The 144,179-nt window shown below is 39.4% G+C and overlaps 1 protein-coding gene across 8 annotated transcripts; it reads left to right on the forward strand.

The window, feature by feature from the left end:
• The first annotated feature begins 2,526 nt into the window (after positions 1 to 2,526).
• zfyve27 (zinc finger FYVE domain containing 27) lies at positions 2,527 to 76,166 on the forward strand. 8 transcript variants are annotated; one of them, XM_012966030.3, is made up of 15 exons: positions 2,527 to 2,632; positions 10,139 to 10,351; positions 13,076 to 13,146; positions 16,402 to 16,588; positions 18,036 to 18,131; positions 19,896 to 20,008; positions 40,550 to 40,689; positions 43,906 to 43,950; positions 46,658 to 46,699; positions 50,386 to 50,457; positions 51,227 to 51,247; positions 51,759 to 51,900; positions 67,687 to 67,736; positions 69,220 to 69,301; positions 73,924 to 76,166. In XM_012966030.3, exons 2-15 carry the CDS (start codon positions 10,140 to 10,142, stop codon positions 73,986 to 73,988), a joined length of 1,338 nt encoding a protein of 445 aa, XP_012821484.1. In that variant the 5' UTR covers positions 2,527 to 2,632; position 10,139; the 3' UTR covers positions 73,989 to 76,166.
• Positions 76,167 to 144,179: the final 68,013 nt, after the last annotated feature.

A 144,179-nucleotide genomic window follows, 5' to 3' on the forward strand; every position in this document is an offset into this window, starting at 1 on the left:
ATGCCGCACCCATAAACCAATAGGAGCTGCCGGAAGAACAGATTTTTGAACAGGGAGACTGATCCGACGGATTACTGCTTCCCAATGCAAGCGCCATTAGTGTTCATGTTTGTAAACTACATGCCATTGGTGTTCAAATTTTGCGGCTTCTCTGGGGTTGTGAATAATTTCATTTCTGGCCCAGGGATGCCCATGGCTCTGGGAATGGTGCCGGGTGGGATTCATTAGGTGCAAGTGTAAGTGTAACCCACAAATGGAGCCCTAAATGCAACAGCTCCTCAGGGCAGGCATTCAGCCCCCAGCCCCCTCACATTGTTACACCGGGTACTTTACTCCTTATTCATCAAAGTGAAAATGTCCATTATTTGCTGTAATGTGCACATATAAATGAGAATGTACAGGCACAAGTACCTTTGTGAATAGCGCTCAAACGCAACTTTGCATTTGTGTTAGAAAATAAGCCCTGTTGCCTGGGCGAATCAATCAATTGGCATAAACTCATCAGTTTATGTATTGGAGTGAGATCCTTTCTGTGTAGGCCATAGGCCAGGTGGGGTCGGCCTGACTGATTGGCCCCTAAGCCCACACACCACTACCTATAAATGCAACACACTGCAGAGCCGGCCAGGAGTGCCCGTGTGGGCTGCCAGTATCAGCTTGTGTATGGGCTTGTGTATGGGCTGCCAGTATGGGCTTGTGTATGGGCTGCCAGTATGGGCTTTTGTATGGGCTGCCAGTATGGGCTTGTGTATGGGCTTGTGTATGGGCTGCCAGTATGGGCTTGTATATGGGCTGCCAGTATGGGCTTTTGTATGGGCTGCCAGTATGGGCTTGTGTATGGGCTTTTGTATGGGCTTGTGTATGGGCTTTTGTATGGGCTTGTGTATGGGCTTTTGTATGGGCTTGTGTATGGGCTTTTGTATGGGTTTGTGTATGGGCTGCCAGTATGGGCTTGTGTATGGGCTGCCAGTATGGGCTTGTGTATGGGCTGCCAGTATGGGCTTTTGTATGGGCTGCCAGTATGGGCTTGTGTATGGGCTGCCAGTATGGGCTGCCAGTATGGGCTTGTGTATGGGCTGCCAGTATGGGCTGCCAGTATAGGCTTGTGTATGGGCTGCCAGTATGGGCTTGTGTATGGGCTGCCAGTATGGGCTTGTGTATGGGCTGCCAGTTTGGGCTTGTGTATGGGCTGCCAGTATGGGCTTGTGTATGGGCTGCCAGTATGGGCTTGTGTATGGGCTGCCAGTATGGGCTTGTGTATGGGCTGCCAGTATGGGCTTGTGTATGGGCTGCCAGTATGGCTTGTGTATGGGCTGCCAGTATGGGCTTGTGTATGGGCTGCCAGTATGGGCTTGTGTATGGGCTGCCAGTATGGGCTTGTGTATGGGCTGCCAGTATGGGCTTGTGTATGGGCTGCCAGTATGGGCTTGTGTATGGGCTGCCAGTATGGCTTGTGTATGGGCTGCCAGTATGGGCTTGTGTATGGGCTGCCAGTATGGGCTTGTGTATGGGCTGCCAGTATGGGCTTGTGTATGGGCTGCCAGTATGGGCTTGTGTATGGGCTGCCAGTATGGGCTTGTGTATGGGCTGCCAGTATGGGCTTGTGTATGGGCTGCCAGTATGGGCTTGTGTATGGGCTGCCAGTATGGGCTTGTGTATGGGCTGCCAGTATGGGCTTGTGTATGGGCTTGTGTATGGGCTTGTGTATGGGCTGCCAGTATGGGCTTGTGTATGGGCTGCCAGTATGGGCTTGTGTATGGGCTGCCAGTATGGGCTTGTGTATGGGCTGCCAGTATGGGCTTGTGTATGGGCTGCCAGTATGGGCTTGTGTATGGGCTGCCAGTATGGGCTTGTGTATGGGCTGCCAGTATGGGCTTGTGTATGGGCTGCCAGTATGGGCTTGTGTATGGGCTGCCAGTATGGGCTTGTGTATGGGCTGCCAGTATGGGCTTGTGTATGGGCTGCCAGTATGGGCTTGTGTATGGGCTTGTGTATGGGCTTGTGTATGGGCTTGTGTATGGGCTGCCAGTATGGGCTTGTGTATGGGCTTGTGTATGGGCTGCCAGTGTGGGCTTGTGTATGGGCTGCCAGTATGGGCTTGTGTATGGCGGGTTTCCTATGGAACAGCAGCCTGAGCTTCTGCTACTGAACTGAACGTCTAGCGACCGAGCTCCTGCTAGCAGCGATAGGCCAGAGAGTGCTACACGTCATCCCTAAGACTTCAGGGATAGGCTGTCTCTCCTCATAGCCGCCTGCTGCTGCAGAACTACAACTACCATCATTCCCTGCCATGTCTCTCCCATAGGCTCTTTACATTATCTTGCAACAAAATTCAGGCATTTCAAGCAATGGTCACAGTAGCCTTTTATTCTGCTTGGCGCTCTCAGCTTCTCCTCACTGGATTACGCTTCCCTGCCCGGCACTGTGACATACAGCCGCTCAGTATGCCTGTATCCTCCGGCAGCAGCAGAGTTAACATCACAGGCGCCACAAGCCACGCCCCCTGGCTGGCCTTGGCACGGCCCACTTACTGTACCTCTGATGTCACTTGCTGACAAGCGACTCCAAACAGGAAATGGTGAGGGAACCGGAGACTGGGAACTGGCAGGGAATGTGAGTGTGAGAGCGGCAGGTGAGTGCGGTGTGTGGGCAGATTCTGGGGTTCAGCTCCCTGCTAGTACAGTGACTCAGTGGGACATTCGTGTGGGTTTATTAGAGGGGGGAGAGCTGGTCTGATTGGGAAATACACAGGGGGGGCAAGGGAAGCCTCTGTATTGCTTCATACAGTCTTGTTCTCTCATATCCGGACTGTTCTGCTTCTCTTACAGTATGTGTCTGTCCCAGGCTGAAAGGGCTCAGTAGGCTGACATGTTATATTGCTGCTAAGGAGGGAATAGTTATATGTTATTGTATATTGCTGCTAAGGAGGGAACAGTTATATGTTATTGTATATTGCTGCTAAAGAAGGCAATAGTTATATGTTATTGTATATTGCTGCTAAAGAAGGCAATAGTTATATGTTATTGTGTATTGCTGCTAAAGAAGGCAATAGTTATATGTTATTGTATATTGCTGCTAAGATAGGGAATAGTAATATGTTATTGTATATTGCTGCTAAGGAAGTCAATAGTTATATGTTATTGTATATTGCTGCTATTTGTATAGAGCTGTATGAAGAAGGCTCATTCCTATATTTGTCCCCACCTGCACCCCATTGTGGCTTTACTGCTCCTGGAAGGAATTGGCACAGGGGCTCCATCTGCAAGATTACAGTCTGAGCCTCCTCCAGATTAGTAAATGCCATGAACATCTGACATGGAACAGAATTAGCATTGAAACTTTAAGGCAGGTTACAGGAGCCTAAAATGGACTTTGACAGTCTCACAGGGAATCATGGGATTTGTGGTACTAGGACAGCTGGAGGGACTCATGTGCTATTAAGGATGTGCCTTTTAAGGTTGTGCTGGTAGCTTAAACCATTTCTGTCTTTAATGAATGAGCAATATTTTTAATATTTTTTAATATTTTTAACTTTCTAACATTGTAACACTGGCTCAATGGGATGCTCTTGTGTGTTTGGATGTTACAGGGGCCTCACTTTGTAAGCTCTGTTGGAGCAAATACTAATGTGAGTGATCGCTAATCTCTGTAAAACGCTGCATAAATAAGACTATATAACTAATATCATATTAAATGATATACTGTCAGGCTGTTTGATTACAGTTAAATCTGCCATTCCCTGTATGAAAGCTTGTAGAACAGTGCTGTCCAACTTCTGTTGTACCGAGGGCCAGAATTTTTCCGACCTACGTGGTGGAGGGCCGATAATGGAAGCCAGTTTTGACCACTCCCCTTTTTGAAACCGCACCCACTTGAAACCACACCCATGTTATCACATGACCATACCCATATTAATGGTTGTAGTACAGCAAAAACCTGCCATACTCTGCCTGCCCTACCCTGCCTGTGTGCCATACTCTTCCTACCCTACCCTGCCTTTGTGTGTGCCATACTCTGCCTTCCCTACCCTGCCTGTGTGTGCCATACTCTGCCTGCCCTACCCTGCCTGCGTGCCATACTTTCACTGTGTGTGCCATTCTTGGCTGGTTTGTGCCATACTTGGCTTGTGTGTGCCATACTCTGCCTGCCCTACCCTGCCTGTGTGTGCCATACTCTGCCTTCCCTACCCTGCCTGTGAGTGCCATACTCTGCCTTCCCTACCCTGCCTGCGTGTGCCATACTTTCACTGTGTGTGGCATTCTTGGCTGGTTTGTGCCAAACTTGGCCTGTGTGTGCCATACTCTGCCTGCCCTACTCTGTCTGTGTGTGCCATACTCAGCCTTCCCTACTCTGCCTGTGTGTGCCATACTGTATGGCACACACAGGCAGCCTACAGTGACACAATGCTGGCACTGCTCCTACAGTCTGCACAATAACTATATATTAAAAACCTTTTTAATTGCAGTACCACCTCAGTACATGTTCTTTTTGTAGTATGCAGGGATTATTTGTGGGTTTCTACTGCTCCTGAGGTGTGAACAGGGGAACAATGGGGGTGATTACAGCCTGAGCCTGAGGTGTGAACACTGCAGGGGGTGAACAATGCAGAGATTAAAAGGTGTGAACAACACAGGGGATTACATATTTAAACAATACAGCCTGATTACAGCCTGAATCTGAGGTGAGAACCATGCAGGGGGCCATTTAATCTCAGTACTGATACCATTTAAAGCTTACACAAGAGTAAGCCATCAAAGCAGCCAGACAGGTGGGGGGCCACACAGAGGGGGGTCGCGGGCCGCATGCGGCCCGCGGGCCGCCAATTGGACAGCACTGTTGTAGAACATGGCTTACTATTTACTATGCGCAGGGAACTACTTGTTGAATCAGAACTTTCTGTTACATTACAATGAAGGACACATGTGTATATATTTACCGGAACCTATATATCTGAATAACTGACGGTCTGAAAACCCTATGGTGGAGCAAAACAGGGTAAATTAGGGCATTTTGACTCTGAACTTTAAACCATCAGAAAAAGTGGTGGGCAAAAAAAGCACAACTTTGCCTGTGGTATAGGGTTAATTAATTGCTTAGGGGGCTCCTACAATTAAAAAGCCATAAAGAACTGTTGCTCCCAGGTATGGGGCTATGAAGAGCAGCACCTGTATATTCAGTTTCCCAAGGTTTGGAGACGATAATGACATTATTTGTATCTTTGATGTTTCACATTCTGCTCTAATGTAACAAAACCATAAATAGAGGCCCAGTAGCCTAATGTAAATATTTTTTTTTTTTTCGTTGAAGTTTGGTACAGAGAAGCCCAAGTTGAACTAACCCAGTGGTGCAATAGAAATTTAAACCACAGATACGCAGCAGCCTCCTCCTAATGTCTGTTTTTTTTTTTTTCTTTGTTCCCATTCTGAGCACTAGCACTGTTTGCAGAACGCAGCATAGTTTTTTGGCACTGTATAAACAAGCATTGTATATGTATATATTTCTGTTTTCAGTATATCTGCAAGCAGTGCAGAGGTGAGTCTGACTGTGCACCCTACTGGTAGGAAAGCTTCAGTGCAGAACATATAGTCTGTTTAAGGCAGATTATAGTCTCTGGTAGTAGTAAGTCTAAAGCTGGCCATACACGTGGCGATCTCACGATGTTTCGTACGACCGTCGGTCGCACGAAACATCGTCAGATCCGCCACACACCATTCAGGGCTGAATCGGCAGGTAAGGAGGTAGAAACAATAGGATTTCTACCTCCTTCTGCCGATTCAGCTCTGAAGGGAGAATTTTGGTCAGGCGCCTTCTATGGCGCCCGATCAAAATTTTCTAACTTGGCCGATCGGCGAGCCGACCGATTTCAGCAGCTTCCTGCGATATCGTTCGGCTCGCTGACATGCCATACACGCATGTCAGTGCGTGTATGGCCACCTTTAGGCAGCTTGGAGAGCTAACTGTAAAACACGCTCAGATGTTGTGTATTGTAAACTGGATGAATGGAACCCTGAGTAGAGCTAAGGCAGATCATAGAGCTTAACTTGCTACTGCAATGTGAGCGGAATACATGTGTGCTCTGTGCCTATAATTTCTCATTTGGGCACCTGAGACCAGGATTTTTTTTACAGGGATATACTAGCTGTTCTAGTTTTGCATTCTTTACTAGTTAGAGAATGTGAACACAATTCATTTTTAATTATTATATTTGCAACTAATTTTCCTGTATTTACGAACTGCTTACATCACTTCACCTGTCAAAATAAGGACAATATACTTCTCTTTATTTAACCTGTTAAGTAGGCACTTAGCCACGGGGTCATTTCATCAGATAATCCTGCCATCTTGGTATCTCAAGCATTATCTGTCCACAGCTTCCTGCCATTCTGATCTTTGCAGAGATCACCTAAAGCAGTGCTGTCCAACCCATTACATGTAATGTAATTCAAATTATGATGTCAAATCATGAGGTTTATGGACCCTCTGGACTGGGGGGCTATAAAAATTCTTTTGAGGGCCACATCTGGCATACGAGCATCTGTTTGGATAGCCCTGACCTAAAGCAAGGGAATAATGGATAAGTGGCCCCATACATGCGTTGTGGGGCTGATTGCTCTCAGTACTATGGGTTGGTATGTACTAAGAGTGTTATGCATTGACCTATACAGCACGATAACCAAAGCCAAGGATTTTCATAAGCAAATATGTTTGTTAATGTAAGGCACCGATCGCCAAACATAAGTGCTACCTACCCTGGAGCTGGTTTGGGGCCTTGGTTGAGATCTGGGAGTTCATTTCTTGTTTGCTAAGTTGGATATTCCTGCAATGTAATCAGGGTGACTTAAGAAGATGTTTCTAATATAGGGGAGAGGGGGATGATCCTGGGAGTTCTAGTTCTATCTGTGTAGGGAAAGAGAGTAAATACTACTGCCTTTCAGTGCTAATTCTGCATCTGATTACACAGCAGATGCCTTAGAGCTTTGTTGTGTGTCCGGTTGCTAAATAAACAGTGTACAGAGCAATGGCACGTGTCCTTATTTGAATAAATACCTCTACAAACACCGGCAGTCATCACTGATCACTTAACAGTACTTGCGTATAGCATATCTAAGCCAGCCATTTTAAATAACTCGCAGATGTTGATATTTATATAGTGAATAAGTGCCCTCTCACATAGGTCCATAGCTAAACTCCAACTATGGTCCAGCTATGGACCTATGCCAGTGTGGCAGCATTCCCTATATTTTTTCAGAATGGTTTTCCTGAAGAACAGTTACAGAGAATAATGTGCGTTTTATTAGCAATTAGTGCCGTAGGGGGGAGGATCTTTTAGATTATCAGGATTTCCGTGCCATTGTCCTGGGTTATCTATGTATACAAAGACTTGAAGCTTATGGCAGATGGGGAGGTTTGTCGTCTGTGGTTAAATTTGCACTGCCACAGGCAACAGATCACCCCAAAATTCTTTGCCAATGGCAATTTATTTTCTGAAGTTGCCCAAAGTTTCGTCACCCTTGTCGTCTGCAGTAGCGCAGATTTAACAACTGTCTGCAAATCTCCCCATCTGCCATAAATTTTAATTTATGTTTCTGTGAATCAATATAGCAGAGTTAATCTAATAAATAGATCTATCTTGACTGCAGGAGATCCTACATTTTTTCAAGTCATAACCCAGAGTGCAGAAAAAGACAGGCAGATACTGCTTTAAGTACTGCTTTACATTGCAGTTGCATTGACAGATAATTTTAAGACCGTTGAATATGTTTAATTAATGAATAATAGAATTGTACTTAGGATTATATTTTATTTTTGGGTTTACATCCCTTGTGTATCTGATAACATGGTATTGTAATGCTGGCCATGCAGTCAGACACCGGGAAATAAAGTGACTTGCCTAGTTCTACAGGGAAAGAACAGAGGTATTGTCTGCGCAAGGTTTCCCCGAGCCTGTCTGACTCAGAGACCCATACCTAAGACATAAAAAAAGCTCAATTTATTATTATTTATAATATTTTTTTTTATTAAATTACACATTTAACTAATCTAATACACAGTTTGATAATTTCCCTAGGAACCAACTGTAGATTATATCCTTATAAATGGTACTTAGTGATGTCATCAGTTCTATCAAAGCTTAGTGATGTAATTACTGTCACTAAAACTTGTATATTATAATAAAGTACTCCCTATTGTAAAATATAGGGATATCATTTCAGGTCATGGAACCCAGAGGTGACTTCTAATATCCTAATATTTTACAACAGGGGGTATTTTATTCACTATATATACATAACAATAAGGTTTTTGGTTTCTCCACTAGGTGGCACAGTTTTATGAAGGGTTTGTATCCCTTTAAGGTTTGTTGTCTAGCTTCTTAGCTTCCCTTTCAAGTGTACATTCAAAAATTGGTATCACTACCTATAGGGTAGAAACTTTAGTGATTGAAAAACTCTGCCCAACAATGCATCAAAAATATTTTTTAATTTGTATCCTGTCCTTCTGGGGAAGTTTTGCAGGTTTAGGTTCTTTGTACTCCTGTGTGATCTGCAATTTAAAATGAACATGTTTCAACTTTAAATACCTGGGTATCACAATCGCCACGAAAAGTGCCACCTATATAGATCTAAACCCCATCCCAATCACTGAAAATATGACAATCAAGCTTAAATCATGGGGGAACCTCCTCTTAAGAGTTTGGGGCAGTAGCGATTTGCTAAAGATGGTCTTTCTACCCAACTTTCTCTATGTTCTACATAAATCCCCATCTACATTCCTAAGTCTACTTTTACATATACTGAACATATCCAATCCCCGTTTGTCTGGGGAAAGAAATCTCAAAGTTTTACAAAGCCTAAACTAAAGGTCCCCATCACTGAAGGGGGACTGGGGTTCCTATACCTATACTACTACTTTTTGGCCTCCCAACTTTACTAAATAGGCTGGTGGTTTAACCCAGACCCCAGCAACCCCAAACTTCAATTACAAGCCACTCTAGACAGCTCGGTAGAAACTCTGAAATAGAACCATATAGAAGAATCTCAGATATACAGGATAGGCACCCTGTCCTTACTACACCATGTATGGGTTGGAATGTGGCATTACAAATCAGCCATCTTCAAACCCCTTTGCTTACAGCTGACCTCCCCTTGTGGGGCAATTCCCACATGCCCCACTTGCAGTGACTCCTCTCTTGTACATGAGATGGCCCAGGGCTGGGATTAAGACACTAGGGAATGCAACAGTGAATGGCCAGCTGCTCACTAGAGAACAAATGGCACAGGCAAATCCAGATGTGGTAAATCCTACACAAACTGTCAGGCAGACATCCCGACCCTATCCACCCAGGATTGGAACAAATGTACTTCAAGAGCCTATCAATTTCTTATTGCTTCTAGGGAAAGGCTCATTCAGTGTAAGACAGCCATCACCTCACACCAATAAGGCTTGGCAGAATTGGCGATCCCAACAAAGTAGATTGCCTCAAATGCGGCAGGCATGAGCCCAACAACCCTCACATGATGGGGGATTTCCCTGAGGTCCAAAGGTTCTGGTATAGAGTAATGATCCATGTGCAGGATGAAAATACCTTTCCCAAAATAATGTCACCCAATTTCTGCCTACTGGGTATTGTAGAGATTTGTGGTGATCCCTACAATTTTTACTAGGAAGGCTCTCCTCATGAAATGGCTAAATCCAAATCCAGCCTCCTTACAACTCTGCCTTGATTTAATCAGCAAAATTCTTCCCCTAATACAGCTGACATACCTGGCCAGAGGCTGTCCTGATAAATATGACAAAATCTGTGAGTAGTGAACAGAGGGCAACTCTTGACAGGCCGTAAAAGTGGCACTTGACTGTTATGGGTTCAAATGCACATATGTTCCTAACTTACTATGATGAATTGGTCTGTACTCACAACTGTTTCATAAATGCTGTAACAGTTATCTGTACGTACACTGTGTACCTGCTGCTCTCCTTTCCCTCACCCCTCTCTCTTTTGTCCCCCCTCCACCCTAAATTTTGAAATAAGCACTTAAAAATATGAACATGTTTGAAGCTACTAAATTTATTTCAAGCAATTTTAGCACCTGTTATTTATTGCTCATGCTACATAACACAATAACAGTTCAATGTTCCCCAGAATGCAGCCAGCGGAGAGAGATGCATCTTCTCTGGGAGGATCCAGCTGGTCTGAGGGTAGCCCAACTATGACAGAGTCGCACTCGGAGTCTCCGCAAAGCACCACCAAGGTGCAGGCATTTGACCTCTTCAACCTGGTAGTCTCGTATAAGAGAATAGAAATATATTTGGAGCCTATTAAAGATTCATGGGAAGGAATCAAATATCTGCTGAGGTAAGGCACTGTTACTGTCATTTTTATATGTACAAGACGATTATTTTATTCATATTGGCTCTATAGTAGACTTTGTAGACTTGCCCTTAGGCCAAAACAAGTATTTCTTAGTTTTAGTTAATTTTTAGTGGCATTGGTTTTAAGTATCATTTTTACTAGACTAGCTGCAGCTGAAGTCTGGTTTGTCATGGCTGAACCACAAAGAATGATCCGCTCATCTTGTGAGGTCCCCAAACAAGCAGACCTTTCCACAATATTCCCACCTTGAGGTGGGGGACATTGGACTGATTTGGGTAGTTTTCTACAGGGAGAGCTAATGCCATCTTTTCCCCAGGTATCCAGGTATTCCCTGAATGTAAATTGCCGGTGGAATGGTATACGCATCGCCTTCGAGCAAGGAAACTTCGGGCAACTTCAGAAAACCGAAGTGACGTGTATGCCATCCCACCGGCGATTTACTTTCTTGCCGGTGGGATGGCATTGCGGGGAGATTAGTCATCCGCAGCAACGAAGAGTTGTCACGGGATGACTAATTTCCTTGTTCTTATTTTCTTTTCCTAATTTCCTTGTCCTTTAGGCCACTGCCCTAAAGGACAAGGAAAGCCTCTGTCACAATTGGTAAGGTAACCTCCAATTGCTTATCTCTTATCTTATCTAATGGCATACAGCGAGATTAGTCGCCTGCAATAAATCTTCACTATTGTGGGGGGACTAATCTCCCCGACATGCCATGCCACTGGTGACTAATCTCCCCACAATGCCATCCCACCGACAAGAATGTAAATCGCCGGTGGAACGGCATACGCGTCGCTACAATTTGCCGAAGTCGCCCAAAGTTTCCAAACTTCGGGCGTCTTCGGCAAATCATAGCGATGCGAATGCCATCCCACCGGCGATTTACACTCTTGCCGATGGGATGGCATTGCGGGGAGATTAGTCACCAGGCGACTAATCCCCCCGTGTACCGCTGCCCTAAATCATACATGTGCCTCAAAGCTAAAAAAAATCTTAACAGCAGATTTTAAAAATAGAAAACACTGAATATAGGGCTCTCTCAAGCTATATATTTGCTTAAGACAAACAGCATATTTACAGACACTTAGTTGGAGAGCAGGATATATAAATGGGCCTGTGATTATTTCAGGGAATAGTTTAGTCCTAGTGTCACATGCTGCTGCCTATCATGCGGCCTGGAGCAGCCCCAAGAGAAACAAAGGTTTTTCCTGCTGCATATGCATAAGCCGGTTCATTTTGCTGTCAGGGAACATAGTGGTTTCAGTAAAGGCTGACGCATTCCAGTGCTGGCACTTTTCAGGCAATAAAATTCACCCTATGTATCATTGGTCAGAAACAGCTGAAAGATCACAGGATGGTCAGCATTACTTAATAGTAAACCCTGTCAGGTCTGGGGTTTACTATGTGCTTTTCCACATAGTATATATTAGCTGGACTGGAGGTAAGAAAGTTAAACAATAGGTACTGCTTTAAATTATGTCCTTCCATGGCTGGAATTAATAGTGGGTCCTTTTCTAATATATATATATCATAACACCGAGGCTTGAGAATAATTGGCCTTTGGTAGCTGTGTTTTGTATGTTGAAAACAGTAGGACTGCACAGAGTTTTAGTTAAAGCACACAGTCCTATTGGTGTGTATAAAAACCAATTATTTTAGCACAGGAGCGGTTTCAGAAGGATATATATTTTTTTTTTTCCTTACCCGAGACAATTTTTTCCCGCCCGACAATTTTTTTTTTCTGTGGCGAACACTGTTTACAAATAACTTTAAAACCATTTAACAATTGTAATGAATGCAGAGTTGCACATAATTACAATTAAATTAATTATTCAAAACAACAGCATTTAATTCGACACCCCCTTTAAGCTACGGGCATGTAAGGTAAGGGTGTTTAAATAGTTTTGAGGTGTATTTATTTAAGCTTAAATAGAGTGAGCCACATATATAAGAGAAGATGGCAGTTTAGTGAGTCCTGAGTGGGAACAAGGTGGTATTATGATCACTCAGTGGGCTTATATAAACCCATCCAACTTCAGTCCTCATCCCTTACCCACTGCCGTTCACAGCTGCTAAGATTCTCCAGTCTTAATATAAGCCTGATCATATATTAATCAGTACTGGCATCATTTGGGAAACCGTAAACAGGCTTCAAGTCAAGACTGGAGGTCTAGAGGTCTTCTGACTAATCTTTGAATGCAATGATCTGCAATGGTAGAAAAATTATCGGGACGATAATTCTGAGCCTACACTGGCCCGAAATTTGTACAAAACTAAGCTTTAGTCTAGGAAGGGCTATTTTCTTTCAGGCCTAACTCAGATTAAGGTGAAAACTGGGTACAAATGTTGGAATTCAAGAATGACTTATTGCAATTTAAATCTGCTTGTTTGGGTCAGTGATGTCAGCAACCAGAAAGCATTATAAGTGCCTCAACACAGGATGCTCAGCAAACGGTTAAATATTGTAAGCAATTACATCAGAATTTAAACATTTTAGCATTGGTTATCATTTACTATATACTTCTAAAGCTGAACATATACTAGTTTAATTGCATCACTAAATAGCTTGTTGGACCAGAAATCAATGCCATTTTAAACATAAGAACATGTTCCGACTCAGACTTTTGCAGTTCGCCATTGAACATGCTGAAATATCCCATGTATGAGCTATTTGTTTTAACCATTTTCAACATTCTTTTCTTTCCACAGGTGGCAGATGCCCCTTTGCTCATTTTTTACCTGTATTACACTAAATCTCTTGCTGCTAACCCTAAATGAAGGTAAACTGGATGCTCTGCTTTTTTTTCTTGTTCTGTGTCAGAATCCTGTTCAGCTGGTTTGTCCAACTGGTTGTAAAAAGGATTTTGTTTAAAAAATAAGCTATAAGAAATAACATGTTTATGTGTATACACTGTATTTATATTGCGCTATTTGTATATAAGGCATTGTATGCATATTGTGCTTGGAAATATACAGTTTTTGAATATTCAACACACAGTATGTTGATATAAGACAGCTGTTTGCTTTCTTACTTCCATTAATTGGCAAAATCATCATCCATGCGCAATGGAGTGTAGCAAAGTTAACAAACCTTTTCCCCATTGGACAGCATGCAGACAACTCCATTTACTACGACCAGCACTAAGAGGCAGCAGGATCCCAGGAAAGTAGTGTTGGCTTGAAACTTCTTTCCTCCAGTACAGCCATCCTAGCACAGTCCTACAGTTAAGCAGCTGTGACTTAAAAGTTTAAATTTATTCTGAATTCTGGTTCCCTGTCCTAATTTCCCCTGATAGCCCAGTAGGGATTATATTTGGGTTTATCACTTATTTGTTTTCCTTGATACCCTTGTTATGAATTTAAAGCAGCCTTGTCCAACTGTTAAGCAGATCTTTTACCCCAAATATCTGTTTAAGGGTAACTTTCCCACAAAGCAAGCGTACACATTGAATGACCAAGAGCAACAGAGTCTTCCCTGCAACAATTACAGGCTGTTGGGAATTTTCAGACACTGACAGGGGATCTACAGTATGCTTCTGCAGGCAGATATTCTTTTGAGTATTGACTTGTTAGATATTCTTTTCAAGGCACCGCTATTGCTGCTTGTAAGTTACTACTTGCTCTTCCCTCAGACAATAGTCAATTGCATGCACAAGGATGAAGGAGCATGGGGTGATTTTGAGTGTTTTCCAGCTCAGCAGCTGGGTGACAAAACACTTGGAATCACCCTGCATTTTTTTCCTATAAGAATCGACTTCACCTTTCCTGAATGGAAGGAGGGTCCAACCGGGTTAGCTGGAAAATGCTTGGAATCATCCCATATGTCTTTACCCTTAATGATGTTTATTTGAGTCTGCCCACACATTGTTTCCTCTACAGTTTTTCAGCAAACCAGTACTGTGCACTGTGATTGCAGGGGGTATCAAAATACATTGAGATCAGTGTTTTCAATACATGAGACATCAAACAATGGATATTTTCAATAAATACTGTTAAATGTGTAATGGAGTTCATGTACACTTAAAAAATGCAAAGCCCTGTGGGGATGATCCTAAGGATACATAACCCATGGGTGCTCCAAAGCAGAGCAGCATTTTGGAGCAATCAAGCACCAGTTGCAAGAAAATATAATCATTTTTTAACTTGTTTTTTCTCCTGCATACGATGGGTACACTGACATTGATATTATTGAGCCCTATTTTTCCCTATCCATGTGTACTCACAAATGCCTGTCCCTATGTAACTTCAGATATGTTTTTATAATAATGCTGCATTTGTTTTATTAGTTTTTTATACCTAATGTAACTGCTGTCAGCCTTTAAGCTACCGCTGTGCTGTGAGCAGAATGCTTGAAAGCAAAAATAGATGTAATGGAATATGTTGCTTCCTTTTTTAAAAAAAAAAAAAAAAAAAAAAAAAAATCATTTTCCTTTGTTTATTTCCCTTACTGGGTTGTGCAAAGGAAAAAGAGAGCACACACCTGCTGCTTTATTGGATTTTATTAGTGATAGCTTAGTTGTACAGTGCAACAGGCAAGGCTATATTCTTACCTTGTCATCTCACTAATAAACACGTACAATAGGCTTGTGCATCACTTGCCTTGCCAGCTGGGGGATAGCTAAACAAAGCAAGAGATGTCACAGCTGTCAGGTTAGTGCTAACATATGGCCAATATCTTTTTGTTCAGAGGAGACGTGCCGGTGCCAGCTGTATACAGGTAGATCCCTCTGACAATAAGTACACATGTGGATGAACAAAAGAAGTGTACAGCAGAAACACCTGCTTAATGAAAATGTGATGAATTGACAATGCAGAGAAGGAGTGGCCTAGTACCCATACTCCATTTATGAAAAAGGCCCCCGGCTGCAGAGGGCTGGTAGTACAGGTGGGGGATTTATTATCTTTATTGTAAGGACTTGGGTAAATCCCCTTATTTGGAAAACCCTAAGTTTAAAAAAAAAAAAAAAGCATTACAGGAAAACTAATCTCCCTAATGCATTTTAGCTCCCACTCATAAACCACACTAAAGGGGATCCCAAAAAATTGCCCTGTTCATCTGAATCGGATTTCAAAATGCAATACTGTACAGCAGGGTTGGTGGCCATCACGTTTGGCCGCATCCCTTCTGTTCTCTAATTCCCTGTGTCTGATGCTTCTGCCTGGCTTTCTGCATTAGGGTGCCAGAGACCAGACATTACTAGGCCAGACATGCTAGCTGCCACTTACGTAGTTAAGCTCTGCTTGTATCTGTTATGAGAAGAGTAGAGCTGCTTATAGGAGTTAGTTTGGTGCAGGTCAGAAGGAGGCTTGGGGGCTGTAGCTAAAAAAAGAGGGCAGGTTAGTCCTCCATCTAATTTTTTTTTTTTTTTTTTTATTAATAGTTTTCTTTAAAAACAAACAAAAAAAAAATCAGTGTCCTTCTTTAGCCATATCCTTTTTGTAAAGTCTATTTAAGAAGTTAAAGGAAAAGCACAGTCATGGTATATGGCCAGAAGTCCAGCAAAAAGGCAATGTGAATGCTGCAGAGAGAAAGGAACATATCTTGATAATTAACTGTAAATAGCAAAAATTTAATTGGTTAATAAACTACAACATAATGTTAGTTTTCACATTATGTATCCTTTAAAAGATGTTTTGAAACCAACTAAAAAAAATATAATTTGCACACACACGCACATATATACATACATATATAAAAACATATATAAAATAATAATAAATTAATGTTTTGGTCTTCACAGAGACCTTTCTCAATCATTTTGAAATTTTATATTTCTTGACTCTGGCACCCAGGCAATTAGCCCTGCAAATGCATGCATACTTTTTCTTGTGCTTAGAAATGATTACTTTGTATAAGAGACAGCTTTAGTAGCAATCTTTGCATTTGTATTTTAGATGTAGCCCTGTTAACTATAAAGATTCCAAACCATAAAGAGTATTTTGTGCTGCACCACTGTTATTAGGCAGTTTATAGTAGAGGTGTGTTTAGGTGTGTGGTTGCTGCTTTCTGCTTATCTATTTATTATCCCTTACAGTGGCTTGGTTCTCTGTGGGTGCCCTGTTCATCTCAATACCGGCTCTAATTGGATACCTCCAGGAAATGTCCAAAATCCACATCCCTGAGCCTGAACTCGCCCGAAGGAAATATTACAGCGTAAGGCGGGAAGAGCTACAGAAAGTTAAGCTTTCTCGCCAAGAAGCAGTGGCAGAGTTTAAAAGTTTGTAAGTAACTGTACTAAAAAAAATTACCATTATAACATAACGGTTGGATGGCGTCTTAGCAAGTGAGGGAATACAGGGTTATGGGAGATAGCTCTTAGTACTAGTTGATCTAGGGACTGGTCCGATTGCCATCTTGGAGTCAGGAAGCAATTTTTCCCCCTCTGCAGCAAATTAGAGAGGCTTCAGATGGGTTTTTTGCCTTCCTCTGGGTCATCTAGCAGTTAGGCAGGTTATGTATAGGCATTATGGTTGAACGTGATGGACTTTTTTCAACCTAACTTACTATGTTACTATGTAAGTGTTGTTAAAACAAGAATATGCATAAGCCAAATGTTGTGCTAAACCAATTATTTGGCATCAGAATAAAAAATAATAATTTCACCACAAGTATACTTGTTATTTTAACATAAAATAGTTACATAATTACTTTAACACAAAGGTAAATAACAGATATATAAAGGTCTGGTATAACAGGTACCAGGGGAATTGCTGATACTGAAATAGTGCCCACTTGTGGTCAAATTACGCCAGTGTGGGTACTTATAGTAACCAATTAGCAAATAGGTTTTAACACTCTAATAATTTTACTAATAGTTTGAAAAATAAAGCAAACATCTGGCTGGTTGTTATGGGAAACTGCACTGGTACTGTTTAACATCCATCTCAATAAATTAGCTACCTTCATAGTGGTTTGGTTTAACTTCAGCTGTTTTCAGCTGGTTAGTATAATGTCCCTTATTGTGTACGGGCAATGATTTTAAAGGAGAATTAAAGTCTCAATCGCTGGGGGGAGCCAAATGTTAGACACACCCCCTGTAATTATAATAGCTTACCTGATACCCCAGGCCAGTGCTCTTGCTTGCAGAAAACTACACCGGACCAGGGTATTCTGGTTCTTTGGCCTGATCTTTTTTCCTATTCTTACTTTTTTCCCCGGGCTTGAAAGAAATGGCTTCTCATTTCTAAGTTCGCTCTCTACTTCCGCAGAAATCTCCTGGGCCAGTGCAGGTGTTAGGGGACCAGAGCACTGGACCAGGTAAGTGATACATAATCAGGGGTGCTTAACATTTTGGCACCCCTAGTGATTTATATTTTAGTTCTCCTTTAAAAAGGGTAGTTCACGCTTAAATTAACATTAACATACCTGTACTAAAGTTTTAGTTAAAGGTGTAGTAACCCTTTAAAACAATATAGTCACAGAACTGCAACTTTTTTTGTGTTTTCCTTATTCAGTCTATAATGCCAGTTTCTATGTAGTGATAGCAGTTAGTGGCCCTACTATTGGTGGAGAAGCACCCTGCAGAGCCTTCTATGATTCATATGTATGAAAACAACCCAACAATACTCAAATATGGAGGCTGGGGGTATATGATGTTTCACTGTGTGCCATAGGTCTTATAAATTTCATACTAAGATTTTATATCTGCGGTTATTCTTTTTGTTACAGTTTAATCCACTTGGAGAGCATACTGAATTTGATATGTGGCAGCTGCGAGCGAGTCTATCAAGTCCTGTACTGGCAGAATCCTACCGCTTCATTTCAGTAAGTAGCAGCCACAAATCATACAAACCTGGGTAGTCATCTTGAGCACTACACTGTGTAATGCAAGCAGGATAGTATATAAGAAACTATCATAGGAACTAACTTTTTACAGTGTTGGGGATGATATTAAAATGAAAATGCGTTGAATTAGTGTTTCACTACTTTCATCAGTTCTTTGGTAGCAGTTTATGGTCTCTCTTCACCTTTTTTTTATTACACTTTAAATAGTGCGGCACACTTGGTTCTCTTGGTGGTAAATATATGTAGTAAATATATGTAGGTCAGTTAAGGCAAGTGACAAAAAGAAGCATGTTATAGTATGTATGTTATAGTATGGCCAATTCTTAGCAACTTTTCAATTGGTCTTCATTTTTTTTAATTTTGTTTTAGTTTTTTAATTATTCTTCTGATTTTTTCCAGCTTTCAACTAAGTGTCTCTGCCCCTGGCAGAAACAAAAAATATGTTACTCTTTAGTGGTTATCTTTCTATTCAGGCCCTCTCCTATTCATAATCCAGTCTCTCATTTAAATCACTGCCTGGTTGATGTGGTAAATTAAACCCTAGCAACCAGATAGGTGCTGAAATTCCAAACTGGAGAGCTGAGCAAGAAGCTAAATAATTAAAAACACACAAATAATGAAACATAAAGACCATTTGTAAATTATCTGAGAATATCACGCTCTATATAATGCTAAAGGTTAATGGGGTGACCATATAGACCCCAAGGCTGAACAACCATTACTGTCCTGCTTTACCTGTGCAGTGTATGTAAACGTTTCATGGTATATACACTTGTTTTGGTTGCTGAGATTTTGACATTATGTTAGTGAATTTAAGTTCATAAGCAATATGTAGACCTGGTCCATAAAAAAATAATCAGGGCAATAAACCTGGGCCTGGGCTACCCCAGACACTCCTCTACCCCCGCTGTTTAACCGGCAGAGCAAGTCTAAAAAATTCCTCTTAACCACCCCACTTGGTCATTGTCTGTAGTGAAGGCATCCTAAAATAAAAAAAAATTGGTACCTAGGTTACCTTGATGCATATTTTTGTTGGGGGTTCATCTGCACTTTCTAATTTCTGCAGATTATTCCACCATGTGCTCTTATCAGTAAGTCTTCAGCCATCACTATGAAACCCTGCAATATCTGGGCTATCCAAATGGTCAGTTGTTAGTCTCAGCAGAACCATGAAGGGCAGAATGCACCTGCTTTTAAAGCCCCCGGGATATGTGCTATAAACTGCTCCAATAGCTTTTATCTACTTAAATAAAATGCAAAACACACTGTAATGTGACTTGCATCTTACTAAAAACAGCCTGAAATTGAAAAAACTAACAGCCAGTAATAATAATATTTATATTAACTAGGCTCCTCACATCTTAACAACGTGGAAAATGCCTTTTTGGGTTGCAGGCTCTTTTTTATTTTAGCCTGAAATGCTTGGGTAGTAGTGACCAAAGACGTGCAGTAAAAAGAAATGGGATTTACTCTCCTTTTTTTAATGGTTTTTATTTTTTATTAGCTTGCTTATATTAAAATATTTCTTTCCTGCCAAAGAAAGAAAACCAAACAAGGCTACAGTGCGCTTCCTATCCCCTCATTATACATAAACGGGAAAATGTCTGCTTTTAATTCCTGCTTTGTTCATGTGTATGTGGTGATCGTAGCTATTTATTAAAGGGAACATAAGCATTCCATATAAGGTAATGTTAAATTATCTGAGTGCTCTTCTTTACTTTATCAGTATATTTTTGTTTTCAGGCTCTATGGACTGCTGCTGGGTGCAGTGTGCATTATTTATCTCCTGCCTTTGTACTGGGTTTTGGCCATTGTGAACAGCACTTTATTTTTAAAGAACTCTGACTTCTACAGAGGTAAGAAGAGCGGGGTTTTTATTTTACATTGACACCTTGGGATGACATTTTGTAATTTCAGCCGATAGGGTTTTTTAAAACCCCAGTCATGGCGATGGAAAACAGTCACGGTGACTAATCTACATGCACAAATATACAGGGGACTAGTCACCGCAACTGGATTATAAAAATCGTGGTGACTAATCGCCCCATCTGTCTTCGCTCTAAGTGTGACGGACTGCTGTAAATACATTTGCTATAGTAAAGAAGAAAACCTAGTTCATATAATGAGCTGACTGATGTTTGGTGTTTTTTTAATGTTATTATTGAAAAAAAATCTAAAGAGTTGTTGGGTTTTTATGTTTTACTAAATGATTTACTCTGCAGTGTAATACTTTTCCTCAACCTAAGCAAGCTTTATAGTTAGTGCTTTTCGTACCAGATTTTATCTTCTTAGAATTGTTTAAATAAATGAAGGGGTGTCCAAGTGGCTGCCTGGAGGAACCCTTCTTGTGGCCTACAGCTCTGTGTCATTTTGCGGCCAAAGTCTCCAGTTGAAGTCTAGTTCCTTAGAGACTACGAATGTAGTGCATTTTACAAAGTGCAATATTCTAATGCAAACCATAATATATATATTATGCTTGTTCAAGAAATCAACAAAGCCATTCTTAAAGACATAAAGACAGAACCTGCCGTTACAACATCACCCGGTAGGGCATTGTAAGCTCTTTTGGGCAGGGCCCTTTTCATTTCTTGTATTGGTTATTGGTTGCTTTATATGTTACTCTGTATGTCCAATGTATGAAACCTACTTATTGTACAGCGCTGTGGAATATGTTGGCACTTTATAAATACAGAGGAACATAAGTATTTGAACACCCTGCGATTTTGCAAGTTCTCACACTTGGAAATCATGGAGGGTCTGAAATTCACATTGTAGGTGCATTCCCACTGTGAGAGGCAGCATTTAAAAAAACAATTCAGGAAATCACATTGTATAGTTTTTTAAGAATGTATTTGTATTGTACTGCTGCACATAAGTATCTGAACACCTGAGAAAATCAGTGTAAATCAGTAATATTTGGTGCAGAAGCCTTTATTTGCAATTACAGAGGTCAAACGTTTCCTGTAGTTCTTGACCAGGTTTGCACACACTGCAACAAGGAAAAAGTTCCCCTGCTATCGGCCTATAATAACCTCTAATGTACCTGTACAGAGTAATCATGTCCCTTAGCAAGTGCCTTTTTTCCAGAGAAAACAACCCCAACCCTGACCGTCTAACCTCATAGCTTAAATCTTCCATCCCCTTTACCAGTTTAGTTGCAGTCTCTGCACTCTCTCCAGCTCATTAATATCCTTCTTAAGGACTGGAGCCCAAAACTGCACTGCATACTCAAGGTGAGGCCTTACCAGGGACCTATAAAGGGGCAACATTATGTTTTCATCCCTTGAGTCAATGCCCTTTTTTATGCAAGGCAGCACTTTATTTGCTTTAGGAGCCACAGAATGACACTGCAGCTTACTACCCACAAAATTCCCAGATCCTTCTCAATTGAGGATGTCCCCAAACACAATTCCATTTAGTTTATAACTCACATTTATGTTATTTCTACCATACTACATATATTCTACTACTATAACCTTGTACTTATCAACAAAGCAGTGTGTGGCATTTCCTCACGTTTGTGTTGGAATGGCATCTCTTCTACTATGCCGTGTATTTAACAGCATTTGCATCCAGTTTGTTCAATTTTTTATTAATGGAATTGCTGACAGGTCCAGGCTGGCGTAATTCCCTTATGTCCGTGCATTCACTTCATCAGAGCAGGTTAGATGTCCGCATGTTGGAGTAGCATTGGCTGCAAGTCCATACTGAATATGCTGTAAGTGAGAAAATTCTCTGTTCTGTTGCAACACACTGACCACAAGGAGGCAGTGGTTATTGCAGAATGTATTTATCTGCAGAATGTATTTATCTGGGTCCCCTACACAAATCTCTCTTAACCATAATAAGCTGTATTTTGATAGCAAAGAGTAAGATTAATGTTCTCTTCATTTGCTGCTGGATTTGCAATACCTCAATCAATAGTATATAATATATGTGGTAACAGCTCATTTAAATCCAACTGTACTCATTAGATGAATCTACTAATTTAATTAGTAAAACATGTTTAGGCTTTGATCATCTCCTACCCATCAGTTTATTTTAGTATGAATTACTCTGTCAGAAGCTATTAACACAGGCATCTAGATTGTTTTTATTAGCTGAAATATGATTTAAGCTGTTTGTTGCTGTGGGTATAGCCAGAGCTGAAAAATCATTGTTTATTACAGTGTGAAGAATTGGGTTTGCCACTGGCCACTGAAGATGGGAAAAAAAATGATGGCATGAACATGAGATGATTTCTTAGTTAGGGCAAGACCCTCTTATGTTATACTCTTAAAAAGTTTTGTAAAGGGACTACAGTGTATCGGCTTCTTTAATTAGTATTTTATCCTTACCTTCACACTTACCTGCCTGGTTTTTCATGCATAGCCCCACCTTTAGCATTAGCTATCCTGCCGGCAAAGCATAACTAAGGTTGATCTTGAAATGTTAGGTGCTTCCAGCGAGAGCAGTGAGAGCATCAGGTCCATGGCAGATTGCCTGCATTATATCTTTGGTGTGACAATACCTTGAGGTACTGTGCATTACATTTAGCATTTCAAAAAAACATTTCACCTCCTATGCTCCTACGGTCTTTATTTGTATATAATCTGTATTGTTTGGAGTGCATATAATAGGCATGAGTTTCAAAGCAACAGTGGTCATTTTTTTAATACTTACTAATACTGGTATGGGATCCCTTATCTGGAAACCCATTATCCAGAAAGCTCCAAATTATGGAAAGACTGTCTCCTATATACTCCATTTTAATCGAATAATTCAGATTTTTAAGACTGATTTCCTTTTTCTCTGTAATAATAAAACAGTACCTTGTACTTGATCTCAACTTAGATGTGATTAATCCTTATTGGGGGCAGAACAGTGCTGTTGGGTTTGATTAATGGTTTGTTGATTTTTCAGTAGACTTACGGTATAGAGATCCAAATTACGGAAAGACCCCTTATTCGGAATACCATTGGTCCCGAGCATTGTGGATAATGGGTCCCATACCTGTATGTACAAAAATGTGTATTTTATTTAGAAGCCACTAGGCTGCTTGTAAGGAAGGGAATGCAGCACTAGGTGGCAGAACTGTACCTCAGATTGACTATAATAAGCAGTTACATTTGAACAATGAATTTCTCAAACATGGCAATACCAGTGCTTTTCTTAGCAATAAGGAAATGTTTTAGGGCTTCCAGTTGGTTGGTGGACCCTTAATATCAGGTTCAATAGAGAGGGCCTTTGGGTTTCCAGTCCAACACTGTATGAATCTCTGTTAACACAACATTTGAGGGAAAGGAAAGGTAAAACGGGGGCAAAATGTTAGACGCCCCTAAGGAATTATAATCCCTTACCTGATTTTCTGGGCCCGGTGCTCCTGTTATGAGAAAACTACAACGGCCCAGGGTACTTAAGTAACACAGCCAGTGCCTTGATTCCTGGTGATTGTCTGTGGCTGAAAGTAGGTTTTTTCGTATTGCAGGCAATTGGTGAGGTTGATTTGACAACCTACTGACACTGTTTTTCATTTTGTCGACCCTGATGATAAGCTCATCTTAAATACTTGAGAGCTTGTGTCTGAGCTGTGTCAGTGGCACTTCTATAAATATGGGAGCACCCACAAGCATTAACCCATGTGTCAGGTTGTTATTTAATGAGCAATTGAAATGCTTCCCAAGGACATCTGAAGCTGTAGGCAAAAATGATTTCGAAGGACTCCGTATTTATATAAAACCATGTTAACCTGTTATACTAACAATACCCATCCTACTAAATTACAACTTCTCGGGGGTTTACCCCCAGGGTATTTACACTTGCACTCCCCCCAAAACTGTAGCGCAACCCACAATTGTATGATTCGTGACTAGGATGTAACTTTATCAGAGCAGTGCAAATTCCCTGTTATACACTGTATACCCTAACCTTTATGATAAATATAATATATATATATATATATATATATATAGTAGATAATGTAGCCCCTAATGTATTTTATATACTAAATGAAAGAAGGCACATGACAAGGCATTTAATACAGGTCATGTCATTTTGATAAAATAAAGTTTTAGGATGGGGTATATTATTCATTTTAATCTACAGCTTTCCTTATTTATATGTCTTTCTCCAAAAGTCCACCCTCTCATCTGTTCCACTCCCTCCCACCCATCTGTTCACATCAGTTCTACTGCCTCCCACCCTCTCTCTCTTCTCTGTTCCTTCCTGCCATCCACTTGTCTCTTCTTTCTCCCTGCTTTCCCCTTTATATGTTGTATAAACACTTCCGGTTCCTTACATCTTGCCCGCCCATAGTTGCAGATCAGACAACAGGCAAAGATAGAGAGCAGCAGTAGGTCGGGTGGTCAGTGGAGGCAAGAGGGGATGGAGACAGTGGGCAGACATGTGAGTGGTAACTCACATTAAGGGCCCCACTATCCCCACTCTCACAACAGTTGTGGTGTATACAGTGCTAAATGTAATAGGTGTTATGTGGAACTATAGTGAAAATATGGAAATATCAACAGGAATTATCCTTGTGGCTATGACCTATGGCCGATACTCTGCTACTCTGGCAGGCTGGTCCAGTCCTGCATCTATGGGACTAAATGGCAATACTGAGACAATATTATACCCGAGTTTGAAAATCGGCAAGGCCTCGGCAAAGAAACGGGTACCCTCTGGCAATCTTCAGCACTTGTGCCTTGATGTTAATGCAGATGTAGTCTGTCTCTTGTTTTTCTTATTGATTTTATAGCCACATATGGCTCTGTATCACTTAATTCGGCCAGCATTATCTGGAAAAGGAAAGAAAAGAGTCAATATATCATTATGAGTCAATATTAAGATGGAAACCTCATTGATATATAGTTGGAAATTCAAATTTGGATTTTTTTACTTTTACACATCTATAGAAACTCATTCCTTTTGCTTCCTTCCGCATTTAGGATTTACACCGTACAAAAAGAGCTGCACCTAATGGGAACCAATCACTTACTTTGCCAAATTCTCCTTTTCCCAGCACAGAAAAGGAGTAATTGGAGATGATGAATGGGTCCGGTCTAGAAGATTGAGCTGCTGGTCTCACGGGGTCAGCTTCTCATAGTGGGGAAAACAGATTTTATTTATGCAATAATATAGTACTACTAGAATTCCTTAGATGCAGTTGATTGCATTAATATTATATTTGCTCTACCATATATTACATTTGAAACACTCTAAGCACATCATTTTCCATAGTTATGCAAGAGAACCTTAGCATTATGGGAGGCATTTTTTATGGCAGTACAGAACTTTTTGTATAACTCCTTAACTTAATCCTTTAAGCACCTGCTAATTTGCAACAACCATGTACATTTTAATATTTTTAACAAATAAGCATGACACATGCTATTTTTCTATATGCATCATTGGTCTAGTCACCTATAGTAACCAATTAGAAAGAAGCAACTGTTGTTTTGAGTTACTGCACCTGAGCAACCTCAGTTGTGCTTATTATGTATGTAGGGATAAGCTGAAGTACACTGAGAGAGACCAATAAGATCTTTGCTTTCAAGTTGAAGTACACTGTTCCTAGTTGCTTGCTAGTTGGTTGCCGTTGACAAATGCTATTGTGTAACTTGTTGGCAACATTGTTGGTAACTGAGTTGGGAATTGTGTGGGCCGCTTATTTTTGCAAATTAGGGAAATATGTAGTCTATATGAAAAGTGCACAGGCAGAATCTCTAAATATAACAGGAAAGATGGAAAGCAGAGACCCCTTTTGGTTTGGGGAGTGATATATACAGTGGCTTGCAGTTATTTATTTGTAAAAAATGTTTGGAATCATGTATGATTTTCGTTCCACTTCTCACGTGTACACCACTTTGTATTGGTCTTTCACGTGGAAGTGCAATAAAATTGATTCATGTTTGTGGCTGTAATGTGACAAAATGTGGAAAAGTTCAAGGGGGCCGAATACTTTTGCAAGCCACTGTAAACATAAAGGTATTTATGAATGAGAATGTACAAAATTTAGTACAGGTCTATTCACCAATATTAACCTTGGTTGATACTGGTTAGTGTCCATGGGTAACTGCAGATGTGCAATTTAGCTCCTATTTTGGTGCACATGGTTGCACCCATGCTTATTTTACTATTATGTTGCCCCTTTTACAGTTGCCTTAGCCACATTAGTGCATGCTAGAATGCTATATTAATTCTGCAGAAAGCTTTACCATACCTGAGTAAACATCCCTATAAGCTACTTCCATTTTTAAGAAAGCAGCTGCCATTTTAGCTTGATCTCCATAGCTTCCTGCTGCAGCTCTAGCCGTTGGTAAGATATCCCACATTCTGATGGGAGGGGGAGTGAGTTCTTATGAATTATTATGGGAGGGGGGAGCAGGAGAGAGGAGAGAACTGTGTCGACTCTGGCCCCAGGAATGAAAGATTTTACTGAGAGAGGAAATCAGATACCCTAAGAATATGTTTACAAAAAAGGACACAGGAAATCCTGTGTTTCTTATGATAGAGGACCCAGTGCAGCTTTTCTGTGAGTGTTTCTGGCTGTATTTACATTTATTTACCTTTTTGTTAAAAGCTTACTTGGTTTTTACCTTTCCTTCTCCTTTAATGAAAAGCAGGGTGCCCATTCTGAAGGTACCAGGAGGTTTATCTGTGTGCATTGCTCATATTGCCAATTTGGTTTAAATTTCAGTCTCAGCCCTCAGCTAAGTCAAGTGTCAATTCTTGGATAGCACTGGAGTCTGGAGACAGGAATGGCATTCATGTGTATGTTAGTAATTACAGGCTTTGTGCTGGCTCCATCTGGGCAGTGGTTTAATGGTTGTTGGAACTTTGCAATTTATCCAAATGTCATTTTAATGTAGGCAAAAGCACTAAGGACATTAAGAACATTTTCTGATCTGATGAGACAGTTGTTTTGTTGCGGCTGCCTGCAGTGTAATCCAGAAGAATTCTCATTTTTGTATTTACAGAGAATACATTTAGTAATATGTAAGTTATTAAAAATGATAATATTAAACTAGAAAGGGAAGTTTGAGAACAAACTTCATGTTGGTTTGAAAAATGTGTCACTGAATGAAATCTGATCTGTTGTTGGCTCCACCTACTTTCTCTAACCTTGGACCATAGTTATATAGTAAAAACCACCGTGCAAAGTTTGGGGACCCTAGTTTTAATAGTGTCTGAATGGCAGCAACTTAAATTTCCCCACTGAAAGTCAACGAGTGACATCTGATTGGCGTTTTTTTCTAACCTGGAACTGCAGTTACTCAGTGACAAACTCTGCAAAGTTTAGGGACCCTAGTGACATAGTGAATAGTGAAAGAATGGCAGCAGTTTAAATTTAAATCAGTAAAAGTCAATAGGTAAATTGTGATAAGTGGTTAGTGGCTCCGCCCACTTTTTCTAACCTTGCGTCAAAGTCACCCTGTGACAAACAGTGGGCACCCTGGCATAAATAGTGTGAGAATGGCAGCATTTTAAATTTAAACCAATTTACTTCACCATTGAAAGCAAGTAGGTGAAATGTGATTGGCTTTTGGTGGCTCCACCCACTTTTTTAAACCTAAAAATGCAGTCCCCTAGTGACCCTGGTGTTAATACTGTGAGAACGGCAGCAGGTTGGATTTCCCTGAACTACTCTGAACCGCAGTTACCTGGTGACTAGCTCTGCAAAGTTTGGGGACCTTAGTATTAATATTTAAAGAATGGCAGCAGTTTAAATTTAAACGTATGAAGTTTATAGGTGAAATCTGATTGGCTGCCGTTGGCCCTTGCACTTTTCTAAACTTGGAATGTAGGCACCCAGTGACAAACTGTGCAAAGTTTGGGGACCCTGACTTTAAACATGTGAGAATGGCAGCAGTTAAAATTTCCCCACTGAAAACAATGAAAGAAATGTTATTTTCTTTGGCTTTTGGCAGCCCTGCCTGCTTTTTCTAACCTTGAGTACGAAGTCACCCAGTGACTGACTGTGCAAAGTTTGGGAACCCTGGCATCAAACCAATAAAATTTAATAGGTGAAATCTGGTGTTAATACTGTAGAATGGCAGCAGGTAGGTAAAATCTGATTTCTAACCTTGAACCGCAGTTACCTGGTGCCTAACTCTGCAAAGTTTGGAGACTCTGGTGTTACTACTGTGAGAATGGCAGCAGGTTGGATTTGCGCCAAGTCAATAGGTAAAATCTCATTGGTTGTTCACAGCTCCACCCACTTTTGGGCATCCAACAATCATATTTTCATTCAGGCTGACCCCATGACTGTATGATTCAAGTTTGGGGAGTGTAGCTTCAAAGCTGTAAGATTGGCAACGGTTTCAATTTCCCCATAAAAGTCAATGGGTGAAATTTGATTGGCTGTTGTTGGTCCTCCCACTTTGGGTCATCCAATAAATGTTGCTGTTTCATTCGGGGTGACCCCCTGATTATGTTATTCAAGTTTGGGGGGGTGTAGCTTCAAAGCTGTAAGAGTGGCAGTAGTTTGAAAATCTTCCCTGCCAAAGTCAATGGGAAAACTGGGGTGTTCCGAGCGGCGCCATAAAAAGATGGGGGGCGGGATCACTTAGAAAAGCACAAGCAACCTGCTCCCCTATAGGGCGAAGAGGTGTGGAGAGTTTGGGTGTTGTAGTTCTTTTATTTTTTATTATATTATTATTCCTTTTTCTATCTTTTTCTATTTGTACTAATTGGAAATATATTTGCAGTTTTATTCTGCTAAATGGGCCTCTCGGATCAGTAGCTATTTCCCTTATAAAGCTGCTGTGGTGGCACCAATAGAGAGACATTGCTCTGCACATTGCTCCTGCCCTCCCTGGAGATGGTACAGCTGTACTGACAGCTGGAGGGAAGGCATTCCCTGCATATCCAATAAACCTCTAGGCCATCGGCGTAGCAGCTGTCAGAAGGACCAGCTGAGTCAGAAGCCCTGTTTAGCAGCTTAAAACTGGAAAAATTAAGCAAATTGTAAAAGTGCTCAGAAGGAACTTACTGTGCAAATTGAATTTTTTTTATTATTATTTATATCCCCTTTAAGTATTGTTTTTAGCCCCATGCCAGTATAGAGTTCATGTTTGGACTTAGCTGATCATCAAAACCTTTACTGAAAAGTTACCTAATAACCTGTGGTGGTGTTATTATTATTAATAACGTCTATTTGTAAATTGCAAAATCAGAAGGGTGTCTAGGTCTAACATGATTGTTGCATATAAATACTGACAATCTTGTAGATAAAGAGCACCCTGCTCATTAGAGCTTACAGTCTAGGTACAGGACCTATTATCTAGAATGTGGACTTGGGCTTTTCCGGATATGGGGTCTTTCTGTAATTTGCATCTCCATATTTTGTCTACTAAAAAAATCATTCATAGAAGGCGCCTGATCAAAATCTGCTGTCAGGGTTGAATTGGCAGAAGGAGGTAGAAATCCTATTGTTTCTACCCCCTTATCTGCCATTTCAGCCCTGAACGTCAGTGGCAGATTTAATGATCTTTCGTGCAACCGATGATTGATCCCAATAGGATTGTTTTGCATCCTGTAAGGATTAATTATATTTTAGGATTAGGATTGATTTTAATCAAATCACTTGTGTAAATTAGGTTTAACCCTTTAAGTGCCAGCCGAATTCGTCATTTCGGTTCCCCCCAGTGCCAGACGTTTTTTAAGCATTTTGTACTCATTCACTTTAACAATGTTTTTTGGTAGGAAAACCTCCACGAAACTAGGGAAATTATATATCGTTTTTTTCGTCACTAATTGGGCTTCGACATACATACCAAATTTTATAACTTTTCTGGAGATATGATGTGTATTTTGGGTGAAATATGTAAAAAAAAAATAAAATTATGAAAAATTTCTGTATATTTTGAGGTTTTTTTCCATAGAAAAGTTAATTTTACTCACTTTTTTTTATTGTTTGTAAAAGCCCTGATACTCCCAATTCCAACGATACCAAATATGTGGTGGTACCCCACAGTTCCTGTCCAGAAGTAACCCCCAAACTAAGGCAATACTTAGTACAATATCACACCAGAACAAAGCAGAAAAGCGCTTGTAACAGTTAATGCAGCATAACTTATATGTAAATCTAAAATATCCCCTCATGTTTGGTATCTTTAGAAACTACAGACCTTCAGGTTTCTAGGTGCAATGTAGTTTTCACTCAAAAGCCAAATACCTTTTGTCAGTGCATTGTGAAATTTGGAACTTTTTATGACATTTTTTTTTTTTTTCTAAAACGTAAACTTGGACGCATGATCAAATGTGGATTTGACAAAAAAAAATCTCATAAAAATTTTCTAACAAAGGCATATTTGAAAGACAAACTTCTCCTGAATAAAATGATGCCCCATATGTATGGGTGCACATAAAGACATGGGCACCAAACACTCCAAAGCAGGGGCAATGCACAAGGGCAATTACAGCTAAAAATGTGGGGGCTGCGCTCTATGTGCACTTCCTGCAGTTTTTCAGTGTTAACCCCCCCTACCTGTGAAATAACCCCCACAAACTATATATTTCTGAAAAGTGCACACCTTCAGCTATTCAGAGACACCACTCTTCTCTTTCTACATGGAAAATTGTGGCCGCAGTCCCTTGCAGAAGTCAGCGCTTTGGTCAGAAATCAAGGAAAAACCAGATAAAAAACCTAGATTTCTCCCCAAAATCTCCATGGCAACTACCAAAAACTTACTAACCATCAATCTGCAAGTTCCCCTGAATAAAACGATACCCCATATGTATGGGTGCACATAAAGACGTGGCCACCAAATGCCCCAAAACAGGGGCAATGCATAAGGGCAATTTCAGTTGAAATTTTGGGGGCTGCGCTCTATGTGCACTACCTGCAGTTTTTCAGTGTTAAGCCCCCCTACCTGTGAGATAACCCCCACAATCTATATATTTACGAAAAGTGCACACCTTCAGCTATTCAGAGACACCACTCTTCTCTTTCTACATGGAAAATTGTGGCCGCAGTCCCTTGCAGAAGTTAGCGCTTTGGTCAGAAATCAAGGAAAAACTAGATACAAACCTAGATTTCTCCCCAAAATCTCCATGGCAACTACCAAAAACTTACTAACCATCAATCTGGAAGTTCCTCTGAATAAAACGATACCCCATATGTATGGGTGCACATAAAGACGTGGCCACCAAATGCCCCAAAACAGGGGCAATGCATAAGGGGAATTTCAGTTGAAATTTTGGGGGCTGCGCTCTATGTGCACTACCTGCAGTTTTTCAGTGATAACCCCCCCTACCTGTGAGATACCCCCACAATCTATATATTTACGAAAAGTGCAAACCTTCAGCTATTCAGAGACACCACTCTTCTCTTTCTACATGGAAAATTGTGGCCGCAGTCCCTTGCAGAAGTCAGCGCTTTGGTCAGAAATCAAGGAAAAACTAGATACAAACCTAGATTTCTCCCCAAAATCTCCATGGCAACTACCAAAAACTTACTAACCATCAATCTGCAAGTTCCCCTGAATAAAACGATACCCCATATGTATGGGTGCACATAAAGACGTGGCCACCAAATGCCCCAAAACAGGGGCAATGCATAAGGGCAATTTCAGTTGAAATTTTGGGGGATGCGCTCTATGTGCACTACCTGCAGTTTTTCAGTGTTAACCCCCCCTACCTGTGAGATAACCCCCACAATCTATATATTTACGAAAAGTGCACACCTTCAGCTATTCAGAGACACCACTCTTCTCTTTCTACATGGAAAATTGTGGCCGCAGTCCCTTGCAGAAGTTAGCGCTTTGGTCAGAAATCAAGGAAAAACTAGATACAAACCTAGATTTCTCCCCAAAATCTCCATGGCAACTACCAAAAACTTACTAACCATCAATCTGGAAGTTCCTCTGAATAAAACGATACCCCATATGTATGGGTGCACATAAAGACGTGGCCACCAAATGCCCCAAAACAGGGGCAATGCATAAGGGGAATTTCAGTTGAAATTTTGGGGGCTGCGCTCTATGTGCACTACCTGCAGTTTTTCAGTGATAACCCCCCCTACCTGTGAGATACCCCCACAATCTATATATTTACGAAAAGTGCACACCTTCAGCTATTCAGAGACACCACTCTTCTCTTTCTACATGGAAAATTGTGGCCGCAGTCCCTTGCAGAAGTCAGCGCTTTGGTCAGAAATCAAGGAAAAACCAGATACAACCCTAGATTTTGGTCAGAAATCAAGGAAAAACCAGATAAAAACCTAGATTTCTCCCCAAAATCTCCATGGCAACTACCAAAAACTTACTAAACCTCAATTTGCAAGTTCCCCTGAATAAAACGATACCCCATATGTATGGGTGCACATAAAGACGTGGCCACCAAATGCCCCCAAACAGGGGCAATGCATAAGGGGGGGCTGTGCTCTATCTGCAGTTATTTAGTCTAAACACCCCCATACCTGTGAAATAACCCCCGCAAACTATATATTTCTGAAAAGTGCACACCTTCAGCTATTCAGAGACGCCACTCTCCTCTTTCTACATGGAAAATTGTGGCCGCAGTCCCTTGCAGAAGTTAGCGCTTTGGTCAGAAATCAAGGAAAAACCAGATACAAACCTAGATTTCTCCCCAAAATCTCCATGGCAACTACCAAAAACTTACTAACCATCAATCTGCAAGTTCCCCTGAATAAAACGATACCCCATATGTATGGGTGCACATAAAGACGTGGCCACCAAATGCCCCCAAACAGGGGCAATGCATAAGGGCAATTTCAGTTGAAATTTTGGGGGCTGCGCTCTATGTGCACTACCTGCAGTTTTTCAGTGTTAACCCCCCCTACCTGTGAGATAACCCCCACAATCTATATATTTACGAAAAGTGCACACCTTCAGCTATTCAGAGACGCCACTCTTCTCTTTCTACATGGAAAATTGCGGCCGTAGTCCCTTGCAGAAGTCAGCGCTTTGGTCAGAAATCAAGGAAAAACCAGATACAAACCTAGATTTTGGTCAGAAATCAAGGAAAAACCAGATAAAAAACCTAGATTTCTCCCCAAAATCTCCATGGCAACTACCAAAAACTTACTAAACCTCAATTTGCAAGTTCCCCTGAATAAAACGATACCCCATATGTATGGGTGCACATAAAGACGTGGCCACCAAATGCCCCAAAACAGGGGCAATGCATAAGGGCAATTTCAGTTGAAATTTTGGGGGATGCGCTCTATGTGCACTACCTGCAGTTTTTCAGTGTTAACCCCCCCTACCTGTGAGATAACCCCCACAATCTATATATTTACGAAAAGTGCACACCTTCAGCTATTCAGAGACGCCACTCTTCTCTTTCTACATGGAAAATTGTGGCCGCAGTCCCTTGCAGAAGTCAGCGCTTTGGTCAGAAATCAAGGAAAAACCAGATACAAACCTAGATTTTGGTCAGAAATCAAGGAAAAACCAGATAAAAAACCTAGATTTCTCCCCAAAATCTCCATGGCAACTACCAAAAACTTACTAACCATCAATCTGCAAGTTCCCCTGAATAAAACGATACCTATGTCTGGTTGCACATAAGTACATGGCCGCCAAACCTGAAAATGCATAATATTGGGGCTGCACTCTATGCACCCCTTTTTTTTTGCCTGCACCCGAATGAATGGGATACGCTCGGGTGCAGGCACATGTAGCCGATATACGCATGAAAACGCGTGAGAATGCAAAGTCTCGCGTTTTCATGCGTATATCGGCTACACGTGCCTGCACCCGAGCGTATCCCATTCATTCGGGTGCAGGAACAAGTAGCAGGCGTAGGGCTGAATTTTCGGCAAGCGTTTTTCCACTTGCTGAAAAAATCAGCCCTACGCCTCGTGTGGCATCAGCCTAACCCTTGGCAATAGAAACTACCAGAACAATCTTAGCACCTCTGGACCTTTCTAGAACAACTGAAATCAAATGGAATAAAACCACTAAAAGCAATCAAAGAACAATAGTTGCAATGAAATCGGTAAGAGCCCTGGATCCACCAATGTCACTGCAAAAGCAACCTTTTTGGGGGCACTAAACACACAATAAAGAACAATGCAAAGATAAAACACCGTAAAATCCAATAAAACCACCTAAACCAACAGAAGAACAATAATTGCAATGAAATCGGTGGTCAGAGCCCTGGATCCACCAACGTCACTGCAAATTCAGCACCAAATAGCAATAAAAAAAGTTACAGTGCAATAGAATAATTCAAAAACAGAAATCAATTATGAAAATGCCAAAAAAACACTAAAATGCAACCAAATAAATCAGATAATTATAGAGCAAGATCAGAAATAAAGTTTTAGTAAAAAAAAAGACTGCCAAAGAAAGCAAAGACAGAAAGAAAAGAAAAGAAAAGAAAGAAAGAAAAAAAAAAAAAAAAAGTGTAAGTGTAAGTGTGTGTGTAAGTGTCTGTGTGTGCTTGGGAAAGTTGTAAATAAGTGTGTATGTGTACAAAAGTGTAATAATGACAAAGATAGAAGAAAAAATGCAAAAAAAAAAAAAAAAAATTTTTTAGACAGTTGAGATAGAAATAAGCAAAATAAACAGTGGTAGAGAGTTGTAGTTCAGCTTACCCAAGGCAGGCAGACGATCAGGGGCGATCAGGGGCGATCAATCCAGCAGGAAGGCAGCAGGGGAGCTCCATCTCGTCCGAAGTGCGCAGCAGGAGTGAGGGAGCCGACAGTAGGCGGCGCTATTTAAAGGGACAGCAGTGGACACGTCATCAACGCGTGTCCACTGCTGTCATTGGCTGGCGACGCGATCGGTGCGGCTGGGGGACCCGGATCGGTGAGTATGTTCTTCATTGCTCGTTGCCTAGGGGGATCTGAGGGGTTTACAAGCGCTGCGCTGCTTTAAAAGCGAGCGCAGCGCTTGTAAACCCGACAGTGCCATTGGACGTAGATTCTACGTCCCATGGCACTTTGGTCCCTTGGTACCTGGGACGTAGAATCTACGTCCCTTGGCACTTAAAGGGTTAACAAATTACACAGAAAAAAAACCATATTGTGTAAATTGGATTTAATTACACATTGTTTGAGGAGGCATTTACTAAACCACAACTTTTTCAGGTCTGGATTTTGATGGGACAAAACTGACAATTCTGAATCTAAAAATACGCCAGCTAGAACCTGTCAGAATCATGTAGCAGTCAACAAAAGATGCCCCTTCTACAATTTTACGATCTTACTTTGCTTTGTGGTTCTTCAAGGTTTTAGGGTGTTTTGACCCTGACTTTTGTGCCACAATACAAAAAAGTTGCCAGGTTAAAAAAAGTCACGGTTTTGCAACTTTTTCCCATTCGTGCTTTTTCAGTTCGGATCTATTGATAAATGACAGTGATTCATGAAAATAAGTTTATTCGTTGTTTCTTTAAAAAAAAAATCTGAAAAAAACGAGTTTTAATAAATCCCCCCCCTTGTTGTTAACAAGAGCTGCTATTTTTTAAAAAACAGTCTCTAGATATTAAACATTAACACAGTTTAATTAGACATTAAAACAGTTTGGGAAGTAGGAAGAATATTTAGTTTTCCCCACTCCTAATCAGGAGCAATACATAACACACAAATAAGACCATTTTTTGCCATTGTTATTGATTTCTGTACGTTCGTAAGTCTGAAATTCTATTACTGTTACCCCGTCTCTTCAGATGTGTTTTATAGGGAGGTCATATCAGTACTACAGGAGCTTACTTACTTACCCATTTATATGCTGGTACAGTTATGGGATCTGTTATCCATAAACACATTATCCAGAAAGTTCCAAATTACAAGAAGGCCATCTCCAATAGAGTATATTTGAATTCATTTGAATGAATTCAATTATAAAATTATTTGTACCTCTACTTGATCCCAACTAAGGTATCATTTATCCTTATTGGAGGCAGAACAATCCAATTGGGTTTTTTTTTTTTTTTTTACCATATTTAAGGTATGGAGATCCAAATTACAGAAATACCCCTTATCTGAAAAAAACAGGTACTGAATATTCTGGATAACAGGTCCAATACCTGTATCAATTTTGCACTGTTTAAATTTCCATTCTAGTCCCCAGTGTGTTTGTGTTTTTGATACTGGAAAATTTGCCTAGGCCTTTGTTACAGACCTTTCCACAGACCTGGGCCTGACTGTGCCACACTAGGCCAGGGTTATCACATTCAAGGCTTTTATCATGTTCTGTAAGAGTTTAACACCAAAAAAAGGATTCAGGGATATTGTATTCAATCTCAGGATTCCAGAAGTTTATGCAGTTTGCCAGATCTCCATTAGTTTTATTGTCTGGCAATGGCACCACGACTAATAAAAGAAGATGCAGCTGGACCATGGATAAGTGCAACGCTTCCTAGTCTTGAAAGTGGAAAGCTATCAGTATCGATCCTTGGGGTTCTATTCCCATCTACTTGTAGCAATGATCAAAATAACGCTATAGCCCTTACAAAAAGCTAGCAGGGAAATTGGCACACAGAGCATTTATCCTTAGGTAATCCTGAGTGTGAATGGCCAAATGGTGTTGATAATACAGTAGTAGACGTATAGCATTAGCAGGGACAACTAGTATTATTCTCTCTCTACATAACGATACCATGAAGCTGTGCCAGCATAGTTATTATCCTGTTGTATGCGCAGTGCAGCATGAAAATGTAAGGGTATATAGGCCCATTAAAAGCTACAATCTTGGTTTCTGACCTTTCAGTGAGTCACCTAATGCCAAGGTAGCGTTGTTCTTCAATTTGTAATGTAAGTACATTGTGCTTTAGCGACAGCTTTATATCAGCCTTTGCAAACATATCCAAAAATATTCCATTTGTTATACCTGAAAAATTACGTTGTCACTTCAATACGGATTTAAATGTGCAACCTCTGCAAGTAGCACTCTGGTTTATTGCAAGGGAGTGCCAAGACTAATGGGACTATTTATCATTTCTCTCTAACAGAGCACTGTACATAGCAGGGCTTCTTTGCTTGCTAATATATTTTAAATATCACTCACGCTCTTTCTATTTTCTGTATCATTGGCTTCAGAATCTTATCAATACTCTTTGCCACAGACAACTATTTGTCAGGGCCTTGTATCCATTGCCACCAATAATCCTATAGGATGTTAAACATTGAGATGGATTTAGCTGTCATCACTTGACATTTAGTTGCATAGCTAAAGGGAAATGACTGCTTCTGTTGCACAGAGGGTCCAGTACAAACTATGGGGCCCTTTACTTACATTCGTATTTTTTCTGTACTTTTTAGCTCTAAAAATTGCATATTTTACTAATTGGTGAATCTTATCGCTAATGGCTGGATTTATGACCAATATGAAATGACAAAATGATGTTCTAAAGTGGGTAGGCCTGATCCCTGAACAGTTACGTGAGACAAGCAGGTTACATGGGGCATTTTGCACCATTATTGCATACACAGGCATGTGATCTGATTGCTCTACTATACTTGCCCTATAGGGGCTGGTTATTTTGGCTTTGAGAACCTTCTGGTTTTTGGCAGGCAAAAAAAATTACTTTACTTGTATTAAATGGTTAGCCTATAGACAGCCAGTAGGCCCATTGTTTTTTGAACATTTTGATTTTAGGAGTTATGTTAAGAGAAAAATGTATTGTTCTTACTCTCAATCACCATAGAAAGAAATTAAACACAATCACTAAATCTTGGTACCTGGAAATGTTCTGATTCATTTACAGGTATGGAACCTGTTATCCAGAGTGCTCAGGACCTGGGCTCTTTTTGTAATTAGGATCTCCATACCTTAAGTCTACTAAAAAATAATTAATTGAACCCAGAAAGAACCCAGAAAGAAATTGCCTTCCTGCAATTTGAAGCTTTGTGGATAAGGGATCCCATACCTTTATAAGATTGTCAGGAAGTAAGGCAGAACAGTCACAGAAATAAAGGCAACACGTTTCACACAATCAGAAACCATGACAGTTCCTTTGTTAAAACTGAAGTCAGTTACAGCCTTTCCAGCACAAGTCTGACAGTATAGTAAATGCTGTCCCCTCACTTGTGTGAAAAGCTCCAGGTCTGTTTTTTAATGGCTGCACATGTAATAATTTCCCCTTAAATAGCTAAAAACAGCAGCCCTTTTCATATATCTAATCTCCTTCCTCATATAAAACTTTTAACATATGGATGCGTGAATGTTAAAAACATACCCGGATATTCATGCTGTTCTTGTGTATTACTGTTCCTATCAAATGACTGCCTGCAAACTGAAACTGACAGTTAACAAAGCTCAGCCAAAACTATTGTTCCTTTTTATTCCTTATCTTTCTATTCAGCCCCTCTACTATTCATATTCCAGTCTCTCATTTAAGCCACTGCTTAGTTGCTAAGGTAAACAAGACCCTAGCAACCAGAGTGCTGCTGAAATTCCAAACTGAAGCTGATGAACAAAAAGTTAAATAGCTGAAAAACCACAAAACAAATTGTCTCAGAATATCAGTGTCTACATCATACTAAAAGTTTATTTTAAGGTGAACAACCCCTTTAAGACAGATGATTGGGATTTTAAGTGCCTATACTTACACAGTGATACTCCTAATTACTAAGCTGCCAACCATCATCTCACAAGAAATGGGGCAAACTCAATCAGACCTTTAACCAGATTTCTAATTTTACTGTATAACCTGGGCTGGAACAAGAGTTAAGATGGCCATACACGGGCCGATTGTAGCTGCCGATATCGGTCCCCAGGGCCAAACGATCGAATTACCACACAGGCAGCCAGATTACAATAACATGTCAAATGCTTTTCACATTAGTGGTATTTTACATGCGTGCCCTGCTTTATTTTTTAGACAATTCAAATTCAGGACAGGTATGAAACAAAGGAAGCAGGAATGTTTGTTTTTTTTTCCTTTTTTATTTGTAATCCTACTGTAAAAGCTTCTCAGTATTAAACTAATCTTGTTGTCATGCTAAAAACATTTTTCACTGCAGTTTCCTTTGAGCAGTTCAAAAACAAAAAAGAAAAAAAAACTTTAAAGAATGCGGGCCTTCTTTATGGCTGCCTTAAGCATGTAATTACTAGTGCACCTATGTAACTGGACTCTTAACACTGCTATTAACGTTGATAAGTAAATCCTGGGAGGAAAGGTATCCCTGAAGATAGGCTGACAGGGAGGCTATGAGGGTTGCCATATCTTATTCTGACTTGATAAGGACAAATGAGAGTATATTTAAGGGCTGACTCATGTTTATCTTTCTGCGTATTTAAAAGCAAGATAAGAATTGTGTAGTATTTTTTGTTGCCAATTGCTCAATTACTCTAATGTCTGCTGGCAAGCGCTGGGATCTGGACAGAGACCAACTGTAGCCATAAAGTACAGGGGCGGGGGTGTACTTTAAATCAGCATTTTGGAAAGTGAATGTTGAGAGTTATATCATAGGATGGCACTTCTTGTCATGGTGAAACATACTAGTGCACTGTGAGCCAGCTGGAATGGGAAGCTCGCTAGAGATGCTCATTATAACACATTCTCCTAACCTCAAGTTAGGTCATGGTATACGTTGTGTTGTCATTACTAGAGCCATTCTGTAACAAAGAAACACAACACCACTGGGCCTTTTTATGCTTTGTTCCATGCAGTGAAACTAATCCTGTCACACTGAGCAACAGAACTAAGCAGAGGAGCATCAGGAGATGCCTTCTGCATCAGTAACTAAAGCATTCAATGCTTTGTCCAGCTGCAATTATAGCTTTTAAATAAGAGCTATAGGGGACACGCTTTGTTACACATTTATAGTATAAGCAGTGTACTACTACTAAAATCATGAAAAGAAAATTATGTAAATAATTTAAATTGCAGAAGTGCACAGTAGAGCTCTATGAGCAACTTACATGTTCGCCAGTGGGATGGCAGGGGAAGGCAACTCGGGGAGATTAGTCGCCCGCGAACAGGGAGTTTTGCCGCGGGCGACTAATCTCCCCGTGTGCCAGAGCTCTTAATACCTGGAGGAGTTTTTATGCACATCTCTCACTGAAAGCTTTAGGAACATTAGCTATGATCTCATTGTGCCCTAACAGAGCATTGGGATTTTATGGCTCAACAACAGCTACATATAAGTTCCCAGAGACTGTGCAAGATGGCAGCTTACTAGATCTGCAAAAAAAGCCCATTATTATTATTATCATCACTTATTTATAAAGCACCAACATATTTCCACAAAACTATAAAATAAATGGGTGTATACACTGACTGTATATATATACATACACAACAATTAGTAACTGATACAAGAGGTAAAGCAGACATGGCCCAAAAGACCATTGTTTGGAGTGATATCCAGTTTTGGCTTTAAACCTCCACTGGCACATACTTGTCTCTAAATGTCTCTATTTTCAAAATCTTGTACAAACATTAGTGTTTTTTTCTTATTACCTTATGTCTTTCAACTGATTATGCCTTTCCATTGTTAGTTGTTGCTGAGTGCAAAGCATCCTTGCAGCAGAAAGGCAGCGCTGAGAGTGTATCTATACGACCAGCCCAAGTTTCTCAAGAGGTAGAAAATGGCTCCATTTTGGATCGTACACCTACTCCAGTACCAACCAGTTCTGAGGTGAGTGGACTCAAAACATTTATATGTAGAAAGACTGGGCAGTGTGTCATGGTGATTTCAAAATCCAGAGTGAATCCACCACACAGCTAAGAACATCTACAGAGCAGATGGTTTGCTGTTTTTAAAAGATTCAGGAAATGCTGAATAATGTGCTGTCTGTTCCCTCTCCCAGTCTTTTAAAAAGTGATTATAGTTAGTGATCAAAACAGCTCTCTGTTATGCTCTACCTGTAGTAAATAACATTTTGTTTTGGTTCTCTTAGGGCTCTGGCACACGGGGAGATTAGTCGGCCGAGACAAAAAACTCCCTGTTCGCGGGCGACTAATCTCCCCGAGTTGCCATATCCCGCCGGCGAACATGTAAGTCGCCGGCGGGATGGCACACACGGCAGCGAGATTTCCCGAAATCGCGCCGCCGCGTGTGCCATCCCGCCGGCGACTTACATGTTCGCCGGCGGGATGGCGGGTCATGGCAACTCGGGGAGATTAGTCGCCCGCGAACAGGGAGTTTTGTCGCGGGCGACTAATCTCCCCCGTGTGCCAGAACCCTTAGGGTGAAGACACACAGAGCTACTAATATCAGCTACTTTTTCACAGCTACTACGTGTCAGAAAATACCCTGCCATAGACAATACTGAGAATTGCCTCTGCTAAAACACACGAAGAAACAATTATCAGTAAATGATCAGCATTCTCTTTTTTAGTAGCCGTGACAAGTAGTTGCTACTAGTAGCTCCATGTGTCTTCACCATTATAAGTCAGAAGTTATTGATTACTCTAGTTACTGCAGCTTAATGGCTTCTCTGCCCCTTCTGGGGACTTAGGTTGATTCTTTAAGCTTCCCTTGCCCTGCTCATTCTGTAAAGCATTTTCTCCAGCCTCATGCCTTCCTACTCAGACGGGAAAGCTGTGCAAGTTGGGAGCTTGAAGAAGCCAGCTAAGTAAAGGGGAAGAATTATTATAGCTGACAAATTGCAGCTCATTCTTTTTGTGCATTACAAAAACACTCATTTGTTGCTTATGAGCACATCAGCACTCAAGGCATAACAAGGAAACTGAAGATGGCTGATGATTCAGGAAGAGCTAGCAATGCACCAAAATCATAACTAGGCTAGCCTTTAGTGCTTAGAGTGTTATAGTCACTGTTTGAGAAATGAGCACACTTATCTTTGTTCCCCCCTGGGCAAGATGCTACATCTTCCAACTAAACATAAACACATTCTCGTGTTCTTCCCTGCCTCTTCCCTGGTTATTTCTCTTCAGTTAAATACTCACCAGCTACATCTCTTTGAGTTGAAGAGCTAGATATTTGGCTATGCATTTTCACATAACACATAACTCGCTATTAGGTTATCAGTTCTTTAACTGAAAGGACATAAATCCTTTAAAACCTACATATCTTTTGTTGCAAAATATACATAAATAAGTGCAATGTTATAACAAATTCTTTGTACATTTGTAAGTGAAGCTGCAGGGAGCTGTAATATTCATTATTCACACTGTATATGTATAAATTTGCAAGTGCTCAATTTGCATCTCTTGGCAGAGATGTTGACTTCTGGTGGGCAGTGGAAACAGGTAGTGGCTTAACTGATTTCCGGCATGGTGGATATTGCTCACTTTTACATATATACACACATACTGTGCAAATAATAAATATTGCAGTTGAATACATGCCAGTATATCTGGCATAATGTCTCTGGGTGCTCTAGTGAGTTGTTTTCCCACTTAACTGAAAGTGAGGTGTAGGGATTGTATTATATTATGGTGCTATTAGTCTAGGAGTTGCAGAAGAGCATTATGAGGAGATTATGGATTCAAGTAAATAAGGTAATCTATTTTTAAGCATATAATATAACATTTTCAAAAACAATTTTCCTTTTCCTCTGAAATAATAGTCAAGTGCAAGCTACTGTTTTAAGATATAATGAATCCTTATTGGAGGCAAAAAATCCTACTGGGTTTATTTAATGCTTAAATCATTTTTAAGTAGACTTAAGAAAAGGAGATCTAAATTACAAAACAACCCCTTATCTGGAAAACCTATTTTCCCAAGCATTCTGGATAACAGTTCCCATGCCTGTATGTACTTTCATTATATATACTGTATATAGACAAGGGAAGAAGAGCAGGGGCAGCGTAATACAGGTATGGGATCCGTTATCTGGAAACCTTTTATCCAGAAAGTTATTAATTATGGAAAGGTAATTTGCTATTGACTCCATTTTAAATAATTAAAAATTTAAAAAATCGCCTTAACAATTACTTTGCATTTGATCCAACTAAGATATAATTGATCCTTACTGGAGGTAAAATAATCATGTTCCTGGAAAGAGCCCTTATCCAGAAAACTTCAGATCCAGAGAATTCTGGATAACAGATCCCATACCTGTATATGTAGTATGTATGCCAATGCAACACTGCAGTGTTACTATGTAAATTCATCTACCTTAACTCTTTCGCTGCTGGTCTGCACCCTTTAGATGAAACATTGGCCAGGGTGGAACACTGAGCCTTTCACATTGGGATGGACAATTATGTGACGGACATGAAAGGGTTTAAATAAACAAATTAAGGAATTATTTTATTCCTACAGCTTTCAGCTGGTTATGGGATTATCAGGCCCATTACTCTGTGTTCACGTTGGGTTCATTTTCAGTAAATCTTGCTTCCCAAGGTCACAAAGCATTTTATTTTAATTTTCCTGGCAGTCTTTTTTTTTTTTTTTCATTTTTATAAAGGTCTCATTACTGCGCACACATTACTCCACACATTCTTTCTGCGTTCCCTGAACAGGGAGTGAGTCCCTTTGCACTGCACAAGTACTAGTTTTACTTCCCATCTGGTAACTTGGATTGTGATCTCTGGATCCCACAGCGTTGTATTTCTGAATTGATGTTGGAAGGAATCTACTAAATCACTTGCAGCCTGGCAGGGCCTGTGTGCTTTGTCCACGTTTGGCGTCCAGCCCAGCTCTCCTTTGTGGCCCAAGACATTTCTTTGTTTATTTTCATAATGAATATGTTTTAGGAAAAGTATTCCCCTTTTGCATATCGTTAATTTCATTTCTCTCTTTCCTTACTTTGGTACATCCCTATTCTCCGATCCATTCCTCTTGCTACTTCACTCTCTCTGTTTCTCGTTCCAGCTGCATTCCTCCCATCTAATGTGTTACTCTTCTGTGCTTCCTTCCACATTTTTCTCTCTCTCTCCTCAGTTCTCCTCCTGCTTGGACAGCTCAGAGTTCACAAGCCATAAACTGGTAGGATTTCATTGAGTAACATCCTGCTTTCTGTTGGAAACATTATTACATTTGGGTCCAACAGTATTTGGAAAACATAGAGCACAGCCAGAGCCTTGATTTCAGGAATAGAGAGGGGAAGGAGGGAGTTGTGAGTAGCAAACAATTCTTCATTATCCTTGGTCTCTATAAGGCTGAAGACTCGACATGGTACATGGTGGCATTTTCATGGTACCTAAATTAAGGAAAATACTTTGTAATTCAGAAGGATGAAGGAAGGTTGAAAAAAAAATGTTATTAGTAAAAATGTCTATAATGTGTGAGAAGATGAGTTACTTTTTCAAACCTTTTTTTTTTTTTTGTGCCGTTTTCTTTCCTTTTGTAAAATCTAAGGTTAGCCTTGCCATTCCGCTGAGAGTTTCCTGCAGTCTATTATCAGCCCTAGTTTATACTGCATGGTTTATATTGACTGGCCAGGAATTTCATTTAACCACCACACTGTTTCATCTACCTGTGGCTTAACAGACCACTTTTAAGGCACAGTCAGATATTTAGAAGGAAATATTTATTCATGTATCTATATGCTTTTCCTAAAGGGATTGTTCACCTTTAAATTAACTTTTAGGGGCACATTCATGAAAACGCGAATTTGAATCCCAAATGAGATCAATTCGGATTGGATACGATAATTTCTGAAGATCGCAATTATCACGAATATGCTTATGAAAAAATCGTATTTGTCACGATAATATTGTATTGGTGATCCGAAAGTCACAAAATTTTCATATCCGAACAATTTTAAAATCCAGGAAAACCTTTCCGACTTTGATCCTTCTGTGCATGATTTTGGAAGCCTCCCATAGGAATTAATGGCACTGTGCAGCTCCAACCTGGCCCAAGGAAAGTCATGATACTGAAGTTTGAATGAATCCGAAACTTTCGTACTCTGCACAACAATACGATTTTGTCGCAAAGTACGAAAAATTCACCGAAAATACGCCGACCAAACGCTTGGAGCGTTCATGGATTAGTAACTGTGCCCCTAAGTGTGATGTATAGAGTGCTATTTTGAGACAATTTGCAGTTGGTCTTCATTATTTGCAGTATCTGAATTGTTTAGCTTTGTTTTTTTTTTTGTTTAGAAACTCTCCAGTTTTGAACTTCAGGAGCTATCTGGTTGATAGCATCCAGTTTAACCTAGCAACCAGGCAGTGGTTTGAAAGGGAGGCAGGAATATGAATAGAGGAGGGCCTAAAGAAAAAAATAAGTAATACAAAGCAACCATTTCAACCCTATGTAACAATCACATTAGAATTGTAGCACCACAGAACAATACTTTTTTTTTTTTACTGCTGGGGTCAGTCATCCCCATTTGAAAGCTGCAGAAGAGAAAGAAGAGAAAGGCTAATAATGAAAAAACTATAACAAATGAAAAAATGAAGAACCGCTGGAAAGTTGCCATTCTATAACACACTTAAAGTTAACTTGAAGGTGAACTACCCCTTTGAGGTTTTACCAGCTTAGTGTGCAATGCAAGGTTAGTGGTATATGAGTATTTTATATGGCGGCTTTTCCATTCAGTAAAAACAGCTCTCTTCAGGTAAAGGCATTTTAGCCATCACAGTACTGCTGTTATATTCCAGGCTAGTTGGCTACATCTTTATCACCTATCATTGTTATCCTATCATTCTCCTGTTCCATACAAGAAACCAAAAGGGGGCATGAGCATAGTCTGAGGTCTGTGCGGCATTACCAGCTGAACAGAGCAGTAAATGAAACTCTGTATAAAAGGGATTATTACCCATAACTCATAGCCTTTGTAGAGTGACACAATGAAATTATTCTGGCATTGCATTGCCGTAATATGTGGTTAGGGAGTTTCCATAACTTTTTTTTTCTGTCAGTTTGTCAATAGATTGTCTATACTTTTACTAAATATTGTCTAAGTAGGTGTAAATAAGCAGAAGATAATCCAAATATGTTTTTCCTTTAGGATATGTGGAAAGAACTGTTCTAGAAGGTCCCTAGTTACCATACAGAATGAAATCATGCTGTGAGGTGTATGTGGGTGGAAATCTATATCCACACTGGCTTTCACTTCAGCAGGGAAATGTCAGCAATTTAGGACATTCGGGAATTACAGAATTTACTGTTTGGCAAGGCATAGAGGACAGCATACTGCATGCCTATGAATGGGAAGAAGTTGAAATATAATAGTATTAGGGTGGAAAAAAAGCATTTAGGACTGTTGATGTAAAAAACTTAAAAGTTGTTTTTTACATTTGAAGTTTGTAACCATTGATCAAGCACTCCGTCAAGAACTTACGTGTTATCTATGTTGAAGTATGAGCCTTGTTGCTATATTCAGTTTGAATGGCTTCCCCCATTCCCCCATGGATACACAGCAGCTTATTTATACAAACTATATTTGAATTTTCCTGCAAAGTACTAGACAACAAGTCCCATGCCTGTACACTTTTATTTCTTAGTGAAGGTGGCCCTTAATGTGTGCCAGGCGGTACATTCCTGTAAACAGTATTGTTTGTTTTATTAGGCCGAGACATTTTATTTTTAAGATGATTTTTATTTTAGTTTTAGTTATTTTTTAAATAGACTTTTCTGTCAAACCTTTCCGCTGATATATTGCTCTATATACCTTACCCCACTTTTGGCACCACTCTTGCTGCAGCGTAACTAATGCCAGAACTGTTGTTTCTGCCATTTCTAGAGCTTCATTTGCACTGCATCCCATGATCCCAGCCTTGTCATGGTGAGTTTGCCTCTCTCAGCTCCCTTAATTTACCGGCACAATTATTTGTTTTCATTTGTGATCAGCTCTCAGTGTTAATGGACAAATGATGAAAAGGAATAGCAAAAGGATGACATAGATGACCATAGCTTTCAAAGCCTTTGTTTATTAAGACATATACATACAAAAACACTAAACTGTTTACAGTAATGTTAATAGTTTATACTTCTTTAAAAAAAAAAAAAAAAAAAAAATCCCTTTTGCAACTGGTATGAGGACACAGACCAATATGCATTACAAATTCAATGATGTATGTTCTCAAATCTACCAAGATATTCTATATTCAGCACAACAGCTCCCTCTGTCTTTGGTTGGTGGTAATATTTTTACGAAACCTAGAGAGAATGGTTGGTCACCTCCTGCTCCTCATCATCATTTTGCCATTAAACAGGCTAACAGTGGAATTCAAATGGTGGCTTTCTAACCTTAACCTCCTGTTGTACTCCTCTTTTCTGGACTTTTAGTAGTTCTCTTTGCTTCTGTGCCAAACAAAATCCAATCCATTGCCTACAACTGCCTTTCAGACTCTCTGAGCCATAATCTCTTCATTTTGCATGTGTGCTTCTTGTTCCAGTGTTGCAAACCCCCCTATGTCCCAATACTGTCTGCTTCACACCCAACCAGATCCCTTTTACCTTCAACATGTTGTGGAAAACCTGTTTGGTTCCAGTGCCCATTGGCTTCTTACAGTGCGTCTGTGCATATATACTAGTGTGTGTCATTCTGTTCTGCAGCTTTGTGTCTGTCAGCATTGTAGTGTTTGTTAGTTGTGCTTTGCTTTCTTGAGAACCACGGTGAGATGACAGGGCCAACTGGTCTTGCTGACTGTATGTGTCTCAGTAGTCGCTCAGCCTCTTCCATAAAAGACTTTTGGAGACATCAGCAGTCCAGCATGGGCAATCAGCGTTACCAACTATTTTTAATAATGGTACCAAAACCTTATTTTCTCATTTAGTACATATAGTTGGGGCAAAAACTTGGGGCAAATTGCAAACAAACTCCCACTGCATATGATACACTGAAACCTTACTGGATGTGCCTAAATACAGTGCTGTTTGAACATTACACTATTTAAAATCTGCCAAAGCATTGAGGTACTTGGAGTTATACGCCATGTTATGTTTAAATGGAAAACACACGAGTGCAGAGGGACTATTAAATATCATTGCAAGTATTCAAAGCATGCCTTAATATAATACACCAAAATGAAGATGTTAAACACACACATTATCTTCTCTGATACTGACATAGTTGGACTAGCCACTATGGTACACAGTCTGTTAGTCTTTTGAATGACCTTAACTCTGTCTTTTTAGTCACTTGAGCAATTTTAATATGCTATCTAATTTCAGGTGGATAGAAGTGTGAATTTAAAAAGAAGGGGTTTACAGACCTCTTAAACATATTTCAATTCCCAGAGCCCACGAGGAGTTTTTATCTGCCCCTTTTTGTAACAATAGGAAAACAGAACCCTGTAATTTAATTTATGGCAGGCTCCCAAATACAGGTGTGAGATCTGTTATAAAGGAACCCATTATCCACAAAGCTTTGAACGGGAAGATCATGTCCCATATATAATATTTCAAATGTTTAAAAATTATTACTTTTTTTGCTGTAATAATAAAACCATAGGTTGTACTTAATCCCGACTAAAATATAATAAATCCTTATTGGCAGCAAAACAATCGGGTTTATTTAATGTTTAAATATTTTTAGTAGACTTAAAGTATGGTAATCCAAATTATTAAAAAATACCTTATCTGGAAAACCCCAGGTCCTGAGCATTCTGCATAATAGGTCCAATACCTGTACATCATTGGAAGAGAGCAGAATCCCAATCACTATCCCTCTGAACTAAGTTCAACAGTCACCATGCCTCTGATTAGAAATCAGCAGGTTCCTCCTTAGGTCATCCTATTACTGTAGGAATCTCCTCTGTAGTAACCTGAGACTATTTGCCCTGTTCACCTTTTATTAATATTCTCTCACATAATGGAGAGGGCAAACTAACAAAAGCGTCAGATGTGAGTTTGTCATTTACACATGTGTGTGTGAGTGTGTATATTTATCACTTTGTTTCTCGATATTGTGAACAAGTACGTCCATAGTGTATCCATTTCCACCTCTGTACACTTTATGTTATTCTTATCTGGCCTTTACCTCCAGCCCAATTTAAATGAACCTACTGTTTAACTGCTCAGCTGGTATGGCATCTGTTATTCAGAAACAATTTCACTAACAAATATAAATGACAGCTGGGTATTGTTTATATCAGTTATTTGTATTGCTTTTTCCTCTGTAACATGGCAATGTCTTGTAAATAATCTGTTGATTTCAAAACATATATGTACAGGTATAGGATCTATAATCCGGAAAGCTCTAAATTACAATCTCTCATGGATTCCATTTTTATAAAAATCATTTTAATAAAAAAAAGTTTTCCTTTTATTCTGTAATAATAAACAGTACATGTATGGGACCTGTTATCCAGAATGCTTGGGACCTGGGGTTTTCCGGTTAAGGGTTCTTTACTTAATTTGGATCTCCATACCTTGAATCTACTAAAAAAAATAATTTAAACATTAAATAAACCATATAGAATTGCTTTGCTCTAATAAGGATTAATTATATATTAGTTGGGATCAAGTACAAGGTACTGTTTTATTTTTACTGAGAAAAAGGAAATGCGTTTTAAAATTCTGAATTATTTGATTAAAATGGAGTCTATGGGAGATAGCCTTCCCATAATTCTAAGCTTTCTGGATAATGGGTTTCCGATAATAAATCCAATACCTGTACCATGTACTTGATCCCAACTAAGGTATAATTAATTCTTCATTGGAGGCAAAATAATCCTGTTTATTTAATGTTTAACTGTTTATTTAATCCTAAAAATAATACTAAGTTGCTCAGTTATGCGGTAACAGGAGGGGGAATGAATATGAGCACCGGTGTATATAATCCATGGGCTCTCTTTCAAAACTAAATATAAATAAAGTGATAATGAGCTCACCCCGTAAATTATGTGGTCCTGGCAATGTTATTGGAAATACACTCACCAAAGACAAGTGGTGGTCCAGGTGCAGCACCCTGAACCCGTAGCCTGAGGTATTAAACGCGTTTCTTATACAAAAGTTACGTAGTCATAGTGCCTATGACTACGTATCTCTTGTAAATGAAACGCGTCAGGACTTTCTTTGTTTTAAGATCTCTAAAATAAAGACAAGTTTTAGTGGACCAAGGAGTGCGTGCCATCTCTCTTCAAATTGATAACTGTTTATTTAGCAGACTTAAGAGACAAATTTGGTGATCCAAATTACAGAAAGACCCTTACTCAGAAAACCCCAGGTCCCCAGCATTAGTTTATATTATATATTGTAAGACAGCTTAGAGAACGATCTCTAATGCAGAAAATGCAGTCCCAAGCATTCTAGATACTATAACCCATATCCGTACTCAAACATTGTTACTTTAAATGCAAGTTAACTCTCTAGATAAAGACAAGTTGCACCAGAAACAACACTGCCAAGGTATAAAGAAAACCCTTGTAAAAGCCATTAGCTACCTGAATTTTTTTTGCTAAACTATATTATGCTGTTGCTTGACTGAATCTTTATATGTGGCCATGTGTGTTATGTATGTAACAGGATCTTTCTCCGGGAAGCGTGGAAGAGGCAGAGGAGGCTGAACCAGATGAAGAATTTAAAGATGCAATTGAGGTGGGTCAGGAGTGACATGCCTGTCTGATGGGATGCTGAGCTGCTATTCAGTGACCTTACCTAATAACATCTCAGCTTTATTAAATTACATACATTCTGATATTCAGTTCTGTTTGCTCTTTCTCAGTGGGATTTTTAAATCAAATTTCTTTGCAGTTTAAGGGGGGAAATACCTTTTATACCCTTCTTGTAAAGTTGTCTGTGTATTTGCTGGGGTACAGTGCATTTATTTTTCTCTTGGGACAAAAAAAATGAAAACATCAATCTAAAAATGTAAACTACATTGCAATATGTTAGTTATAATTGTACTGTACCCTTTTTGATGGTTTTTGCCATCAAAAACAAGCAAGATACATTTTTATGCTTCTACAGAAGTTGAGAACATTTTTTGTTTAAACGTCGGTAATTAATTTGTAAAATGGGTTATAATTATAAAAAAACATCAAAATAGAATACTTTTAAAATTATTTTTTTACACACTGTAGTGACTTCTGTCATCACTGCGATAGGGCAGCTATATCTCCAAGGCTAAAGCCTTTTTAGGGACCCTGGTAGTTACTTTTTAAACACTACACCTCCCAAATTAGGATCTTATTATGGTATATTTTTAGGATATATCTTATGGTGGGCAAATAATATTTTTCCCCTTTGTGCCACACTCTGTTGCAGATTAAGATATGTTCTTGTGGCTCTGCATGTTGGAGCAGGGCGTCTTTATGGCTTTTTATTTGTTAATTCTGCTTTCTTTTTCCCATGCTGCTTGAGAAAGGAACAACAGCTAATGACAATGGTGAGTGCAGGTTCAAAGGAACAAAGGAATTTGGGCTGGCAGGAACTGCATCCCAGCACAAACAGATATGTAATATAAAGTTGTGTTTTCACATTTCCTGCCTGTTGGTCCTTACTTATAGCCACTAACTATTCACAAATCTATTGGTGTTGGGGCCCAGTTTTACTCAGTTGAAATTTAATTTCAACTAATGCCACATGAACCCAAAGCTGTGTAGACTTTTGCCATTACAGCCCATTTTTTGTCCAGCCACTGCCCCATGTTGTAGAACTGACTTTATATGTCTTAATATGAAAAGCCAGACAGAACATTTATTTAGTTATTTATTTAGTTAAGTCCAAATTTGACTAGTACTTCTAGCAAAGGTCTTGTACCTGGAAACATTCTGCAAAGTCTAACCCATAAGCTGACTTCTGAACTACAACCCTAGTTAGTTTCCCACTGCCGGGCTGATCTCTTGGATTTAAGGCTTGGTGCTCTTTATCTTACAGCTACAATTACTATTTTACAGGATGAGGATGATGTGTCCCAATGCACTGCTGAATATGATAACCTCCAAGACAATGGTTTTCTCAGCAAGAACGAGGTCATCAAAAGCAAAGTGTCCAAACTGACCGAAAAGCTGCGTAAACGATACCCCACCAATAACTTGGGTATGTGCCCTTCATGTTTCCATTTCATTGCTCCTACCAAGGTAAAAATTATATATGGAAAGGTCTGCTTTAAAGTATCTGTTGCTATAAAATATGCGTGAAATTTAAAAATGTCTGTATTTTCTGCCTGAAACACAGTGCTACTCAACCTGCAAGAAAATATTTGTATTGTGTTAAGCAAACCTAGCACTCAATGGTTTTGGTCTCTTGAGCCATAGCGAACAGTTACACCTTTGTTAAATTGAGAGGTTTGTTCTGCTCACCATAGTACAAAAACATGTCTTGCTAGAATGTCAGTATATGGGCCAAACATATTTACTATCTCCTGAGATATGAAATGGTATGCTGCTGGGCCTTGCACATAAACTCATGCCTTTGCAGACAAGCATTCTTTTCATTCTGTTTCGCTATGGATTAGGAGTTAAGTTTGGGCTTAGGCTGCTAACTGGAAACATGAGCTGGCCACCACACACTTCCACATTGGTCCAGGAAAGAATGTTAAATAAATATAGAGTAAGCTACCTTATTGGCGTTAATTTTAATTGGGAGCAGCGCATGGCGAGATTTACTTCTTTATAGAAATCAGGCATAAAGAACCATTGACTATTTACTGTATTTATACTACACTGTAAATGATAGCCTATGCAAAGTATCACACTGGGAACATTATATAACGGATACAACTCCGCTACTAATGATTTTCTGAGATGGGTATGATGCATATCCTAAAATAAAAATTTTATACAGGTATGGGATCTAATATCTGGTAACCCGTTATGCAGAAAGCATGGTGGCAGACACCATTTTAATAAAATAATGCACATTTTTTAAAATGATTTCCTTTTTTTCTGTAGTACTAAAACACTATATTGAACTTGATCCCCAACTAAGATATAATTAATCCTTATTGGAGACAAAACAATTTTATTGGGTTTATTTAATGTTTAAATTATTTATTTATCAAGAAACCCTAGGTCCCAAGCATTCTGCATAATAAATCCCATACCTTTACTATAAATGGTACTTAATGAAGTCATACGGTAAAAATTATTCTTGCTGATGTCACACATGTCATATTGCTCATCTCAGGTGGCTTCTAATAGCCTTATATTTTACAGGGGTTTAATTATCTCCCATAAGGGACTACTTTTGTTATCCAACCACTGTGCATTGGTGTAAAGTGATTGGACCAGGCCCCTGCCAGAAGAATGTACTGCCTTGCCTCTCCCATGCTTTGTGTTAAAGGGATACTGTCTTGATTTTATGTTTTTATTTCAAAATTACACTGATTACATAGCAAATAATTCACTTTAGGCGTGATCTCAGTCTACATCTCTGGACACCTTAAATCACACCATTTTGCTCAAAGATATATGCAGTTAACATGTATTTCATTGTGAACAGCTTACATATCCACAGTCATAATAATGGTTAAGGGTTGATCAAGTGTTTGCACTTTTGTGTACTTCTTTTATTCTGTGCAATCTATGGGGGAGATCTCTATGACCAACACTCATTTTAAATGCATTAGACCAAATTTAAAGGGATGGTATGGGGTTGCTACAAGCACAGGAAGCTTGACCTATTCCTTTGTATAAACGAAGGCGTGTTCTTACTTTGGCCTTGCTTATAGATATTCTGTAGGGGGCTCTTAGCCTTGGAGTTAAGCTGGAGTTAGAGACCAGTATGGGTAACTAATTTAAGCCCTCACCAAATCATTTTGAGCATGCAACATGCCACTTGATCAAAACTGGATGCAACATGATTCAGTTGGATCAGATGGCCACTCTGAATTAAATTAAAGGGGTTGTTCATCTTTAAATTAACTTTTAGTATAACATAGAGAGTACTATTCTAAAACAATTTGCAATTGATCTTCTTTGTTGTTTTTGAGTTTTTAGCTTTTTGGTCAGTAGCTCTTCAGTCTAGCAGCCTTAGCAACCATGCAATGGTTTGAATGAGAGGCTGGAATATGAATAGGAGAGGGACTGAATATAAAGATATTGACCCCCATTTGCAAGTTTAAAAGATTCTGAAGAAGAAGGCAAATAATTTAAAAACAACAAAATAAAAAATGAAGACCAATTGAAGAGTTGCTAGGAATTGGTTATTCATTAACATACTATAAATTAACATAAAGGTAAACCACCCCTTCATAGTGATTTAGTTCTATGTGTCATATAATTCCACTGCAGAATATAAATGTAAAAGGTGTATAGAAGCCTGCAATTAGCTGTACTGCTAAATCTGTAGCATAGTGATGAAAGAATAATAAAATCGATCACCAACCACACTCTGCCTTTCCCATTTACAATGAGCAGTAGAACTGACCAGGAGTGACCCAACATCACAGACAGAATGGAAAATGCATAAACGTTAATAGCTAAGGGGGAAGTGCCCAAGTGAGGTCCGTATGATGGAATAGATCAGTCCGGACCTGACCAAGTTGAAGTACTAGGTTTGCGGTTAACTTGCTTTTTGCTACTATAGTAGAGCTGTCATCCTAAACCATCTAGGAAGTGGTCTGTGCCCTCAGGATTAGTGGGACTAACTCCATTTTTCTGTTTCTCTACAAGCCAAATCCTCCTCATTTCAGAGGCACATCAGAGGGGAGACGCTTGCTTGAAACAGTCAGATTCCGCACATTTTATCTCACAGGGTGGTGATTTCTTATTTATTTCATTAAGTTCAACAGTCATTGCAACAACAGCAGTTTTTTCCACCATGGGATCTTAAATGTTTTTAAAATGAAAGCTTTTCCCAAGAAACTCTGTTTTCTTTTCATTTTCCTTGTACAACAGGAGTGAAATGTATCCTTTTCCTCCCTCGATGTTATACAAATTGGCTGTGAGATTTTTTTTTTTTTTTTAAAACATCTTTTCAGATTATTTTCTGTTCTGTGCAAGACCTACCACAGAGCTGAAATAAAACATGGTTACATTACGCAGTCATTCAGTTTGTCATATTTTGTGTGGTACTATTCAGTAAGTAAGAGTCACCACCTCTCAGTTCTGCACAATGACTTATACAGCTCTATCCCTGTATCTATGCGGCTCGTATAAACAGCCATTTGCATTCCTTCTGCCGCAGTTACTCACACTTTTCCGAGAGAATGGTAAAAGTATATTACATTTAAATAATAATGAGTTACATTTAACATTTTAATGTCATTGGCCCTTAAAGGGGTGGTTCACCTTTATATTAACTTAGTATGTCATAGATTTAGAATGTCCTATGCTTAGCAACATTGCATCTATTTTCATTATTTTTTTTGATAGTTTTCAAATTATTTGCCTTCTACTTCTACATCATTCCGTTTTGAATTGTTGGTCACTGACCCCCAACAGCCAAAAAATATTGTATACAGTTGTATTATTATTGTTACTTTTTATTATTATCTTTCTATTCAGCTCCCTTTCTTTTCATATTCCAGTCTCTCATTTAAACTGCTGCCTGGTTGCTAAGGTAAAGAAGACCCTAGCAATGATATAGCTGCTGAAATTCCAAACTGGATAGCTGAACAAAAACCTAAATAACTGAAAAACCATAAAAATGACAACAAAAATCTGCATTATACTAAAAGCTAATTTAAAGGGGACCAGCCCCTATAAGTTAGCTCTTTTCTTTATATTACTGAGGAGTGGTGTTTGGTTTACTTTAGCCCACGTCATCAGAAACTTACTGGTCACTTCGTGAAATCCATTGCACGTTATAGTTTATATTAGTATAATTTATAACCAGTGAAACAGTCTGCCTGTACATTTGCTTACATGACTTACATGAATATCATAGGTATAGGTAGCTTGACATATAGAAGGAGCTGTTAGTTGGGTTCTCAAATAAACTCTCTCATGTTATGGTTTGGTGAAGCAATACTATGGAATTGATTTATTATTTCTCGAACATCGAGTTGGTATTATAATTCCGTTTGTAAAAAGAGGGTTGTTATGATGTTTCTCTAGTTAGGGAAAAAATAAGAAACCTCAGATAACTTTTCTCACATATTTCCTAACCAGAGTAACATCAGACCAGCCCTTTTTCTTTGTTTTGGCAAGTTCCTCAACTGGATCATGGTTGGAAACTAACCAGCAGGTGGCACTATTGTAGCAAAATTCATTTATTTTAACAGTGCAGTATTTCCTTTAATATCTTGAAATCTTAAAAAAAAAATACATGGAAAGTGCAAAAGTGCTTAGAATAGCACCCTCATGAATTTCACATTTACATTCACTTATTTTAAAGGTTTACTTATCCTTTAATAACATGTTCTACAGTTGTTGGCTTTTGAATTCCTTTTGGTTCACCTCACCATAACATTACTGATTGCTATGATCAATTATGAGTCATAATTCATGGTCGATAATTGTGTGTTATAATAAATATGCCTTTTCTTACATCTTAATTGAAGTGAATAATGTTACAAATTCCTGCGGGGCTGAGAGATTTTGGAACAGAATGCTTCATTTTAGACTAATTGCACTTACACACATTAATGGGACTTTCTTGTCCTTAGCTGACACATTCTTTAATATACATGCAAAATAGCAAGGTTTTATTAGAATGAAAGATGCTGTTCCGACACAACAAACACCTTCCCTTGGGTAAGAAGTATGGTAACTACCAGTAAGATTGGTAAATGCAATAGCCAGAAAAGTGTGTGTGTGTATGTCTGCAGCTATATAATTTATCTGTGGAACATAATGAAACCTCCATATATACATAGTACAGTTTCCATTTAAAATACATTCATTTATTTGTTTTAGTTAGGATTTTTTGAGGCGCTGTTTCTTTTTTATCACAAAATGTTTTTGATCTTCAAAACAATAGGAATTTAGTTGCTGGTGGGACTTGATATGTCTTGGCATGATTTTTCCTGCACAAAAGAATGTGATTCTGGTAAGAGCTCAGCTATAAAAGAATATTAATTATTGCACTTACAGTTCTCCAGAACACGTAGTCCCTGATGCCCAAGAGGTACGTGAGTTCAGTACAAGTGCAGATGTAAAAAAAAAAAAAAAATCATATATATTTTTTTTTTAACTGTGTCCACATTTACAATTTTTGAAAAATTTTCTTGTCACATTTCATTATGTTTGAATGTCCAGAGGAAATCACAATTCATAAATTATGTTTATCCTGCGCCCTTCAGCTGCTGTAAGTTTAATGAGAGGTACAGCATCTAGAGGCCCTCCGAGTTTCTATGCAGCATGTGAATTCTTACTAAAACTGGCTTCCCTGCTTCCACACTTCTTTTCTTCTTTGTAATGAATGGTACGTTGAAATTATCAAAAGGTCGGCTCCATCTTGTACACTACAGCTTTTATAAAAAGTCACCTTTCAAAGAGTGATAGACTAAAATCACGCTTGCCATTTTAGGTTGCTTTTTTCCATTTCACATATGGTACACCCTTGATACAAACCATTACAAGTCATTGTCCACTTTATGGCAAAAGGGGGGAATGTAAGAAGGTATGTGGCAGGTATGTGGTTTTAATAAGTCTTCCTCTTTGCTGATCCCTTAGAAGTCCCTTAGCTGAAGACAGATTTATGGTGTATTCCTTATAGTGCCAAGAATATCTGGCAAAGTAAATCAGTGTTTACCCCAAATGTCACCCTAACTGACCTCAAAGTTAAGCTTCCAGGAGAGCAAATATACATACTGACCCTAAGGGCTCTGACACACGGGGAGACTCCCCGAAATGCCATCCCACCGGCAAGAATGTAAATCGCCGGTGGGATGGCATATGCGGCACCACGATTTTGGGGAAATCGCGGCACCACGTATGCCATCCCACCAGCGATTTACATTCTCGCCGGTGGGATTGCATTTCGGGGAGATTAGTCGCCAGCGACAAGGGAGATTTGTCGCGGGCAACTAGTCTCCCCGTGTGCCAGAGCCCTAACAGGCCTTCAGGCTAGATCTCCCAGCCCCTGGTGGGGGGAGGGGCAGCCCCACAGTTTGGGAATCGACAACTTGACTAAAGAGTTGAGGTGCATTAAAGGGAGTGCCTATATCTAAAAAAAGAATTTATAGTAGTTGTGGCTCAGCTAAAATATTGGTCCCTGTTTACAACAGAATGAACATCTTAGCCTTTCACTTGCACTTATTCAATTACAGTCTCTTCCTTATTTACCTGTAGGTGTTGTATTCCTTTGGGGATACTTTGGAAGGAGTCTAGACTTTAACAGTTGTGTACCCTAAAGCTGACCATACACTTTTAGATTGAAGTTGTCTTGTGATGTTCAGGTATTGATGTATGTTTTAAAGCAATAATCTAAAGCTAACATTCAGATTGAAATTGTAGGATTAAAAAATAACAAATTGTTCTGACCATTAATACTTGACGAAAAGCAACTGTACAAAAGTAATGTTCCAGAAATACATTGTAGGTCACCCAAGGATATCGTAATACATACACCGATATTATCACCAAAAATTTTCTAACCTGTCCAAGTGACTAAACAACCGATAACCATGGTACGAATATTGTCAGGGTAATAATTCGGAGCCAACATATGGTCTGAAACTTTGTTGCACACGATTATATTGGTGCATGTATGGCCAGCTTTAGCCTGGGCTATTAGAAAAATAGCCATGCAAGGAGCCCAGATTTTGACTTGGTTCTCTACTGAATTTTTTAGCAGGGTGGTAAAGTATTGAATAGTTTATATTGTATCAAGACTCCACTTGGCTTTTTAAATTGTAAAGAATTTTTGGCAAGGTGAATCCTGGATGCTTCCTTCATTTGTGCAAAGAGTTTGGGATTTTTTCAAGCCATTGGGGTTTGAAGAAAGCATAACTGTCAGCAGACCAAATCGGGGCTTCAGCCCAGCTGCCCAGGCATAACCCTTAAAGAGAGACTGACATGTTAGCAAAGATCTTGATCTCCCCAAAAAATCTAAATGCAAATGGTACAGCAGCTTGAGGATAAATGCTTGCTTCCTTCCTGAACTGTGTGCACAGCAGCCACATCTTCCACCTCTGCTAAAGGGTGCATTGTAACTTCCAGTGGCTGTGAGGGACAGCATCCATCTTTTCTTGTCTTGGCGTATCATCATACTTCATAGATTATGCAGGTGTTTACCTGCCACAAATATATTTATTGTTTCCTAGTCTGAACAAGCCAAAAAATGCGTTTACCGATCCTGTGCAAGGTAGGCACCATGCCAATCAAGTTCAAAAATAGTATCTGGAAAAAGTATCTGGATTATAAATGCATACAAACAGCCTTTTATAGTATCCTACTACTCCAACCACAGTCCTAGTCCCTGATCTGTGAATTCATTAAGCTTATGATGTTAATAGAAGTAAAAACATTTTGATAAACTTCCTTGTCAAAAATTCATACTCTGCTGCCAATTCGGTTACCAAGCGCATCAGTCTGTGTTAGCTCAGCTCCGAAGCAATCACAGTTTTATTGTGCGTGTGATATAACTCGTCCATCAATATGCATGCCATTCCTTTGCCATCAGTGTTGCTATCACATTAAGGGAAAGCAAAATCAATAGCGGCGTTGGAATTGGAAGTTCCAGGTTACTCATGAGAACTGGAATGAGATATTTATTGCTGCAATGCAAAGCAGCTTATCTATTGGAAGAGTGAATGGGAGAACAGATATAAATTCTCTGTTGACATGCCCTTTGCTTTTTCTCATTACCCTTTCGGAACTGAAATATTTTACTTTGTTGGTTAAGGCACAACAATTCCACTAGGACCTATTGCAAAGAAACATTTCTACTCTATCACAATTTAGAAATCCATGTGCTTTTTACATTAATCAAAACCAACAGCTTACTTATTATGCATTCACTTTTTGGAACATAAAATACTCAAAGTGAATGAACTGGCATGGAAATTCTTCAACCACCCTTTAGCTTGCAATTTGGTTGTATTTTAAGGAAACCTCTCTAGTTGATATCTCCTAAACACTGGAGCAGCTATAGGACATAAATATTCTCATTCTACATATCTTGGCAGCATGTTCTGAAAAACATATTGAACTTTAATAAATGGGTTAAAATGGGACCTGCCAGGACAGTTGGGGCTCTACATTTAGCCATTCCATTGAAATAAAGCACCTTAGAGAAGTGGCAGACCCCTCTTTTTTAGGAGCTGGAATTCTAATTCTTATTCTTCTTAATTTTTTTTACCCAATGATCTTCCAATTTGAGGTGTTTTATGAGTTTCTGCCCTGTGTAAATTATTTCTTGAGATACACTTCCTATGTAGGTATGTAAAACCTGTGTTTTAGTTGCTAGATACCTGTTTCAAATTCAGCAGAGGAAATGGGGTTTTGGTTTATACAGAGCCAGTTACCTCAGCTTATTACAGGGAGGTTAAAATTTCATGTGTAAAAACAGGCATTGATCTGTTAGTGCTGTATCATTAAAAAATAGAAAATATAGATTTTTTTATTATTACATAAATTATATTTTGTTACATATGTGCCGACATCCCTGCTCAAATGCATTCCACCTTGTGGATGTCTTTGTTGCGAGTGGGTGGAACACAAGGTGTAATGCATCTTAGTAGGGACACCAGGAACTCCATCTAAAGTGAAGAAATTTCCACTGCACCCTGGCATAAACAGCACTGCTAAGTGAAATTTGAATGCGCTCGAGACACTTTTATATGTAAGTGCAATACTTTGTTTTACTTTTTATGATAATAAAAGGAATAACATTATGGGCACTGCCCCTGATGTATAATTGCTTTTACAGAAGAGGAATTTTGGCACCTGCTGCTCGGGATTGACCTGATATGCTTCCTCTTTGCTAGGGGGCTATAAGTAGGTATCTCTGCTATATAAGCGAAAATTATGTGACTCCATCTAAATTCCCTTACGTGCAGTTTCCTTTGGAAGTATTATAGTGACTTCTCTGGTAGTTTGAAAGACATACTATATTTTAATCATTTGTGTGCTGGAACATTTAAGATCTATTTACTGTATATATGCAGTTTCACTGTCTTTGTGGTGGGACACCCAAAACCATCTATTTTTACATTCTTCATACAATAAGACGTATTGTGCCAGGTGTGGAATTTGTTTTCCCTCTCTGTAGCCTTTGCTGTTGAACATCACATAATTACATAGTTAAGGAATCCTCAACCTTTTTTTAGCTGCACTTAGATGTAACAGGTGTTGGTGAGCCACAAAAGCATGAAAATATTCTTCAGGGGATGCCAAATAAGGACAGTGATTGGCTATTTGTTAGCCCCATGTGGACTGCTAGCCTGCAGGAAGCTCTGATTGGAGTAAAATGGTGTCTCTATACTTCCAAAACTTGCCTCCAAGCCAGAAATGTAAAAATGGGCACCTACTCTGAGGCCACTGGGAGCAACATGAAAAGGGTGTGGTGAGCAACATGTTGCCCCAAAGCCACTGGTTTGGGTTCACTGAGTTAAGTTAATCAACATTGTTATCTGAAAGTATTTGTGACCCACCAGAGTAACTGTGGATAATATCAACAAGGCCGACTATAAGGAGAGACTTCATCCCTTTAAGACTGTTTTTGTTTCTTGGCAAAATGGTTAAGTCTTTGGCTTCACATTTCTTTTTATCTTATTGACCCCTTAGAATTTCTCAGTTTCTTCACATATTAGCACAAATATGCACACACGCATACTGTATACCTTTTGTTGATGTGCATTTGTTCCTAATTTACAAAATATAGATGGAATTTTAAAGGTGTTAAACACATTTTAATGGATATTGAGAATATATCTAAAACTTTGATATAGCCCCACCCCACACATTCCCCAGTGTCTACCTAATCTCTAAAATGTAGCATTGCAGTCAATCACTTGAGTAGTTGTTATCAGCAACTGCAATTTGTATTTATATAATGTATTTTAAATCAAGCAACACCCATAAATGCTTGAGCAAGAACGAATTGTAGTACTGTTCAAAAGGAAACTGAGATAAACATACCCATTGGCGAGGCTTGGTACGAAAAAAGAATACGATAATCAAAAGGAAAATATATAGAACTGGACAAACGCCTTCTGATTAACAGAAGATGGATTGTTCTTGTAGCCCTTGCCTGGGTCTTCCAAAGAAATCAGTATATGTGCAGAGTGAAGACATAACATAAATATTCTGCCCTCCAGCTTGTTCCCCTTGGGACTAACAGTGAGGAAACAGTTGGCATTTGTACATTGAAAATCAGGTCTCCTCATACAGCTCCCAGCAATAATGTGAAAATGTTCAGAACTGGGGCCAGTTTACTCTTTCTAAACAGACTGTGTCTGTTGGTATCATTTATACTATACGCATCAGTGATCTACTAGTTCTTTAATTAACCATTACTAAATTTGTTGTAAAAATGGGGTTTGAAGTCAAAAGAGCTACTTATATGGGGGTTGGGGGGGGCAATTTACAAAGTGCAAAAAGCAGGAGCAACACTTTAGGGCATATTAAAATGTGTATTATTGTAATTTTCATGTTTTTTCTTACCAAAACATCAAAAAAGCATAAATGTCTCCTTATTTATAAAACAATAAGATTATAAAAGCATGAATGAACAAATCATGGAATGAATACGAGTACCTTGACATTTACTCAGGATTTTTCATGTGATTACAACTGAAAAAATTCTAAAAGCTATAAAAACATCAAAGTAAATAGATATTTTCTAAGGACTGCTTCCATTGACTCCTATGTGAACTCACCAACTTTTAGATTGTGTAGTTTTATATTAGAGTTTTCTACACTTAATAAATGATGAAAATGTTGTGGTTTTAGCATTCTTTAAGTACATGGGTTTCTTTGAACTACAAAGTTCAATTCGCAGAAAAGAAAACAATACGTATGTTAGTAAATCTGCCCCCTTGAGATGTACCCATTTAAAGACAGCACAGCTTTCTGTTGCCAGTTACTGTATGTTTCTTTCATGAGGCAATCACAATTTGTACGGAAACAAGATTAACCAGTAGCAGACACAAACACCACTACTGGAACCTTTACTTTCTGCCCTTTTACGTGTACCGATGGCAAATAAACTCTAAGGCAGAGATCCCCAACCAGTGAATCACAAGCAACATGTTGCTTACTCCCAGTGGCCTCAAAGTAAGTGCCCATTTTAAAATGTTTGGCTTAAAAGCAAATATTGGAAAACACAGGTTTAAACCAACACAGCTCCAGCATGCTAGCAGTCCACATGGGCTACCAATTAGCCTATCACAGCCCTTATTTGGCATCCCCAAGGTATTTTCTCATACTTGTGTTGCTCCCCAGCAGATTTTACATTTGAGTGTGGCTCATCAGTAAAAAAGGTTGGGGGCCCCTCCCTTAAGGTATGCAGGATGTTATTGCATTCACAGATCTCTTATACCAAAGCACTTGGAAAGCATGGCCATTATTCAATGTCAGGCACATAACAAGGGGTAACTCTCTATTTGATTTTGTGTTCATCTGTCAGGATGAGACAACGTCTGATTTCCTGTGGTTATGTAAAATATATAAAAGTATATTACCTTTCCATTTACAATCTGTTGGTGGAATAAAAATTTTAACTTTTGTAAGACATTGTGCAACATGGTGTAAAGGAGGAATTTGTTTGGATTTGGTCTAATTTGAAAATGGGAAAATTAATATGGTTTGTTTGGAATCTATCAATAATAACTGATACATCTTCCATTAAGTTAATCATTTATGCAGATACATTTGGAGAATGATCATTTCTAGGTGTCAGTGTCCCTTTAGTAACGTTTTAGAGAACTGTAACAGTCACATAGAAGTCATTAAAAGTACACTCTACCACACTTTTACACCAGAAATTCTCCAGCTTTTTAATGTTGTCCTGCTTACTTTAATAGTTTGTCAGGTCTGGAGTGGTATAAAATATTGGCTTAGTTTTAAGTAAACTAAGCAAAGTCTGCCATAAAAGTAAATACACATATTCTTAAATAAACTGATTAGCTTTTTGCACTGGATAAGTTTCATGATTGCCAACTGCAGCATTAAATGTTTTACACATTTTAATAAACGGTTGCATTGCTCAGCCTGGAGGTAGGGAAGTGTTTTGGCAGGGGACAGCCATGCTTCCAAACCTGTACACTAAAGCTTTCATATATTTACTGCATGATTGTCTGGCACCTCATTTATGGTTTCCATGGTTGTGTACAGAAAGTGCTGATCATCATGGCCTGTAAGCTCCTAAAGCAACTTGTCCAGTGCCACAAACACCAGGCCGGAAAGCTGTAGACCTTGGGTGTTAATCTTTGCCATCCTAGATTTATTTTATTGGCCTTCTAATGCAACACACAACTCAATGGAGATCCTTCATGTGCCCCATGGATTTCCAGTCTTTAAAGGGGGCATTTACAAAAGCTTGATTTTTTTCAATTCAAGTTTTTAGACACCGATACCCAAATTTGTTGCTGGAAAAAACCCATGATTTTCATGATTTATCATGTGACAAAACCGTGACAATTCTGAATACAAAAATATGCTTTTGCCTGTCTTGATTTGTGATTGCAGTTGACAGAATACATTATAGCCCATCTGGGCTTAGATCATTTTTAACATTGTCATGTTTTAAAATCCATGCTATCCGTAATGCCCAGCTTCTGTTTTTTACTGTTTAAGCTACTTGATGCCCACTCTAATATTTATGAATTTCTAATGTTGGTTGCTTCACTTTTGATACATGGCAGCTCAAAGGAGACACAGGCTTACACTGCCCATGAGGCGGCATCAAATCATATCCAGCATGGGGCAAGAAAAATTTAATTTCTGTCTGGGGCAAACATATTGAACTGCGAAATGACAACCTGCCTCTAAAACATGCTTTATTGATGTTCTCCAGAGTTTATTCCATTCAGCAGTTTAAAATACAGTTTGACATTTCATCCTGCTATTCAGAATGTTCCCAAAATCCAAAATAAGAAATTAATGAAGTGATGTGATGAATGCTGGAGAGGGCTGTGAGATTTGTGAACTGGGGTGGGGGGAAGAGCATGATGTTATTGTGCAGGGGCTGACAGTTCTGCCACCTACTCATCCATTGTCCCCAGTGTTTCAGAGAACAGAACAAAAACACATTCAGCTTCTGCATTGATGGTCTAAAGTAAAAGTACATTTGAATCAAATCAGCAGATCCCCACAGATACTTCCAGATGAGGGTGTGGGCAGAAATTACACGCGATCTGTAAACCTGTCAGTTAAACTGCTTTAAAGCCTGCACGTAATTAAGTTATCTGACTTCAGGCATCTTTACTTCAAGCCGTGTAGCACAAATAGAGACACTTTGGAGAAAAAAGTAGCAACTGAGTTTTTATAGTGATCTCTTCATCAGCAGATTTTTAGACCAAAACTAATGAACTCTTAAACTGTTATTAAATGGGGATTAATCAAAAGTCTAGAAGCTTGACCATGTCAGGCTTTAGAAACTGGACTTTCCTACACAGGCCCCCATGTGATCTGATTCATTTGAGAGGCCAACTTGGGCAAAGATCCTGTCCCCAGACATGCAGATTTGCTTATGTGCAGAATGCCTAGCTTTATACTATGACTATGAAGATTTTCATTCATCAAGGCCATGATACTGGCCAAGTACAGTAGTGAAGTCATAGCTGGACTCTGTGATGATCAGCACTAGCAGTAGTCAACTATTTTATTATTGGACTATATTTGCCAATTATTACCCCTTTGTTGCTCTGTAACCGATGCCTACGGTGTTCTCTGGAGACTCTGGAGTCTTTACTTTCTGCTGCACAGTTTCACTCATTGTGGAACCCTGCAGAGCACTTCAGCCTTATCCCTTCAATTGCAATTGAAAATTCAGAGTCCTACCATAGGTTCCAGTATTCAAAGAAAGTACTCATCAACAGGTAACAGGCCCCGTGCTGGCTGTACAACTTTCAAATTCAATCCAATAACCTTATCCCTTCAATTGCTATAATTCTGCATCATCTGGAGAGCAACATTGTCATCATGTTTTTTTATTGTAGCTCATTAATTTATTCTTCTGCTATACAAACAAGTTGCTGTAACCATCATTATTATGGAAGGTAAAGTTGTCTGTATTCCCAGTTTATCTTAAATCTGCTTTGGAACTGAAACAATGATTAATATAAATGTTAACTGACAAGTAAGGGAATAATAAATAATTCCATTATGTGTTGCATTATACCTACTGATCTTCCTGTGAGGCCACAAGCTGAAGATCCCTGGATTAGAATGAGTAGCATATACATATAAGCCTATTTGCTGATTTTTCCCCTCAGGCCTGGTCCCAGCACGTAACATATTCATTGATTTATTGTTGCCCAAAGTAAGGCAGGCTCATAAAAAGTTCTATTATCAACTGTAGCCTGTGTAGTGTCTACTTTCTGTGTCATTTGCTTTGGGTCTTTGTCTGTTCCCCAGCGGACCAAATAATTGTCAGAAATCCACGAGCTGTGAAACAAACCAGTACAGGTGGCAAATGAAGAAATGACACATTCCTTAGGAACACTACATGCACTTAAGTACTGTCAAAAAGCAGAACTCTAATGAACTGCTAAAAAGCCCTTCAAAATCATGTTCATTTGCTCAGGAGCAATAACAATGTGGTCTCTAAAACCCCACCCTTTTTAAAAAGAAATCTCCTCCATTTAGATTCCCTGAAACAGGAAGCTTGAGGTTACTATTCTCATGGGGCAATGGAGAGCATGTTGTGTGCAAGGTTCTGTTTCCCTTTAAAGAAATATCAAAACTTAAACAGGCAACTATCATACACAACAATTGTGGTCTGCCAAAAAGATGCTCAAATATAGGTGCCTCCATATTTACATGATACATTATATGACTATTAACCACTGATGCATTTATCACAGTGTTTGCAACATTGCTAAGATTATCAAAATTGTAATGCCAGTGAATCCAACTAATCTAATGATATTGCCAAAATTTGATATTCTACACATATATATTGTTCTCCTATGATTTTTATTGGAAGATTTAAGTATTTTTGTATTTGAATGTCATTTAATTATTTTTCACTGAGGAGTAAGTTATTTTGTACTCTTTGAAAGACTGTTTAGATATTAGTATTATCATAATCATTGCTGCAGTTCTCTTAAATATAATGTTTGACATTTGCCCCTATGTGTGCCCTGCAACTTGCATAGATGACCAATTGTAGCATCATTAGACTGTTTTCTTAGGACAGGAAGGAAGTAGATGCAAGGCTCAAAAATCCTAGGAAATGACGGGCGCACCGCCAACAATTACACCTTTTATATGGAAAGAGCCACTGTGTTTACAGTTCTGCTATGGGGGTTAATGCTCTTTTATTGCATTGGTCTTCCTTGATTACTTTTGTTTATGGTTTCATATACAGGTATCGGACCCCTTATCCGGAAACCCGTTATCCAGAAAGCTCCGAATTACGGAAAGCCCGTCTCCCATAGACTCCATTATAAGCAAATAATTCAGAATTTTAAAACTGATTCCCTTTTTTTATGTTGAAATAAAACAGAACTTTGTAATTGATCCCAACTAAGATATAAATAATCCTTATTGGATGCAAAACAATCCTATTGGGTTTAATTAATGTTTTATTAATTTTTTAGTAGACTTAAGTTATGGAGATCCAAATTATGGAAAGACCCCTTATCCGGAATACCCTTGGTCCCGAGCATTCTGGATAATGGGTCCTATACCTGTATCTCCAACCCTAAGCAGTCCAAAGCAGCACAGCCATGCTGACTACTTTGCAAGAACATACTAATAAATCTATTTCTATTTGTAGTTTTATTTCTTCCTGCTTTAATTGAATGTAATTTTTCTTCTCCTGTAGGTACATGCACTGGCTGCAATGCAACATTTTCAGTACTAACACGAAAAAGGGTATGTTTATAAACTTATCTGTTCTTTGAATAGCTACTACCAGAGGGTAGGCCTCACTAGCCTTCTAACTCAAATGTAGCTCTCCGGATGACAGTATAAAGCTATCGATGGGTGGGAAAAAATCTAGAAATGCTATATTGGAGGTTGTACTGCAATTTAGTAATGTTGTTTAGTATATTCCAATATATTTTATGCTAATGATACAGTATATAAACCTTTTACAGTGCAGCGAGGGGAAACATCAAGTCAACTTAATATAAATTCAGTATAAATATTGAAATACTGTAGAACTCATGGAACATCATTTGGGATCACCATTGTCTTGTAATGAAGAAGTCAGAGCAGTAACCGCCAGGAAGCATAAATGCCTTCTGTAAAGAGCCTTTTTCCTATTCAAGTGAATGGAAAGTGCCTCTCAATCAAGCATTTTGATGGTTCTGAGGGCTGTGGTGGTTGCCATTCACTTTAAAGGACAAGTCAACACAGAATATAATTTTCTGCCTAATAAAGGAAAACAGTATTTTAAGCAACTTTGTAAATAAATGTTCACTACAAATGTGTAATGAGTTGTATAAATAACTGCTATTAAAAGCAGTGTTTGTCTATCCTTTCTTTTCTCTGCCCTGGTGGCTCTGGCATTTGAAACAAGGCAACAGATGACAGACCTGTCTTGCTGGAGGAGACTGACCGTTGCAACATTGTTTAAAGGCAAAAACATATTTTTTGGGTTGACATGTCCTTAAAATTGATTTTTTTTTCCCTTTTACTCTTGTTATAAAGTGGGGAAATGGGGAAAGTTATAGTTTGTGAGTGCTACAGGCAGAGAGGTCATCGCCAGCCTCTAGAGAGAGTAGAACAGCTGAGAAATGGTATTGCATGTGACAGTACAGTATCTTTCAACAAGAATTTACTTTTTTTTACATTCGTTTTGATGGAAGTATCTCCCACAAATGTAAGAGAACAGCCCTAGAAAGTTTTATTACAGCATACCAGACACAAAATGCATTTAAAATCTATAAACTTATAATGGGATTTTAAAGCCTATCATAAATAAGCAAGCTCACCAAATAGAAATCCAGGGGAGAGAAAGTTAAAGGTGGAAAAAATATACAAGAGCTAATTAAAAAACTATTTGGGATTCAGCCCACTGAAAACTCAAAATGCAAAGTATTTTACAATTTTACAAAATTACAAAAGTATAAAAACAAAACAAAAAGAAGGAGCATAGACCAACACTTGGTACTGGGGTCGGTACTAAGAAAGTATTGATTGGAGTTCCATTGGTCTGTGCTGCTTCTTTTTGTTTTTTTTTTCATTTTGTGGATTATTGCTTGTAGCCTACAGTGCACCATTGTAATTTACAATCAGTTGTTAATGGGGCAGTGGTCATTAGTGATTGGAGGTGCAGACCCTGTTTCTAAGTGTTTATTTTTAGTCTTAGCAAGCCCATATTTTTAGCTTATCCCACTTTTTTCTCTTACAGCGCAGTTGTACCAACTGTGGAAATATATTGTGTTCGAGATGCTGTTCGTACAAAGTTGCCAAATCAGTTATGGGGGCAACAGGTAGGTATCAGTCAACTGCTTATCTTTCATTTGGTATATATTCCCTTCTAAAGGAGACTTTGGGACAGTCCAACCGCTCATTTAGATATTTTATTTAGTTGTATTCAACTCACACATAGGAAGGAGGTCCCTGTCCTGTAGAGCTTACTTAGATTATAAACTCTACAGGGCAGGGACCTTCTTCCTACTGTGTCTCATACCACATGGCACTTATTCCCTGTGCATTTATATATATTTATTGTATTTATTTATTATAACACTTGTCCACTTGTCCTGTGTGTAATTTTGTATTTTGTAAGATTGTACAGCGCTGCGTACCCTTGTGGTGCTTTATAAATAAAATTATACATACATACAACTCACAGATGGCTCAATAGTACTATGCTCTCCAATCATTCTGCGGGCTGCTGTATCGGTCCCAGGCTAGTTGATCTCTTACATGCAGTGACTGGGCCGTTCTGACCAGACTGGTTTTCTGTTTTAGCTAATGTTACAACAGTGGGATCATTTTTGTTTGAGGCCACTCATTTCCCTCTCTAGCTTAGTATTCAAGGAAAGTTCTTTAGAACCCAAATTAGGTTATGTGGTAACATTAAAAAATATAAAGTACCAGTAAATGTATAAAAAGTGCAACTCATAGTGAAGGTCCCTACATGCCCCATAAGTTTTATCTTAAAGAAGCTGTAATACTACCAATTTGCAAACAGTAGACTTGTTCACTTAATATTTATTTCAAAGAAATAGCATCCCAACCTCTGATTAAGTGCCCTTTTAGGCATGAAATGCATAGGCCTCTCCTAGTGGGATGCTTATTTTGTTAAATAAATATTGATTCATCTGCATTAGCTTCTGAGTTGTAGAGTTTTAACTTGAAATTTCTACATATCAAGTGTTACAAAATACATTATATTATAATTTATAAGTTTAATGATTATGTCATGCCCTGGACCCATAGAAATAACACTAAAATTCCTCTGTAAAGTCAGTGTAAGTGCTTTAGATGCTGCAGCCAGTAGGTGTCCTCTGTATGTGGGGCATCAGTTCTTGCAGTCTACACCCCTGTACTTGCTTTTGTTGGGATTGCAGAGTGTGAAACATTGATTGGCTATACTGTCTGAGTCCCACAAGGAGTTATGGGTGAAGGGTATAAAGTAGACACAAGGGCCCGCTGAAAGTCCTTTTAAGTAACATTTTCTATTACACGGATTCCAGAAGCAGATGTTGCATTGGCTTATATGATTGGTTTCTGTAACTCCCCATCCATTTCCTCTGATGCTTGAGAGGATTTATACTGCCATGACACATTTCTAATTTGCTGTCGTACTTGGTGACCTCCAGTGGATTGATGGCAAAAAAGGCAATTGCTTTATCTGTTCGCTCTCTTGGGTAAAAAGTTATTTGCAAAAAAAAAATGAATATGGTTTGCTGCACAAATTTAACTCGTTAGAAGAAGATTTTTGCATGGCGTTGGGAGGATAATTAGCTTCCATGTTTCACAGAATCTCTTAACAGGGCAAAGTAATCCCTTTTTCTGTGAAAAGAACATGAAGCACAGATCACACCCACAGCTACATTTTCAGTTTAGTAACATACAGTAGGTATAAGATGGAAGCCTTTTGTGTGTGGGCTTAAACATGTAGTAGGTAGGTAGGTAGGTAGGGATGCACTAAATTGACCGTCTTTTACATTCAGCCACAAGATTCGCCGGGATTCCTGACCTAAAGGTTTCAGATTTGGTTTCACTGAATCTTGCACAAAGTCCTGGGATTTGTCCAGATACCATCCCTATTATTGGGCATAGCTTAGCATGTGCCCATAACATGTTCTCTTTGTATATTTATGCATAAAAATGGACACAGCCTTGTTGCTGAGTCATTCTCCATAAATAATAATAACACTGGGAAATGACTGCTTTTGCTGCAGTAAGCAAAGAAGAATGCCTGAACTTATACAAGTAGTATAGTAGCCCCAGTGGGGTACAGTGTCTGCAGATTTTTGAAGAAGGACATCTGTCAGCTGTCCTACATGGTGTAGAGTCCCAAATATCCTGATTTAAAAGGCTGGATGTTAATGGTAAATTGGGGTTGATCTTGGCAGGGTTATGGTACATTGGAGTATACTGGATACATCTGGGGTCCATGGACACAAATGTCTCTAGTTTAAACTAGGAATATTATTAAGTATAAATGTATGTTCTATCCCTTATAATGTATTGTCTATTTATTATAGAAGGAAAAAAAACTTATAAGCAGAATTAATTTCCTCTTTATTGATAGGGTTGAATATAATATCTAGGCAGACTGTGCTGAAAGGTGGCCCTGAGTACAGACAGTGCTTAAATAAAATTGACAGTGTAGTGTACAACAGATCTGTAGCCCTGTCAGTCATACTGCTGCACTTTTGATGTATGAAACTGACAAGTGATCATTTATCTAAAGAGATGAAATGTTCTTAATCTCACTATCTGCCCACTGTCTGCCCTGAGCCTGCTTTTCCACATTGTCTCCTGTCATTAGGCAGGTCGATGCTGGCTGCTGTATGGTTATTAATCTGACAGAAGAGCAGTACATATGAGAAGTTGTTGTAGTGCCTGAAGAGGATTTTATGCTCTATTTATTATTAGCTGTTGTGTAGTTTTGGGGCATGCCTAACTGTATGCACAAACATTTTTCCAATGCATGTTTTGTAGTGATATTCAGTATAAGAACGGGGACATTATTAGATCACTAGGCACATTCCATTGCAAAGTTTGTAAAGTATACCTATACGTATGTATCTACAGTATTATGGTTGGTCCCACTCATTGGTATGTCCCTGCAGAAATAAATGTCCTGTGCACACAATGGGCTCATATAGGACTCTAAGTGCAAGGATGCAGTTCACCATATTTTCATCCACAGTGCCAGCATCATTGCAGCTGAGCACAGCATTGCATTTGCCATTGTTGCATCTGTTGTGTCAAAATTAACAATTGTGGTTTCAAGTTTAGACAAAGTGGACAAAATGTACCCAGTGTTTTTCAGTGCGGGGATTGTGTCACCTCTGGCGCTTGGCATGAATATGACGCTTATGCGTTATTCACTGGACGAAAGTCTGCTGGACCTACTGATGCAGACAGGTCTGGACTGCAATACAGAATAGACCCTGGCATTTAAAGTACACAGCAGCCCAATAAATAGTGATTGTCTATGGCATCTTACAGCAGCCCCTCTGGTATTTGCCTGAAGCCATAGATTGCCAGTCTGGGCCTGGACACACCCTAGAGTTACTGTCAGTTGATGCACTTTCAAGCCATTTATTAGAGGAGGTTAGACAGATACACTGGTGCTAATCGCAGCTATAGGGAAGTGCAAGGAATGGCATCCGTTATCTAGAAAGCTCTGAATTTTGGAAAAGGCTATTTTCCATAGGCTCCGTTATAAGCAAATAGTTCTAATTTTTAAAAATGATTTCCTTTTTCTCTAATAAAACAGTACAGGTATGGGATCCCTTATCTGGAAACCCATTATCCAGAAAGTTCTGAATTATGGAAAGGCTATCTCCCATAGAGACTCCATTATAAGCAAATAATTCTAATTTAAAAAAAAAATAGATTTCCCTTTTCTCTGTAATAATAAAACAATACCTTGTACTTGATCCCAACTAAGATATAATTACCCCTTATTGGGGGCAAAACAATCCTATTGGGTTTATTTAATGTTTAAATTATTTTTTAGTAGACTTAAAGGAGAAGGAAAGGTTAAGTCACTTGGGGCACCCCCAAGTGACTTAAATCGCATACTTTTTACCCCGGGCTGGTGCCCCTGTTCAGAGAGAACAGCACCAGCCCGGGGTAGCTGCAGCGCTTCCTCTGCTCGCGCATGCGCAGAAGAGTGAAAAGCCGAACTTAAACATAGAAGTTGGCTTTTCACTCTACTGCGCATGTGCCGGCCCACGGATTTCGCAGGCATCGCGAAGACGGAAGGAGGAAGCGCTCGCTGCAGGTACCCCGGGCTGGTGCTGTTTTCTCCTAACAGGGGCACCAGCCCGGGGTACAAGGTAAGCGATCTAAGTCACTTGGGGGTGCCTAACATTTTGGCACCCCCAAGTGACTTAGCCTTTCCTTCTCCTTTAAGGTATGGAGATCTAAATTATGGAAAAACCCTTTTTCCAGAAAACCCCTAGGTCCTGAGAATTGTGGATACCAGGTCCCATACCTGTACCTTTAATCAATGGCATCAGTGCATGCAAAAACAGTCTGCATTTTTGTGTAACTGCAATTGTGGTTGCAGTCATAGATGAGCTCTAATATGTCAAAACCTTAATGAGAGAGGGATGATATGAGTAAAATGGAGTATTAGATATCCCAGGTTTGTGCCATATGCCTTTCAGATACAGTAGAACTGCTTGATGAAAACACTTATCTTCATTGGCAGCTACCTGTCATTGACATCAGTTGGGAAACTGGCAGTCAGCAGCAGATAATTCCACTGATAGTCTGGTATTTCTAGAGCCAATGCAGATCTGTGACAAACAAGTAATGTATAACATGTTTTATTGTTACATTATGGAGGCAGTGACAAGAATAATGGGCTCAATGTTTCAAGTAAAAACATCTGAAAAAATGTTTTGTTTCGTTCCAGCTCCAGATGCACAGAGAGAAACAGTATTTGTTTGTGGAATTTGCAACCAGGCATTAAGCAAATAGGAACTGAACCTATCCCTACGGACGCAGCTGAACTATCTTCTCAATCCTCAGTTATGTGTAGAACCATCTATAGAGTGTAACATCTCTGGTGTGAATGTGGTATTTACACAAACCTGTTCCTGTGTGCATATGCATCTATAGCATTCCTGTCTCAAGTGCACTCACCTAGATGCATAATGCTATTTGTGCGGTTATATTCCCAGGGGAAACTGGATCAGCAGCTTCGGCCCAATATCCCTCTGTTGTTTTCAGCTAAATCTAACTGTAGGCTTTGCAAGGTTCCACGAAAATGGCAAAAACTTTGCATCTTCCAATGCGCGAGGGCGAATGAATTTGGTTTTAATGAGGGCTCAGCTGTAGGAAGATTTTCATTTGTATAAATGTTGCGCCCAAGGAAAGTAGAAGGGGGAAGCATTACTCAGAGAGGCCTACATTTGTAGAACTGGGTAACACTAAACAAGATGACTACTGTGATACCATATCCGAAGTCAGTGCAATGTTGACTCCCACATTTTGGCTACTGAGGTGGGTCCTTTGCATAAGCAAAATGGGGGACATTAAGTTGCCAGTTATGCAGGAGGTTTGTCAGCACAAGCACTGAATTCTCTGCTATTGTTATTCTGAAATTGACTACTGTAAGTACATGATTGGGACCAGTAGAAATACCATAGAATTTAACTTGCACACAACCTGCACTTCTGTATACATTAATACATACTTTTTTTTTTTTAATGATAATTGAGCAAACACCATTGGTTAAAAAATTATGCTTTTTGTGCTCTTCCATTGTTGCTGCTGTTATGTCATCATGTTATATTTATATTTCATTTGCTTAAAGTCTGCCTAGCGTTTATGTTTTTATTTTAATTTAAATGTTCTTGCTTTTGAGTTTTTCTCCTGAGTGCTGGAGGCAAGCCACCTCTTTTGTCTAATAGGGAAATAATGGGCTGTGTGCAATGGTTGCTCATGAGTTGGGTAAAAATTCTCTACTTTTTTTTAAACTGCAAATTCAATTTTGCAGTTTGGTTCTTTCTAAAATGACTGTGGGGGTCATTTATAAACACTGGGCAAATTGGCACCTGGGCAGTAACCCATGGCAACCTGTCATACCTGCATCTGACTGGAAAACTGTAATCACTGATTGGTTGCTATGGGTTACTGCCAAAGTGCAAATTTGCCCAGTTTTTATAAATGAGTGCCTGTGTTTTGCTCAGCTCCCCACATTCCTCTGCATATTTTGGTCTGCAGGGAGGGAGGGAAGGGAGGGCTACAAGGGCAAAGTAAGGCATACTTGAGGTGGGCCCAATGTACTACAAGTAATAAGCAACACTGGAGTTTATGTTGTTTCTTGTTTTGTTTTGTGCATTTGCCTTAGTCTGTTTAATTTTTATAAGTGAATGTGCTTCCTTTTTACAAAATAGAGATAAATACAATATATTAATTATTGACCATATCTTTTTAGCTAGCTTTTAAAAAGTAGGATTGGGTCATGGATTTCTGCTTGGTGTGCAGCGAAGATTATACAAGTATGAGATCCATTATCCAGGCAGCTCAGAATTACAGGAAGGATCTCCCATAGACAAATAACTATTTGTATTGCCATATGTTTGAAACATTTTTCCTTTTTCTCTGTAATAATAAAACAGTACCTTGTACTTGATCCCAACTAAGATATAATTACCCCTTATTGGGGGCAAAACCAACAAATAAAATGTTAACTAAACCCAATTTTTTCATAGCCTTAAGGTATGAAGACCCAAATTGTGGAAGGATCCCTTATCTGGAAAGCTTTCTGGATAATAGATCCCATACTGATACTTAGACAAAAGGAAAACTTCAGGTTTTCTGGAAATAGAAAATGCAAATAAAGTTTCGTTTTTATTAGGCATTTGGTAACATTGATAAAAAAACACCTTTTTTTAATACAAGTAAAGTCAATTTGGGAGAAAAAATGTTTTGTTTCATGTTAACAACCTGTGGTGTTCTCTGCCATTGCTGCCTGGGAAGTACTGCAAGCTAAATCCATGTGTATAATGGATGCTGAGGTTTAATGAATAGATTTTTTTCCTTTTAAGTTTTGAATTAATTCCTCCTCTTTTAATACTCAGTCACGTACCAATACCGTTCAAAATACAGTTCTGAATAAAAATAAAATTCCTCATATAGGAATAAATGGAACTGAAATACATTCTTTTTCATTATTCTATTAATCCTTCATGATGGTTTTTAAAGTTCAGTGTATACATTTATATTATATTTATTTATTTAACCTATTATAAGACAGAGTCATTCAGTATTCAGGGAAGCCAAATATTTTATTCTAGTTTGTCTTATTTCTCTTTAAAATGGAGCATCCCATATGGCACAACCTTAGCATTTTTACTTTTGCAGTTTCTTTTACTGTGATACAATGAGTATCGTGGATCTTGTTTTAGAGACACCAAGGATTCCTGCTCTTACAAAAAGTGCAGCGGCAAATACATTTATAGCTCTGTGTTGGTACAAAGCCTTTGGCTCCCACGCCTAATTAATAATAATTAATTGATAATGATTTTGTATTGTGCAGAAATTACTTTAGATGGGGGGGGGGGGCATTTCCTTCATACATGCCCAAGCCTTGGACCTTCATGGTAGCACAGTGGCTGAGGAATAGCTTCACTTCAGTTTCTTTTTATTGTATAGTTTGAACGGTTGAAATTATATTGAAGTGTTGAGATTCCACTCCTGCAATGGGAGCTAGCAGGTCAAGGGCGGAAAATGTTCAGGTAATTTATCATGAACAGATTGCAAAGAATAAGATTGCCACATATTGGAGTTGCAATATAAAGCTGAATTATCTTGGTTGTTTTTTTTACTTTAACCCTGTGCTACTGTTTTAGAGTAGAGTACATAGGTATGGGATCCATTCTACAAAACGCTCCGCATTACAGGAAGGCCATTTTCATTCGATTTAAAACATTCAAATTTTAAAAAATGATGCCTTTTTCTTAGTTATAATATAACAGTACCTTGTACTTGATCCCAACTATTGGAGGCAAAACCTTATTGGAGGCAAATCAATCCTGTTGGGGTTATATTATGTTTAAATAATTTTTTTAGTACAAAGAACACTTTATGGAAAGACCTCTTATCCAGAAAACCCAGGTACTGTGCGTTCTGGATATACCTGTATATAGAAGACAAGTAAGATAGGAAACCCATACATAAATAGAAGTGCCTCATACACAATGGAATATTAAACTCATTAAACAAATTGTGATTTATTTTTTTTTAAGGAGACACTTTCAACATATTTTCCCTTAAAAATTATTTCCCTCACCAACCAGCAAAATGATTAAATGACTACAGCAGTCAAACATCTATGCACAGACAGATTAATAGATTTATTAAAGACCTTATGTAATTTATATGATCCTGCCACAGAGAAAATATATGTTTAAGTGAAGTGATGGAGACAATATGACTTAAAGACATTACTAGAGCCCAGGGTCCCTGCACAGGCCTCCCTCCCCAACTGCAGCAACCAGACTCTCCAACATGGCTTTACTTCTCTTTTAAGGGTAATGGTGTTTTTATCACTATACTTTGGAGAACTTCAAGTGAACGGTGACAATCAAATGCCCTCTCCTTCTGGCAGCTGCTTGCCATTCTGCTCAATAGGAAAGGGCTCCCTATGGAACACCACGTTGCTTTTCATGTTCCCAAGTCACATTCCCCTAATGGCACTTTGCTGTGTTATAGAGCATAGGGCACCATTTTAGAATAGAAGTGTTGGCTGCCTTGATCTCTGCAAGTTTCCATGATGGGATTGTAGAGACCAAAAACAACCTTGGCATAAAAGTAATGCAGGTATTTTATTTTTCTCACCATGTTGCCATTGTGAATATGTCGGTACAGTCATCTGACAAATCAACAAGTTTTCCATGTATGTTTTCTAAATAAAATTCATAAAGGGTGCCTAGAATTTAATTTCTGTCCAATCTAATGTCGTTTATTTTATTTCTATACCTGAATGCTTTCGTTGGTAAATAAAAACAAACGTAACCAATTATATTGGCATGGTTACTTGTCTTTATTTCATAGCTGTTGTTTTTTTACATCATTGTATTGCACCTATTTCTTTATTCACCAAACACTCCAGGTCTCATATACAAGTTGGTCAAGTTGTGACAGTTTGACAGTCCTAACAACTACAGTGTAATCAGATGGAAAAACCCAAGAGGTTGGAGATGGAGAAAAAAGAAGCCAGAAATCCTTCACTGTTAGTTAAATCATTAATAAATAAATAAAAAAAAAAAAGATATTCACACAACTCAGTCATCCTTCTCATCTAACATATTGAGCTTCCTGTGCAATTTGTGATGCCAATTTTACATTGTAATCAAAGTTTAGAAAAGCAGATACAATGATGGTTAATTCTTCCTCATAAAAAAACTTGCCATCTGTCACAATTAAATGAAACCAAGAGTCATTAGGTAGGATTCCAACTGGAGAATATTCTTTCATCAGCTGGGCCAATAGCATTGGAGGACTTAGGTACAAGTTATTTTATGCAGTGTTGCTTAAACAGTCATCTTTGGGTACTATGTTATATATACATGTATAGTATCCCTTATCCGGAAACCCGTTATCCAAAAAGTTCTGAATTACGTAAAGGCCATCTCCCATAGACTCAATTTTATACAAATAACTCTTAACTTTTTAAGAATGATTTGCTTTTTCTCTGTAATAATGAAACAGTACCTTGTATTTGATCCCAACTAAAGTATAATTACCCCTTATTGGGGGCAGAATAGTCCTATTGGGTTTATTTAATGTTTAAATTATTTTTAGTAGACTTAAGGTATGGACATCCAAATTACAGAAAGACCCCTTATCTGGAAAGCCCCAGGTCCCGAGCATTCTGGATAACGGGTCCCATACCTGTACTTATACATATATTTTGCAGAAAAGATGCATAAACAGTATCTAAACTGCCAAAAATAAATGTCTTACAAAGACATACCTGAGGTTATTGTTCTTTTTATAATGCTGCACTTTATAGGGTTTTTAAGAGAAATATGCAAGAGCTGTAGTATGTCCCAATTATATTAGTTGTTCTTTTACAAGAACAAGTAAATCAATTGTGAACTGCCTTTCAGGTTCTGCCTTTTCTAGCAGTTTCCAGCAAAAGTTAGGAAGGCTTTCTAGGTATGAGAGCCACCGGCTGAAACAGCATATGTATACAGTATTTCTTATATGTGTTAACAAACTTAAATCATTTAAACTTGGTTTAGGTTCCCTGTTAATTGTCTCCAATTTTTGTCATTGATGATGAAACTAGTCATACCTTCATCTTTTACCACCCACCAAGAAATCTCTTTAAAGCTGTTACTTTAGTTTTAGGCTAATGTCATATGGGTCGTGATTCCCTGCCTTCTGCTCCCTGAACATGTGTGTGTGCTGATAGGCACGGCATTAGCCTGTCAGCACACATGTTCCTACTGTTGAGGAAACTGAAGGCAGCAGAGAATATATCTGCACTCTTCCTATTAGCCTTGGCTAAGCAGCCATTGTCTCTGGGTGTCATGCCATAAGCCTCTTTATCAGCTTTTGAAGGCCATTTCTGTATTATAATGCCATTATAAGAAAGGGGGTATGGCTAAGAAGTCCATAGGTTTTTGCACTTAGAACAATTCTGCATTAAAAATATATATGGTAAAGTGGTCTGCCATGTCACCCATATAAAGGAATAGTTATGATGTATGTTCTCTAGCTTCCGTGTGACTAAACTTACAGCCAAGATCAGCACCTGGAACGTCTGGTAAATTGGTTTCTTCATAATATGGGAGTGAATGGTTCCTATTTTGTAATAGAATTTCTGAGGAAAGACATCAGTTTTCATCCATAAACAGACAGACAACATGCAAATGCCAAATAATATTGTTACAACATGGAATACCAAACATTTCTATTCCATCAAAGAAAATAGCTGGGGCTGAAGGATAAATATGACGTAATAAGCATTGATGAAACATGGCTCATTGATTCACACAACTGGGCTGTAATTATAGAGGGAAATACTTTGCTTTAGAAGGACAGGGGAAATAGAAAAGGAGGAGAAGTTGTTAAGCAGGATCTAAACACCAATATTAAAGAAGAAGAGATGGTGGAAAATGAGGCAGCTGAAGCCTTACGGGTGGAGTTTTTTTACATATTAAGTCCAGAAACTTAATTGTATGAGTATGCTATAGACCCCCACAATGCAAGTGAAGAGGAAGAGGCTCAGCTCTTGTTGTAAATAGAAAAGGCTGTTAGTTTTGGGCAAGTAATGATAATGGGGGATTTTAATTACTCAGATATTGACTTGAGCAGCAGGACAGTTAATGGGAACTAGTTTATACATTTTTTTGGATGACAATTTTATGGCACTGGTTGTTGAGAAGCCAAACCAAAATCATGCTGTACTAGATATAGGGAACAGATGTTGTGTTTAGTGAATATTAACACTATAACAAATGTAGGAAGACAGCATCAGGAAGGCAAAGATAGAAAAGGTGGAATAGGCTGCAGTAGAAGCTAAAACTGACCCCCACAGTAGATGTGATCTATTTGGATTTTGCCAAAGCGTTTGATATTTGAAAGCTGTGAAGTTGTGGAATTCCCTCCCTGAAACGGTCGTACTGGCTGATACATTAGCTTCAAGACGGGGTTGGATGGCTTTTTAGTGAGGAAATACAGGGCTATTGAAAATAGCTCTTAGTACAAGTTAATCAGGTACAGGTCCAATTGTCTTGGCTTCAGGAAGGAATTTTAGAGAGGCTTCAGAAGTGGTTTTTTGCCTTCCTCTGGGCCAACTAGCAGTTAGGCAGGTTTCATACAGCCATAAAAGGTTGAACTTGATGGACTTGTCTTTTTTCAACCTGTGTTACTATGTTTCAATGTATATCTATACAGTTACCCTTCCATTAACTCTCCCACTACCATGGTGCTACTAATGGTGTGATCTCAACCCATTGTAAAGAGCTCCGGGAGACCAGTGCGCTCTCCTACCTCTTGGCACGGTCTCCAGGTTCTTCTGCTTCATTGTGCGCCGTGACATCATCATGCGGGCAAATATCTGTGCGCACGTGCAAAATTTGAAACTAAAATCCTATTCTAAGCTTCCCCTACTTGCCCAAACTGGCTGTGGTTTTACAGCTCCTGCTAAAGTCCCTTCTCGCTATTTTTTGATCTCTGGTTACTGACCCACCAGCTGTACCTGATTCTAATTGTACTCAGCCAGCCCTGACTCCCTGCCTGTTTCTTGACTACACCTTTGGTTACCCTTGTCTGTACCACACAGACTCTTAGTCAGTTTGCAGCAGAAAGTTCCAGGGCCCCAAAAGGGCATCAGTGAAGATCAGTCCTGCCAGAGTTCCCCTGTTCACTAAAGAGTATGTTCACTCTAGCAGTCCTCAGGGCTCCTGTCTCACAGGCCGTGATACCCATGAACCAAATAAAATGAAGAAAGATGAGATACCATTAGGGTCAATAACATTACCCTTGCTCCCCTAACGTAAGCTGTGCATTGCTCTTCATGCCCTATTAAATGTCTGCGATGAGGAGTAGACCATAGTGTCAGGAGGCGCAGCAGAGCAGGGGGTAAGAACAGGGTTCCAAAATGGAGTACAGAGAAAAATAATAGCCAGTTATGCCCTTTCTTGCACTTTGCACACTGTGTCCATAAGTGATCCCTCATGTCTAAGAGCATTAAGGACAAATTAAAATATATTTGCAGAAGAAACAGTGGTGTAATGGAGCCTTATATTACATCTGTATGTGCATATGACCTTTTTCTATGTGCTCTTCATTCCTCCTCTCTTAATTGTTGAGTGTCTCCATCTTCTGTCTGTTTTCTATGTTACATTCATTGGTGGTACTTGAGCTTTGCTAGGTATACAATATGCCTTGGGTGCTGTGATGTCTTTGGAATGGATAGCAATTAAATACTATGAAATACACTTTCCATGTTCACTAGAAAATTTCACCAACCATAGCTCAAGAGGAATGTAATGTATATAGTTACCCCTCTGTAGTATATGTGTACTCTTACGGGCTTGTTAAACCCATCACTTGGATATCAAATATCTGAAGATAATTTTTTTGAAAATCTTTTGTTTCTTACAAAACACTCTCACATTGGAATTTGGCTTTAGATTTAAGCTTTTCCTTCTAGCAAAGATTATCAGTGCACTTTCCCTCAGAGACTAGCCCTTGGTTGAGGTCCAGGTAAAAGAGCAAATAGCAGTGATTAGCTGCAAAACACTGATACACTTTTGTCTTAGGAACATGTCAGGCTTTCACAAATAAAGAAATATTCCTTCATAAATATTAAATACCACAAGGGATTTGCTTAAGTAAAAATTACACAGCATTCTGAAGCTGAGAGCAAGCTCCTTGAAATAAATCATGCTGTAAATATTTAACTCTGGGCATAAATATATGTATTTGGAAAAAAAAATCCACTGAGTTTTGATTCATGGCTATTATTGCAAGCTAATCATATCATTTATCATGGAGGTTTTCTTCTATATTTGTGATATCTATACTGGCTGGCTGGCCAGCCGGCCACTGGGGTTTGGCCAAAGTCCTTATTTAGTATATTTTATGCCGAAATCTTTTCTGGTTGAAGAAGAGTTATTGCAAATATTTTGGTTTATTTATAAAGTGGCAACAAGTTCCATAGCTCTTTCCAAGGGAAAAGAAATCTTGAAGCTTTCAACTTTACAAAAAAAAGTAAAATCCTGTTTATAACAGCTTACGGGGATGGCCATTATGCCTTAATGTAAATCCAAGCACCCTTGGCACCAGCTGAACAGCCATAGGGTCATGTGACTTCTGATTTCTTTATTTGATTATTATTAATTGTAGTGTATCAACAAGTATAAGCACCTGCTTTTTGAGCTCACTTTTCCCTTTGTGGCGTCTACTATTCAGAATTAAAAGCCTGCATTATGCTAGGGTCCCAGCTTCATTGTATCAGTTTTTAATGCAGAAATGCATGCACTTTAGGAGAAAGTTGAATGTTGTTCGTTCTCTGTAGCAGCCACAGATTTTATTTTGAAAGTCTATTGTGATGACCAAAATGGGAACTGTTACAAAAATGAACATTTAATATAAACGTCATCTTACAGAAATAAGTAACTCTCTAAATATAACCAATTAAAAATCCTGTATTCCAGTTACTCTTCTCTCTTCCTCTCTCTGTCAGTCTCTCTCAATGCAGTTAAGTCTAATACAGCCTTTTGGGGGGTGCTCTTTTTGCGCAGATTGAGTACTATTTAAAAACCAGACAAATCTGTCAGTTTTAATTTGGTGTAAGAGTGTTGTTGTTTAATTGTGCTTGTTCTTAGTCAGATGCATATTGATGGAGTTACCATGGCAATTATTGTGTTACTTTGACTTTTTTAACCTAAAGAACAATTCAGGCTTAGTGAGAGCTGAGGAACAAAAAGTTAATTCTAAAGCCCTAAAGAAATGATGACCAACTGCAAATTATCTTGAAAAATTACTGTCTATAGCATACTAAAATGACATTTTAAGGTAAATGAATATTAAAACATTAATCCCTCATCTTAAAGTCTATTTTGTACTGCCCAATAAAGACAAAGAAATTGAGCCAATGAAACAACACTTCACTCACAGTCGCACCATTGGTTGAATTAGCACGTTTGTACATGTGAGCAGTAACGCCACGGCAAGGCTTCAACCCTGTTACCGGCATTCACACACCTTTCCCTCCGGGTGTAACGCCTCAGGGGAGAGCCAATGGGAATAATTTGCCATTGGCACCCCTCAGTGAGATGGAATTTCACTTGTAACACAAAACAAGACAAACGTGACACAAACAAAGACAACACAAGAGGCATCGACTGCACGTGTCTATGAGTCCCACCCTTTGCTCATTTAACTTTAACTAATTTAACTAAATTTGCAGGCGAACGTAAAAAAAACCCTGTCTGAAGCGGCTGGAAATTTGCCTCGGACAGGGGAAAAACACTTGGCCTTAAAAAAACTACAGAACTATAGAACTGTATACATAACTGTCAGGGTATGGGTTATATAGACATGAGGTGCAGGAAGGCAAAGCAGGCTGGGATCTTAGTATCTGCTCGCCTTCTTGTTACACCCTTAGCCTTTCGTATCTCACATTCTCTCACAGTCACGCACCATTCTCTCACATATATTATACCTACCTGTATACTTACCCCTCATGTGGCCAGATGAGTGACTGATGTTACCAAGGGAAGAAATGCAGGAGATGGTACGGCCTTTGTGCAGCAGGTGGAGCTGATGTTGAAGCCCACAGATATGCCCTGTCCTCTGATCTTATATACTATATACTACTATACTATGTATACTATATACTTATATGTATTACTGGCTGCATTAAATAGAATACACACCTACTGCAGCCAGGAGGGACACATAAACAAGAAACTGGAAACAATGTTTCAGTTTCCTGGTGACATTTTCTTCCTTCTTGGGCTCAACAAAGGACATTGGTGGCTCTCATACGGCCTGAATAGCTTGGCTGATGGCTGCGTGAAAGGAAAAAAACATTTTAGTCAAGATGATACAAAATATCTAATATAAGCAGGGGAATAGTTATTGTATTTGCCTTTGGAAGAGAAAGGATGGGGACACAGCCGAAATGTTAGATATTTGATATTAATAAAACCTTTTTGTTTGATCTAAGCCCTGTGAGTGCGGCACTTTCCTTTTGCACTTTTATGTTGCCTTTAGATGGCCATATGATGGTTTTAAATTCTGTAGCAGTTCGTGTTTCAGCTTTCCATGTATTTCTCATTCAATATTCATTATTCAATAAAGATTACAATGGAAATATGCAGCCTTTAGAAATGGAAGTGCCACATTGCTTTTGGAGAGGCATCTTCCTTATGTGTATAGGTTCCCCATGGGCTGTCATGTCTGTGTGAGAATGGAGACTTGTGTGTTTAATGCTTAAATACAAGTTCCACAAACTAAACCCACTACTTTCTGATCCCCCTATTTCACTAGTCAGCGTTATTCACCCAGGGCTGTAATCATTTCTAATTGGGATTCACAAATCTTGTACTTACTGCTTCCGGCTGGAATGGGGGTTGGGCTCCTTTCTCTTCCAGCGCCACCCAATCCATGGATTTAAAGAATTGGTGGTGCCTGATGTTCCCAAAATCTCTAATAAACAAATCAGATTAAGAGATTCCGTTGCAGCCAAGGCAGTGGAGCAGTAATGGGGCATAAACATATTTAGGTTACAATTCTGTACCTCTGTAACATATTTGCTACCCACCTTTTTCAGTAGATCTATTAGACCTTCATCCAACCCATCAGGAATTTCAGGCTCACATGTGATGATGGAATGCACTCCTCTCCTAGCACAAACACATAAAGCTAGCAGGACCACTCCCATGTATAGCATTTTGACCTAGCTACTGCTTTATCTAGTGTGTTCTTTCAATAACTGGAGTTGACATGAATATGTGTTAAGGAGTTGGATATGTCTGTTTCCATCATTTGTTCCCAAATCTGTAGAATGTTATAAAGGAACTCTCTGAGGGCACATCCAAGTAAGCCGGCCTTGCTTGCAGATACTGTACTGTTTCACAGTTCCCTGTTTTTGTTAATCTCTCTTATCAACATATTCAAGCTTCCTGCTTTTTGTTTTTGTATGTCCAAAGGCTTCGACCAGAGGCCAACAGACTCTCATTGTTTGCCTATTTTCTGAGTGCCTCTTGCCAAAATATAACAATGAGCTAATCTTCATATTGACTAGTTTCTATTGAAATTTCTGATCCAGCTTCACTTATTAGGTAAAGATGTAGACAGCCACTGAATTAGACTCCCCCCCTTGTAAGTGAGACTTGACAGACCCTGCCTTGACGTGTTGACAGTCAGGACAATGCCACCCCTTGTTTTCCTCCTCTCACTTTTCTGCATAGGGGCTTGGAGGACTAGAAACATCTGGCATTCTGGAGCTTTGACACGTGTTAGTGATTAGCACCCGGTAAAATGGAGGCGCATTCTTGTGGAAACACACTGGGCTTTCAAGTTTGGCTCAGGTGGGATTTTTGAAATGGCCAAAAATAACAGGAGCATTTTGAGCACACTACAGGGATCAAGGGCAAACCTGCAGCAATTACAAAGGACAATTAATAGGTGGAAAATATCATTGCAAAACATTGGCAGCAGCTGAGTCCATTAAGAGAAATATATCAGTTTTAGGCTACATTTGTATTCACAGGGATGTCCTAAGTGGCTAACCTAGACTGTCAAACCCAGCAAAACGTCCTAATATTTGGGGAAAGTATTATATGTTGGTTTCTTTAAACATTAATGACATCTCAGCTTTATAACCTGCAACCAAAATCTTTACCCATTACATTCTCTCCAAGAGCCATTATCAGTTTTAGTGATCAGCACCTTATGGACCATAAAATGCACCTAGTATTATATACATGTCAGATCCTCGGCACATAGCAACAGAGATTCGATGAAGTACACCTAGGGGCACATTTACTAATCCACAAATCCGAATGGAAAAAATTCGGATTGTTTTTTTCGTCGCCGTTACGACTTTTTCGTAAATTGTGGCGACTTTTTCGTAGCCATTACGACTTGCGCGAATTGTGGCGACTTTTTCGTAGCCGTTACGATTTGCTTGTATATTGTCGCAACGTTTTTGTATTGAGCGCTCGTAAACGGCGGGCAAACCTTTCAGACTTTGCATGACTTTGGAAGCCTCCCATAGGACTCAATGGCACTCTGCAGCTCCAACCTGGCCCAAGGAAAGTCTCCCATAGGGCTCAATGGCACTCTGCAGCTCCAACCTGGCCCAAGGAAAGTCTCCCATAGGGCTCAATGGCACTCTGCAGCTCCAACCCGGCCCAAGGAAAGTCTCCCATAGGGCTCAATGGCACTCTGCAGCTCCAACCCGGCCCAAGGAAAGTCTCCCATAGGGCTCAATGGCACTCTGCAGCTCCAACCTGGCCCAAGGAAACTCTCCCATAGGACTCAATGGCACTCTGCAGCTCCAACCTGGCCCAAGGAAAGTCTCCCATAGGGCTCAATGGCACTCTGCAGCTGCAACCTGGCCCAAGGAAAGTCTCCCATAGGGCTCAATGGCACTCTGCAGCTCCAACCCGGCCCAAGGAAAGTCTCCCATAGGGCTCAATGGCACTCTGCAGCTCCAACCCGGCCCAAGGAAAGTCTCCCATAGGGCTCAATGGCACTCTGCAGCTCCAACCCGGCCCAAGGAAAGTCTCCCATAGGGCTCAATGGCACTCTGCAGCTCCAACCTGGCCCAAGGAAAGTCTCCCATAGGGTCAATGGCACTCTGCAGCTCCAACCCGGCCCAAGGAAAGTCTCCCATAGGACTCAATGGCACTCTGCAGCTCCAAACTGGCCCAAGGAAAGTCTCCCATAGGGCTCAATGGCACTCTGCAGCTCCAAACTGGCCCAAGGAAAGTCTCCCATAGGGCTCAATGGCACTCTGCAGCTCCAACCTGGCCCAAGAAAACTCACGATACTGAAGCTTGAATGAATCCGGAACTTTTGGCGCGATGGCTACGAAAAAGTCGTGACAATTTACGAAAAATTCGTAACGGCTACGAAAAAGTCGCGACAATTTACGAAAAAAATCGCAAAATACCGATCATTACAAAAAAATGCATTCGGGCGCTTTTCGGACATTCGTGGATTAGTAAATGTGCCCCCAAGTGTTGGCAAATGTTCCAAATGTAGTTAAAATACAATTTCAGCATCCCAGATACAGTGCACGCAGCTGCGCAGCATGTGGCAATAAAAACCAAGAATTTTTTTCAAACATCATTTTCAACAACAACTTCACATCCCATCAGTGTTGGCTCTAATGCATTGTCTGGGCAAAGGGAGCAGCTCTCTACCAATAGTAAACATCAAGTTATTTAATGGATGGAAAAACATGTAATTGTATTAGGAACATGTGCAGACTGAATCCTGCTTGGGACTAAGGCGGGGGATACATTTATGGCAGACACCATGGTTTGGCAGGTGCAGTAGGAGGGCTTGCGTCAGGGCAGGAAGGGTCCATAATGGTGGTAGGGGGGCCCCTCGACTGGGGTGGTAGGGCCCTAAAACAGCAGCATCCAGTGGGCCCTCATACCCCAATGTGACTTTGTGAGTAAATCTTTTTATACTGTTTTAATCAATTTAGGAGACCCTGAGAAATGTAAGGCAGCAGGTATATATAGCACCAAACTGTTTATGCAGCACTTTATTGAGAGTGTTCATCAAGTTACTGCAGAGATAATTGTATTGTTGCCTGGATATTTAGACATACAGCCGATTTCATGTTCATTATTAGACTGCTGCAGTGGATATTGCCCAATAAAATAACTTGTGCATGGAGAACTGCCTCTGCATTCCTGCTGAATACATCCAATAGACTAGTATTCGTTTTAATAGGGATCCATCATCCCTACACTTGGCAAGGTTGGCTCCTACGGGAGCAGACCTCCTTATCCATCATAGAGGTTCTCAGTAGCGCTCAGAGTTTATTAGCGAACGTTACGTTGAAGTCTTTTGTTTGAATCACTCAGGTCTGTTGTTTCAATGTATCATGGCCTTCGACATGCAGACGACTAAAATAATGTAGCAAATAGGGTCTATGGGGGAAAAAAGACATTCATTTGATTACGGTTTAGTGCCTATTGTTCGAGAGAATCATGTTCCACACAGGGAAATGAATTGGCTTGTAAATCAATCTTCATACAGTAAAGGAAGCAGTCAAGCTGGCTATACATGGAAAGATCCACTTGCTTGGTGAGGCCCCCAATGATTCACAGGCAGGGCATTTAATAAATGGCCAGTTTGGTCAATGGGATTTTCAAACCTGGCTACGGGTGGGCAATATCAGGGAAAATGTAGGCTAATTCAATCGTTTGGCCCTGGGGCCAAAAGATCGAATTATAATGGCAGCAATGGGGCAGTCGGTTCTGGGGACCGCATCAACGAACCGATGCGGTCCCCGATCCGACTAAATCTTTTAACCTGCCCGATCGATATCTGGCCAGTTTTAGGCCAGATATCGGTCAGGCATGCCCCTCGTTCCTGCCCATACACGGGTCGAAAAGCTGCCGAATCGGTCCAAGGGATTGATATCAGCAGCTACCATTAGGCATAGAGGCGGAGCAGGCAATATATGATTGACAGCTGGGATTTTTTAAATGCCTTTATAATGGGTTATGGATGTGTTAATAAGAAACATAATTTGGATTTCATGTTTAATTTGGACAGCACATTTATTATACAGCTTTTTATGTCTAGGTGACAGGTCCACTTTAAACAGCAAATTCATTTAATGTAGCAGAGAATAGGCCACACCTCCTAAAAAGTTTTATTAAAACTCCATCTATTATTATTTTTTGTTAAAGGCCAGGTACAAATTGCCTGAAGTGTTTCAGATCACTCCAGTCCTTATTTGTATGCATAATACAACCCCCGCCCTCCGCAGCATAAATAAGTATAAAATACATAAACAAACACATCCCAATTTATTTTAAAAGGAAAACTCCCAGTGGGCCCTCCTGCTCACCCAGCCATTTTCCTTGTTTGCCTTTATCATGGTCATTCCTCATTTCTATATGAGAACAAAGAAAATAAATAGAAGGAAGAATAAATAATAATAATAATAATAATATGTATAGGGAAGTGATTAAGATTTAGAGAGAAGGAAAAAGTGTTTGGAGACTGGGCCCACAATCTAAGGTTTTCTGTTGGGCCCCTGGCACCCCAGGCCGACACTGCATATTGCCCATATTTCCCATGCTGCATTGTGCAAAGTGTCTACCAGTTGTCTGGCAATTTATTTTTGTATTATGCAATTTTTGGTATTTTGCTCAAATCTGAATTTGCAAATAAGAATTAGTCCGGTATTTTTCCAAGGATTCATGATTTGACCAAATCCAAAATGTATGAATTCCATGCTTGCCTAATGCATGTTGATCATGATGATTTATAATATATAATGATTAAATCCTCTATTTCTTTTGTGTCCTATTCCTCAGTGTGTTTCAAATAACATGACTAATCTGAGTATTCTTTCTATTTAATTGTGGCAGGTATGGGATCAATTATCCAGAATGCTTGGGACTTGAGTCTTTCTGTAATATGGATCTCCATAACTTAAGTCTGCTAAAAATCATTTTAACATTAAATAAACCCAATAGAATTATTTAGCCTCCAATAAGAATTAATTATATCTTAGCTGCCCACCAATATGGATTTGTGAAGCTTAGTTACTGTCAAGAACATGATTTCTTCTTTCTCTGCAGTAATAAAACTCTACCTTGTACTTGATCCCAGCTAAGATATAATTAAACCTTATTGAAGGCCAAACTATCCTATTGGGTGTATTTATTTTTTTATTATTATTTTTTAGTGGACAAAGTATTATGACCCAAATTACAGAAATCCGTTTTCTGAAAACCCCCAGGTCCCGAGCATTCTGGATAATAACAGGTCCCGAGCATTCTGGATAATAACAGGTCCCATACCGAACCGTTAGATGTGTATTGAATAAACACCTTTTGTTTCACCTAAGACCTGTGAGTGCGGGACATTTTCACTTCCTATCATATATATATATATACACAAAGGATGGCACACCGCTACATAACATGCCTCGGGTGCTCGGTAAAGGGTTCCAATAGTATAAAAAAGTCCAGCAACTCTGGGATTTCTTGCCCTGAGAAAGGTCCCGATGGGGACCGAAACGTTACGTCGGCTGTTTATGCTACTTTGAATATATGTTTTGATTTTTCACAAGAAATCCCGGAGTTGCAGTGTTAATTTCAGAGAGCTTGCACTCCCTTGTGCATTATTATTGTAAAGATCTTCACCCCGTGCAGCTGCTGTTGAACTGCCGCCAATACAGGTAAAGTAGTGAGCAACAGATGCGGAACTGCACATGGTGCCGGCAAAGCTCGTCAGTACCCAGTAAGTGAGCCACTAGGTGGCACTCAAAGCTCTAGCAGTTTTTTTGAAAAGATAACATCAGGGATCTGAATGCCTTAATTAAACAGTGGAATCTAGTTAATAATTCATTGTAAGGTAATAATATGTTTACTGATTTTGTTGTTGTGTAGATCAGCAGAAAATGGCAGTTTCGGTGTGAAAATATCACATTTTCTTATCCGAAAGAGCATATTGCAACATGAATAGGCATATGGAAAACAGGAATTAATATTCATTCAGTTATTTCTTTTTTTCATAGAGAGTAGAAACCGTTTTTAACTTGCATTCCTTACTTCCTACTGTGTTTTACGCAACATGAACTGCTGAGCAGGGAATATAGATGCACAGAGTCTGCAAAGCATGCTCAGAAACAGCATGCCGACCTCTGAGTATTCACACTTATTGCACTTCTGCATATATATACATGATAAAGCTTTGTTATTAAGAAAAAAATCAATGCCATGTTGTGTTTCCATGGCCATTTGGCACAGGGACAGCACTTAGTATGTGGCTTGCCTAAATGTATTTCTCTGAGCGGCTCAGATTCTCTAGTTATCGCATTGTGATTCACTGTAATTGTATGGGAAAAATTGTTCTGTCAGAGAATGGTGGGAGTTGTTGTCCTGCGATGGTTGTAGAACAGATCAAAAGTTAACCCCTTTTAATAAGACTTTCCTGGCAATCAGGAAATAGTGTTAATGGGCTTGAACATTTTGTCAAGTTGTCAGAACGTAAAGCACTAACATTCATTAAGGGTTGGACTGGCCAACCAGGCTACTGGCAAAAAACCCTGACCACCCACCCGCATCCCACTCCGCCCCCAGCAACTCCAAAGGAGACTGTATGTTCTCCCAAGACTAAGTGAATTTCCTCCGTGTAGCCTGGTTTCCTACAACATATCAAAAACATAGAACTGGTTCCTCATAAAATTTGCCCTAGTGTGTGAATATGATAGGGACCTTAAACTATACGCTAAGGGATTGGAACTTATAATGAATCTATAACAATCTCTGTCAAGCACTGTGCTATATGTGAGCACTATAATGGAAAAAACACTGGCGTTGTGGGGAGAAATGACAGAAAGAAAACAAAACAGTAATGCAGTCCCCATTAAATGAGTCTCTTGGTCTCAAAGTGAAAGGCCTCCCACACTGGGAGAATTTTATGGCAATAAAGTCCATACAAACTTCTACTTCTTGTGCATTTTTGGGTTGGGTATCTGATTTACTGACATTTGTGGTAGGGGCTCTCAATTAACCTTTCCTTTTGGCCTGTTGTTTCCTTGCTGAACATTCTCCAAGTTCATAGCCTTCCTCATTGGCTACCAGCATCTAAATCATTGCCAGTTTCTGGAATCAACTACATCAGGCAACATGGTTGACTCATTGAAACTGGGTCATTCACAGATTGTCCATGAGAGTGGTCATGACTATGACAATATCATGTGGCACAAGGATTTGCTCCATCGGTGTGGTGGCTGCCTCCCTGCCCTTCCAACTAACACTTACCAACCAAGAAGTGCATAAGAGTTGTGGGCCTCATATCCTCTTGTATCAAGCTGGTGTGGTTGAGATGGTATGTTAGTTTCTAGTCAAGCTTCATACTGTAGGGCACAGGGATGGTTTAGTGATGGAGTATTGAATGAGAGTTCCAGTATGGAGCAAAATTACATTTTTGTATCTTGTTGCCTATTTAACTAAAAAAGGCTTTCTCTGGAGATGAATGTCACAGGCAGGGGATAAAAAGCCAACCTCATTCATTTTAGAGGAAATAACTATGGATCTCCCATTCAGTATTGTTTTGATTTTTAAATATTATGTATTTCTATGTACATAAACTACATGGCCAAAAGTATGTACACTCCACTCTAGTTTGTAGTCAATCAACACTTCATTTCAAGCCCATAGACATTACAATGGAGTTGATCCACCCTTTGCTGCATCTTCTTTTTCTGGGAAACTTTGGAACCTGACTTTGAGGTTTTGCTCCTATTCAGGCACAACAGGGAGAATAACAGCCAGACCTCAACGCCCAATCAGTAGCATGTGTGTTGCGGTCTGGCTCACAGTGGGTGCTTTACTTTGTCTCAAAGGTGTTCCATGGGGTTCAGTTGAGGGCTTTGTGCAGACCAGCCAAGTTCTTCCACATCTCACTCAGTAAACCCTTTGTTTATAGACCTCACAACAGCATTATTATGCTGAAGCAGGAAAGGCCACAAAAACTGCCACAAAGTTAGAAGCATTTTCTATAATGTAATTGTATGATGTGTATGATTAAGGTTTCCCTTCACTGGAAGTAAGGGGCATAGGCCAAACCATGAAAGTCAGACTGAGACCATTATTTGAATGCCACTAAACTTTAATGTGAAGCAGCTCTTTGCATATAAGCAGGTTGCTTTCTTCTGACATCAGCCAAACACAAATCCATCCATTAGACTGGTGGCATGCTGGTGACATGTTGGTAACAACACTCCAGCCAGTGCTTGGCTTGCAAATGGAGATGCAGATGCCTGTGTGGTGCTGGTCAGCCACATGTTGCTTCTAGAAGCAGTTTCTAACTCAACCCCTTTAACAGAACTAACTGGAGAAGGTCTAGCAGTGCAGAAACCTGTTTTATTGCAAATGTTTGTCTAAAGAGATGGTAAAGCTTTATGTGGGATTTTATGAACCTATATGTAGTAGGTTAAATAGGCAAGTCCGTTAACTAGAAGGGGAGTCCAGATACTTTTAGCAATGTAGTGTTCATTTATACAATCACTAATAAATGTATTATCTAAACTCAGAATTAAATAGTACGATGTCCTGTTGAATATGGGACCTGTTATCCGGTTTTCCGGATAAGGGATCTCTCTGTAATTTGGATCACCATAACTGAATTGTACTAAAAATCATTCAAACTTTAAATAAACCCAATAAGTTTTGCTTCCAATAATGATTAATTATATCTTAATTGGGAGCAAGTACAAGGTACTGTTTTATTATTACAGAGAAAAGGGAAATAAGGTTTTTAAAATTACAATTTTTTTCTTATAATGGAGTCTATGGGAGATGGCCTTCCTGTAATTTGGAGATTTCTTTATAACAGGTTTCCAGATAATGGATTCCATACCTGCAAAAGGTTCTGTGATTACACCTCTACCTGTAAAAGGTGCTAATTCCCCCCTGCTCTCTGAGCTTGACACCATGTAGCACACTGGTAACCAGTGCAAAACTGGCCTATTCCATTCAAGCTTTTAGGAATAGCTCATGGATTTCAGATATCTTACGTTGCGCAAAGGCATTAAACGGTGACATAAATCATCCTGAATCCCACATACTTTTCACATGAGAGCATGATATATTCTAGCCAGAGTTCTCTTTTTTTGAACCTAATCACGGGTTTCTGGCAATACTTACCACTTTAACTCTACAAACTATTTTACAAGTGACTTGAATCAATCTTCTATTCCATACATGCCTGGGTTTTGTTTGTATTGTTATAAATCTTCTTTTGATTCTAGAACTCTCCAACCTTCCAATTATGTATAAAGAATATTTCTGTATCCGTGCTCGGAACAGGGCAGGCCTTTCTTTCATGGTCATTTACAGTGTGAACATAAATTATGGAGTCAAACTTTGGGAAGCCCGTATGTCCAGCCCCCCCCCCCCCCCCCCCCATTTTACTGCCATGTGCATGACAGCAGTGTTTTATGTTTTGATGAACTAACTGAAATGTGTGTGATACAATTACAAGTATCGTCTGTATCTAACAGATGGGCTTGGCTTGCACGGCCCAACAGGACACATTCCAATAGCTCTACAATTGGCAGTACTTGCTGGATTCTAATGCACTTAACTAGAGCTTGATATACCCAGAAGGTTAATATTTCAGCAGACAAATCCTGGACCGGCATCAAGAATCTCTCAGGCACTGGAAACAATTCATACAAGCCGGCTGAATGGTACCTAGATTCTAACAGTACCTAGGTAATAATGTTCCCCCGTTTCAGTCCCTGTCCTTTAGACTGAGGTAGTGAGCAAATGCTCCTCAGAAGGACGTATGCTGACACCCCTGGAATCCAATCTTGGCGGAGCTGTCCTGGAACTCAGATCTGCATAACGGCATGTAATTAGTATGTAATTATAGCTGTACATCACACTAGAAGAGAGTAAATCGATATGTAATTATACGTGCTGATCATGCCAGACATAAGGACAAGAATCTGAGAAAACCTTAGCTTGGGTCACAGTTGTTTATTTAAGCGGCTAGCCACCTAACTGTAGTTTATGATTCTAGCACGTATGTACTGGCCTGTAGATAAATTGCAACTAAAGCTTTCATGCAATTCTTTGCATTTCTGGTTTTGGACCATGTAACAAGGAGATACATTTCCACTGCTGCTGATACTTGGCACCATTGTTGTTATTGTGGCAGATTTTCACCGTGCCCATTTGGCTGAGTTATTAGTAGCTTTTGAAACCTTCACTGATGCCCCTGTGCCTTTACCAAGAGCCTAAGGCTAATGGCACATGGGGCTATCCCTGCCAACTGCCACTTCCCATTCACTGTATTGGGGACTATGCCCTCCTTCTATGGGATACATGCATATACATGCATATACGATTTCACTGAAATCGTGCCGCAGCGTATGCCATCCCACCGGCAATTTACATGTAAATCTCCAGTGGGATGGCAATCCGGGGAGATTAGTCGCCCGCGAACAGGGAGTTTTGTCACAGGCGACTAATCTCCCTGTGGCTAGAGCCCTTAGAAGCACCATAACATATAAATAGGCTGCTATATAGCCATGGGGGCTGCCATTCAAGTTCCAATAGGGCTGTCAAGCCCACATTTGCATAGCAAACAAGGATTAGATGTCATTCATCTTTTTACACTCCAACAGGATGAAAAATTATAATTGTTCCTGCCAACAATATTTTGTGGTGCAGGCTCTGGTAAAACCTCATTTAAGGTAGAACCTACATTAAATATGGGCCGTATTGTGTCACTGGCCCTTTAAATTAACAAAAAAGAGAAATAGCTGAGCCAACGACGGTACCCCCTAAGCACGATTGTACAGAATATGAGTGGGAAATATATTTGGAAAGGAAAAGTTAACACCTAATTATGATGCATGTTTCCGATTTTCAGTTTACGTTGTAATAAACAGATGCTGAATGAAATCTATGTGTAAAGGAAACATAGGAATTAAAGCCACACATGTATATTCTTACATTGTGTCCAGAATAGTGCATTTGTATATTCAATATTTTCCCCTGAGCCTCTCAGATACAGTGCTCGCATTGCAGAGAGCTTGTTTACTCTAGGAAATATAATGTGTCCTATACGTGCGAATACATGCGAATAGAGCGCTGTGGGGTTCTTCCCTGATAACTGCATTTAATAAATACACTGCTTTGTGTTTCATGCAGTCCTCACTGTAAGGTGCATGTACATACCAGGTGAAGTGTGCAAAGTGTAACTTTCACAGGCCATGTACTTCTTGCCAGAAATTTATTGTTTTTTTCTAGAAAGAGTCGTGTTTTTGTAAATGTGCACTGGAGTCTGATTCGCTGGGCCCTGTTGGTCTGTAGCTCCTGTTAATGCACCCTGATGTGAGAATCCTGAAATTATCATTAACTCTAGAGAAGAGCAGCCTGTGCCAGGCCAAGCGTGAGGTGTGCCAAAGGCACCCCTGCCTCCCCCCCACCCCACAGTCAGGTGAAGAGCGGGGTTGATGAGCAGGAGGGTGATGCAGGGAGATGCATGTGCCTTATCTACTTACCCCTAGTTCCGGATCTGGCAGCAGCTCCTGGGTTTCCCAGACCTAACAGGCACACTTGCATATTATGCACTGGAAAGGGCGGATGGATGCATTGGCTCTCTTTGCAACTATGTGGGGTTTGGCCGCCAGTACCTTTTGTGAATAGCACTCATGGTTGTGGTTGTAAGCAAGCTTTTGTGAGTTTACACAGCATAAGGCATCATTAATCAATGGCTTGGTGCCAGGGCAGGGGCACTTGGGGACAAATAATGTGGCCTTTAGTGTCTCTTCCACAAGGCCCTTACAGTGCAGCATTTGGTGCCTTATGCTGAAGGAAAACCTGGCACAATGCTCAGAGCATATCGATGACCCAGGCAAAAGGGCACTGTACTTGACTTCTACCTTTTCTGTGTAAGTTTCTCCAGCAACTGGTGTCCCATAGCTTGCACATTCTGTATGACATCACCCATTTACCACCCACCCAATCTGCTTCCTACATACAGTAATGCAAGGCACAGCACTTTGCTCTCTATTCTAGGAAGACTTGAGACTCTGGACAATAGGTGCAAACTCCACTGGGGAAATGCACAAAATGCAAAAGTCACTTACTGCCCTTTATTGTGCTTAGCACCTTGGGCATTTTATTTATTTATTTTTTTAAAGTCTATAATCTGAGATACACAAATGCCTGTCCCTAAGTGTTTAACACTAGTCTCTGTGAGGTGCCATGTCTATGTTTTAGTCCTGCCCATTGCTTTAGTCTATAATTTAATGCAATTGGCTCCTAAATAACACATCTGAGATTCAAGAGCCTTTCTGTTAAATTATACTGTTCACCATAAGCCCTTCCTGTTTGGTGATATACCTGGGCAGGCAACTGTATCCTAGTTTTTATTTAGGTTTTTTCAAACAACATTTAATAACAACAAGAAAAAGAAGAGAAAAGAAACAAATGTAAAGAGATAGGGAGAAAGAGGAGGCTGAGGGAGAAGTTCAATGTATGTCAGTATTTCATGCCAGAAGGTACGTATGACTGGACACTCATGAACACAGGGAAGAAGGATCATTGCAACATTTAGGACATTGATCAGAGGCCCCCTGATATTTTTGGACAGTTTCTGCAGAGTCAAGTAGACACTATGAATGAACTGAATTTGAATGTTCCAGTCCCCGGCTGACATAGTGAATGGTGCGCTAATTATGGCAGACCCCATGACAACAGTGACTAGACAGAAATCATATTATAGAGGCAAGAGAAAAAGGAAGGATTTAATTTATGTTTTGTTATTTGATTAATTATAAGGCCATAGATGTATATGTTCAGAGAAACAAAACTGGAGCCATCCCGTGCAAACATAAAGTCTCATTCACTAAGGTTCGAAAAAGTGCAGCATAACTGCTCCCACTAAAAATCAGCCCTTATAGTAATGAAACCCATATTCTCTATAGGCATCAATGAAAGAGTGACACAAGAAATTGCAGAATGCAGGGCTCCATGTTATTCTGTTCAAGTGTATATACATGTATTAAAAACATAGGTTTTTGTAACAGTTATAATCATAAAAATATGAAGCCACTGTTCCAGTCCTCTGATGACCTCCCACGCCTCAAGGCATGGCTTATAATATAAATGAATCTCAAAAGCAGCACATTTTATTAAAGCCATAAGAGAACCATTAAGTGTTATTTGGGAGTGCCACAGTCAAATGGATTTTTAACAAGCCTACAGACACAAATAGCCACAATTTATGGTGGTGGGGTATATTTATCTAAACCAAAGAAACATGGAAGCATAATTAGGTAAATATAAAAAAATATGGAAGCTCTTCTGGTCTGGCCAAAGATGGTAGATAAAGTGATCAATGCTTGTTCCAGCCTAAGCCGCTAACCCCTTTACTGCTTTGTTCCGCTGCCCCAAGGCAATGTCTAGAATGCAATATCAGTAATATCCATCAGCAAGTAGCCTTTACTGGTCTACTGGGCAAAAGCAAACATGATTGATTGTTGTGAGCTATTAAGCCTGAAGCCAGCTTTTGCCCCTTTTATTACCCCCAAAGAAGACTAACTATCTTACAGAACAATCATCTTCCAAACATTATTGCCACATTTGAATATTCTGACTTGCACTGCCTTCTTATTCCCAACTAATATTTCTCTGTTGCACCTGTCACCTTCCCGAATGATAGATGCTTTGCGCTTCTAGTGCTCCTCCGCACATATCTCATTACTAATGTTGTGTAACTGATGTCGTGGAGTCATATCCGAGTTGTATAATTTATTGCTGTGTGAACAGGTCAGTCTTGTTAAAGGGCAAGCTATAATTTTTGGAGACAAATCTGCAGTCTAATTCTGCCATGAGAACTTTCAGCTTCAGCGATGCCTATTTCTGCTAAACTTTGTTGGTGCATGTAAGAAACCTTTAGCTGTGTTTTGTTTCCTTTAGCTTTTGTTTCAAAGACAGTATGCAATATCCATAGAAAACTCCTGTATGAGGCTGTGGGCAAAGGGGAGAACTTGCTAGCTATTGGCTTTGACCTAACTTATAGGTAGGTGTGAGCCCCAGGCCTGCTATGTACCATGAATAGTTGTGTAAGTTGCTGCATTTGGTCGTGGCTTGTCTAAGCCAATAAGTACTGCATGCATACTAGGCAAGAAAAAACTTTGGGCAGTCAAGACCTTTTGACATTACTGCTGATTTGTACTGTACATTGTACTGCAATGTCCATAGTCCCGCATTCATCATCTGAACCTTAGTGTTACGTGGGAAAACTACTGGCAGCACTCACTATCTAGACATTTGCTCTTCTGGCTGGTTGGAGACATATGGCTTCATCCACCAGAAATTTGTCGGCACTTTCACATGGAGGGTTAACTGCCAGAATTCACGCATCTGGCCTCAGCCTAAACACCCTTTGTGTAGTAGGTACCATCTGTACCTGCACATCCTCTACTCTCTTCTCTGCCTATTCTGAAGGGACTGTGTTCACAAGAGAATGAGAAGATCCACTCCTAATTGTAATTAGATAGTAGTTACTAAAACCCCTAGCTACCCAAAAGGGGGATTTATAAAACTGATATCACTTTGCCCAGCGTTATCAATTAATTACATTTCTGCATATTGCCCATTTGGTAGTTCCCTACTGATTTGTTTCTGTTTCTTGGCTTTTGTGGCACACAAATATCCCTGCATGATGCTTTTCCATCAATCTGAGAGATCTGGAACACAAACTCTAGACTAAACATTGCAATAGCACATATGCCATCTGCGGCGCTTTCCAGCAGAACTCTGATACAAAACAGGAGGGGCCAAGCACAAAATAACAGGGCAGAATAACTGCGAGGCTGAATGGCACAACCGGAAATATGTGCACAAACTTAAATACGTGATGGACAAGGGAACAGTTTTGCTACAATATGTCAGAAACTGATTATGTGCTGATTAAACAGATAGGGGCTGGTAAAATACTATAGGCAATGTTACATTTTAAAAAGTATATTCAAGTAAATTGAGTCAATATCGATACTGATGGAATCCACTTTCGTGTAAGCGCAAACAATGCATAATGATAATTATGCCATATTATGGATTGATCATGGCTGTCATTAATTTTATCAGTAATGCCCAGTAATAGCAGTAAACCATAGGGAGTACTCGGTGTTCCTGCAATATAAGCATCACCCTCCAAAATACAAACTTCTTACCTATCTCACTTTATTGTAAGCTGTTGCCCCTCTCAAAATACTAGATTCATAAGGGGGGAGGCACGTAGACACCCTCCCCTCCCACCCCCTGCCCATCCTGTCATTCTGAGGCACAAGGTAGGAGCAGCAGGAGTTTCAGCCCATTGCTGAGCTCTATAAGGACAGGCTGAGCTGTGCTTCCTGGCATTAGTCTCTGCGCAGAGTGTCAGATTTTTGATCCGGTGTTCTGTGTAGAGAACCAAAACCCCCGGGGGCACAAACGCTAGTAAATGAGCACAAAAGCACCTTTAGCAGGAAAGATCTGTGACACTGAAGATGCTCCAGTAGCCCCCCCATCTTCTTTTCTGCTGATTCACTGCACATGCTCTGTGCCACTGTCACTTACCTGAGCTTAGGGAAAGACTCACAATATACTGTTTACACAGTATACATAGTAACATAGTAAGTCAGGTTGAAAAAAGACATATGTCCATCAAGTTCAACTTTATATGCCTATATTACCTGCCTAACTTCTAGTTGATCCAGAAGAAGGCAAAAAAACCACATCTGAAGCCTCTCAAATTTGCCCAGAGGGGGAAAAATTCCTTCCTGACTCCAAGATGGCAATCGGACCAGTCCCTGGATCAACTTGTCCCTGGATCAACTTGTACTAAGAGCTATTGCCCATAACCCTGTATTCCCTCACTTGCTTAAAAGCCATCCAGCCCCTTTTTGAAGCTATCTAATGTATCAGCCAGTTTGACCGCTTCACAGCTCTAATTGTAAAAAACCTTTTCCAAACCTTTTCTTCTTATTGGAATGGGTACCCTTGTGTCAGCTGTAAGGGCCTTCTTGTTGCATTCTTCACGTTCATTTTAAGTTACCTTTTATATATATATATATATATATATATATATACTTAACTGCTAATGAGCGCACTCCAGGGTCTTTAGCTTAAAAAATTCGATCTTTATTTCAAAGTTGCCATCATATCAACGTTTCGGCTCTGGCCTAGAGCCTTTCTCAAGATATATATATATATATATATATATGCAGGAGTTCAGTCCATTTGACTGGTACTCTATCCTTGGACCCTCAATGATGTTGCAAAGATATCACCAAACAATAAGGGTAAAACTGGTAGTGGGCTTTTCATTTTCTGAATGGGGTACCAAGGCTGAGGGATAATACTGTATGCTTGCTTCCAACTTTCTCTTTCTAAGAATTGCCCAAAGCCTTATTCATGCTGAGTGCCCCGTCTCTGCTGTCTGCTTCCTAATGAATCCAGCCGTCGTCATGAAAGATTTCTGCTTGCTAAAAAAAGAAATAGGTGCACGAGAGAGTGAAAGTGGTTTTGTGCCTTTGACTTTTGCAGCAGGAGCCTGTAATTATCAGTTATTATACCCTGCTAACAGTATAATTCTATAAACAGTAGCTTTTCTTCACATTTTCATTTAAACCCTTATCTTCATATAAATACACAGAGATTATTATTATAATAATAAGCATTTGTGTGTGTTTAAACAAAAATCGAATGTTGTCTAATACATGTATCTTTGGACCAAGAAAGCAAATTCAAGAATAAAAAAAAATTGTTCTTGTCCTTCATCATGTTTATTTTGCAAGCATATTTGATCAGAGTAACATTAATGGGAATGCTTATGTAGCAGTGCCCAAAATTACGAGAAGGCATTTCCCATAGGCTCCAAATCATATCAAATAATTCACTTTTTTTTTTTAAAATGATTTCCTCTGTAATAATAAAACAGTACAGGTATGGGATCCCTTATCCGGAAACCCGTTATCCAGAAAGCTCCGAATTACGGAATGCCCGTCTCCCATAGACTCCATTTTAATCAAATAATTCAGAATTTTAAAACTGATTTCCCTTTTCTCTGTAGTAATAAAACAGCACCTTGTAATTGATCCCAACTAAGATACAAATAATCCTTATTGGATGCAAAACAATCCTATTGGATTTAATTGCTGTTTTATTGATTCTTTAGTAGACTTAAGGTATGGAGATCCAAATTACGGAAAGACCCCTTATCCAGAATACCCTTGGTCCCGAGCATTCTGGATAACGGGTCCTATACCTGTACCATGTACTTGATCTCAACTAGATATAATGAATATAATCCTAAATGGAGGCAAAACAATCCTATTTGGCTTATTTAAAATGATTTTTTGCAGACCTAAGGTATTGTGATCAAAATTACAGTAAGATCCCTTATCTTGAAAACTCCAGGTGAGCATTCTGGATAACAGGTCCCATACCTGTACTGCTTTATTATTACAGGCCAATATTTCCTATCAGGCACATCCAACAACCACTAGGTCACGATTTTTCAATACCACAGAAGCCTCTATCTGTCTACACTGTCTGACACTGGAATGTAAATAAACATTATACCACTGCCAATTTCCTACACAAATAATAAAACCTTCCTCTGTAAAGCAGATGATAATGAATTGATAGGTTAATATTCCAAATGCTGTGCTGCACCTGTTGCACTCAATGGAAAGGCCTAGCCAAACCCCACATATGAATTATGTATAAATTAATATTTTTTTTCTCAAATTTTTTACATTTGAATCGTATGCAAGGTGTCTATTTTAGAGCAAAACTTTAACCAAGATCCTCCCCCATGTGTTGTCAAAGCATTGAATGTCTTGCATTTAACAAGAGAGTTTTATACCTAACTAGTACCATACACCAGTCATGTAGTTTGGATTTAAGGTCTCTTTAATTTATTATTACAGAGCAAAACATTTAGCAAAGAGCTGAAGCAAGCTATACATGAGAACAATTTGCAGCCTAAGCCTTAATTATTGTATTCTTCCCAAGGTTACACTAAATACCTTATCATCTGAAGAGCCTTTAATATCCCAGCTAGTGAATCACACTGGGGCCTATTCCTTATAACTACGTCTCCAGTTAACTGAATGTAAGAGGCACAATCATCTCGTTTCCAAACTCTTACATTCAGAGCAGTCTGTTTTTCCATATTCGTCCTGGGCCCAAATCATATTGTAAGTGGTGTTCTGATATTTCTTATAACACTGACTTTCAAGAGCAGCTGTCTGCTTTTGGCTTAAAGTGTCTGAATTCAGTGGTTTGTGTTAGTATACAATGGCAAGTTAAATCATATTACAATATATGTTCTCATTGTAAAAAATGTTTTATATGAACCTGTGTAATGGAAATATTAACATCCAAAAATAATTTTTTAATTTGTTTTATTTTCCTGGGCTTCTATGCAGATATTACTTGCTGATCGTGCAGTTTTAACAATGTGGCCTTTGTCCCTCTGGCAAGCTGGCCAGTAGCTTCTTTACATTCGCTATTACATACATATAGTCTCCAAGGTATGTATCCTATTAAATGCCCATGCAAATTTTTTAATAACATTTTTTTTTTGTAAATTGCTCAGAATACAATGATTTTTTAGGGATGGTTTACCTTCAGGTTAACTATTAGTATATTGTAGAATGGACTATTCTTAGCAGCTTTTCAAATGTTCTTCATTTTTTTTTAATTTTTGAATTACTTACCTCTTCTAACACTTTTCAGCTTTTTTATTGTTACTTTGTATTACTTATCTTTCTGTTAAGGCCCTCCTCTATTCATATTCCTGTCTCTCTTTCAAGCCTTTGCCTGGTTGCTAGGGTAACCTCAGGGCTACTCTGTGATTGGAATCACCCCAAATGCCCACCAGAAAACCCAACACCCTAGTCCCATTCTTGCAGCAATTAGATAAAGAAAGTGCCACATGGTATAGGTTATATATAGGCCCAATGTGGTAATAAGGATGGGCAGATAGAAATTCTCTTAGGCTGAAATATTAGTTCCTAATAACACCTTGTATTGTATAACTTGAATTAGCTTTAAAATCAGATCATGTTAATAAAACAAATATCAAGTTCATTTTTAATGCTAAATTTAGCTTGACTTGATGATTTCCCTATAAACTGTCAGCCTCTCTTGTCCACGCAAACTGCATTCTATAATTGTTTCCACGGTACCGCAAATTGGTAATGTTTTATAGTTTGCTTTCCTTGGCATGAAAATATCATCTGTATGGAAACGGCAAAATGATTGTTTACAACAGCTGTACAAAATGGATTCTCCGAATCTGTCCTCAGGCCACCTCTTAACTCCGTTTGTATGGGGTGTAGAACTACGAGGGGATCATGTGGCGGCAAATCTGGTTCTGCCAGAGTCACTCATGCTAACAGCACTGATAAACCAGGTATCCGGAATCTACATAAACACCTTTGAGAAATCTGCTGTCAAAGTTCTCTACAGTCAGTGTCACGGTTAAACAAGAGCTCTGGTAGGCTCCTAGCTCCCAATACAAGGATTGAGAACAAAAAATGTCTTTTCTGTTTTCACCAAAACACTTTTGATTCATATTGTTTTGGTTACACATATTCTGCAGAGGCTGCGTATAAGTCATGCTCGCTGACAGCTGTAAGGCTAATTGGGATTTGTTTAGTGATACTTCATATGGGCAAGGCTCTTGTGCAGACTATAGGTAAATAAGGCCTCCGTCAAAGGTCTCTTTTGTCCACCATAAGCCTCTGAGGCACTTATTAATGTGCCTATGATTGTAGGAATATTACTGAACAAGCGCCCCCACCACTGGGGGGTTCCTCACAGGCAAAAATATACCACTGAACATTACAGGTCTCTATAAAACAAATCGCATAAACAGTGTTTCATATAAGTAAAGCCTTTTCATGAAGATGGTATTCTAATAGTATGTGCCATTGGATAGTCCTATATTGATACACTGTCACTGAGGTACTGCACTCACATACATACCAGGTTACATCAGCCAATAAAGGGACAGAGTTCTGTCTGTAACTCACACACTTCTTCCTGTTACAATTAGAGCTAAGTTATTTCCTGTCAGGTGATCCCTAAGGGAACTAATAGGCCATCACAAAATGGTGACTCAAAGGAAAAGATGTAAAAGGAAGGTTCTTGAATGACAACATTTATTTTCATTCACTTTTCTTCTTTAACAATTAAATGGTTATCTGCATTCAGATTAAAATGGGGGCAAATCATTCAATCAGTCCCCTGGCCTTCAGGTATCACAGCTAAGTAGCCTTAATTTAATTTGCTTACTGAACTCCTAGGCCCATATGCAAACATTTCTTAGCAGGCCTCTTATTATATAGGTTGTTGGTCCATTCATGTATTTATTTCACTGCTGACTGCTCATCTGTCCTTGTATGGGACTAACATGCAGTTGTATGGTATGGAAGGTGACCCACATAATTATATTGGTGCAACATGGCATACAGGCTTCTAAACACAATCCGGTTATTTAGGGTTGGTTCAATTGTGCCTATTCTTATAATCTGGCGATCTGTTGATTCTAGCAAATGCCAGAGGGGCTGCTATAAGATGCCACAGACAGTCACTATTTATTTGGCTTGCGGGGGGCTATACGGGCCTTTGTGTACGTGAAAATGCCAGGGCCAATTTTGAATCCAAGCACAGGCCCTACAAGAGGCCTGCTACTTGCATCAAATTGAACATGGTCTATCAGCCCTAATGATAATTGCTTATAGGCTTTAAGTGAATTGATCAATTCTGATTCTCCCTTTTCCCCCTGTCTGTTTTTTTCTGTGAGAGAAAATCATCCCCTCTCTTTTCACAGTGGCTGTATAGATTACAACAAGTAAAAAAAGACCCTGCCCTTGCCCCAAACATTGTAGGAATATAGCTAAATCAAATTGTGTACATGTGTTTAGTTTCTGTGTAAAATAACACTAGAAATAAAGTCCATAAAGCCTGACAATGTCAGAGAGAGCTTGTGTGTTGCACTATGATTTCTCCGTGGAACTAGGGAGAATTCTTGGAGGTGTTTGGCACAAATAAGAGCTGCCAGCAGGATTCCAGGCTTCTTGATTGCTATCTGATAAAGCTCTTATTAAAACCATGTGTTGCGCAGTTACTCAGTGTATCAACAAGGGGAATGGATGTGTTGATTGGGAGTAACTCCTGGCATGATAGAAATGTAAAATGGAGGTCGGCAGTGGCATTTTTCTCACCTCTTGTGGCTTCTAAAAAGACAAAACAAAACACAAATGTAGGGGCGGGAGATGAATGTGATACTAAGACTGCAGCACAGTTACTGATTTGTTCTGTGAATTTGCTTAACCCCTTTCATGCTACCAATGTGATATTTCTGAAGAATCAGTTCAGAATAATTTATCTTGTTTTTGGCCTGTTCATTTTGATGCTGTTGGAACCCTGGATCTACCACCACCTCCAGGGTTTCCCTAATTGCACCCAGGGGTGGATTTACCATAAAGGCACTAGAGGCCCCATGACCTAGAGTGTTAGATGTAGGGTGGGGCACCCCTCAGATGCCTATTGGGACAATAAAACATTTTCTAAATAAAAAAGAAAAATCTCTGCTGCTGCAGCTGATTCTTTCCTACAAAATCCAGGGGCAGGGGGTAGGGGTAGGAGTGCCACTTGCAATGCACGCATCGTGTCATGTCATCACTTCCATTAATGCTATTGTACTGCACCAAAATACAGCCCTGGTTGCAACACGTTTAGAGGTCCGTAGTGGTGCTTGCCATCAAAACACACAAGTGCATTCAGACACAAGTACAGTAACTTTAATGAACATCAATTTCATGAACATCACATCAATTTGTGCAACAACTACATCAATTTTAGTGTGACCACAGCTGCAGTGGTAGTTACAACTGGCCCCTATTTTGTGCACACTTACATTATGCATGGAATATGGCCTTTATCTTCGCACTTTCATCCAGCATGGTGGTGTAGTATTTGCATTGCAGTGCTGTGACCCTAGGTTCCATTCCACCAAGGGGAATATCGGATTGGAATTTATATGTTCTTTCCATATTTGTATCAGTTTTCTACTGGTGTGAATTTCCTCCTATATTTAAAAAACATGCAGGTAATATTAACTGGTTGTTAATAAATTCGACCATAAGGTGAGTATATATATGATAGGGACCTTAGACTGTAAGCTCCACTGGGGCAGCAACAGATGTATAATTTCCATAAAGCACTTTGCAATATGTGTTATATAGATAAAGGTTAATAATAAATGATATTTCTTTATACTGGTATGGGAAAGTTCTAAATTACGGATGACCATCACCCATGACTTCATTTTAATCAACAAATTTACATTTTACAAAATGATTTGCTTTTTCTGTAATAATAAAGTTCCTTGTACTTTAACCCAAATATGATCTAACTGATCCTTATTTGATGCAGAACAATCCTAATGGGTTTGATCAGTGTATAAATGTTTTTTTTAGTAGTTGTAAGGTGCAAATTACAGAATAAACCCTTATCTGAGCCTTCTGGGTAACAGATTCTGTACATATATACATACTGTATCATTGGACTCTGCCTATAACTTGGTTGAGGCACTCGATATAGACAGCACCAGAACAGCACCGTTTAGGTAGTAATCATTTACTAACACAAACACAAGTGCAAAGCTTATACCAGTATGAATTTGGATAAACCTTAGTATATGACATGCAAGTTGTGGGCATGCTGCTTGGTAGCTGCATACAATTACACTGGAATTCCAGAAAAACACTGCATTTTGGATAAAAAAGACAGTGATTTGCCCATTGCACTTGCATTAGTAAATGAGCCTTTATAAATAATAGCAAAGTTACATTAATGAACCGCTCTGAGTCGCTCAGAACCTGAGAAGAGAGGTGTTAATATACACGCGGCACATAATGCCAGTGGTTATTGAATGAGCCATGTAGGGGACTGATTGATAAGAGAGGCATGTGCTTGCTTTCCTGGCAATCCACATCGGCTGCTTTCTGCCGAGCTGTAAAAATGCTTTGATCTGCTGACACAGCTGTAATTGGCTGTCAGGTCTCCGCCGCCGCATGTACCTAACATAGCATGTGCCTAACATAGCATGCACTCACACATTTCTACATAACTCACAGCATAGCCCAAAGCACTTGCACTACTGTACTTCTCCTTATAGCACTACTTGGAAAAAATCACCCGTGTTTGACATTAATATGTCAGGTAGTGTCTGCCCGAAACAGAGAGCATGATTAACATGGTGCATGTAAAGGAAAGAGGCATCAATCCTATACAGCATGGGGGCAACAACCCAGTCCAGATGTATCTCTGTATTTCTGGGCAAATTCAAATAATTCTGTAAGTTTCTCTAAAGAACAACAGTACCTGCCAATGGTTATGTAATAAGGAAATCATAAGAATTTGCATGTGTTTCTTTAGGCTGGCCATTACTTTCCCTTGTATCTGCCAAAAGCAGACAGAAAAGAAAGGTACCAGTTGTTTCCTTACTGGTATTTACAGTAGAGCGCACTGTTCTGGACTGGTGAGCAGCAATGATAATAGGTAGGTGGACAGACACAGGAAACCATGATTGATAATTTGACCCCCCCCCATATGCCCATAGCTTGCTTACTTTCTGCCTGCAATGTTTCTCTCTTTTTGTGGTTTTTTTTGTGGATTAAAATCTAGACATACCAGACTGAACCAGACAGCACCATCTAGAACTGGGCAGTCTGATTCAAACCAGACAGATGGCAAACCTACTAACCATGTTTGTCTCTCATATAACTGTGTTTAATTCAGAACTCTATGATGGCGGCTGTATCAAATGACTAGGGTTTCCAAATGTCTGGTTCAAAACTACCTGTCTGGATTTCAGAAGTGTGAAACCCAGACTAACCTCAGCCATGATCAATGTGCATATTGGCCAATCACTGGCCGCCACACTAAAACTACCCTCGATGTCACTAGTGAGACCAGATGACACCTGCTCTGCCCCCCTGTCCAAAGCATAAAGGAGTAAAAGGCTGCAACCCTACAGTTGTCCATTTGTAAATTAGGCCATGCAAAGATGGAACATTTGTATTGATTTGACTTAATAAACTACAGGCTGCCCATTTCCAGCTGATCAGTCAATCTAATTTTCCATTATGGCTGGTCCAGTGTGGTTACCCTCACTCTGCGTACATCCCACATATTCTACATACAGGTCTGTATTCTGAGTAAGTCACAAATCTCTGCCCTACATTCTTGTCATGCAAAGATCTGTGCCTAAAGGCACAACCTGTGGGGAATGGTGAGGCCCAGATTGGGATTAAAATAGGCCCTGGCATTGAATCCACATCCTGCATGGCTAAGTAGCAATTAATCTAGATGCATGTTGCATGGCTACACACAAATCATTTTAGTCTGCAGTATGTATCTTATAAAAGGGGTGTAGTGGCTGTGTCATCTCAAGTACACAGAGGCCCAAGCTGCCCCCCACCAGCCCAATAGTGACTGTCTATGGCCGGGGTGGCCAGACTTTTTTCCTTCCCGATTGACTGATGACCGGGGAATGCGTACGTACGCATTCACGCAGCACTTCCGCATCCCCGGCTTCATCGCGGTCCACCAGAAATCCAAGGGGGATCGACTGGTGGACCGTGATCAATGTATTGGCCACCCCTGGTCTATGGCATCTTACAGCAGCCCCTCTGGCATTTGCTAGAATCCACAGATTGCCAGTCTGGGCCTGGGCATGGTGCAAAGTGAAATAAAAAGCTTTGTATTTATTTTTTGCACTTTTCAGTTTGCCAGAAGCTTCATAAATGAGTCTAATAGCTTTTATAGAAACACTAAGGGATAGCAAACTCTGATTCATAATCTGGGAATATTTTCTCTTTACTGCTTTGTAAATGAGTTCTCATTGTAGTACTCAGTATAGTCTATGAATGCCAGTTTATATGTGTATTTAAATGAACAATTGGTATCATTAGTTTGTTTATAGATTTGAAATGTTAGCTAGGAAACGTGGAGTTTTAAAGGAACTCAGGGCCAAATAGAATTAAAAAAAAGGTTAATTGGGTCATAAGATCCTCTAATAAGCACAGCTTCACGTAATTGCCCTCTTCTGTTCCCATCTGACCTAAATTTCAATAGTGTGCAGCAATGAGTTAATTTCCACTTGGAGTGAATAGAGCAGAGCAATAGAGCCTGGCCGAGTGTATGCGCTTCCATTCTAAACAGTCAGTCCCCTTTCACATGGGAATGGAACAAATTAGCAAAACATGGGCCCCCGGACTATGAGGCCGTCATACATCCAAAGAGGCAGAATGAGGCGGGCTAGCCCTGGATAAGAATAGATCCACAAAGTCCCTTTTTGAAAGAGTTTTTGGAAACGGTGAAGGTATAAGATCTGGATTGGTGCCAGTCTCGCTGAATAGGCAGATTAGCAGAGTGAATGGTAAGGACAAATTGGTATTTAAAGACTACGTCCCTTAACGGTCTTTCCTTTCCCCAGAAATTCTGCTATTTAACCCATTAGTACCTTCAGCTATCCCTTGTACCTGATACACTCCTATCCTATCCATTGGGTTATTTTCATTTCTTCTCCTGACCTTCCAAAATAAGGTTTATTGTAAAAGCCTCTTCATGAATCCTAGCATGTCTGCTACAGTAATTAGCATCTGGCTACTGGCGCCATTAGCTGAATATTTCCAGTAAATGCTTTGCGCAGAAAAACCTAATAAAAATCATGAATCAATACAAAAAAAAAATCCTTCTAAATAGTTGCAACATTTTTACATTCCTAAAAATAAAAATCATAAATCAATCAAAATATCCTAAATAGTTACAACATTTCTTAAAAAAATAAGGAATATCAGTTTATAAAAAAAACAAAACACAATGTTGTATGTGGTCAGAGCATATTTTTTCCCTTTAATAAAATTCCATAATTGAGTTAATGGTCGTTTATTTTCGTTAGAAATTAAAGCGGCTTTCGTGTAAACAGCGCAGAGAACAAAGCAGGAGGAATATGAGAGAAACAAAACATGAAATAATTCAGGAAATGAAATATAGGTGTTACAAGGAAACTGTCACTAGTAATATATGGAAAATACATTTTGGTTTTTATTAATACAAACTTCTAGCATGTCTCATTTCATTGCAATCCGCCTTTGTCTCCAGCACATTTATTGCCATATTCTCTGTGGATTGGGGGGGAATGTGAAGAAATGATGTATAAAAAGGAGGAGAACAAACACTATGGGGACATGTCGCCTATTAAATGTGTTTCAGCAGGGTATTAAATGTTTGGTTTTTTACTTTGTTCGTTAATGTGTAAGGCACTTTAATGTAACTTGTAATGGCTGTATAACCTCTATTTCAGCTCTATAGCTGCCTTCCCGGACTAGTACCAGTAGAACATGGGTTACACTGTACTCTCTCAACCAGAATGGGCCTTCGCTAAGTGGAAGAGGAAGGTGAGGGTGTTGTGCAACTACGCCTCTCTTGCTGCTATGCAGAAAAATAAAAACAGAGGGCGCCAGAGGTTCAAAATAACAAGTATTTATTAAACATCCACAGGGTTTACTCACAATACAGCTTCTCAGAGGCCAGTGGTACAGGCAACACCACATACAGAGTGTAATACAGACTGACACTCCCCTGCGGGCAGACTGGCAGGAATCTCACTGCCACACCCCATACTGGATCCCCTCAGGGAATTCTCTATCCTGATTCCCTACCTACTGGGATCCCTACACTACAGGCAATATGGCCTGGGAGAGATACCTCCAAAACTGCCAGTCCTATGTAGGAGCTCAGAACTGCTCTTTCTAGCTCAGCCCAAACTGCCTTACACCCCTAGAGTTTACTGGTATGGGAGCTACACTTGCCACTATCTAATGCCTCATTCACGGGTCCCTATTCCCCGACTTCAACTAGGCCTGGGCCCGTGCCCTGGGCTCACAGCTACACCCACCCTGTTACTCAGGTGGAAGCAAAGAGGAATCGCCACTCCTTTCCCAGCACTATACCAAAGTGAGGCAGGAAGTGGTCACCATACCTGCTAGCCAATAGCATACATATGTTAATTAACTTACTTAGATACATTCCCTTCTGCCAAGCATCTAAGGGAACTGATCCTGTAGGGATTTAAAGCCATAGGGGCCACTTAACCCTATGGGTCCCTACAGCTGCAAAACAGTTCTTCTCCTTATGTATTATTTTAAATCAATGAGGGAAGGAATCATGGTTACCAGATTTATTTTTCCAAATCAGCCAAGTTCGGCCCAAAAACTAGCCAAAAGCCACTTTGAAAGTAGCCCAAAAATAGCCCAATCTGCTCAATGAAAATTTTGTTGAAAAACTAAAATTATATATGGGAAAATATGACTTTTTAAAGAGTTTAATCACTACCCAAGCCCTGTGTCCCCTCTAGAGTTACTGGGTTGATGTTTTCCTGCTCTCTGTGCCCAGTCCATGCAGGTTATAGTAGTTTTGCTGCTTCAGGTTCAGCAAAGAGGAATAGAAAAGGGAGCGTCTGGCTATAATTACATGCTGGGTATTGCAGTTTTATATTAATCTTAGCTGTAAGATTCAAACTTCATTACCCAGCATGCACTGGGATAAGCATGTCAGAGGAAAAAACTTTGGCTAGTTTCCAAACTACAAACCCGCCAATGCTTCAAAACTAGTCCAAATTTGTACCTTGGCGGGTTTGCACTTTGAAAAAGCCGCCTGGGCTTTAAATTAGTAGCCCAATTTAGCACAAAACCTGCCAACCTGGCAACCCTGGAAGGAGGTAACAACTTCTCCACAGCTTACAGACAGCATGCAGGAACTACATTATCCACAATGCATTGCACTGTGCAGTTCCTTTCCTTATTGACAGCCTGTGTGTAGGGAATTGTGGGATTAGGAGGTTGCAGGCTTAGGTAACTGTTCCAAGCCATATTACATTAAAATCATGAAAAGGTTGTATATTTTTTTAATTTATGTAAATTGCAAAGTTGTGTTTGGCTGGCGTTCCCCTTTAGTTAGAATTGGATAGGAATGAGCTATTTTTTTTCACCTCATACACGTGTGGTGAAAATTTTGGCAAGTTTATTCTAGAATTTTCACCACCTTACGCTTTGCCAAAAAATCATGTTTTATCTTGCTTGAGAAAGGGTGCAAAAAAAATGCCTATTGGCTAAAATGCATTTGGCGTAAGAAAAACTCCCCAATGTATTTGGCGAATGAAAAAAAGCGAGTAAAAAGGTCCATTGACTCCAATGCAATTGACCTGTGAAAAAGTGCATTTGGCGCAAGAAAAAAATGGCATGAAAAAACACCCACAAAGTTCCATGCACTTGACACAACACTGGAGGAACGAAACTTGGCACATTCACTTATCAATAGAAATCTGTAGGGTGTTTATTTATGGCAGAGTGTGTCATTTGCTTGCTGCATTCTTTTCATGAGTGGGTCATACTGAGCAAAGAAGCCTTTAAAATCGAAATTCGCACAATATGAAAAGCATATAATGAGTAGATCACAGACAGATGAAACAAAACCCATATTTGACTCCCCCAAAGCCTCAATAGTGATGCGAATTACTGAATACTGTTCTGGCCCCCAATCAATACAGTATGTGTTACAAGCGTATGCCTGTTCAATATAATTCAAGACAGAACACACATACCTTTTATACATTCTTTCTCAGCTATACCCATGGTTGATGTTAGCAGGTCAAGATCATTTTTTTTGGTGTGTCCTAACCATTTACTACATGTCACACAACTATAACTAAGTGACTGCCTGCCTTACTCTGTAAACTGAAATTCAATTTTTGAGCAATTTGAATGCAGCCAATATGCCATGATTAATTAATCATGTGTTAGCAGTGTGTTAGGAACCCAGAGAAGCTTGGCCAGCCCTAATAACTGATATAAAACAACCCAGCTACTTTCCCCAGTTAGGCTAAATGCAATTTGCTGCTTCCTACTAAGCATGGCGCTTACAAATACAGGTATAGGAATCCGGAAACCCGTTATCCAGAAAGTTCCGAATTATGGAAAGGCCATCTGCCATAGACTCTATTATAAGCAAATAATTCAAATTTTTAAAAATGATTTCCTTTTTCTCTGTAATAATAAAACAGTGTCTGTACTTGGTCCCAACTAAGATATAATTAATCCTTATTGGCAGCAAAACAACCCTATTGGTTTACATGATGTTTAAATGATTTTTAGTAGACTTAAGGTATGAAGATCCAAATTACGGAAAGATCCCTTATCCAGAAAGCCCCAGGTTCCAAGAATTCTGGATTACAGGTCATGTACCTGTACTTGATGTAGCCAATCTTCTGTGCTTACCATTAATGTCAGGGAAGACTGGCACTGAAGTGCCCAGAAGGCTAAGTAGATGTCTGGAGATGGGCATTGGTCAGATTTGGTAAGAGAAGATCAAATATTGGAAAGTTGATTGTTCCTTTTCACCGTCTACTGCAAAAATATCTATATTTAAAATTGCAGTGAAATATTTCTCACTCCACTGTTTCTGACATTATAGGAAGAATCTAATTAATCGGATGTGATTCAGTTGGTCTATTCCATTCTAAGATTTATGAAACCTGGTCAGTAAAGGGTTTCTGCAACTTTTAAACACATATGTGTGAGTTGCGTCATTTGTGTTTGGATTATCATTATTGCACAAAAGGAAAATACATATTCAGTGGTTGCTCATCTTCATATTTCACCATCCACTAACAGTAGGAGTCATCACCTTCCTCTTCTCCTTACCATGTTCTTATACCCCCTCTGGAGTATGCCTTATATACATACATACTACTCTGCACCCACTATTGATAAATGTTGGGACAGTTCTGCATCATATACACAAATGAGGCTGCCACATCTAAAGTAGTTATCTGATACTGATCCACCCACAGTATCAGATAAGGGAGTGTTATATATTGATGAACACATTTAAATTGCTTAGGGAAACCAGGTTCCCATTTAATGAGCTGATCACTTCCACCAGTAATTCCTTTTTCTCTTGGTTTGGAAAGTAAAAGTTTAGATAAGAGATTTATATAGTGTCACCTTACTTGGAAGTACCTATATACTGTATCTGTATAGTATCTATATAGATGTATGGTAAGCTCCCATTTCTTTCACTTGAGATGCGTACAGGATAAAATGTTTTTTAGGGAAGCAACTGTGAATTTAATGTATACTGAAGTATATAAAAGTAGAGCCAGTGGCCCCTGAAGGTAGGACCAGCCCTGTTAATGACAGTATGTTTGGGCCCCAGGCTTCTCGTACCATACCATGGGAGAGGGAAAACATTGACTGGTTGACATGGATTTTGCCACTGCCCCTGGTATAACAACTATAGCTACTGGTTAAAACTAAGCCCAAATCCCAATTGCCTCATTTATGACTAAGTTACAGTCACTTTACTGTGTGACACAATCCACATTCTGACAAAAATCAAAAGATGTCACCACCAAGTTAATCCTAGACAGGCAGTGACATGAGATAGATGCCAAAAATGCAAAAGTACCTCTACCACCACAATTTAACTAGTCCTACCAATTTACTCTATCCCAGACTATGGCTATATATATGCTTTGCCCTATTCCATAGAGCAGGGATCCCCAACCTATTATACCTGTGAGCAACATTCAAATGGAAAAAGTGTTGGGGAGCAACACAAGCATGAAAAAAGTTCCAGGGGTGTCAAATAAGAGCTATGATTGGCTTTTTGGTAGCCCCTTTGTGGACTGGCAGTCTACAGAAGGCTCTCTTTGGCAGTAAAGCTGATTTTTATGCAACCAAAACTTGCCTCCAAGTTAGGAATTAAAAAAAAGCACCTGCTTTGAGGCCACTGGGAGCAACACCCAAGGGGTTGGGGAGCAACATGTAGCTCACGAACCACTGGTTGGGGATCACTGTCATAGAGGATCCAGGGTAGCATTAAAACCAGGATGACTGGGAAGAATGGAATCATGGCATAAATCCGTTCCTAAAATGTCAGTGAGAAGGGCAAAAGGAAAGACATTGACCCATATCAATACTTGACTATAGATCATTAACAAGAATGACAAATCTACCATATATATCAGTCCAATTATGATAAATATAAAGGAAACATTTTGGGGTTACTTCTGGAATAAGAACAGAAAAAAAGCTCCTTATCCACCCTGCTCATCCCTTAATCGAGTAGGCCTAAAGTTGCCCATACACTATAAGATCCGCTCGCTTGGCGATGTTGCCAAGCGAGCGGATCTTCACCCGATATCCCCACCTACGGGTGGGCGATATCGGGTAGCCCCCAGGGCCAAACGATCGGATTATTTATTTTTTTGTGGTTATAGGGCAGTCGGCTCGTTGATGCGGTCCCCGATCCGACTGGATTTTCTAACCTGGCCGATCGAGATCTGGCCAATTTCAGGCCAGATATCGGTTGGCCAGGCTGCTCTGTTCTGCCCATACACGGGCCGATAAGCTGCCGAATCGGTCCAAGGGACCTTAAGTCCATAAAAGTTCCTATAGGGAACAAAATTACAGTGTAGATACTGAAATATAGCTATGAGTATAGTGCAGACTCCAGTGCCCCAATCTGAGGGATCAGGGGAAAAATCGAGGATAAGAAAGAAAGAAATATTGCTGATGCTTTCATGTGTGCACACAGAGGAAGCAGTCCCTGTGTTTGCAAGAAGTCCAGGAATTAGAGGGCACAGTAAGACCATCAAAACAAGCAATTTCAATATATCTTGGTAAAATAAGCCAACATACAAATATTTTAGGGCCCTAAATTAACTTTGCTGTGGAGCCCAGTAACATCTAGTAGTAAGTATAGTGCAGGTTAAAACACACTGGTAAAGTAGTAAACATCTGGTTATCATCTATAAATCAGTCAGTATTTTAGATCAAGCTGAATATACAAAGGTAAGTAACAAATCTGGTCTAATGCATTAGAGGTGCCAGGGGGTTCCCTTCCCAACCAATCGGTGATGCAGCAAGTTGAGCATGAACAGGTCTATAAAACTATTTTTCGTATAATCCAAAACACCTCTCAGTAGCACTGATCAAAGGATAGCATCAGGATAGAATATTAACATGCTGACTAACAGCCAAATATTGTGCATGAATCTTATAAGTCATGATATGCCACATGCATGGGCTGTCACAAAAGAAGCTGCTTAGAAAGAACCCAGAGGAGCATTGGAAAGAGATAATACCCCAGCCTTGATTTAATTACTAGGCAGAGTTCATATAGTAATCGATTAGGGAAGGCTTGCAGCTTACATTTTTTAGATAAAAGCCTCTCCTATTCAGAGGTTTATTCAATATACACACAAATGCTCATAGGATATGAAATATAAAGATTGGACAAGTATATACATTAAGCCACTACCCACAATAAATGTTTTGCAGCAAACCTGCTGAAGCTTTTTTCCTATTTTTTGGATTTCTACAATTAAGCCTTTACTCCTTTGGAATCAACACAAGGCTCCTAGACAAGTGTAAAATACCATCACCACTCTTTAAGAGTTAGTAAGCAGTACAAATGCAATGTACACTCACTGTCCAAAAGGTGAGCAAGTGGGGCTGATTCACCATTCCATAGGGCTGCAAGTAATAATAATGGATGGAATTTGAAACCCAGGCATATTGATTCCTTTGAGTTCTGATGGGGTCTTTTACGACAAATGGGGGGAGGTGAATAAACTAAAGAATTTGTGCAGCCAAACCGTAATCACTTGGATGCTTTCTGTGCACTTGTAGGTAGACTAATTTGCCACAGATTATTGCAGTATTATTATTATTGAGGAGAGATTGTAGCATATTCTTTAGGTTTTCTGCCTTGATTATTTCCTGTCAGTTGCTTGTTCATGCAATTAATTTCCAATAGGACAAGATCCTTATGTAGCTATACCATTGTTTACCTACTTATTAATTGCCTTCATTAGCTCTTTGTTGGGAGGCTCCACCCTGATGTGCTTAGACTACCATCTTGACCCCAATCTCAGATTAACGTTCAATTTTGTCCCCCTAAAATAGTAACTTTACTTTTTTGAAGCTTGTTCTATGGAACATTCAGAAATAATTAACTGGCTCTACAATTTTTTTCAACAGGAGTTGGAAGCCAGTTAGAAATTGCATGGTTTCAAATTTCATTGGACACTTTTTCCCTTTTGGGGTATTTGCCATTATACAGATGCAGCCTAATTCCTTTTCTATGTTGTGGTGGTGTGTCTCTAACTAGATGACCCACCAGGTGGTGCATGGTCTAGCACCATCTATAGGCAGGACTTAACACCCAAAAAATGTTGTCTGCACATAGAAAGACAACATGTGAAAACTTGCTGGCTGCGTCTGTACCTTACACCTTGATAGTGAAAGAAATTGCTTGAGTGCATCCTCATAGTAATGGATTGCAAGGGTAAGAATAAACACTGAAATTAAGTATGGGTTGTCACAAAAGACAAAGGCCAAGGGAAGATATTGGGAAAGTTGTTCTACTTTCATTTGCATTTAGAACGAGTATTAGGTAGCAATATATAGGTGGCTTGCAACTTCTTTTAAGTGTAACAATCAATTAACATCCATCCTACAATGGCCTAAACTATGGCCCCCCTCTAAACACCCACAAAATAGTTTCCCCCACAGAAATACACATTTTGTATGAAACATACAGTAACATTTCCCATTGTTTTGACTGAGACTTCTACATGCAGTTTGCTTGTTTGAATAGTTTTTGTATAATTTTGTTTTTGTATATTTTTCCCATAGATGAGAGATTTAAACCACAGGACTTGCCTATATAACTGGGTAATGTATCAAACATGATAGCCTAATTAGCAGAAGACAATGATAGTTTCGTTGAGCTCATTTATCCTCCCACTGGTGTGGTTAGCAGAGGAGTATTAATGTACTTTGCTAACATCCTAATGAATAGTTTTATATTTATTGCCTCTATCATAAGTACTGTGTTGGTCAGCAGGAGCACTGATTAGGGTGGAAACAAAAGAAAGGTTGGACAAAGATCATATATCCAGTATAGGTTAGGGTTAGTGAGCTTTGTAAGTGCAAAACTACAGATTGTAAATCATGCTGAGAAATAAAGCCTGGGACTTCTTTGGAGATCATTCCCATCTGCTGGAAGCCTTTGCAGCATTTTTCTAACTAATCAAGTGACTCATGCTCTTATGTTACTTATATATATTTCTTAATGGTACAAATTATCCATAGACAGGGTTTGGCTGGAGTACCATTTGCACATTAATTTATTTCTCATCTGTTTTCATGATATTCTGTTTATTTTCCAATTAATCTGTTGTCATTTCATTCTTTTGTAGTACAGCCAACACTAATACATGACTAGGATCTACACCATTAGACTTCGAGAAATGGTATTCTACATCTAAATACGAATAACCAGCTCAACTGAAATGATTGAGTTTATGACTTTATCACCTTATAAATTGTCTCTGTTTTTGCCTTAATATCTTTATATATTGGTTGCACATATGGGCTCAGATTCACAAACAGCTGAATGTCATGCAATATCCACATTTGTCAATGAAAGCAGACAAAGCTTTGAAATAAAGATCTAGGCCTGTGCCTTGATAGAAAGCCAAGAAGAGACATGAGGTGTAGAAGGGAAAATAGTGGGTTTGATGATGGGACATCAAGCATTGCAGTGAACCTGGGCAGTCAGTACTCTACTCCCTACCAATAGCCAACAGGCCAAATAGCACACCCTCTGTGTTGTTCCTAAAAGGCTAAGCAGATTAATTGGCGCATCTAGCTATCTACACTTACATACAATATGTGCTAAATTGGCTGTGAATAGACAACTGTCCCACTAGTGATACAACATGGGGTACACTGGACTGCCTTTCCACAGGATGGGCCTTCACTTTGTTGGAAAGTTTTTATGGATGGACTACACCTTCCCACTGCCAGTTGTAATAGTAAAATTAAGGATCCACAGCGATATGTAATACTCACAAGAAAATGTAGCACAACAGATACAGGTTTAATAATGCAGAGCATGCAAAATAAGAATTGTACCACTGCGGAGAGTAGATTGGGAAGTAAAAAATATCCTTGTGGTTTCCACCTTAAGTGGTCCAGATCACCTACAGCTTATCTGGATCAGGGAGATAACCTAAAGCTGGCAATACACGCAGTGATATTATCTTACAAAATCTCCTTTCGTATGATATTCGGTGTGTATATGGCAGATCGACAAGGCAACCAATATCTCAAAGGTTGCGGATATCGGTCGCCTCGTCGATCGGGAGGGTTAAAAGATTTAGCAAAATCTATGTTTAGGGCTGAATCGGCAGGTGGAGGTAGAATCCCTATTGTTTCTACCTCTGTATCCGACTATTCGGCCCTGAACTTCAATGGGGAAACAAACAATCTTTGGTCGCAGGAAAGATCGTTATTGCTACGCGTATGGCCACCTTAAAGAAGAACTATACCCCCGGGCACAAAAAGCACCTAATAACTATCACTGCCTAGACCTCCCTAACCTCTCCCTTATCACAAGTTTAATGACTGTCCCTATCGCTACCCGCTAGCTAATAATGCAGGGGATGCATGCCCGACATCTTCTTACTGACTGAAGACACTTCTGGTCTCACCGCCGACACCTAACCTGATTGTGCATGCACAGTTGAAGCGGATTTCCTGCTACCTCCAACTGCACATGCGCAAGCATATCCATATCAGCAGAGAGACACGAAGTGTCTTCAGTCGGAAAGAAGATGTCGATGAGGTACGCAGCTGCGCTTCTCTGCATTATTAGCTAGCGGTTAGAGATAGGGACAGACATTAAACTTAAAAACAATGCTATAAGGGAGAGGTGAGGGGGTCTAGGCAGTGATAGTTATGGGTGCTTTTTGCCCCCACTCCCCAACTTCACTAGAGATGATAACTTCTCTAGTGCAATGTAGCTTTACTGGGGCCTTGTTGATCACAGGCTCAGTGGAATAACCACCTGGTTCAACAGATGCAGGCCAAAGATGAAGTAATCACTTCCTGCTAAACACTATATTACAGTGTGCAGGAAGTGGCCATAGGATTTATGGACAATAATGGAAAAATATGTAAATATAGAAAAACATATAAGGGCATCTGCCTAGTAATAGGAAAGAAGAAAGTGTAGGGTGTAACGCCATAGGGGCATATAAAACCTATGGGCCCCTATATATACGTGAAGTAAGCACCCCTGCTTAATTTCTATAGCTAGAATATTCAGAAAGAAACTGCTAAACTCCCAAAAGTCTCTTTGCACAGGCAAAAACATCATAATTGTGATATTCTGGGTGCTTTTGAGGTGCTTCTAATGCATAGACCTATACCTGTAGCTAAATTGTAATATAAAGTCTTGCTTTGAAGTAAATGAAGCACTATGTACAGTTATGAGTTGAGATATTTTAAAAGCAAGCTGAATTTGGAGGAGAATGAGAAAAGAAATTGACATTGTAGTCCTGACACAAATGATCCCATGAAACTTTGCCTCTAGCCTGTTTTGATGTGCTCTCTACAAATCAATCAGTAATGATCTCACTGTCTGTGGGTGGCACTCAGTTCTAACAGAGTGGGGCATTTTTATTGGAACCCAGCACTACTTCTTGTGTGTGGTACCACCTACTCAACCAAAACCATAAGAGACTGCAGATGATCGGAGCGGATAAAGCAAACAAATGAATAACGAAAAAAATACTGAATACTTTTTGCAAGGAACCTGAGATTTCCCTCACGTCAGCGCTTCTTTCTCAGGGGAAACAATTTAAAGGGATACTGTTATGATTTGTATGGGGTACTTTTTATATGTAAATGACACTGTTTACATAGCAAATAATTCACTCTACTATTTAAATGTTATTCTTGAACCAACAAGATGTAATATTGGTGTGTAGGTGCCATCTCAGTGCATTGTGCCTGAGTCTGAGCTTTCAGAAGGAGCCAGCGCTACACATTAGAACTGCTTTCAGCTAACCTATTGTTTCTCCTACTCCCATGTAACTGGAGGAGTCCCAAGCCAGACTTGGCTTTCTTACTATTGAGTGCTATTCTGATATTGACTGGGAGCTGCTATCTTGCTCCCTTCCCATTGTTCTGCTCAGACTGTGATGCCAGGGGGCCCACCAGAAAACCTTAGACCATGAGCCCACTCTTCAAACTATTTTCCATCCACTTCTCACTCAACCTCTATATTTTCCTAGTTTTTTATCTTTACATACTATAATTTATTCTTTCTATTTAGTAAATTTGTTTTCATAGAGAAATAGGAAATGACCAAAAATTAGGGCAAATGGTTAGAAGCAGGAGGGCCCACTGACACCTGTACCCACTGGGAGTTTTCCTCGTGTCCCTGTGGGCCAGTCTGACACTGGTTCTGCTGATTGGCTGCTGAGAAGGGGTGATATCACTCCAACTTGTGACTGAAGTTTATCAGATCACAAGTCACATGGCTGTGGGACCCTGGAAAATGAAGAATATGGCTAACCCCATGTAAAATTTCAAAATTAAATATAAAAAAACTCACAAAAAAGTGTTTTTGAAAAATGGATTTCAATGCAGGATTCTGCTGGAGAAGCCCTATTAACTGATGTGTTTTGAAAAAAATTTTTTTTTTTCCCATGACAGTATTCCTTTAATTCAGTAAATCATATAGTGACCGCACACTTGGTTTAGAACCAGATGACCTCATTTCAATCTTTATTCACCTTTGTAGGAAGATTTGTAATGGGACCCACCCTAAACTGTATAAAGATCAATTTCTGGTAAAATCATAGGTTAAGAATTAATGCCTTAATCAGCGCCTCTCATTCTAAAATCCTAAAGACATTTAAATGTCTCTTCTTCAGTATCAGTAATGTCAGTGATGGTAACATTTCCTCCCAGAGCATTTCTAAACATGTACTGAGCTGCAAAACCACCTTACAGATACAGATAGCATAGGCTGTCTCACAAAGGTCCCTTGCAATGGACAAAGCTCCCTCTGGAATAATGAATAAGGGCAGGAGCAGGACAATCCCTAAGATTGCTTATGATGGAGAGAAATGACTTGCCAGAGAAGAGACCTGTACAGACAGCAGTGCCCGCAGGTGTAAGGATAGCCATGGGACTTACAGCATCTCTGCAGATAGAGGGGCACCACGTAAGGCCAAGAGAAAACCTGCGCCTAAGAAGTGAATAGAGAAACAATCATCAAGAGAGTAAAATGCTAGTCCGAGTGTCTCAAAAGAACACAAGACAGAGCCCATATTAGTAATGTAACACCTGTTTATACTGACACATAAGACAATATGGTTTTCATTTTTCAAATGGATTGTAAAAGGATTTAGAAAAAAAACCTTTGGTGCTGGAACCCATGGGGAGCTGGAATGCTGTAGACTAAATGGCAGCTTTCATTGGACAAGCATGTGGTTTAAATTACATGCTTTAAAATGGCCTTTTGATATGGAAATGGGAGACATATATAAGTATACTATAAAAGTAGAAGTAAGGGATGCACAGCATTCTGCTTCAACACAAAATCAGTGTAAGAGAACAGAATGTATGGGCCCCAATGGGTAAAGGAAGACCTAATGCTGTAATGATTATTCTTAGCCTCTCAGAATGCATGGATGCCATGCTCTTTATTCCTTTTATTCCTTTTTCCTAGAATTGTGGGGTCTTTGTACCCACTGCTAGGAGCATACAATACATCAATTAGGGATGCACTGAATCCACTATTTTGGGATTTGGTTCAGCCAGGCACATGGATTTGGCCAAATTAGAATCCTGCTGCAAAAGGCGGGATCTTGGCTAAATCCCAAAGCGAATCATGGATTTGGTGCATTTCTAGCATCAATTCCAGTTATACATTGCTTATAATATGTATAGCTATCAATATGGGTATCACACAGCCGTCCCTTAACTTCCCATTACTTTTCCATTGGCACAAGTTCATTTACTTGTGTGGGCACTGAAGGAAACCTGAACTTAATGAATATTCAAGAGTAAAATATAGATTTGTGCTATGCTACTTAGTACTTAACATCAGACTTCTTGCACCTGGTGCACCTAATACATACAGTAGCTAGAACTATTTTAAGTGAGGCACAAAGTCAAAAGTTAGGGTCCCTTGTGCCTTATTTACAATAATTATTTCTAATGGTTGTATCTCAGGTGCACTAGGCGCACCAAAGCTGACGTTAAGTAGCATAACATAAATCATTTTTTTTCATTCCTTTGACCACCCATTAAGTCCAGGCTTCCTTTAGTGTTCTGCGCCTGCCAGTGGATTCATTTGTGCCAGTGGAAAAGTACTCAATGGGAAGATTCCTGAGAAATAGGAAAAATAAGTGACTTGCCAAATTCCACAAACACTAAACCCAAGCTTCCCTTAGAATCCAGTCATTAAAAGGGGCAGTATTCACCTATAGACACATCTTTGCTCAACGTTAATACAATAAATATGACTTGTGTTTAAAATTTATTCTTCTTATAATTTTATTTTAATTTATAGAACTAATGGAAAAATCTGAGTAATTTTTTCAAATGGCAATAAGGAGTTGGGAATGTTGCTCGGTAATACTATATGGAAGTGCAATGAGTGTTTGGATTAAAGTACATTTAATTAACAGTGTGAATATGCTCAGCAGTTTGATCAATTCCTCCTTTCGTCTATCCAACCGGTACCTGGGCATAGATTGGCCAGATGTCAATCAGGCAGGTTTGATTTTTCCGTCCCGATAAAGGGCCGTATTGGTTCTTTGATGCAGTCTTTGTCACAATGGCCTATATCCATGTTATTGTGATCAGATCATTTGGCCCTAGGACCTGATATTGCCTACCTTAGGTGGGCATATTGGGTCACTAAACATGCATATCATATAATGTGTGGCCAGTTTAAGACTTTTGCACATAATGGGTGAGGGATTTAAGGTTAGCAGGAATTTATCCAGGAAAGTGTAGCTCCTGACAACTCTATCTTAATACTCAGTCTATACTACAAACAACCTCTTTCCTCTACATTTACATCCATTGCATCATTTTCTCTTTCCCTGCATTGCCATGAGATAACATTGTATTGCTGTTATGTGATCATTCAAGCCAATTGGCAAGATATTCAAGATAAGATAAGATATATTCATTTTATTAATATTCCTTGCAATATTCAGTTTCAGTTTTACTTTCCCCCTCCAGCTCCAACATGAAAACAATAAATCAATAAAACAATTTGTGATTTATGGGAATTTGTAACTAAGAGATGATAAATAGAGAGCTATGGAATGTTGGCTTTATGTTTAGTACAAAATCTGCTGAAAGGGGCTGTTTCCTTGTATAAAACATTTACTTTACAATTAGCAATGAGTGCTGGAAGGAACATGTTTGGAGCAGCCCTTTGTTTCATTGATCACTATAATGACTAGAATGGAAAGGCTAGTAAGCCACATGAAATGCTATGTAACAATTGTCTATTGGTTCATGATCTCTAATGCTAACATGCCAAGGGTGGCACATTGTGAAAGGTAGCAGTGCATCATTTTGAAAACCCAAGGGTCTTCCAAGAGGGAGAGTAAAAAAATATACAGTAGGCTAAAAAACTTTGCAACAGAGTCTAATAGCGGTAATGGGAGGGTACCTCAGCCAAGGCATTTGACTAAAGAACTAAAAAAACATCAACCATGAGAATAGTGATCACCATTGTAATATATATATTGCTAAGGTACACCAACCCTATGTAATGTGAATCTCAAAAGAGCAATTTAGACCTAGACAGGTGGTAAGGACAGGGCTCAGTTGTATTATCCTCATATCCCCCACATTATCCTCTGCTGTGTGGGTTACAGGCTCTTTTACATTGTACTGATAATTGAGTTATGGGTCTTGTGTGGTTACTCATTGGTCCAAAAGTTCCTAGTAAGACTGATCTTTAGACTCATCTATTCCACAGTAATACAGATCCCTGCTTCATTGGATGGTTGTCAGTCCCCTCTAACCATTTTGATGACATAGTAACACTGAAGATGTCTGAAAGGATTGTGTTTCATGCTACCTAAACATTCAGCAATCATTATAAAATGCTGGTTGGCAGAAAGCCTGTCTTACAGTTACAGTGGATTTAACTGCACATTAGTGGGAGATTGTTATGAGTGAGGAGAACAGTACCAAATCATGGATGGAGTGTAGGGGACAACTGAGTTATTTATTGACAGACACACTTGAAAATATAACTAATAGGTCAGATATCTTATGCTCATCATCATTATTTATTTATTTATAAAGTGGCAGCAGGCAAACAGTAGACTTACAATAAATTAACAAACTAGGTTCCAGAATGAAAAGTATAACTATTAACTGCAGCTAGCAAAACTCAAGTGAAACTAAGGAAGAGAAAAGCCCAAACTACAGGCATAACGAATAAAATAATAATTTCTACTTCTCTAACACCCCCACTATATGTTCTAATTTCCCAGGAAGAGCTATGAAGGTTAACAAGTTTTAATTAACTGCCACTGCCCAGTTATGGTGGGGGAATGTGCCCCTTTAAAATCAGATTATAGGTGAATTGCAGCCAATAGCAATATATGTTTAATTATCATCTAGAATTTATTTGACATTTTTTTATTTCACATACCACCTTCAAATGCTAGAGAAAGGTGAATGATCAATAGACAACCAATACAATGCATTCTCTTTCCTTTACCCTTCTCATAATTGTCTTGCTTTTCTGTGTTGGGATCAGAGAAGAACCTATGCCCTTTGTTCTTCAGGGCAATATGAAAAGTGTCAGGCATAAGTGCAGCCATGTAAATTTAGTGGGTGAGTTACGCAGTATTATCTTTTATGCTGTATTCTGTACAGCTATTGGACCTGTTATCCAGAATGCTTGGGACCTGGGGTTTTCCAGATAAGGAGTTCCGTAATATCTGGAATAATTTGATTATAACCGAGTCTATGCCAAATGATCTTTCTGTAATTTGGAGATTTCTAGATAATGGGTTTCTGGATAATGAATCCTATACCTGTGCTTGATTTTCAGTTGTTTGGTTACCATTAGTGAAGCTGTTATAATATATAGTATTGGAGTGTAATTGTATAATACATTACATTCCCATAATACATTTATGCCTATGTGAAGGCAGCCACATTGTGATCATTACTATAATCCCTACAGCAGTAAATTGGTTTGTAGTAACCCCCTTAACAATGTAGGAGTCAGACAAGCATGGATCTTGCTGGGAGCCTATCCCCTGGGTTCCCATTTATTCCCAGTTTTATAATAGATTATGGATTCTAACTGCGGCCGACCTGTAAAACCTAACAGCTCTAATGCTGCTTTTACCAGTCAGTTTCTCATGTACAAATCTGCCCTTCTGATCCATAGTATAAACACTTTTGGTTTTTATTTGCTTCAAGTTTACAGATCACTGGGGTTTGCCATGTTGTCACTTTGGTGGAATTGTCCCCAGCATAATAAAGATTCCTGTGTAGCCGACCATGCTGTCAGGCTCAGGCGAATATCAAGATTAGAATCCCAACACATGAATTTGTCTAGATTATTTTCCGAGTGTGGTTTTCCTAACCCAGCAATGTATTTTTAAGCAATCAGTTCCATAAAGTGCTATGCCTCAAATATTTGCTCTGGTGCTTTGGTTAATAACCTCTTAAATGTGGTCGTTCCCTAAAATCACACCGCACCGCATTTTCCTATGTAACGTTCCGCTCTCCTTAAAGCACTATTTATTTTACAAAGATCCTACTCTTGTGCAGACCTACAGGACCAACGCCACACAAACCGCTTTTCTGCTTATTTTAATAAAGCCTGTTTGAAATAAAGCACTTTACAACTACTGTTTACGCCAGTTCAATCACGGTAGGAGCCAAGATAAAAATCTGCACTAAATATATTGGAATTCACAACCATGGAAAAGAATTCGATGTATCTGCCTTTTTTTTTTCTAGCTGAGACATAGCTCCCAGGTTTTAATGTTTAACATTTTTACCAAAACAAAAAAAGTGATTTATTATGAAATAGATAGTTATAGAGCATAACAGAGCCAAGTAACGTACAAAGATAAATGGCTGCGTACGACTGCTGATGTACACAGGCTATTTTGTGTTAAAGGCTGCTTACACATTCTAAAGCAAACCAACAAATTGATGTCAAAGCTGCCAAAGTTTTTAGCAGTGATCATTTATCAGCCCCGGTTCATTCTGTTTGAATTATTAAGGCATCAGCGAGGCATATCATTTTACTGGTAAAACAGCTTCCAGTTAGTAAGGAAGATAGGGCTGATGGAGGGCGGTAAATACCGGGCAGCTGAAATGGGCTGAAATAATAACATATAATGTGTCCGGTATTGCAGAGGTTTCTTCAGGGCGGTTTGTACACATTTCTGGAAGTGCAATTTGTAAATTAAAACTCTTGTGAATAGAATCACTGGGGTTTGTAGCTTGTTTCATAAAATATATGTAGCTTTCCAAGGTCTGAGATGTTTGACACAAACAGGAAACAGTAGAGATAGAGCATTGTATTTGCTCTTTAATCTTTGGTTGAACTGCTTATGCTATGCAGTTAATATACTGTGCAGGTAGGGTTCTGTTATCCGGAAACTCATTATCCAGAAAGTTTAGAATTATGGGAAGGCTATCTGCCATAGACTCCATTTCAATCAAATAATTCACATTTTAAAATATCTTCCTTTCTCCCTGTGATAACAAAATAGTACCTTGTACTTGATTCTAACTAAGATATTACTAATCCTTATTGGAGGCAAAACAATCCTGTTGGGTTTAATTAATTTTAATGATTTTTAGCAAACTTAGTTATGGTGAAATGAATTACAGAAAGAAACCCCCATGTCCCAAGAGTTTCATACCTGTATGATAAAAAAAGGATATTGCTTATGCAATTACATTTAAAAATAACTTTAAACCCATTTAAATTCACAGGAAATTTACGTGGAATCATATTTTCTTTCTATAGGGAAATTTTATGATTAAATGTAACAAAAAGAATGAAACGCAAAAAGGCAAATACCATTTCTTGCTTATGTTATTATCTTAAGATGAAAAATCACATACAGTACACTTTTAGAAGTATATTTATCATGCTGTGTAAAAAGTGGAGTAAAACATCACCGGTGATGTTGCTCATAGCAGCCAATCAGATGCTTTGCTTTGATTTTCTAACTGTTGAAATCTAATTGCTGATTGGTTGCCCTGGGCAACATCACCAGTAATGCTTCACTCCACTTTTTACACAGCATGATAAATATACCCCTATATGAAGCAATGATGAGAGACCTAAGGTGCAGCCACCGTTAGTGCAATCTTGGGTTGCACTTGTCTTGCTCTGTGTTATTGTGCTGAATGTCTTTTTATCTTGCTTTTTGTGTTCTTGCTCATAATACTATAGGTGGTAATTTGTCATCTTACAGAAGGATCTCCTGGGAGACTGAACTTGCATTCCATTATGCTATGTGGGGCAAGTCTATTTATAAAATTATTTTAAAGAGAATAAATCATTCATTTACTCGAATTGCCTATTTTTCATTATTATCTCTTAAAGAGAGAGAGAGAGTCATTTCCTAGGTTCTTCCCAGCCATGGCTGTTAATATAAGGCCTGCTGCACACCATTGGACAATATAGAGGCAATAGGTTCTTATGCGCTGACTTCCTTCCTCCCTGCCTCCACTGTTCTGAATAGACCTCAGTGTTTGGAACTGGTCAGCTATATTGTGCTGTTCTATTTAAGGGTATGTTAAAGGTTAAGCTTTATCAAAAAGGTGTATGTCAATACAGCCATAAGCTCTCACAGAAACGCTGCACTTCATAGTTCTTTATCAAAAGAAACACAGGATTTTGTGTCTTCTTTTGTATATACATATACTTTAGTATCTGACTTCCTCTCTGGCAGCTTGCGCAGCTCTCACCTCTCTCCCTTCTCCTCCTTACCCCTCCCATCAGAATTCAATCCCCCTCCGATCAGAATGTGTGATCTATGCTACCAACGGCTAGAGCTGCAGCAGGAAGCTACAGAGACCAAGCTAAAATGGCTGCTGCTATCTTGAACAAATGGAGGAAGGTTCTAGGGCTGTTTACTCAGGTATGATAAAGCTTTCTACAGAATAAATATAGTGTTCTAGCTTGCACTAATGTGGCAAATATATTGGGAGTAAAATGCCAAAATGACTTTCCTTTTCCTTCAACCTATTTTTTAATAATCTCCTTTGGCATTTCCCATCTCTTCAGCTTAAACCTATAAAAATGCAAAATGAATGGGCATCTGTCATGTTGCTGCTCTAACAAATGAAGATTGTTGTGCAGATTTGGCTTTTCTATATTATACAGTTGTGGAAATACAGGCATAGGGCTATATAGGTGGTCTGTGTATCAATGTCATAACAAGAACAGGGAACTATGTACAACCAGACAGGTGGAATTCTCATTGCATCAAGCAAGTTTCCAGAATAGGGGTAGGCAGCAGAGTCGATGAGCACAGGGTCGGACTGGGGGGTGCAGGGCCCACCAGGGCTTCTGCCTCAGGGATCCCTTAATAAGCCTTCACCATGGATGTCAAACTTACTGGTGTATAATTGCCAGGGTGAGATCTTCCTCCCTTTTTAAATATAGGAACAACATCAGCTTTCTTCCAATCCCTAGGTATCGTGTCAGATGAAAGCGAGTCTGAGAATATCAGAAACAGAGGCCACTGTAAAACTGACCCCAGCTCTCTCAGTACCCGAGGGTGTATTCCATCTGGCCCAGGTGCCTTGTCCACGTTAATCTTGTGTAAACCCTTTTAAGCACCATATCCTGTGTCAACCACTGTGTAGTTGGAGCTGAGGCAACAGTGCAGCTCTTAGGTGGGAGCCCACTGGCTCCTCTACTGTATACACAGAAGAAAAGAACTGGTTAAGCACATCTGCCTTTTCTGTGTCAGTTGTAACCATAAGTAAATATATAAACTTAATGCCCTCGTTACAGAAATAATTGTTCCATTTTATCTTGTCTTGGCCTGACTCTTGTCTAATGCCTTTTGGTTGAGCTAGACAATTGTCACGGAAAAAAACATAATTTTTTCACATTTTATTTAGGGGAAAATCTGCAACAAATCCAAAAGCAAATATATGCTATCTACAAGCTGTCAAGGCCGTGTAGATGTCAATGGCAGGTGTCCTTTTTACAACTAGAAGATGTTTTTTGGCTTTGTCGTTTTTGAGGTTTTGGGGTTTTCGACGCTTTAATTTGCCCAACAATATGAAAAAGTAGCAGTCCGTGTTTTTTCCACATAATTCTTCATTTTTGCTTTTTCAATTCAGATTTTCTAATAAATGAGTTTAGTCATGGTTTCAAAAACCTCTAAAACCACGAAAATGAAAATGTTGATAAATGGGTCTATATGTAATAAAAGGCACAAAGTTTGGCCAATATCAGTAACCCTTGACAAAGGACTGTGTTCCGAAACGTTGGGGTTTTCTCAATCCACACATGTCTGCATTTTGTCCATCTGGTGGTATGTACATTATGCATTGTAATTGTATTTACTGTTTTGTGAATATTCTCCATACAAAGAGCATTATATGTTAAGCATACCATTTGCTGCCTATTTGTGGTTAGTAGGTGTGCATTGAGTAATTGATTGATTTGTATTAATATTCTGTTTGCCCCTAAGTGGGAACAGATTCGCACCCGTTTTCTTCTCTTTGCTGTCTTTGTTTTAAAGCCAGCTTGAATAGTGAGCACTCTCTATACTAGAAGAGCTGAAATTCCACTAAAAATATCTAGGAGGTTGCTTTTTGCTCCCCCCTGATGTCACTACCTTTAAAGGAGAACTAAAGCCTAACTAAAGAAGTAAACTAGAAAAGTACATAATGTTTGTGCTTCTGTACCAGCCCAAGGCAACCCCAGCCCTTTAGCAGGGAAGATCTGTGCCCCCAAAGATGCCTCAGTAGCCCCCCATCTTCTTTTCTGCTGCTTCACTGCACATACTCTGTGCTGCTGTCACTTACCTGAGCTTAGGGACCCACTCACAATATACTGTAATAAATGTCATGTCACAATATAAGGCTAATTAGTAAATAATACTATTAAACAAAGAATATCTTACAAACTCCTTCTCTTAACCTTCAAAGCCCTCCATTCCCCTGCTCCTCACTACATCTCTTCCCTTGTGTCTCCGTACATTCCTGGCCGACTCCTTCGTTCCTCGCAGAGCAATCTCTTGGTTGCGCCCCCACTACTACTGCTGTTTCCCGCCTTAAACCTTTCTGCCTTGATGCCCCTTACATTTGGAATGCCCTCCCTGATTTCCTCCAGAGAGAATCCTCTCTCAGTCTTTTTAAAACTAAACTTAACTACCTTTTGGAGCACTCACCCAGCACCTGATCTGGGAACTGGCACTTATATTGTAATGTCACCCACTGTGACATACAGCACTTATATTTGCCTATTTGTACCTGTAAGTTACCCTCCCATATAGATTGTAAGCTCTACGGGGCAGGGACCTCCATTCTCTTGTGTCTTTATTTATTTGTATTTATTGCAATCATAAAGTGGAGAAAAAGTCATGGTCTCAGTCTCAGTCACTTCAAATACATTGTGGTTGCATTAAAAAAAAAGTCGCGGTCATGTCAAAAAAGGTCACGCGTGTCAAAAAAGTTGCATGATAGCCGCGTTTCGCAAATTTTCCACTGTTTCGTAAAATGCACAGATTCACTCATCATAGTGATGACCCCTAAGCTCAGCTTCTCAACAGCCGCGCAGAGCGCACACAGCATGTGACAAGTTTAAAGTCTTGGATCATTGCTGCTGAGATCCTGAAACTTTAGCCTGGTGCAATAATTTCATTTTTAGGGTTTAGTTCACCTTTAAGTACCGTTTAAGTACACACATATATATATCTGTGTGTGTGTTTTTGTTTTTTTTTAGAACATACAATCCTTCTAAAGTACTTTACCATAACTGTTTCTGCGACAGGACCTACATTCCAGCACACACAAAAAAAAAGCCTCTTTTGAGTCCATTGAATAACGAGATTCCCAAATGATCGACCTGGAAATAAAACTCCTACATAGACAGAACGCCGGTGATTCATGAGATGATCCGAAAATAAAGTCTTGCTTTGTACTTGAGCTTAGCATCGTGCATTGCAAGCTGTTTGCTTTCTCACTTAATAAATATTGTCATTGCCTCTCATTGGCCGACGAAGTGTGAATAAATATCTCTCCATGAATTATTTCTGCACACAAGTGTATTATTCACAAAATGCAATAAATAATGTTTGCAGCCATTACATTAGGTCTCGCTCAGCCATCGCTGGAAATTTGGACTGCGCCTCGGTATTTACTGTAACTGAGTCACTGTCAGTGTACAATACGCAAGGCAAAAAGCTGTCTTGTTCTAATTTATTTTATTCGGAGTAATATGAATCCTACCTTATGTAAATAGAAAAGATTTCTTTTTCTTTTATTGCAAAACTGAAATTCATTAAAGGGGACGTTATCTATTTTTTCACTGATTGATGTGCCTCATACGACAAGGAAGGTATGGGATCCCTTATCCCGAAACCTGTTATACAGAAAGAAATTTTTAAAATTGATTTCCATTTTCTTTGTAATAAGGTAATAGTACCTTGTACTTGATGGTAACTACTCTGCATGAATCTACCTGTATATTGCTGGCAAATCAGTCCTATTGGCTTTTATTCATATGTATGTATGTATGTATAACTTTATTTATAAAGCGCCACAAGGGTACGCAGCGCTGTACAATCTTACAGAATACAAAATTACACACAGGGAGGACGAGTGATATAATAAATAAATACAATAAATACATATATGTATATATATACTGTATATATAAGTGCCATGTGGTAAGAGACACAGACACAGATATTTTTAGTAGACCTAGGGGCCGATTCATGAAAACATGAGCTTGAATCCCGAATGGGAAAAATTTGGATTGGATACGATAATTTCTGAAGATCGCAAATATCACGAAAATGCTTAAAAATGCTTAAAAATCGTATTAGTCACGATAATATCGTATTGGCGATCCGAAAGTCATGAAATTTTCATACCGAATGATTGTAAACAGCGGCAGAACCTTTACGAATTTTTCACACAAGCGTACGAAAAAGTCATGCAAGCGCGAAAAAATTGGTGAAAATACGCTCGAATGAACGCTCCGAACATTCGTGTCTTAATAAATCTCCCCCTTAAGGTATGTAAATCCAAATTACAGATAGATCCCTTATCTGGAAAACCCCAGGTCCCAAGCATTCTGTGTAACAGATCCTATAACTGTATTATTGGATTTACTTTATGTCATATATATATTTATACCCCACAACAAATGACTTGCATTATATTACTAGGGGTGTGTGGCATACCCTTGCAATAAGAGTAAATCATTCCACATGGATAATTTAATTACCTAATTTAGTTTACTATTATTTGGGGGTACTTAACATTCATTGCATGAAGGGTAGGAACACACAGTCAATTCAATATCATAAGAGAACCAATGTATAAGTTCCTAATTCAAGACAAAATACAGATCAGAGCCACAGGCTATGGGAAAAAAAAACAAATAACAGAATCTGGTGCAATATTGCTAACACTCAGTATAAACACCAGGGTGTTGCAGCACAATTCAATGTGCGTCCAGAACCATAGAAATTCTATACACCGATTCTTAAAGTGCTGTAGGGATTAATGCAAAGTGTTATAGTGCTTTCTCCAAGCATAAAATAATACAAAACAAGGGGCTATAATGCTTTCTTCAAAAAAACAAACCTCAGCATGTGGCTTCCCCACTCTCCTGTAGGATTAGCAACTTAAAAGATTCCTGATTTCAAAACATTCAGAGTGCTCCCTTTCTTTGTAAAGACATTAAAAAGCAGGGGCAGCGCCCATAGTGTAATTCACCTCTATTTTTATAAATGATTATAAAACTTATTGCACTTCTGTGCGCATTTCAGTCACTTTGTTATGATTACCATTGCCACCTTTAAATCTGGACAATCCGGTCGCTGACTTCATCACGCAAACTGTCAACATCATCACCCAACATCAGAGCGTGATGACATTGCGTGCCGTGTGATGAGGTCAGGGGCTGGGTTATTGCGTCCATCGGAGGGTTGAACCTTTCCAATACAAAGAGATGGGTTCTGCCGGCGTCTCCCTCTCTCATGTGTTTCACCTGTGTATCCACTCACTGTCACAACTGGAAGTGATGTCATTCATGACACGTTTTGCTGAGGACAGCTTTTTCAGCTTTCAGTATTAGTTCCTAATGATGCAGGGCAGCTAGAGTTGCCATATGTCAGATTTGTGGTGTTTCAATTGCAACTTATATGTGTCTCTATACAGTGCTACTGATTGGATGCCAATATTATATGACTGACAGCATTTTCTTGTGTACACATAAGTATTCCCAAACCAGCTGAGAAAACAAAAAACGCAAAAAAGAGCTGGAGGGTTATTTTACAGGTCTACGCAGCCAGCCAAGTCAAGAATTTAATATTTTATTCATCACTGAAGACCTATATGAAATAAATCTACACTAAAAGTATTTTTTTAAACCATACACCAAAAACATCCAAGTTTCTACTTCAATCTCACTGCTTTGAATGTTGTTCCTTCTAAAGTCCTGCACAGCCATGGCATACCTTGTTTCACCATGTCAATAAACAAACGCCCCAAGTTACATGTTCAGTTGCTCTAGAAGACCATTTTAAACACATATTTACCCATATCACTTAGCAATGGAGCTTTCTCTGATCCAGCACAATCGATCACTTAAGGTCCCCATACAAGGGCCGATTCTCTCTGCCGATATCGGGCCCCTTAGACCGAATCGGCAGCTAATTGACCCGTGTATGGGGACTACCGACGGGCCTGCCCGACCAATATCTGGCCTGAAATCAGCCAAAATCTAGTCGGATCAGGGACCACATTGGCTCGTTCATGTGGTCTCCGGACTGACTTTGGCCCCAGGGCCAAACGATCGAATAAGCCTAAATTCCCCCGTAGGTGGGGGATATCGGGAGAAGATCCGCTCGCTTGGCTACATCGCCAAGCGAGCGGTTCTTAAGGTGTATGGGCACCTTTACCTTAGACCTGTTGCTCGCATCCCCTCCCCAACACTCACAACTTCTCTCACCCAGCACCAGAGCTTCCTCTGCTCTGGTATAATCATTGATTATTGTCGCTGCCCACAAATAACAAATAAGCAGAAGTTCATAAACCCCAGTAATAAGTATCTACATGGAATTGCAAAGGAGCCTATTGATGTGATATACTATGCAACAAACATTTTTTCCCTTGTTCTAGGCCACAGGCACCATAGTCAATTTTAGCTTATTATGATATTTTGCAATATACAGTGTGTTCCATTTGTACACTGGCACGTGGAGTGCTAAACTGCTCACGCTATTCAGATGGTGATAAAATGTAGTATATAAACTTCAGTAAGCAGACCTTATCTGTAAACGCTGCTGTGGGTCTACACCAAGCTTTTTATTCGAGCCGTTTTGCCTGGTACATGGGTGGTATGTTATATTTCCCTGCTAAAACAAAAGATAGATACATACAGAATATTTCCTAACACATTTGCAGAACATGAAAACCAGCGAGATGATCATCAGGCGACGGGTAAACAGAAGTTTCTCATGTAAACAAAAGAGAATGAACAGAGCGCCCATGCATTTGTCTGCATGTCCATCTTTCAGTAAATGATGGAAAATTCCAGACTCTATTCAATAATCACAAAACTTGACAAATGATACTGGCCTCCACTGCTCTGCCAGCTGGCACGGAGAAAAAGCTTCTGAGAAACCCGTGATTTTAAAGGTTCTTGAGAGTAACTGTATACATGATTTTCACTAGATAGATGTCCAACTGCGGACGCTCCATCTTCCACGTCAAGATGAATGAACTGTTATGGCAAGGCACAACCTGGTAGAACAATGTTTTTCAGGCATATGCTACTGAACTTTATTCTGTTTTCTGTCTTCATAAGGTTTACAGGAGACATACACAATTTATTTCCCAATGTTTACATTCTGACTTTGCTTAATGCACTGTTTTTGTACTTTTCAGGGGAGAGGAATAATGTTTGGTCAACTCTTCATAGCAGTGAGAAAGAAAAATGAAATGATATGTTGGTGCATTAGCTTGACATGGTAAAATCCAGTGTACAAAGTAGTTATGGTGAGAACAAATGAAGCATTTTTTAACTGAATATATATACATATGGGCATATATATATATATATATATATATTACAAAGGAAAAAGATGCCGCCCTCACAGGTTTTAATGCAAAAATACAGAAAAATTTATTTGAACAGACTAACGTTTTGGCTGTGGCTACAGCCTTTCTCAAACACACAAAACGAGTGACCCGTGTTTTTTTGTGTGTTCACTTTGAGAAAGGCTGTAGCCACAGCCAAAACGTTAGTCTGTTCAAATAAATTTTTCTGTATTTTTGCATTAAAACCTGTGAGTGCGGCATCTTTTTCCTTTGTACTTTGCTTGCTTTTCTGCACCCAGGCACAATTGGCTCCAACATAACGCGAGTGCCGGCTCCTCATTACATTCTATATATATTACAATATATTACAAATTATTTTAAATCAATGTTGTTTTTCATTTTGTGAAAAACAGATCAAAATATTTCAATTTTATGTCTTCAGTGATGTTGTTATGCATGTCATAGTAAAACTTCAAATGTTTAAATTCGAAACTTGTCCAAAACCACAGGGAGGTAGGAGAAAAGGGTCTAATGGGTAGGGCCCTTGGGACTCATGTGTTACTTTAGGCTTGTCCCTGCATATAGTTTGTGTTCTCCCAATATTTGTACTGTGCTGCTTTCTGTAATTTGGATCTCCATGCCTTACATAAAGGACAGGTAAACCCTACATTTTCTTACTATGTATTAAAGTTGCAAGGAAATTTTTTTGGGGTGTGACTGGTAAGAAAATACTCTACATGTACAATATTGTATAATTAGTATATTTAATTCTCTATTTTTTCTATACAGAGAAACATCCTGTGCATGGCGCTCAAGTCCTTGGGCAGATAAGAGGAATGTAGGTGGATACCCATGAACTACCAACATTAAGATATACTTACCCAATATACCTAAAAAAGGATGTGGCCAAGTAGTCACACTCACTGCCCCAATGGACATGAGAAAAAATTACTCACACTTTCCTTTCTTTTAAACAAATGCTTGTTTCCCAGAGAGAGAAGATAAATAATAACTGGAACAGAGTTTACCCTACTTTAACATAGTAAATCTAAAATGACTTACAGCCCTTTCCTGCTGTGAACCAATGATATGTAACGCCTCAGCGCTGGCCAAGACGGATGTAATATATAGTCTATTTGACTGAAAGTAATCTATAGATACATTTAAAGTGGGACTGAAGAATGTAAAAGCGTCAAAAGCAAAGGAGAGTTTGAATGATTTATGGCATCTTCAGTGTACAAACTTGTTGGTGGTTTATTGACTCGAAGCCAAACTGGACAGCTGCCTCAGCGATCAACATCATCAGCCCCACGGTGAATGTAACTCAATAACCTGGGATGCTATAAATACATGTAAAACTGCCTTCGCTCCTAATTGCCAGCTCTGTCTAACTGTCTCATCCTGTGAAAACTGCTCAGCGTTACACTGTTGGCCTCAAGTGATTACTGCGGTTTGAAGCATCATGAAGCAACTCTATGGCCCTCTATGGCGCATTCAACTAAATTTGTCAGTGGATTAGGGAAATGATTATCTAATCTTTAAAATGTAAAATGTAATTTGAATTCTTTAAATTTAACACAAAAACAACACATTTGCAAAACACATATGAGTAAGTGCCGTAACAGACACAAAACGCGTTGGGCCAATATCTCTTGTCCTAATAAATGAACTTCTACGTTATTTTGATAAAGTTCTTTTGAGGAATCCCATGCTATGTTTATAAAAGTGTGTATCATTTACAAACACTATTAGGGATGAGAAAATGGTATGGATTTAAGTGACAAGTATTTGTGAATCTGAACTAGAATTTTACCATTTTGTTTTGTCAGGGAAAATAATTAAGGCCATTGACTTCAATGCAAAAAACACCCATTGACTTCAATTCATTTGGAGTGAGAACATTTTTTAGAAGAAAAGTCCACTGACCTCGTTCCACCCCCCGCCCACTCCTTGGCTGGACACGGGAACCCCCAGCAGGCACATTCGATTTCCCACCAAATCAGAGGTACGTCCGTGCTTAATGACCCCCCCACCCCCACCGTTGAGCCCAGACACATGCCTTTGCCTACTGCTAGTTCCGGCCCTGGCCTACTGTAACAATCAAATCTACTGAAAATCAAGATGATGATACAAGAAATTTGCAGTAAAAAAATGTGAAAAAGGTTTAAATGTGGAAGTGTATTTAACATTCAAGCTATTTTATGTTTATATGGTGTATTTTTAAACAGTCAAATTTGTAAAAATACATAAAAATGTGTTGCTCTTTTTTGAGATGCATCCTCGTAAATATGCCAGTGAAAACATTGTGGAAGAAGGAAGACTTGATAGAGTTTAATTTTCCCCCACTATAGCGTTTAGAAAGAATTTGAATTTTGAAAATGAATAAATTGGCCCATCTGTTGCTTCACTGCACTTTATGTGCAAAGTACCACTGTTAATGCATATTATTCGGTTTTGGTAAATTACATAAAACATGTTTTTTATCCCTGAAATCTGTATCACTTCTGACCCTCTTGGTTAATAGCAACATTACTATCTGATTCACTTGGCATTAGTCAGCTGTGGCTAATTGTAATTCCAGCCCATAATTCATTTCTAAATGAACCCTCAAATTCTGAAACATGGAATGCTGACCCAGAACATTTTCCAGGATACAGATTATAGAGAAGGAGCTGAAGAGGTTCCATTACTGCTAGTTGGGAGAAATGTGTATATTAAACCAGAATGTCATTCAGAAGGTCAGGAATGAAGTGTAGATTTAACTGTGACCTTTACTTGGGAGACTTTCAACCATTGGCTAAAGTACTGGGAGATAAGTATCGCTGTCATTGGGTGGCATCTGTCTCTAGGAAAAGCTCTGTCTGGACAACTGCTCTCTAGAAAATACTCTTGTATGAGGAACATACAGAAGGGATAGTCCTCATACCCCAAGGCACTATGTACAGATAGGCCTCATACCCCAAGGCACTATGTACAGATAGGGCTCATACCCCAAGGCACTATGTACAGATAGGGCTCATACCCCAAGGCACTATGTACAGATAGTCCTCATACCCCAAGGCACTATGTACAGATAGGGCTCATACCCCAAGGCCCTATGTACAGATAGTCCTCATACCCCAAGGCACTATGTACAGATAGGCCTCATACCCCAAGGCACTATGTACAGATAGGGCTCATACCCCAAGGCACTATGTACAGATAGTCCTCATACCCCAAGGCACTATGTACAGATAGGGCTCATACCCCAAGGCCCTATGTACAGATAGTCCTCATACCCCAAGGCACTATGTACAGATAGGCCTCATACCCCAAGGCACTATGTACAGATAGGGCTCATACCCCAAGGCCCTATGTACAGATAGTCCTCATACCCCAAGGCACTATGTACAGATAGGGCTCATACCCCAAGGCACTATGTACAGATAGTCCTCATACCCCAAGGCACTATGTACAGATAGGGCTCATACCCCAGGGCACTATGTACAGATAGTCCTCATACCCCAAGGCACTATGTACAGATAGTCCTCATACCCCAAGGCACTATGTACAGATAGGCCTCATACCCCAAGGCACTATGTACAGATAGGGCTCATACCCCAAGGCACTATGTACAGATAGTCCTCATACCCCAAGGCACTATGTACAGATAGGGCTCATACCCCAGGGCACTATGTACAGATAGTCCTCATACCCCAAGGCACTATGTACAGATAGTCCTCATACCCCAAGGCACTATGTACAGATAGGCCTCATACCCCAAGGCACTATGTACAGATAGGGCTCATACCCCAAGGCACTATGTACAGATAGGGCTCATACCCCAAGGCACTATGTACAGATAGTCCTCATACCCCAAGGCACTATGTACAGATAGGGCTCATACCCCAAGGCCCTATGTACAGATAGTCCTCATACCCCAAGGCCCTATGTACAGATAGGCCTCATACCCCAAGGCACTATGTACAGATAGGGCTCATACCCCAAGGCACTATGTACAGATAGTCCTCATACCCCAAGGCACTATGTACAGATAGGGCTCATACCCCAGGGCACTATGTACAGATAGTCCTCATACCCCAAGGCACTATGTACAGATAGTCCTCATACCCCAAGGCACTATGTACAGATAGTCCTCATACCCCAAGGCACTATGTACAGATAGGGCTCATACCCCAAGGCACTATGTACAGATAGGGCTCATACCCCAAGGCACTATGTACAGATAGGGCTCATACCCCAAGGCACTATGTACAGATAGGGCTCATACCCCAAGGCACTATGTACAGATAGTCCTCATACCCCAAGGCACTATGTACAGATAGTCCTCATACCCCAAGGCACTATGTACAGATAGGGCTCATACCCCAAGGCACTATGTACAGATAGGGCTCATACCCCAAGGCACTATGTACAGATAGGGCTCATACCCCAAGGCACTATGTACAGATAGGGCTCATACCCCAAGGCACTATGTACAGATAGTCCTCATACCCCAAGGCACTATGTACAGATAGGGCTCATACCCCAAGGCACTATGTACAGATAGGGCTCATACCCCAAGGCACTATGTACAGATAGGCCTCATACCCCAAGGCACTATGTACAGATAGGCCTCATACCCCAAGGATCTATGTACAGATAGGCCTCATACCCCAAGGCACTATGTACAGATAGGCCTCATACCCCAAGGCACTATGTACAGATAGGCCTCATACCCCAAGGATCTATGTACAGATAGGCCTCATACCCCAAGGCACTATGTACAGATAGGCCTCATACCCCAAGGCACTATGTACAGATAGGCCTCATACCCCAAGGATCTATGTACAGATAGGCCTCATACCCCAAGGCACTATGTACAGATAGGCCTCATACCCCAAGGCACTATGTACAGATAGGCCTCATACCCCAAAGCACAGTAAGAGCCAAAGAGAATTATTTTTATACTTGCAATGTTTGGGTGAAAAGTCAGAGCTAGGTACTATCTACGGCAAATGTATAACACTTGTATTGTACAATGGATTAAATCTGTTGAGAAATGGTCTGTCAGTTATGAATTGGGGAGGTATATATCTGGCCAATGCAGCTGTATTAAAGGGCCCCCAATACACATAAATCAATACTTCTCATGCAAGAAAGGCTAATATCTAAGCAGCAATCGCCTTCTTTCCTAATGTTTTTCTAAGTACTTGTATATTTTATGGTGGCAGTTATAAAGTGTTTCTTACATTGTGGCATCTATATCACTTAGGCCAAGCACGTGAAACTGCACTGGTGCAATTAATGATGTGATCTGTTACAGAATTGCTGTATGTATAATGCATTCGATAAATACAACCATACTGTTATGGAATTTAAACCTCCTGTCTAGGAATCTCTAAAATTAGGCAATGCCATTTTCCATAATGTCCTTTGTAAATAAACAGTTTATCATTGTTGGCTCTTTATTTTTGGTAATCACAAGAGAGCACTTGATGTTATTAGGATAGCACGAATCCACATTAATGGAAAATTAAAGCTATTGGGTTTTTCTTTTTAATATCCATAAGTTACTAGACTTAAAACAGAGTTCTTCTCATGACATCCCAGAAACCCCAGGTCCCAAGCTTACACAATAAAGCTCCCAGGGGACCTTGCTCAAAATGAATTTAATTCCCATAATTCAGATGCATTATTTTGCAGCATTCTAAACAGATGTGTCAGTTTATAACTGTGCAGAGGAACACTCTGACATGACTGTAATAGTTAATTGCAATAAAAGAGAAAACCCTCTGAAGCAGTCTTCAGTTTTGGCAAAAGCAGCTGCAACATGACCCAAGATAGCAATATTAGCACAAAAAAGCCCATAAATTACCTGGCAGCAGCATTGTAAACTATGAGCAGAAGAGCCCAATCTTCCCCCCAAAGCAGTAAATGAAAGATCTGGCCTGAACACAGGAGAACATGTTTGCTCCCATACATAGGCTGCTTGAGGTGCTTTATGAAGGATCTTCAGTACACTAACTTATTTTAATATACATAAAGTTATAGGAGATGTTTTTTCCTTATAGCATACTGGTTATATTACCCTTCTGTAGTGAAAATACTCCTACATACCTCCTGATTTAAACCCATGCTTTAATGTGTGAACATATAGCCATCAATGGGGATCCTCTATCTGCAGCAATAAATACACTTTTCCATCTGTACTTGGCAGATAGTGTATTACAGCCCAAAATGAGTAGCTGTGATTTTGAGGAGTTGTTTAGGAAGGTATTCTCTTTATTGAAAAGTACAGTATTGTTAACCTCATATTGAGATACTGATTATTTGCTAATGTAGAGGGTACATGGACCCCAGCAGTGGCTGTTATAGCAATATTTGTATATATGTATGATTGGGTTACTAAGCAAGTAACAAACTTTAGATTACTTATTCTATCTCATCTTGTCCACCATGGAAAAAGTCCAAGGTGGAAATGTATTAAAAGTTTGCTGCAAGTCTAGTAACCCATAGCAACCAATCAGAATATGACAAGATAGGTGACCAGTATATTCTACATATAAGTTACTAAAGCTAGGCCAACAGGGCGCCATTCATTACTCTAACCCATAGGCTTTCTATACATCATATTTGTTTGTAGTTTAGTTTCTATAAATTAC

This window comes from Xenopus tropicalis, chromosome 7 (genome assembly GCF_000004195.4).
Source record: "Xenopus tropicalis strain Nigerian chromosome 7, UCB_Xtro_10.0, whole genome shotgun sequence".
Taxonomy (NCBI): Eukaryota; Metazoa; Chordata; class Amphibia; order Anura; family Pipidae; genus Xenopus; species Xenopus tropicalis.

Excerpts from the sequence above, each read along its gene's own strand:
- zfyve27 (XM_018095250.2), top strand. The coding sequence starts at position 2,576 with ATGGTGAGGGAACCGGAGACTGGGAACTGGCAGGGAAT. Across the intron at positions 16,589-18,035 it reads GTGGCAGAGTTTAAAAGTTT|TTTAATCCACTTGGAGAGCA; the intron begins GTAAGTAACTGT and ends TTTTTGTTACAG. Across the intron at positions 40,690-43,905 it reads CAGTACCAACCAGTTCTGAG|TTCTCCTCCTGCTTGGACAG; the intron begins GTGAGTGGACTC and ends CTCTCTCCTCAG.